General features: G+C 41.7%; 1 protein-coding gene across 2 annotated transcripts; it reads left to right on the forward strand.

Annotated features, from left to right (window-relative positions):
• Nucleotides 1-2567: 2567 nt before the first annotated feature.
• LOC143657854 (uncharacterized) lies at nt 2568-70818 on the forward strand. 2 transcript variants are annotated; one of them, XM_077130354.1, is made up of 6 exons: nt 2568-2900; nt 5649-5727; nt 6853-6888; nt 8374-8493; nt 69358-69389; nt 70613-70818. In XM_077130354.1, exons 1-6 carry the CDS (start codon nt 2878-2880, stop codon nt 70689-70691), a joined length of 369 nt encoding a protein of 122 aa, XP_076986469.1. In that variant the 5' UTR covers nt 2568-2877; the 3' UTR covers nt 70692-70818. The 2 variants fall into 2 exon arrangements, 1 of the variants encoding a protein (XP_076986469.1); XR_013162981.1 differs by lacking the exon at nt 5649-5727.
• The last annotated feature ends 73361 nt before the right edge of the window (nt 70819-144179 follow it).

Here is a 144179-nt window from a genome sequence, read left to right on the forward strand (position 1 = left end):
CTAAGATAACATTAATGTGCTCTCTTACAGTGCTTACAGAATAGATACCTCAAATATACTCGATGACTGTAACAGTCCATTTTTTTTCTATGTAACAAGCCACCCCAAAGCTTATTAACTAAAAACAAATACTACTATTGTTATGTTTTTAAACGGTAGCCGACTGAAAAATCAGAGGAACTGAGTCCCCGTTTAAAAAAAGTTTATTGTGCCGGGGCGAGGTTCCCCCGTCCAGGTGCTCAGGGTGCGGGCGGGGGAAGTCGCGCCCCCCTGGGGGCGGTGGGGCTAGATACAGGCTAGCTAGTGGGGGTGCTGACGATGCCTACGGGGCCTCCTGTGGTAGGTTAGGAGTTTCGCGTGCTTTAGGGCCGGGGGCATAACTACGGGCCGTGTGCAGTGGGCATAGGCACGGGCTGTGTGCAGTGAGGGTCCTTTGTTTGTCAGGCCAGGTCCTGACTGGCTGAGTTTGAACAGCTGGATGCCCGGATGTGCACTAGTTTTAGTTCGGGTGGGGGCCTTCCAGCCAGAGGCTACCGGGCCAGGCCTTACACTTATTTAGCTCTAGATTTTGTAATCAGCAATTTCAGTTCTTTTGGTCCAGTCTGGGCTTGGCTGATCTCAGCAGGGCTCACACATGGCCTGGGGTCAGCTGGAGACTGGGGCTGGCTGGTGTATGCAGGGTCTCAGCCGAAATGATGCGGGAGGTCTCTGCCCCAGGCTCTCTCACCTCCCAGCAGGCTAGCCCAGGTTTTGATGGCACATTTGGGGAAGGGAGAAACAAGCGTAAAAGTTGCGAGACCTCTTATGTCCTAGGCTTAGAACTGACCCAGCTTTTGCAATCCAGCCTGATGACAGGGAGGAGGAGCGAAGGGAAGATTGGAGGTCACATCCCAAAGGAATAGTTATCCAAGGAGACTTTTTCCCCTGGAAAGTTCTCCAGCAAGGGAGGCAGTGAGGCTCATCCTGTTCAGGAGTGGCCCTGGGGTAGCTAATTTATGCTCACTGAGAAGGACAGCACATTAGCATATTTCTTCCTCTATGTGCTAAAATGCCAAGCCCCAAGATCTCTATTATAAATGACACAATTAATTCCCTGGCAAGAAAAAGTCAAGCTCACCAACCTCTCTTCTCTTTTTTCAGAAGCTAGTAAGGACAAGCAGGGCAGTTGCACCAATGTGCGAAGTGACAAAAGATATATAATATAAACATGAGAAATTAAGAGAGGTCATTGGAATACTAAATTCCTATAAAGCAAAGGCTTCTTTTTAATGTCATTAGCAAATATCAATGGAAAAAAAGCAGGATATAAAATAACTGATCCTGCTTCATAACAATCTAGAGAGAAAAATGTTTACATAGATACGCATAGAACAACTGGGAAGATCCATACACTACAATATTAATGGTGGTTGGTCACTTTTTACTGGAATTAGAGGGGATTTTTATTTTCTTTTTCTACTTTCCTGAACTTTCCCAATTTTCTATAATAAGCCTTAACTACTTTACTAATCAGGAAAAAATATATATACAGATAATAATAAAAAAAACCCACAATGGATCCTAATTGCTTTAACATTTAAAAACAAAGTCCTATGTTATTTGCTTGTGTTGTTAATGGCATTTGCTGGAACTGGGGCTTCTGTATTTTTCCTTTAAATTATCCTGGGACATTAATTTGCACATTGGGGTCATTAATGCTTAATTTCAAGTTTATCAAATAAGATGCATTAATTATTGCAAGCTCCTTCCATTTGTATCCAATCTCTCACTTCTCTAGGTGCTCAAGAGCTCAAGCCCTTTAGAAAGCAAGAACCCAGAGGCCATTACACTGACTATTTTGCACAAATGACTGTATGGAACTGTGATTTAATATTTTGCTCTTGGCTTTTATCAAGGGTCGACATACAGAACAAGCCTGCAAAGAACATTTCTGTATCTTTTGTAAAACTGCTGCAGAAGATTTAGTTATATGGTTCATGGAACTTTCTATGGAGATCCCCTCAATAGATTTCCCTTGTGCGTGATATAGGGAAGTTTGGTTTTCATGATACACTGGCATGCTTCCTGTTAGGAGACAGTATGATGAGATCATTTATCTTGTTTTCTTTCTGCATTTGCTGCTGGGAAGTGTAGAATCAAATCTGATGCTCAAGTAAGGCGACTTCCTTTAAGCAACACTTTCTAGCTTTGTGAATAGTATCACCATGTATCCATCTGGATGAAGCCAGAAACCCCAGGTAACACTCTAGAGTTTTCTGTCTTCTCACCGCAATTTCCAGTCCTGCAACTTTTTCCTCCCTCCCTCCAATCTGTCCACCTCTCCATAGTTCTTTAATCATCTTCTTTGTTCAGCCACCATCATTTCATGCTTAGATTGCTAATGTGGTCTCCTAAACACTTAGGGTCTATTTTCCTATCCCTTGAATCTGGGCTGGTCCTGTGACTAATAATATGCAGCTGACTGAACGTGGCTGACTCGGTGTTTGGCCAAGCAGCCTTATATGCTTCCATTCCCTGTCTTGGAACCCTGCTGCTGCTGCCATGGGAACAAACCCAAGCTAGCCTGCCGGGTGACAAGGCACAGGCCCCTCCATCTCTCGGATCAACAACCTGTTGTGAGTTCAAAGACATGTATCTTAGATTTAAGCCATGTTAGGCCAGTCAGCCCAGACAACCCGCTGCTAAATTCTACAGAGGCCAGAGCAAGCCCAGAGGATCAGCGAGCTTGGTCCAAATCAGCAGACACGCCTAGTTTAACAGACTTGGGAGCAGTAACAAAGGCTTATTGTTTTAAGCTCCTTCCTACCAGCTAAGGTGGTTGCTGACAATACTCCTTGGTATCTTTCCTGGAAGCTGACCCCAGGTGACACCCTCTCCATGCAACACAGGAGTATGAACAGGTAAGCCTCCTGAGGGTAAGGGGCAGTCTGGTCTGTTTCTCCAGCAGTTTAGGGTACAAACTTCAAATCCACTTTGAAGGACAGAATACTGTGTGCCTGAAGTTTTAGGTGACCAAAGCCCTCTTACATCCTTCTCATCTTCATTCTAATTCTTCGAGCATTTCTTTTCCAAAAACAAAACCCAAACCAAAATTTAATTTACTTCATTTTCACTGGACTCTACTCAAAGAATCCACATTTTGCTTGCATTGGGATCCTTTAAGCTAGCCCAGTGATTGGCTCTGGAGTCTGCTGGTAACTGGCTTCTCCATGACCTCCAGCAACTTAACCTCACTGAGCCTCAGTTTGCTCACTTGTGAAATGGGTGCTGTCATTCTCTTTCCAAGGATTGTGAAAGTGTCTTCATTCATTCATTCTATGAATATTTATTGAGGGCCTCCTAGGTGCCAGGCATTGTTCTAGAACTGGGGACATACCAATGAACAAAAGGAAGGGGGAAAAGTCTCTATCCTGTGAAACTTATATTCTACCAGAGAGAGACAATAAACAAACAAACAAAAACAAAGAATAAAACAGAGAATTGAGTAGAGTGGTTGAAGATAAGTGCAGTTATGGGAAATAGAGCTGCGTGAGGGGGATTGGGAGGGTGGGGAAAGGGTGGTAGTAGGAGGCCTGTTTTTAAACAGAACCCTCAGGTGGTTGCCTATTAAGAAAGCAATATTTGAGGCAAAGCTTGAAGGTGGTGGGAGTTTGCCTGCAGATATCCCGGCAAGGGCGTCCAGGTAGGGGGCATGAGCAAGGCAAAGGCCCCTAGTTGGGAATGTGCCCAGGTGGGGGCGGGATGGGGGGAGGGTTGTGGAACCTGTATGTGGCTGGCGTGGGGTACTGGGGAGGAGCAGGAGAGGCCATCACCGAGGAAAGACGCTGGGCAGACTGTTGGGGGCCCTGTAGGCTGGGAAAGTCCTTAGGTTTTACCCGGGGTGAAATGGGTAGCCAATGGAGGGCTTGGAGCAGAGAAGTAGTTTGTAGTTTGTTCAGCACAGGGCCTGGAATAGAACACATGCTCAGCACAATCTAGGTTTGGAGCAGGGGTTGATTTTTAAGTTATCTACCCTCCATGTTTCTGTCTAGAAGGAGACAGCAAGGCCCCTGGGAGAAGTATAAGCTGTGGGACCTGTTGCCTTGCCAAAAGGGCACCTGTACCTTCATGTGGCTGATAAAGCCTGCCCCTTTCCATACCCCTTGGCTGGTAGACACAACTCTAGGGGAGCAGGTAGGCAAACTCCTTAACGGCCACGGAACCTCCCGGGAGGACAAGAGAGCAGATGCCGGTTACCCTCTAGAGGTATTGCAGTAGAAATCTCAGTAAATGACAACAGTATCGCCTGAAGTCAGCTACCAGGAAAGATGCCAAGGGCGCTCAAGGGGAGCATCCTTAGGGGAAGAGGGAGTGTCGGCTATCCTGTGAGTTTAAGGTTAAGCTCTAGAAACTTAGGACCCAGATCTTGGGTACTCTGGGCCAAGTTGACTGTGAAATTGCCTCTAAAAAGTCATGGAGACCCATAAGGGTGCCTGGATCATCCTGGGCTTTGCCGGGCAGGAGCCAAGGAAGCAGCACATTCGGCAGGACCAATTTTCTAGATTGATCCTACGTGGAAAACAACCTGAAGCCTGGCTCTGCTGCAGCTGGTCAGTTTCTCATCCTCTCCGGCCTGGCACTTGGACACAGGCTTGATCCCTTTGGCGTGTGTGATGGTTAGGAAGTTTTACAGACTCCAGGAAAGATCAAGTTCTTAAAGCAAATCTATTCCTGTGAGTGTAGACTTGCTGTGGATGGGGCATTGTGGTTAGGCTATTTCAGTGGAGGCCTGTCCCAGGGGAGTCTTAGTCCTCTTACTGGAGTCTTTTATAAGACGATGAAGACAGAGAGGAAGAAGCTGAAAGGAAAAGGACACAAACACACAGACGTTAAAAGAGAGAAACACACAGAAGCTCAGAAAGAAAGCCACAGACGAGCAGTCAGAAGCTGAAAGCAATAAAACCCAGGAGAGAAGGACCAGCAGACACTGCCATGTCCTCGCCTTGTGACAGGAGTCCTAGGTCAGCAGCCACCTTTGTTCAGGAAGAAGGTATTGTCCCGTCAATGCTTTGATCTGAACATTTTCACAGCCTCAGAACTACAGACTTGTAAGCTAATAAATCTCATTCCATCTCTGATCTATTGCATTTTGACAACACTAGCAAATTAAAACAGAGTGGTAACACCTGGAGGGATTCATGAACAACAGGGAGGCAGGGGAAGAGCAAAAGGAGAGAGAAAAGTAATGGGCATGCTGTTAATTAGACAGGTGTAGCTCGGAGGCAATAATGTAAATAGTAAGAACTGACATGACCTTATCTGAGCCCTAAAGTGCTGCTGAGGTCAAGGCAGTGAAGCTGACCCTTGCTTCTTTCACTATTATCTGCCTTCTTTAGTGTGCCTGAGGGAGCCTCATCATTGCTTTATTACACGGTCGCCCACCTCTGTCATGGGGTCTCCAAGATTCAGCCCCTGCTTTTGGCCAGGCCACAGGGACCTACTGAGGTGGCACAAAGTTGGGAACCCTTGCCCAGGGGAGCCTCTGACTCTCACTAACCAAGTGACCTTGGTGAAGTCATTCAGGAATAGTTAGCTTCCAGAGCTCTTAAAGCAGCACTTCTTAAGCTTGGATATGTGTGTGAGTTCCTGGGGCTCTACTTCAAATGCAGATTCCGATTCCTCAATCTGAGATGGCACCCAAGAGTCCTCCCTGGAACCAGCTCTCAGGGGATGCTGAAGCTACTGAAGGTGAGGATCCTAGAGCGCCTCTAATGGAGTGTTTGCAATGCTGGCTGCACATTAGAATCACCTGGAAAGTTCAAAAGAGCTACAATGTCAGACCCTACCCATGCAAATATCCTGATTTAATTAATTTGGGGTGGGGTCTGGACATTGGAGGCTTTACAAGTCTTCTGCAGTTATTCTCTTGTACAGTCAGGATGGAAAAGTGTGAATTCAGTCCATGTTCCTCATTTTGTAGGGCTTTATTTAGGGGCACATGTAATTTATTGTCCAAGTTGGAATGCATTTGGGATGTCACATGAGAGGAATCACATGTAATAATCATGCAGGTTCAACAGGCATGAACCAGGGCTGTCCTGGGCAAATCTGCACAGGTGTGTGGCCAACTTAACCATAGACCTGGTAGCGGCACAGCCCTGCCCAAGGTCATAGAAGTCATTTGTGATGGAGCCTGCATTTGTATTCAGGCTTCTGCCTCCCAAATAAGTTCTCATTTCACTTTGTCATAATCGTAATTAGTCTGTGAAATGGGAATGAGGAGGCCGATTTTATTGAACCTGATTTAAGGTTACCATGAAAATAAAAGGAAACCAAATCCAGGTAATTGTGCTTTCAAGAGTTGAGCAGCTCAGTGGCAGTGGAGGTGTTCTTAAGGTTGTGAGTCTGTGGTTGCCAGAGCCAGCCTAGGATCTGCCCCCCTTAGAGTAACTGCAGCTATTTGAAAAGTAAATCACACACGGGCTTATTAGTAAAATAACCTTGACAAAGTGGAGAAGAGGGGGAGATGGAAATCAGAAAGGCATTTAATAGAGATGCATACCATGTCCTGGCTCTGAGCAGAGCACGTTCTTCTGGTAAGGGAAGATAAGAATCTCAGAGTGCCCCACAAGCTAAATGGGAATCAATACCGTTGCCCCTAAAAATAATGAAGTTAGTGTGATATGTAAATAGGAGCCTGGTATATTTAAACCATGAGGTCATTTTGCACTGGGCCTCTCGGGTCTGAGAATGGTGTGAGCACAAAGGGTAGACGTGACATTGGGATTAAAACTGTGGGGGGAGAGGCTGGTGGAAGGCCATGGATGACGTCTTTTCCAACCTATGTTTTTTTTGTTTTGTTTGCATGGGCAGGCACCGGAAATCAAAGCCAGGTCTCCGGCATGTCAGGTGAGAACTCTACCTGTTGAGCCACTGTGGCCCACCCCCAACCTACACATTTTGCAGATGAAAACCCAGCAATGGAAAGTGAGTTAGTCAACATCTGGTTATTTTCTGTTGGAACTAAGACTGAACTTAAGATCACTCCAAATCACTCCAATATCTAGTCCCCTATGTACTGATGGCAACAGAAATACTGGTTAGGACTTACACAATAATAACAATCGCAAGGCCATTGTCAAATCCCCAGAAAAAAACTAAGCATGATTCTCTTTTGTCATCTGTTCAATAATCTCCCATTTGTCTCAAAAGTTAGATTTTTGTGGTTGGTTTGTTCAAATCAAGAGCTAAATATCCCCCCTCCCCCCTCAACGCTCACAGATATTATAATTGGTTAATAGGTCTCATAACTTTTAATCTATAAGTTTTCCCTCCCTTTTCTTGTGTCATTCATTTGTTGAGAAAAGAAAACCTGGGTCTTTGATAGAAGAACCATGGAAAGAGAAAATCTGGTTTTGTCGAGTTTGCCACATTCTGGATTTAACTGGTGGTATCTTTGTGGTGATTTTTAACATGTCCCTCTATTCCCCATGTCTCCAGTACACTGGTTGTTAGCTCTAGAGGCCTGGTTAGGCTCAAGTTCAGTACTGGAATCCTTTGCAGGTAGTGCCATGTACTTCCCATGATGTCACATGAAGGGAATATAATGTCATGTCAGGTTGTATTTATCAGATACACACCGGTATTTAAAAGTGAAATGACTGCTTTACAAAACTCCAGAAAAAAAGTAGTGGGGAGGGCAGAGAGATGAATCAGTATCCCTTTTAGTTTATGGTATATTGGAGTGGCTAGAGGGAAGTACCTGAAACTGTTGAACTGTGTTCCAATAGCCTTGATTCTTGAAGATTGTACAACAATATAGCTTTTACAATGTGACTGTGTGATTGTGAAAACATTGTGTCTGATGCTCTTTTTATCCAGGGTATGGACAGATGAGTAAACAAATAAGGAAAAAATAGATAAATAATAGGGATAAGAGGTTTAAAAAAATTGGATAGATTGAAATACTAGTGATCAATAAGAGGGAGGGGTAAGAGATATGTGATGTATGAGTTTTTCCTTTTTATTTCTTTTTCTGGAGTGATGCAAATGTTCTAAAAATGATCATGGTGAGGAAAAGACACAACTATGCAATAATATTGTGAACCATTGATTGTGTATGGTGGATGGACTGTGTGTGAACAGTTCTCTATAAAAATATTAAGAAAAAAAAAAGAATGGCAAAAGATGGTCATTGAAGCTGGGTTATGAGTCCATGGACTTCATCGTGCAGTTCTCTCTACTTTTATTGTGTACCTTTAAATTTCTATAACAAAAATTAAAGAAAATGAAAGACTGCTGTGGAATGCCCCTAAGAAGATGTGGCAGATTCAGTTGGTTGCTTCTAACCTAGGACTCGCCCCTCCCACCCTGTTTTTTTCTCTTTCTCCAAAGAGCCCCAGTTTCTTTCAAACTGCTCTGTGCCTGGTCAGGCATGGAGGCTGGCTCCAGCCCCAGGAGAGAAGCCAGAGGTTCTGTGCCGCAGCAGCCACCTGTGTGCGCCAGTTTTATGAGGTGAGCCACGCAAAGCGTTCTGCAGGGGAAATGCCACGTATGTGTCTGTTAGTTTTCATAGACTTTCATCTTTGCAACAACCCGATGCGATTATCATCACCTCCACTTTCCAGATGAGCGTGAGGCTGGGAGAAGTTGCATAGCTTGCCTGGGTCATTAACTGGGAGGCTTAGGTCTATGCTTTAAACAACAGATTCCCCATTTCCAGTGTTCACCACGTCTCCTCTCCAGGTTCAACCAAAATTTGTAATCAGGGGACAGGCATCTAGGGAACAATGAGACAGCGTTTTTGACATTGGAATGCCGCTGTACTGTAGGGAGACACTGTCCACATTTTTCTGATTACAAGAACCACCCAAGGTGCTTGTTAAAATGCAGATTATAATAGAGAAGTGGTTGGATGAATAGATAGAATGATAAAGCAAATGTGGCAAAACATTAAAAGCAGGTAGATCAGAAGATCTGAGTGGCAGGTATGTGGAGTTCTCGGGATGGGTTTTGTATTATTTTTGTGACTGTTCTGTAAGTTTGAAGTTATTTTAATAACATTTAAAAAGGAAAATGTAGATTCTAGGGAAAAGGCCTGATGATTTACATTTTTAACAAAATGCTCCCTTTCCCCCGTGTAATTCAAACAATTACCTCATGGTACTGAATATAAGCCATGGCACAGCTGATTTATTAGATCTATGTGGAGAAAGGGATCTTAGAGCTCCATTAATGCCCGATTCCTCTGAGCCACTGGGCAAGTGAGTCCTAATTGCAGATACAGTGGATGCATTTGGAGGCTGTCCAGCCAGCCCAGCACAGCCCCCGGGAAAGGCCAGGCCAGCCTGCTTGTACCTTGAACAAAACAAAACTTGCCTCCCTGCCCACAGTTGAGTGGATACCTGACCACACTGAACCCAACAAGTCCTTTCTCCCAAGAATTTTAAATAAGAGCAAAACTTCCGGACCAGCTGTTGCTGAGCACCAGAGCTATCAATGCATGTGAGATTATAGTCAGTGCATGCAGAATCATGGGGGTGGACAAAACAAAAGTCTTATACAAGAAGTCAGTTGAGGGAGAGGAAAGGAAGGGTATGCGGGGAAGATACAAGAACTCAATTGAGGGAGAGGAAAGGAGGGTATGCGGGAAAGGAAGAGGCAAAGAAAGGCAGGGGAAGGGTGTGGGGAGCTAGAACAGCAGTGGAAGTGGAGAAGTGGGAGGAGGGGAGAGAAAAGGAAATGAGGGTGCAGTGGTTTGAATAGTAGCCCCCCAAAAGACATGTCCACATGGAACTTCAGGATGTGACCTTATTTGGAAGCAGGGTCTTTGCAGAACTACTTAAGGATCTCGAGATGAGCTCATCCTAAATTATTTGGGTAGGCCCTAAATCCAATGACTGGTGTAAAAGAAAGGGAGTTTGACACCCAGAGACACAGGGAGAGGGGCCTGTGAAGACGGAGGCAGAGATGGGAGTGATGCATCCACAAGTAAAGGGGTACCCGGGATTGCTGGCAACTACCAGGAGAGAGGAATGGGGTGGTTTTTCCCTCAGAGCCTCCAGAGGGAGCAGACTTCAGGTTTCCAGAACTGTGAGTGAGTAAATTTCTGTTGTTTTAAGCCACCAAGTTGGTCATCATTTATTAGGGCAGCCCGGAGAAACTAATATAGGGCAAGAGAGAAAGGACAGGGAGGGACGGGGACAAAAGGAAAAGTGAAAGAGAGGGAAGAAGACAGAAATGAAGCAGTGATGCAGAGAGGAGCAGTGGAACATGCCCCGTCTCTGCCCCATGCTGGCGTAGCTGCCCCAGTCCATCCACATGCATCTGAGGATGCAGCCTGCATCCTGAGATTACGCTCCTGTGTCCCACCCAAACCACCTTGAAGGTGCATCTTCTCCTCACACCATGGCCTACCTGCCCCCATGGCGAGGGCTGCAGAGCTGAGACTGGTGCCAGGGATAGGGCAGGGGCCGCCAGCAGCTGGGGGCCCCAGAGGAGGTCATGGTGGCTGAGCTGTGCCCCTGGGAAGACGGTAGAGGAGGTTGCATGGGTGGCCCACTGCTCTTTGCCTAACGACACAGCAGGAAGGCTTTGGGTCCATTCTCCACATGGTGGCCCGTGGTTTCCTGGGGGAGTGGTTTCCCAGAAGCATGCTGTAAATGTGGATAAACCACCTACTCCTGTCACCTGGCCCACCAGTGGCTGCCTCTAAGGGTCCAGGCCTCGGCAGGGTGGATGGTGAGTGGGAATTCTTTCCTTGCCTGCCGGAAGGCACCAGAATAATGTCAGTGAGTCCTCAGGGTCTTACAGAGACAAAGGCCCCTGTGGTACATTAAAGTCTATACCCCAGTATAGACTGGCTCTTAATCTTAATCCCATTCCTGTGGGTGTGAACCCATAGTAAACAGGGCCTTGTTTTGGGGGGGGGGAGGGGAGGGGAGGGGTGCAAGGGCCTGAGTCGAACCCAGTTCTCCTGCGTGGTGGGCAAGCATTCTACCACTGAACCACCTGTGCACCCCAAAACAGGACCTTTTAAAAGATGTTTTTAGTTAAGATGTGGCCAATTGGATCAGGTCAGTTCTTGACCCTATTGCTGGAAGCCTTGTAACCAGAAGCTAGATGTCAGAGGGAACTTGGAAGAGGAAGGAGAGGCCAGTGCCATGTGCCTCGCCACGTGACAGGGAAAGCCCAAGACGGCAGGACCGCAGGCAGCCAGCCCCAGGTCTCCACAGCTGCCGGCAGGAAAGCATCCCCTTGCTGAACACCTCCATTGTAGACTTCTAGCCTCAAAGCCTTAAGCCCGTAAACTATTTGTCACAACAGATCAGGAACACTACGACAGCCCCCCTCTCCCTTTCTCTATGATGCAGTGTTACTCTTTAGTCTCAGTAATAGCAAACACTTTTGAAGTCCTTTCCATGCATCAGGCACTCAGCTTATTTTATAGGCAAGCTCCCTATGAAATATAAGTACTCAAGGCTGTGATCCTAACTAGAGGGAGAAACTGAGGCAGATCAGGACCAGGGGGTGGTAAATCCCCTTCCAGGTCACCCATAGATGAGGGCCACTCTCAGGATTCCTGCTCAAGTGTGTTTGACCCCAGGGGACCGTGCCTTAACCACAGCTCAGCAGCCTTTCTCTGGGACAATTCACAAAGCTTTGTCGCACCCTGATTGTTATCTAGCAAACAATGCTAGATATTTAGCAGGATTTTAGGGAGGAGAATGAGTAATTTAGCAGTTTTCAGCTTCTTAGCCCCGAGGTGCCTTCCTGGATCTACCCTTATCTAAACCCAGATATCTCCACGGGGAGCCTTGGGAGAAACAAAAGAAATAGCAGAGGAAAGCGTGAGGAGAGGAAGGTTGAGGAAATTTTCAGTTCACTCTAATGTGAATGTCTGCAAAACAAAGCCCAAGGTAAGCTTATTTATTTCCTTCCCGTCTTTCTGTCCATTCTTCCCCTGACTTCCTTGGGTGTGCATTAGAGCTCACCACCCAGCCCTTGCAGTCTTCCCGGCAGCCCAGAGCTCCCACCCCACCCTGGGTTCATGGACTGCACCTGAGCATTGAGTCAGGTCAGCTGGGCTTGAGCTCTGGCAGCTGCAACCTGCTTTCCTGGGCCCTGGGCAGGTAGGTCAGCCTTGCCTCTCCTGGCTGCACTGTCCTCATTTGAGGAACTGAGACAATAATATGCATCCCAAAAGCTGTACTTTAAATGTGTGCAGCTTCCTGTCTGTCAATTATTCTTTAATAATTTCATTTTTAAAATACGACGGTCTGTCGTGTAAGGATGCATACTTAGGTACCGCCGGCAAAGTCAACAAGAGTTTGCTGTAGAGGGAGGGAGAAGATTGACTTCAACAGGACCCGGTGGCTTCTGGGGTGCTAAGACTCACTTTGACCTGGGGAGTGCTTAGGCAGGTGCTGGTTGGTAGTGCTTTGTTAACCCCCATGTGTATGTTTTTGGTGTTTGCCTATACAAATGTTACGTTTCACACCTTTAAAAGGGCTAAAAGTAATCAAGTTTGTTGAACAGGGTAGTCAGACCATACGTTTGACAACCTTACACATAGTAAGTGTGCAGTGAGCAGGGACCCAAGGAAGGGCTCAGAGGGTGGTTATGCCAGGACCCTGAGAAGCCCAAAACAGAGAAAAGGGAGTAGAGGATGACTGAGGGAGGGAGCCGGAGGTGAGTGTGGGATGGGGAGGAAGAAGGGAGGAGAGGCAGAGAGCTGGGGACAGGGGAGGGGTGGAACAGCGATGGGGTGGGGAAGAGAAGGGAGGGTGTGATGAGAGGCAGAGGTGCAGGGAAAGAGGACGGAGTGGGGGTGGCTGTGGGGTGAGGAGGGGTGAGAAAGGAGTGGGGTGTTATGGGTGGGGAGGAGTAAGGGAGTGAGGGGTGGCTGTGGGATGAAGAAGAGATGAGTTAGTGCCAAATGCATGGGAAACTGAGACATTTATTAAGAATCATCCAATCTTGAATAGGGCGTGCGATCTTGTTTATTTTCCAGGTTAAAGTGATGCCCTGATATATCCCAGAGTAATTTGGGCAGTGAATAAAAAAGCATTTGCAAAGTCCCCTTGGGGGACTGAGGAGAAAGGAGGAAATACTCAACTTTCCCATTTGGGGAATTCTCAATATTCTCGCAAGCAGTGGGGACAACCGAATCAATAGGCTGAGCCCTCAATCTTGGGGTTCGCCCCTGTGAAACTTATTCCTGCAAAGGAGAAGTTAAGCCTACTTATAGTATGCCTAAGAGTCATCCCCAGAGAACCTGTTTTATTGCTCAGATGTGGCATCTCTCTAAGCCAAGTTAAGGCAGGTGAACTCACTGCCCTCCCTGCTAAGCAGGACATGACTCCCAGGGGTGGGAATCTTCCTGGCAACATGGGACAGGACTCCCAGGCTGAGCTGGGATTCAGCATCATGGGATTGAGAAACCCTTCTTGACCAAAAGGGGAAAGAGAGAAATCAGACAAAATAAAGTGTTAGTGGCTGAGAGATTTCAAATAGAGTCAAGAGGTTATCCTGGAGGCTATTCTTATGCTTTATATAGATACCCCTTTTTAGTTAATGATGTATTGGAGTGGCTGGAGGGAAGTACCTGAAACTGTTGAGCTGTGTTCCACTAGCCTTGATTCCTGAAGATAATTGTATAACAGTATAGCTTTTAGTATGTGACTATGTGATTGTGAAAACCTTGGGTCTGATGCTCCTTTAATCCAGGGTATGGACAGATGAGTAAAACAATATGGATAAGTAAATAAATAATATGGGAGGACAAAGGGCAAAATAAATTGGGGAGGTGAAAATACTACTGGTCAATGAGAGGGAGGGATAAGGGGTACGGGGGTGTATGAATTTTTTCTTTTTTTTTTATTTCTTTGTCTGGAGTGATGCAAATTTCTAAAAATGGTCGTGATAAATTGAGTGTACACCACGTATGGACTGTATGTGTGAAATTTTGTCAATAAAAATATTTTGGGGCTGGGCAATGGTGGCACAGTGGCAGAGTTCTCATCTGCCATGCTGGAGACCTGGGCTCAATTCCCGGTTTCAAAAAGAGAAGACAAAAAAAAAAAAAAAAATCGTGCATATCCCAGCCCCAAGAAGCTATTCTGATGGTTCTTACAATCCTTGTTTGTTCACTTATTCCACAAATACTAAGCACCTGCCCTGTGCAGGCACTGTGCTAGCTAAGGAGATACTAGAGTAACACAACAGAGCTCTTCCTGCTGCTTACAGACTAGCAGAGGAGTGCAGAGCCCATCCACCTGGTAAGTGCAAGGATAGAGGAAGTATAGAGTGCTGCCGGAACCCATGTGAGGGTCACCTCAGCTGGTTGGTGTTTTGGAGGGAGGGTTGGGGGTGGGGGCAGGCAGAACTGATTATCAGTAAAGGCTTCCTGAAAGGGGCAACACAAGTTGAGCCCTGGAGTTGCTCTGGTATAGCACATTCCATGCAGGGAAATGGTATGTATAAAATCTCAGAAGTGAAAACAAAGGTGATGCCTTTGAGGAACTGTAAAAATAGTAGCATGTTGAGAAAGAGAGGAACTGGGAAAGATAGGCTAAAGTCAGTTCATAAGGCTCTTCTCTGCCCTGGTAAGAGTTTGGATGCAATATTAAAGTGAATGGGGAGCCATTGAGGAGGCTGAGCAGAGGTGGTTTTTTTTGGCAGGTTTCCATCTTAGAAGGAGGTATGGTGGCTGGCATGTCTGTTAGAAATAGATGATTGCTCTAGGTGAATGATGCCAGCCTCCAAATGCTGGAGCAAGAGCTAGTCTGTGTGGAAGTGCCTTCACCCTTTCACTGCTTATTTGGTTGGAGGACCAGGAAAATCCATTTTTGCTCACTCTGAAGGACAGAATTCCTGATTATTAGGAAACCAGGTCTTAGAGGAACAGAGACTCACTTTTACTGCCCAGAACTCCCTGCAGGGCCTGGCCAAAGTCTTGCATGTAGTAGGAGCTCAAACAATGCTTGCTGACAAGCTTCTAAGGCCACCTGCACCTAGCTTTAGTTCTCATTAATTTCTAGGGCTGTGATGGGCTAGGGAAGTAAGGCTTGTATTTACATAGAACACTGCACTGTTGAAACCTGTGTTAGTTTACAGGCTGCTGAAATGTGATATACCTGAACTGGAACAGCTTCTAAAAAGGGGACTTTAATAAGTTACAAATTTACAGATCTAAGGAAGTGAAAGGGTCCAAATTAAGGCACCAACAGGAGGTTACCTTCACTCTAAAAAGGCCGATGGGTCAGCTGGGTAGTCACATGGCAGGCATCTGCTGGTCCCTTGCTCCTGGGCTCTGTTGGTTTCAGCCTCTGTTCCTATGGGGTTCCTCACTTTGCTTCTCTGTGGCTGATGATAACAGATAATCTCTCGACTCTGGAATCTCTCAACCATTGACAAACTCTTGTATCAAAGATGTAGAATCATCTTACAGGAAAGAAGGACCAAATGACTGGGATCGTGATTCTGTCTATCACAGGAGTCCAGGGTAGGGCCCAGGACTACGCATTTTTAACAATTTCTGCAGGTGAATCTGTTGCAAGAGGTCTGAGGGCCACACTTTGAAGGCCTCTGGGCTTCCATTTATTAAGAGAGAGAAAGTCCTGGGTCTGTACAGCGTTTTCAGTATGCACTATTGGGCAACTTCCTGCTTTTCTTCCTGACACCTGGACCTTCACTTTCAGTGTTCCCGTTCTCATTTTTCTAGCTCTCTCCTTAGAAGTCCTCAGAGCCTGTGTGCCCTACATTTGGGCCCCCTAGTCTTGGTTCTTTCTCCCATATCCCCAGCTCTATTTTCTGCTAAATATACAAATAAATCTTGTTTCAAAAAATAATGCATGTAGTGACTATGGATCGGCATTTGCCATGTTTTGAAAGTACTGGTCATATCTTGTCCTCTAAAACTGCATGTAGCTATCTCAAGTATGTTCATTTCCTCTGTGAAAACCATAAAAATCAATAAAAGACAGGAAAACAATTTTTAAGAATATAATTCTTACTAAATTTCATCTGGTTAATTTTTTTTTCTTTTGGCATGGGCAGACACTGGGAATTGAACCCCGGTCTCCGGCATGGCAGGTGAGAATTCCGCCACTGAGCCACCTTCGCACCACCCTCATCTGGTTAATTTTTAAAAATAAAAATAGAAAAAACAGAAATGTAAAATGCCTGTGTAAATGGGTATGCATGAGTCTACATGTTGACTCTGAGGAGATATTTTAACCAGGCTGTTCTGGTAACCCAGAACTCGGTGAATGATGAGAATTTCAGGCACCCTAACCAGTTGTATTGATGGTGATGGCTTGTATCCCCCAGCCACGCTCCTAGGCTGACCACCCAACTCTCTGCTCCGTTGAGTTTATCTCTGGCATTGTAGTATTCTACCTGGTCTTATAGTAGTCTTTTCATGAGATCCTTGAGAGCATAAGCTTTGTATTCTTCTTTCTATCCTCTGCATGCAAAAATGCTTCACAAATCAATGTGTGCTTGTTATTTGAATATTATTGTAACCTACATTTGGAGCATTTTAAATAGTATTTTGGACATATTAAGTAAAATAAATTATTAAAATTAAAATACTATTTAATATTTATTAAAATGATTAAATCCAGTTTCCTTTTACTTTTTAAAGTGTGGCTACTAGAAAATTTCAAATTATATCACGTGGCTTGCATTATATTTCTACTGGACAGTGTTGCGTTGGAGAAGCTCAACAGTTTCTCAATATCATTTTCCCAATTACATCTGCAAGTTTTCTTCACATCCCTGAAGTCATTCACTTGGGCCTGGAAACAGAGTCATTTCAAAGAGCAAACGAACATCTGACAGTAGTCACAGCCTGTGACTCCCTTGGAGTCAGTTTTTTTCTTCCAGTTTCTCTTGTGAGGAGGATGCCATCAGCCAGCCTCCCATGGGTCAATCCTGCTTGAGCCAAAGCATCATCTCTGTCTATAAGCAAAGGTTCTTTTCAGTCCCAGTTGGCTAAGCGGGTCTTGTCCTAAGCCCTCAAACTTGATTCTGGGATGACTTCTTAAGTAGGGTCAGCAGGCAGGAGCAATGTTGCAGGAGAGGAACAGTTTAAATGACGCACACTTGCCAGGAGAATGGACGCTCACGGTGGGGTGGAGGTGTGACAGCCAGGAGATACAGGGCCGCTGGAGGACCTGAACGTGCTCAGTCTCGAGCTGGGTGCTAGTTATATAGGTGTGATTGCTTTATGAAAAGTCATCAAACTGGGTACATTTATGATTTGTACTCTTTTCTGTAGGTAGGTTAAAGATCATGAAGAATCTTACATAAGGTCAATGAAATATGAATAAGAGTCACAAAAAGGTAAGGAAAGAGAATTAAAGCCTTGTGAAAATAAGTCTCCAGAAGTTTCTTCGGTGACCAGGTATTAACCCTCCACTGTTTCATTTTTTTAAATTCAAATATGATAAATAGAATAACATATACAGCACTTACTGACAGACATATAAGATGACCTCCACGGTCCCCTGTGTTTATGCCCTTGTGTGATTCCCTCCCCTTGAGTGTGGACAGAACCTGTGACTTGCTTCTAACCAATAGAACATGGCAAAGGTGACAGAATGTCCATGAGTATGTGTATGTGGTTAGATGCCTGCCTTCTGTTGCCTCTATCCCTTGCTGGCTTTCAGGAAGTAAGTGGCCATGTTGGTGAAGCCCACTTGGCAAGGAACTGTGGGCATCCTCCAGCCAACAAACAGAAAGAAACTGAAGCCCTCAGTTCTAAACCACAAGAACCTAAATTCTGCCAACAACATGAGGGAACTTGAAAGCAGATCCTTTCCTAGTCAGCCTCCATGAGACCTCATCCCTGGCTGACACCTTGATTGCACCTTGGTGAGACTCTAAACAGATGACCTAGCAAAGCTGTGCCACACTCTTGACCCACGGAAACTGTAGAGTAATAAATGTGCATTGTTTTAAGCTGCTAAGTTTGTGATAGTATTATTTCACAACAATTGTAAAATTAATGCTGCACTAAGTAAAAAAATGCAACCCAGCACCTGAGTAGTAGTGGGGTCAGTTGAAGTTTGTTAAATGAAAGAACCTGAAAATATGGACTTCCTAAGTCTCTCTCTCCCCCAATGGGCCTTGGGGCACCCTTCACAGATGGTTTAGTATGTAAGGAGAAAATCTCTTTGAAAATACCTTTTAAAAAATGAAGTTTATATATATTGTATTATAGAAATTTCGGTACAGATTAGCAAAAAACCATAAAATCCCAATTTCTTCAGTCAGTGTATATCAATTTTGTAATACACATAAATAACCATTATCAAAATGCACAAAGATGGCATTGATTTTGTGTATTTGTTTTAGTTTCTTAGGCTGCTCAAGAAAATACCATGCAAAGGGATGGGTTAAACAATGGGAACTTAGTGGCTCACGGTTTGGAGGCCAGGAAGAAAAAGTCCAGATCAATTGTCATCCAGGCAATGCTTTTTCCCTGAAGACTATGATTTTCTGGGGCTGGCTGGCAATCCATGATCCTTGGCTCCTCAGTCTTATGGCAATGCACCTAGCCTCTTAGTTCTCTTCCAGATTTCCTTGTACTACACCTTCCTTCTGCACCTTTCTCCATCTGTCTGATTTCATTCTGCTGATGAAAGCCTCCAGTAACAAGATTAAGACCCATCCTGACTGAGGAGGGCCACACCCTAACTGAAGTAGCCTCATGAAAAGTCCTACTTATAATGGGTTCACACCCACAGGAATGGATGAAGTTTAAAAGCATGTTTTTTCTGGGGTGTACACAGCTCCAAACTACCACAGAATATAAAAATGATACTTACTCATTGAACACATTTTGGAAAACATAGAACACTAAAATGAAGAAATAAAGTTACCAGTGATCCCACCCACAAAGATAATCCTTGTTAACAATATGTGATATGTCTTCTATGTATGTATGTGCATATAATTTTTCAAAATTAAAAATGGGATTTTACTGTTTTCACTTAGCAATGTATCATGAGTGTTTTGTCACATCACTGGATATTATTCTACATCATTTTTATTGGCTACATAGTGTTCCCGCATAATAGCTACATAATTGCTCTATGTATGTACCATTAGTTGTTTAACCAATCCCATATGGTTGGATATTTAGATGGTTTCCAATTCCTTCCTATTATAAATGAAACAGGAATCAATGCACTTTTAGTTAAATCTTTATGTATACCCATGGCTTTGTATATTTCTTTATGTATATACAAAGATGTATACGCATCTTTATGTACACTTCATTGTTAGAAGGCAAATTGAAGAATGTATCAAAAGGAGCCCCTAAAGCTTAGCCTTTGTTCTAAGCTGTGCTACAGCAGAAGATAGAAAGCCGAATATTAGTTGAATCTGAGATCTTGGAAGCAACTGCAGCTTTGGAAGTCTCAGGGTTCAAGGAAGCAGTGTTAGTAGAGAGCCAGGGAGTTCTCCAGGGTGCCCTGCTTTGTGCCTTGATGATATGTGTTTGGGACGCAGTCTTCAGCCCCTTTGGAGAGCTGTCATGGAGGCTGATGATCATCTTACAAAGCAGAGGAAGAACTGAGCAGGTCCTTACACTAGTATCACATTCTGTGGTTACAGGAGGAAGTAAGGGCACCAAAGAAACCAGGAACCACATGGCCAGGTGTGTGGGAACTGGAGATCTTGGGTGGTGTCACAGAGATGGTTTTTGGTCAAGTTATTGGCATACCCAAATCTTGCTTTAGACCACTCTTGCCTGGGAAATATATGGGTGGAGAGAAGGAAGCTATAGAATATACTGTGGTGGGCATTTGTTGGTTTTGCCTGCCAGCATTCACTCTCCATTCATCTGGTAACAGGATCTTCACTTTCTTTTGGTTGTCAGCCCTTACTTACTCTTTGTCTAGGGGTGAACAGAACCCAAGCCTGACCAGTCTAGCAGTGGACTCACGAGAGACTTGTGATCCATACCTGGCCTGTAAGAGGCTAATCAAGACTCTTGTTTAATCTATGAGAAAAGAAGGGCTCCATTTATTTTTAGTGGTTGAATGGAAACCTTGAGCTACTTATGATGGCTGTGACTCCCAACCAGGAATGAAGAGAAGTGTTAAGGTGAGAAAAGGAGAAACACGAGTCTTGATGAGATTGCTAAAGCTCCTGGGACCAGCCTTGATAAATGCTACTGAAGCCATAGCATCCTCTTTATCTCTCCCCCTTTTTTTCTTAAGCCGATTTGAATTGGGTTCTGTTTCACTGGCAACCAGAAGTGTCCTGAATGAAATATCTTATTTAAGTGGCGTCCCAATCCTGCATCTCCAGTGCCAAACTCTGGTGAGCTATGCTTCAGAATCTCTCTACCTGAGTTCATGTGGCACCTGTGACCTAGAACCAAAGCAACCCAAAGGTGAACTTCTCATCACTGCAATGAGAGGGAAGAACAGAACCCACCCATCATTGAGAAAAGAGAGAGAGAGAAAACATTTATCCAAAGCTAGATGAGGGCAGCTCCATATGGGAAAAGCAAAAATGTCTGAAAAGACATACATGGCTGGGGTCTTCCTTGCCTTCTTGGTTAGCCACTTGGAAGGAGACAAGGAAAGACCGTACCCACTTGTACATGACATTTTTAAAATTAATTAAAAAAAATTTTTTTAAATACCAAAAAACACCAAAGAATGCAAGCATTAGTAATTTTTAATCATTCCGTTCTACATATATAATCAGTAATTCACAATATCATCACATAGTTGCATATTCATCATCATGATCATTTCTTGGAACATTTGCGTCTATTCAGAAAAAGAAATAAAAAAAAAAAGAAAAAAATTCATACATATCATACCCCCATCCCTCCCCCTCACTGATCACCAGCATTTCACTCTAAATTTAACATTTGTTTCCCCTATTATTCATCTTTATTCCATATGTTTTACTCATCTGTTGGTAAGGTAGATAAAAGGAGCATCAGACACAAGGTTTTCACAATCACACAGTCACATTGTGAAAGCTATAGCATTATACAATCATCTTCAAGAAACATGGCTACTGGAACACAGCTCTACATTTTCAGGCAGTTCCCTCCAGCCTCTCCACTACATCTTGACTAACAAGGTGATATCTATTTAAGGCATAAGAATAACCTCCAGGATAACCTCTCGACTCTGTTTGGAATCTCTCAGCCATTGACACTTTATTTTGTTTCATTTCACTCTTCCTGTTTTTGGTGGAGAAGGTTTTCTCAGTCCCCTGATGCTGAGTCTCAGCTCATTCCAGGATTTCTGTCCCACGTTGCCAGGAAGGTCCACAACCCTGGGAGTCATGTTCCATGTAGACAGGGGAGGGTGGTGAGTTTGCTTATTGTGCTGGCTGGAGAGAGAGGCCATATCTGAGCAACAAAAGAGATTCTCTTGGGGGTGACTCTTAGGCCTAATTTTAAGTAGGCTTGACCTATCCTTTGTGGGGTTAAGTTTCATATGAACAAACCCCAAGATTGGGGGCTCAGCCTATAGCTTTGGTTGTCCCCACTGCTTGTGAGAATATCAAGAATTCAACTCAGGGAAGTTGAATTTTCCCCCTTTCACACCATTCCCCGAAGAGGACTTTCCAAATACTTTTTTATTCACTGTTCAAATCACTCTGGGATTTATCAGGGCATCACTCTGAACAAACCAACAAAATCTCATGTCCTACTCAAGGTTCCACTGTACATGACATTTTGAACTTGATGAATACTTTATTGTTGGGGACAGTAGCTCATCAGGTCTTTGAATAGACCCAGATACGATCCCTACTTCATGGGGTAGGAGGCTGGACATTATAAACCCCCTTTAGCCAAACAGCTTTATCAGCAAGAGGGCAGAACAAAATAGGGGTCAGAACACATCATCATGGAGGGCACATGACCCAACTTACAGCAACTCAAGAGGACAGTGAGGCTTCTTTCCTCAGAGCAGAATATATGGAGAAGGCTCCAGAGTCATTGTCTTGGTTCATCTCTCCCAGCCCAGGTTGAGAGAATATATAATAAATAACTGTGTCTCTCTGCATCTGTGGGAGCATGTACGAATCTGCAAATGCACAAAACATGACACCAAGCTTCGATTCTCTTATACATTTCAATTTCCTCCCTACACTCCTCTCCTTTTCCAAGCAGTCTCTAATTGCCTGTACTGATTGTGTTACCTAGGCTACAGCTGTTTTCTATTAGTCTCAGCCTCCCTTCAGCCATCAAATGTGGGGTCCCATCCTGGAAGGTCAGCACTAACCAGCGACGTGTCAATCACAACCATTAGATGATGCACCTAGCAAAAGGTGAACTTGACTCTAGATCCTCTCCCCTGTCTCATGGCAGACCATTGGAAAAGCCCAGGCTGGCCATTCATCTCAGGTTGGAAAGGTGGAAAATACTTTGCTTTATTGAGTCATGTTCCCTTGCTTTGTTTACAGAGCTTGTTTTCAAAGTGTGGTCTTCTGGCTAACAGCATTAGCAAAGGCTGGGAACTTGTTAGTAGTTCTGCAGTGGGAACTGAGAATTTGTCCTTCTAAGTCAGAAGCTCTGGGGGTGGGGCCCATCAATCTGTGTTTCATGATGGGCTCCAGGTGATTCTGATTCACAGGGAGAGACGAGACGCAAACCTTTAGCTCCAACTCTGACACTTTTTAGCTCTGGGACTGTGGGCAAAACCCAATGTCCTTCTCCTAGCCTTTGTTTCTGCATCTGTAAAGTAGAATGACAATCCCTACCTCACAAGGCTGTTATGTGGAGTAAATAAAAGATGTGAAATCATATTGTTATAGCTCTAAATGTAGTAAACAATCACAACTGCCAAAATGCGGAAACAGCTCAAATATCCATCACTGGAAGAATGGAGCAAAAAAATGTGACATATACATACAATGGAATATTATTCAGCAGTTAAAAGGAATAAAGTTCTGATATATGAGACAATATGGATGAACCTTGGAGACACCATGTTCGTGAAATAAGCCCAAAACAAAGGGCAAAAAATATTGTATGATCTCACTGACATAGAAAAATTAGAATATGAAAATTTAGAGTCAGAAATTAGAATACAGGTTACCAGGGGCAAGGGTGGGGGTGAAGACTAGGAAATTGATGTTTCATTGTTACAGGGTTTCTGTTTGGGATGATGGGAAAGTTTTGGTAGTGGAAAGTGGTGATGGTGGCACAACATTGTGAGTGTAATTAACACCACTGAATTGTATACCTGAAAGTGGTTAAAATGGGAAATTTTAGATTGAATTTGCTACCAGAATAAAATTAAAAAAGAAATAGAACAGAAGAGGGTGGGCCACGGTGACTCAGCAGGGAGAGTTGTTGCCTACCATATCGGAGACCCAGGTTCGATTCGTGGTGCCTGCTCATGTAAAAAAAAAAAAAAGAAATAGAACAGTAGAACATGGAGTGAAACTTAATGCAAACTATGGACTACAGTTAATAATATAATTATAAAAATACTGTTTTTTCCTAGTGCGTGCCCATTAAAAAAAATTGTTTCATCAATTGTAGTCAAGGCCTCATACTAATGCAAAATGTTACTAATAGGGAAAACTGTGCATGGGGGTTGGGTATTTTGGCACTCGGTGCTTTCTGCATGATTTTTCTGTAAACCTACAACTGTTGTAACAAAAAGATTATTTAAAAAATTAAACCAAACAAAAAATTTGTAAGCAAAATGGGCTTGAGATCCCAAGCTCAAGTACCAAGAAGGAAATCCACTATATTTTCCTTCTGGTGATTGGTGTGGGGCAATATTAGAGGAAGAACTCACCTCTCCAACCATTACTGGCTCTGACTTCCCCTTTAATGTTTACTTCTCCATCTTGGTTTACTGCACATGCTCTTTCCATGTGCATTGCTCATCCAAATCCTACCCAACCCCAACGCTCCCCATACTTTTAGCAACTCGACTCAAGGCTGTGTGTGTCACACTTTGCTGAAGAGTTGGGACAAGAAAGGATTACTGCACAACAGAGCAAACACCTTAAAACTGAATATGGGGCCTTCCTGTTCATCGGAGTCTTTGTATCATTCCCACCGCTGAATCTGGTCACAGTGGTCTCCAGTCTCCCCATCTTGCTACCCCTCCTCTCTTTTCCCCAGCTTCCAGCCCCAAGAGGTACTTGTAAATTTCCTCTGCACAGCTCTTCAGCTGTCTTGTTGCCTCACTACTACCTCTCCCTTGCCTTGTCTGGAGAGGTAGCCTTCAACAGCCTAAATGTCTCCTCAAAGGGTTTTGCTAAACAAAAACACTTGTCTCCTGGGAAAGAAATTCTGCTATGTTTTTCTTTTTTCTTTTTTCCTTTTCTTCTCCTCACTATAAGAGCAGAACTGGGCATTGGCTTTAGCAGTATATGGTGCAGAGTTCGTCTTAGCTTTTTGCTTGCTGTTAGTTGACCTTAGAGGGGTTATCTCATTCGTCCCTAATCAAAGGGTGGTCCAGGAACCTGCAGCATCAGCATCACCTGGGAGCTTATTAGGAGATGCAGAATCTCAGGCCCCACCCCAAATCTACTGAATAAGAACCTGCAGTTTAACAAGAGTCCCATGTGATTCCCTTGGGCACTTAAGTCCGAGAAGCCCTGTTCTAACATCTCTGAGTCTCAGTTTCCTTATTTGTAAAATGGAGATAATATTTCATGGGGTGCTATGAAAATTACATGAGATAATGTATGCAAACTCTAAGCATGGTGTCATGGAAATAGAATCTCTGATAAATGGTAGCTAATATTATTGGCTATTAAGTTGCAACAGCTCTATGGATGCATTAGGAACTGTTATTCTAGACAAAAAACATAACCTTTCAGGATGCTGGGATCCGCAGAGTGCAGTGATTGCTCTGTGCTGGGCTGGGTGGAGGGAGGGGGGCAGGTAGGGGAGCAAGCCCTGAGGTTTCAGGACTTCAGAGAGGAAGAAGGGAGGAGAGACCAGCCCCGTCCTTGCTAAGGAAAAGACAGAGGCTCATGCACGTTAGGCTTTACAGACCCACATCTGTGCATTCTGGTGTGCCAGTGTGTGCATGTGTGGGGGCGGAGATATGAAGGTGGGGGGGTGCAAAGCCACTGGATCAATGCAGTTTATTGTTTGGGCATGACATGTTTACTCATGGCAAGTAATTGAAAACATCATGTGCATGTTAAAAATGCATGTAGAGAGAGTACATACAGGATGATTCTGTTTATTTTAAGTTCTAGAACGGGACAAAACTAAATTAGGGTGATAGAAACCAGAACATTTGCTGCCTTCTTGTGGGGGAGGACATTGAATGGAGAGGGGCATGAAGGAACTTTCTAGGGGTGTGGTAATGTTTTATATCTTGATTGGAGAGGTGGTGATATGGGTGATTACACTTGACAAAATGCGCTACAATGAATTAGCCAATTTTAATCCGTTGGGAAAAAAAAAGAAGTTGGGGACAGGAGGAAGAGACCTCAGACCTCACCCCCAACCTCCCAACCCCCCATCCATTATCCTGGTGCTGGAATTAACCAGACCCCCAAAATGAAGATTCTCTTTGCCCTAAGCCCAGCTTTAGCCAATCGCCTACTGCCTGGGGAGAGCAAGATAATGCTCAGGGCCAGTGTAGACTGCAGCAGGGGTGAAAATTCTTCGATTTCCCCAAGGGTCTCCAGGCAGAACTTCCAGCTGTATTGGATTCCAGCTCAAATCTCGAAGAGAAGTTGTCTTAGAGGGCATCCACTTGAATGTTGTCCTTTTACATTGTACCTGTAGGTCCCAGGTCCCAGAGCCTGTGGCCACATTTCTTGGCTAGAAAGTTGCTCTCCTTAGTTTCCCCTGTAGATTCAGAACATTTCTTGGGGTACTGCTTTGCATTTTTGGGGATAGAGTGCATCAGTCTGTCCTCTCTGGGTCGCTGGTCTTGCCCCATCCCTCCATAAACTTGGCCTCAGGAGATGACCACCTGAGGTGTCTTTTTGCTGTCTTCCAAAAGTTACTTTCATTACTATGTGCACCTTGACCTGGAAAGATCAGTGAGTTTCCTTGCTCCCCTCACTCCTGAACCAAGGTCCTTGCCCAACTCCCCAGAGCGCCCTGGAGACCCTTGCTTTAAACTTACTCAGGCCCGTTTCCACTTATATCCATCAGGCCTCACTTCATCCTTAGAGTCTCAGCCCCCAAAAGAAAAAGTGTTCTCCTCCTTAAGTCCTTATTTCCTGTTATAGGATTACCCTCCTCCCTGGAGGGCTGACAATGGGGTCCTCTAGCCTATCCGGGGAAACTCAGTGAGAAAAATTACAGAGGCTCAGATGCTGCATTATTCACCCTCTCTCCCTGCCCCACCCCACATACTTGCAAGAGCACAGAAAAATGAAATGACTTCTCTTTCAGTGGGTAATGACAGAGCTGCCACCAGAATGCTGGGCTCCTGACTTTTAGGCCAATGCTAGTCAAAGCCCAGCCTGGGACTGGGGCTGAAACCCAGGCTCCACTGGAGAACTTGCTCTGCCTGCTACTCTCCTGTATGACTCTGGCAAACCACTTAATGTCTCTGCAGCTCAGCTTCTTGACAGTAATTGGGGACGATAATAGTTACCTACTTCATAGGGATATTCAATGGCTCAATTAGTAAAAAGCTTCTAAAGTGCTTGAGTCCCATTATTACTTGTAATGGAGTATGTCTGCCAGTGTTGGCCAACATGTTGGCTCTTGGTGGGGACTGCTTTTTCCAAGGAAGAACCATAAAGACACACACCTGAATACAAATAGTAATAGAGACCAATTCTCCTAGGTGTTTCCAAGCCTTCCTTGTCATTTGACTTCTAAAAGAAGGCTTTCTACTGATGATTATGCCTAAAGGTCACCCACAGAGAACGTTTTTTGTTGCTCAAATGTGGGCTTTCACTCTAAGCAACTCTACAGGCAAAGCCACTGCTTCTCCCCTATATGGGACGTGACTCCCAGGGATGAGCCTGGCCCTGGCAACGTGAGAGTGAGAAAACCTTCTTGACCAAAAGGGGCAAGAGAAATGAAACAAAGTCAAGTTTCAGTGGCTGAGAGATTTCAAATAGAGTCAAGAGGCCACTATGCATTATATAGATTATATATGGAGTAGCTAGAGAGAAATACCTCAAACTGTTGAACTGTGTTCCAATAACCTTGATTCTTGAAGACAACTGAATAACTATAGAACTTCTAAAGTGTGATGAAGGGATTGTGAAAATCTTGTAACAGACACTCCCTTTATCCACTATAAGGGCAGATGAGTACGAAAAAATAAAAGGCAGAAAATAAATCACCACTAGGGGTGTATGTGGAACATGGGATATTTAGCTGTTCTTTTTACTTTTCTGTAAAAAAAAATGTACAGAGCCCCCATTTGAAATGATGGAAATTTTTTGTTAATGGATGGTGGTGATGTTTGCATGACATTGTCAAGATAATAAATAGCACTTAAATACAAATCTGAATGTGGTTAAAAGCGGAAATGCCATATTGTATATATAATACTAGGATAGAAATTTTTAAAAATCCATGAAACTACTCTATACAGCAAACCCAGTGAAAAAGTTAAACCATGGGCTATAGTTAATAGTACAATTATACAAATGTGCTATCACCGATTGTAACAAATGTACCACACCAATGCAAGGTGTTAATAATAGGGTGATATATGGTAATCCTGTATTTTATGTATGATTTTTCTGTAAATCCATAATTTCTCTAATAGTTTTTTTTTTAAAGGAGGCTTTGATATGGAATTCTCAACTGAGAAATTTTTGCCTCCCAAGGTGATTCTTGAATTTATAGTCATGGATACATAACCCAAGTGATGGATTCTCAGACAACAAATTGGGACATGAAAATGATAGTGAGGGGCTATCTCAGATACTCAGAAATAAAATTAGGCTGAGAGGCGCCCAGAATGAGAATGAGGGCCTGTAATCCTGTATAGCTTAACGTAATGCTGGAGTATATTAAGCACATAATAAAAAAATATTGGCAAAGTCCCTTGAGGGATGGGAGAAAAAATACGGAACTATTAATCTTTACCATCAGAGAATCCCCTGATACTGTATCAAACATTGGGGGTACCCAAATCAATAGGCCAAGACCTTGATCTTGAGGCTTGTTCTTGTGAAGCTTATGTGGGCAGCAGAGAAGCTTAGTCTACCTATAAGGATTCCTAAGAATTTCTTCCAAAGGACCTCTTTTGTTGCTCAGTTGTGGCTTTTCTCTCTAAGCCCAATTCTGCAAGTGAAATCATTACCCTCTTACTATGTGGGACATGACATCTAGGGGTGAAAGTCTTCTGGAAGAGTGGGATATGACTCTCAGGAATGAGCCTGGCCCTGCAAAATGGGATTGACAATGCCATCCTGACCAAAAAGGGGAAAAGAAGTATAACAAATAAGCTATCAGTGGTTGAGAGAGTTCAAATAGAGTCAAAAGGCTACTCAGGAGCTCACTCTTATGTAAGCTTCAGATAGACATTGTTACCTATCATAACTGCCAAATACCAACAGAACCATTCCTGCAAACCCTAAAGAATACCTAAGGCTTGACTACCTGAAGGTGGGGCCAAGATGCTGGCTTAGCAATGTGCGCACTTTAGTTTGTCCTCCAGAACAACTACTAAATAACCAGAAACAGAACAGAACAGTTCTTGGGGCCATTTCAGTGACTGGACACACAGCATACCCAAATCTGAACCAGATAGACTGGCTGCAAGCCTCTCCAGAACCATGAGTTCCCCAACCCGTGGCAGCCAGTGCCCCTCCCCTACAGGCTGCTTCCCACAGGGGAAAGAGACTTTTACCAGCAGCAGGGGCTGAGCCCAACTAAACACCAATTGTGGAATTAATTAACAAATTCTGACTACTAAAAATAGGTCCCCAGCTCAGGTGAACCTGGTCAAAGTGGAGGTCGCTCGTTTTTGCCCTGGTGCCAAGGGGGCAGGGCTGACAGAAAAAGAAAAAAAGAAAAGAAACAGAGGTTTTTGTGGCTGTGTTTCTACAAAGGCTTGATTGCCTTTGGATACAGTGACAGGGCTTCTCAGGCTGCAACTGCTCCAGGCATAGGCAGAAACAAGCTTGTTTGAGGGCTTGTCTGGAGCCTGTGCCTTCCCCAGGGGAGGTGTGAAACCCAACTCAGGTGGAATCCCTTCCTTAAGGAATTCAGACACCAGGGCTTGGTAATTTGAAACCATTAAAACCAGCCTACAACCTCTCCTCTCTCTCCACCACACCGCCAGCAGGGAGAGTCTGCCAAAGTTAAAGGTACCGCATCATCTTATGCTGGTGTGACCTGCAGGCACACAATCACCACATACTGGGCAGGATAAGAAAAACAGAGTCCAGAGACTTCACAGGAAAGTCTTTCAACCTGCTGGGTCTCACCCTCAGGGAAAACCGAAGCAGGTGACTCTTTCCTCCTGATAGGAGGCCAGTTTGGCATGGCAAAATCCAGCTGGGGTCTATGATACCTATGTAGACCCTCCTAAGGGTGGGGAAAAAAGGCACTGGACAAGCAGGGCAAGAAACAAGAAAATAAGAACTGAAAATTCTCCTCTGTTAAACAAAACCTAAGCTAGAGGTCCAGATAAAGCTGAACTGAATGTCAAAGAACAGATAGACAACAAATTCATCCAGCAAGAAGAACCTAGGTAAAAGAAGTGAAAGCAATCTCCAGAATAAACTAATTAAGGTAATTAAATGCATAGACACCAGCAAAAAAATAACAAATCACACTAGGAAAATTGAAGATATGGCCCAGTCAAAGGAACAAACCAACAATTCAAATGACATACAGGAGCTGAAACAATTAATTCAGAATATACGAACAGACATGGAAAACCTCATCAAAAACCAAATCAATGAATTGAGGGAGGATATAAAGAAGGCAAGGAATGAACAAAAAGAAGAAATCAAACTTCTGAAAAAACAAATCACAGAATTTAAGGGAATGAAAGGCACAGTAGAAGAGATGAAAAAAACAATTGAAACCTACAATGGTAGATTTCAAGAGGCAGAACATAGGATTAGTGAACTGGAGGATGGAACATCTGAAATCCGACTAGAAAAAGAAAACATAGGGGGAAAAAATGGAAAAATATGAGCAGGGACTCAGGGAACTGAATGACAATATGAAGCACATGAATATATGTGTTGTGGGTGTCCCAGAAGGAGAAGAGAAGGGAAAAGGAGGAGAAAAACTAATGGAGAAAATTATCACTGAGAATTTCCCAACTCTTATGAAAGATTTAAAATTACAGATCCAAGAAGTGCAGTGTACCCCAAAGAGAATAGATCCAAATAGACATACTCCAAGACACTTACTAATCAGAATGTCAGAGGTCAAAGAGAAAGAGAGAATCTTGAAAGCAGCAAGAGAAAAGCAATCCATCACATACAAGGGAAGCCCAATAAGACTATGCATAGATTTCTCAGCAGAAACCATGGAGGCGAGAAGACAGTGGGATGATATATTTAAATTACTAAAAGAGAAAAACTGCCAGCAAAAATTTCCATCAAAAACGAGGGAGAAATTAAAACATTTTCAGACAAAAAAATCACTGAGAGAATTTGTGACTAAGTGACCAGCTCTACAAGAAATACTAAAGGCAGCACTAGAGACAGATATGAAAAGACAGAAGAGAGAGATGTGGAGAAGAGTGTAGAAAGGAAGACTATGAATAAAGGTAAAAAGAAGGAAAATTAGATATGACATATAAAATCCAAAAGATAAAATAGTAGAAGAAAGTACTACCCGTGGAGTAATAACACTAAATGTTAATGGATTAAACTCCCCAATCAAAAGACAAAGGCTGGCAGAATGGATTAAAAAACAGGACCCATCTATATGCTGTCTGTACTCAAAGGACATGAGGGCAAGGACACAAATGGACATTTGCACACCAATGTTTATAGCAGCATTATTGAGAATTACCAAGAGATGGAAACAGCCAAAGTGTCCATCAACAGACGAGTGGCTAAACAAACTGTGACATAAACATATGATGGAATATTATGCAGCTATAAGACAGAATAAAGTTGTGAAGTATGTAACAACATGGATGGACCTTAAGCACGTTATGCTGAGATTAGCCAAAAACGAAAGGGCAAATACTGTATGGTCTCACTGATATGAACTTGGATAATTTAGGTTAAGAACAGGGGTCATCAGAAGATAGAAATAGGGTAGATATTGGGTAATTGGAACTGAAGGGATACAGATTGTGCAACAGGACTGATTGTAAAAATTCAGAAATGGATAGCACAATACTACCTAACTGTAATACAATATCAACAAATCAAAGCAGAAAAACCACATGATCATCTCAATTGATGCAGAAAGGACATTTGAAAAAATTCAACATCCTTTCCTGTTGAAAACACTTCAAAGGATAGGAATAGAAGGGAACTTCCTCAAAATGATAAAGGGAATATATGAAAAACCCACAGCTAATATCATCCTCAATGGGGAAAAACTGAAAACTTTCCCCCTAAGATCAGGAACAAGACAAGGATGTCCACTATCACCACTGTTATTCAACATTGTGTTGGAAGTTCTAGCCAGAGCAATTAGACAAGAAAAAGTAATACAAGGTATCAAAATTGGAAAGGAAGAAGTAAAACTCTGTTTGCAGATGATATGACACTGTATGTTGAAAACCCCAAAAAATCCACAGCAAAACTACTAGAGCTAATAAATGAGTACAGCAAAGTGGCAGGTTACAGGATCAACACTCAAAAATCCGTAGTGTTTCTATACACTAGTAATGAACAATCTGAGGGGGAAATCAAGAAATGAATTCCATTTACAATTGCAACCAAAAGAATAAGATATTTAGGAATAAATTTTTAACTAAAGAGACAAAAGACCTACACAAAGAAAACTACAAGAAATTGTTTAAAGAAATCACAGAAGACCTAAATAGATGGAAGGGCATACAATGTTCATGGATTGGAAGACTAAATATAGTTAAGATGTCAATTCTACCTAAATTGATTTGCAGTTTCAATGCAGTACCAATCAAAATCCCAACAACTTATTTTTCAGAAATAGAAAAACCAATAACCAAATTTATCTGGAAGGGCAGGGTGCCCTGAATAGCTAAAAGTATCCTGAGGGAAAAAAAATGAAGTTGGAGGTCTCACGCTACCTGACTTTAAGGCATATTATGAAGCTACAGTGGTCAAAACAGCATGGTACTGGCATAAAGATAGATATATTGACCAATGGAATTGGTTAGAGTGTTCAGATATAGACCCTCTCATTTATGGACAATTGATCTTTGATAAGGCAGTCAAGCCAACTCACCTGGGACAGAACAGTTTCTTCAATAAATGGTGCCTAGAGAACTGGATATCCATGCAAAAGAAAGAAAGAGGACCCATATCTCACACCCTATGCAAAAGTTAACTCAAAATGGGTCAAAGATCTAAACATTAAGTCTAAGACCATAAAACTGTTAGAAGAAAATGTAGGGAAATATCTTATAAATCTTATACTTGGAAGTGGTTTTATAGACCTTGCACCCAAAGCAAGAGCACTGAAGAAATAAATAAATAAATGGGAACTCCTCAAAATTAAACACTTTTGCGCATCAAAGAACTTCATCAAGAAAGTAGAAAGACAGCCTACACAATGGGAGACAATATTTGGAAACGACATATCAGATAATGGTCAAGCATCCAGAATTTATAAAGAGGTTGTTCAACTCAACAACAAAAAGACAGACAACCCAGTTACAAAATGGGCAAAAGACATGAACAGATACTTCTCAGAAGAGGAAATAGAAATGGCCAAAAGGCACGTGAAGAGATGCTCAACTTCCTTGGCCATTAGAGAAATGTAGATCAAAACCACAATGAGATAACATCTCACACCCACCAGAAAGGCCATTATCAACAAAACAGAAAATGAAAAGTGCTGGAGAGGATGTGGAGAAAGAGGCACACTTATCCACTGTTGGTGGGAATGTCAAATGGTGCAATCACTGTGGAAGGCAGTTTGACGGTTCCTCAAAAAGCTGAATATAGAATTGCCATATGACCCGGCAATACATTGCTAGGTATCTACTCAAAGGACATAAGGATAAGGACACAAATGGACATTTGCACACCAATGTTTATAGCAGCATTATTTACAATTGCAAAGAGATGGAAACAGCCAAAATGTCCATCAACAGATGAGTGGCTAAACAAACTGTGGCATATACATATGATGGAATATTATGCAGCTGTAAGACAGAATAAAGTTATGAAGTATGTAGCAACATGGATGAACCTTGAGGACATTATGCTGAGTGAGATTTGCCAAAAACAAAAGGACAAATACTGTATGGTCTCACTGATATGAACTGACATTGGTGAATAAACTTGGAATATTTCGTTGGTAACAGAGACCATGAGGAGCTAGAAATAGGGTAAGATATTGGGTAATTGGAGCTGAAGGGATATAGATTGTGCAATAGGACTGAATATAAAAACTCAGAAATGGACAGCACAATACTACCCAACTGTAATACAATAATGTTAGAATACTGAATGAAGCTGAATGTGAGAATGATAGAGGGAGGAGGGCTGGGGGCATAAATGAAATCAGAAAGAAAGATAAATGATAAAGATTGAGATGGTATAATCTAGGAATGCCTAGAGTGTATAATGATAGTGACTAAATGTACAAATTCTAAAAATGTTTTTGCATAAGGAAGAACAAAGGAATGTCATTACTGCAAGGTGCTGAAAATAGATGGTAATTAATATTTTAAAATTTCACCTTATGTGTGAGACTAAAGCAAAAAATGTTTATTTGGTACAAAATTTATATTTTGACTAGTGCATTTACAAATATAACTTATGTAGATAGCTTGATTGAACACTATAAGTACTTGGAATCTTGGGTAGGACATGAGATTTTGTTGGTTTGTCCAGAGTGATGCCCCAATGAATCCCAGAGTGATTTGATCAGTGAGTGGAAAAGTATTTGCAAAGTCCACTTCAGAGAATGGTGAGAACGGGGAGAAATTCAACTTCCCCAAGTTGAATTCCTGATATTCTCACAAGTGGTGTGGACAACCAAAGCTATAGGCTGAGCCCCCAGTCTTGGAGTTTGTTCATATGAAACTTAACCCCACAAAGGATAGGTCAAGCCTACTTAAAATTTAGGCCTAAGAATCACCCCCAAGAGAGCCTCTTTTGTTGCTCAGATGTGGCCTCTCTCTCCAGCCAACACAACAAGCAAATGCACCACCCTCCCCCTGTCTTCATGGCACATGACTTCCAGGGGTGTGGACCTTCCTGGCAACGTGGGATAGAAATCCTAGAATGAACTGAGACTCAGCATCAAGGAATTGAGAAACCTTTCTCGACCAAAAGGGGGAAGAGTGAAATGAGACTAAGTGTCAATGGCTAAGAGATTCCAAACAGAGTTGAGAGGTTATCCTGGAGGTTATTCTTATGCATTAAGCAGATATCACCTTGTTATTCAAGATGTAATGGAGAGGCTGGAGGGAATTGCCTGAAAATGTAGAGCTATGTTCCAGTAGCCACGTTTCTTGATGATGATTGAATAATGATATAGCTTTCACAATGTGATTGTGTGATTGTGAAAACCTTGTGTCTGATGCTCCTTTTATCTACCTTGTCAACAGATGAGAGGAACATATGGAATAAAAATAAATAATAGGGGGAACAAATGTTAAAATAAATTTAGTTTGAAATGTTAGTGATCAGTGAAAATGAAGGGTAAGGGGCATGGTATGTATAATCTTTTTTTTCTGTTTTTGTTTTATTTCTTTTTCTGTTGTCTTTTTATTTCTTTTTCTGAATTGACGCAAATGTTCTAAGAAATGATGAATATGCAACTATGTGATGATATTGTGAATTACTGATTATATATGTAGAACGGAATGATCATATGTTAATGTTATTGGTTTTTTGTTGTTAAATTTTTTTAATTAATAAATAAAAAAAGAAATAACTTTAAAAAAAAAAAGAATACCTAAGGCTTTATATGAGATTCTATAAAGGTTCCATGGACTAGGATTATTTTAAAGAAACCTACAACTCCAAATAGGTCCCTGGGCCAGATAAGTCCTGAAACCCAGATGGCACAGCCTCTCCAGAGCATCAGCTAGTTCTATTCCCCCATCCCATATTATTGACAGCCTCTTTCAACATGAAAAAGTTAGAATGGGCATAGCTGAAATACCCCTAAAGATGGGATAGAAAGATGAAAGGAGATGGTGGAGTCATACAGAGAAGGTAGGGTTTAACAAATGAATATCATTTCTGAATCATTATATTGATGTTTCTTTTAGTCTCCAGTTTCTTGGAGCAGCTAGCAGTAAAACCCTAAAATTGTGAAATTATAACCCATACCAGACTCTGAAATCTGTTCTATAACCAATTGTTGCAGTGTGCTTTGAAATTTATTGCTCTTCTTAAATACGTTATTTTTCACTAAAAAGAAAAAGAAGTCAATTGGGATGATAAATGCACAGCCATGTGATGATGCTGTGAACCACTGATTGCGCAGTTTGGAAGATTGTATGGTGGGTGAGTATATACTATATAGCAGTAAAAGTGCATTGAAATAAAAAAGCATAAAATTGGAAAAGCCAAAATATCTATCAAGAAGATGGAGTATGATATACATTATAAAATACTAAAATACTAAAATGTAATACATACATTTTCATTAATGTAAAAAATACATTAATGAAAAAGAATGAGAGAGATATGTATTGACATGGAAAGTTCATTAAGACACAATGTTCAGTTTCTTAAAAGTTTGAAAAAAAAGGTGAAAATACATGTAACACTTATGATACTACTGATGTTAAAACACACAGCACACGCAGTCTCACATATACCCACACAAATACCACATAGTGTATTTGTCTATAATATTTGTGTATTATGTAAATGTATAGAAAAGGTCTGGAAGGATACTAACCAAACTGTTAACTGTAGTTTGGTGGAGTGCATTAGCTTTAACTGTAATGTTTCATTTCCATGTATTGTTTGTGTAATGACAAATTAATAAAATCAGAAATAGAATTGTAAAAATGGGCTGAAAAAAGCCTGGTTTTTTTCAATACACCTTTAAAGGTTTTTAAGTTGTTTCATATCTGGTCAAGTTGAGATTTTTAAGAACCTCATTTTTAATTAATAATAAAAGTTTACAGCTTGGTTTTTTTAAAAAAAGTCAACAAATTGCAAGCACCTGTTAATAAAGGTCTTAAATTAAAAAAAAAAAAGGGCTGAGAGTTGCCAAAATTCATATTCAGTGGTTGTAGTTAGTCATCTCTGTTAGTAAAGACACAGGTTAAGCTGCTATAACAAAAGAGATCTCAAACAGTCCTGGTTTATACAAGATATAATTTCTCTTTCATGCCACAGTTCATAAGTAGATAGCAAGTAAGGACTGGTAGGATCAGTCTGTTCTTAAACAACTGCTTTCTGCTTCTGAGTCCAGTTTTCACCAGCTCACAACCAGTAGGAAGGGGTAAAGGACCAGGGAGTCCACATCCATTGTTTCCTTAGGACACAATTCAGAAATGATGCCTTCAGTACTCTTTATAGCCCATTAGCAGAAACGTAGTCTAATGGCCACATCTAGCTGCAAGGGAGACTGGGAAATGCAACCTTTATCTGGGCAGTCTTTACACTAGAAGAAGGAAAGGATGGACATAGGGGGAAAGCTAGCAGCCTACCAAACCAAATGTATAATGAAGAGTGTCAAAATACCCAGAATTCCAGATGACTTACTCATTGGGAATAATCACAGGAATAAAGCCAGTAGGTGATTGTAATCTACTAAGGAAGAGTCAAAGCTGATGATCAGACTTGATGGAAGAAAATGTGGGGAATCTGGTCACATGCCACTGAGAACTTTTAACCTCTTTGAAAGACCCATTCTTAGAAAATAATTCTCACCTGGGCCCTATAAGCTGCCCAACGAGAGGCCTTCTCTCCCCTAGAGGCTGGAGGTCCTAGCTCTTGATCTTGACTCATTATTGGAGGGTGAAAGAGGAGAAGGCTGGAGGGGGTTCTCCCAGAGCTGAGGACTAATCACTTGTTGAGGGTGGAACTGCTCTATATTTTGTTCAAAAAGAAGAAGGAGGAAAAGGAAGAGCAGGAGCAAAAAGCAGAACAGACCCTCCCTTGTACTTCAGAGCCCTTCTAGGCTGACCTGCAAATATCTGGAATAATGTCATTTACCTTTTCCATGAGCAATGATAATCTTATTAGTGGATTACAAGACCCTAAGAAGGGAGAAAACGCAGCAGAAAGTAAGGTTTTCTAGCCTTGCTGCCATTTGGGAGGAAACTTCCTGTTTAACCCCTGAGACTTCGGGTTAACCCCTGGACATTTTCAAAGACCAAGTTCCCCTCAGAGTCGAGCCTCAGCCCTTCAACCTGTCAAAATTAGACCGGGAAATGCCAATCTGAGAAATTTATTGAAAAAATAAATTGTAGAGTTGAGCTGGGGGAAGACACAGAGACTGAATGAGAGAGGTGCACTTTTTATTATGAAAAATGTAACAAAGAACCCATCTACAGGAATCACCAATTCCTGGTCAGTCGTATGTGGGCTCCCACCTTCTTCCTGCCTTCCCCTTTGATTATTTTAAAGTGAACACTATCATCATATCATTTCATCTGCATATATTTCAGTATGTATCTCTAAAATATAAGAGCTCTTATAAAAGTTATAACCATAATATATAGTCACAATACATAATCATACTTAAAAATGAATAATAATTGCTCAATATAACCAAATACCCAATGAATGTTTAAATTTCTTCTGTCTCTCTCTCTCTCTCTCACACACACACACACATACAATTGACTTGTTGAAATCAAGATCCGATCTAGGTGGTGCAATGGTAGTTCAGCTGTAGAATTCTCACCTGTCACACGAGAGACCAGGGTTTGATTCCTGGCCATTGCACTTCACAAAAATAAAACAAACAACAAACAAAAATTCAACAAATGGTGCTGCAATAATGGATACTCACATGGAAAGAGAATGAAATGTGCCCCTCACTACACAGCATACAAAAAGAAAAAAAGAAAGATCCAATCAAGGTTGTATATTATATAGAGAGAGTTTACAATGTGACCATGTGATTGTGAAAACCTTGTGGCTGACACTCCCTTTATCTAGGGTATGGAGAGATGAGTAGAAAAGTAAGGACAAAAAAATAAGTAAATAATGGGGGGGGTAAGGGGTAAAAAAATTGGGGTAGATTGTATTACTAGTGGTTAATGAGAGGGAGGAGTAAGAGGTATGGGATGTAAGCGTTTTTTTCTTTTTATCTCTTTTTCTGGAGTGATACAAATGTTCTAAAATTGATCATGGTGACGAATACACAATTATGTGATGATTTTGTGAGCCATTGATTGTATATTTTGGATGGACTGGATGGCATGTGAAGATACCTCAGCAAAAATATTTTTAAAGTATTTGCTCTCTGAATTTTTAATAAATTTGCTACTCTATACATATGTAGAATGGAACAATTTCTAAATGTTGTGTTAGTTAATTTTTTTAATTAATAAAAAAATTTGCTACTCTATAAAATAGAGTATTGCAATGCATTTGCAACAGATAATTTACAACAAATTTAAGTGTGATTTTCTTATTTAAGAGAAGATCCAATCAAGGTCTACTTGTTGCATTTGGTTGCTATGTCAGATGACCTCTTAACAATCTCTAGGTTCCCTCTCCATCTATTTTTTTCCCCCTTAATTCCATAAATATTCTCAAGATCTGGATTTACTGGCTTCATCCCAGTAGTACAGTTTGCATGTACTCCGTCCCTGCATTTCCCGTTGCTTAGTTGTTAGATGCTGAGGCCTTAGATCTGGCCTCCTAGGTGCATGTTCTTGTGCCATGAGAACCATCACATCTGATGGTCTCTCATTTTTTGTGACATGGGCAAACTTTTATCATTTGCTAGAGCCATTATTCAGTAGGGGTTTGCAAAATATAATATTCTCATTCTCTTATTCCTTCCTTACGATGGAATGTTTCTATAGCCAAACATTTCTCTCTTCAGCTGCTTGGTGACCCTGAGGGAATAGTCCATGTAGAAGAGTTGGGATAAATGCTCATCTCCTTCCCCTTAGTTACCAGTTTTCAGAATAATGGATTGCTTCCCAATCATCTTCCAAAGGGGCTGAGAGTTTGTTTTTATTTTGTTTTATGTTGTCATCCTCACAAACACATCTAGTTTTGCATACGTGATGTGACTCAAACCTATGTATATATTATTCTCATTGATGATCAAATTGTCCCATTGTTAGACAGTAAAGCTTCTATAAGTCAGCTCCTGGGTCCTTTTGACATGACCCCATTAGTCTTTAATAACTTCCTTGCTTTCTGATATGACCAGATGTCCAGACTTATTTTCTATATTTCTTGCCCTAGACCTAGAATCAGCCATTTCTCCAAAGAACCTGGTTTCTTTTAGTGATAAGTGCTATTTAGAAAAACAATTTAGGCAGCTCAACTAGGTTTGAAGAAAATATTTCTTTTCATTTTGGGGAAAAAGTATAAGCATTGCAAAGATAATTTTAATTCAGGGACCAAATGAAAAAATTGGAACAAGGACATTCTAGAGCAGCACTGTCCAATAGAACGTTCTGTGATGACGGAAATGTTCTAACCTAAGCTGTCTACTATGGCAGCCATTAAATACAGTTGGCTTTTGAGAATTCACAATGTGACTGGTACACCAGAAGAACTGAACTTTTAATTTGATTTGGTTTTAATTATTTTAAGCTTAAATTTTAATAGCCATATATAGCTAGTGGCTACCTTACTGGACAGCAGAGGAAATCTAGAATCTAGTGATTAAATTCAACAACTATCTGTTAAGCACCAACTACATGGAAGATATGGTGAAGGAACTGAAAGAGAAAGAGCTGAGGAGTCCCTATTGCTTGTGAAAGAATCTTCTGATATGGCATCATAAAAGAGTAGGATAAATCCCCTAATGATTTTAATGTAATCAAATGGTAATTGCCAGACAAGTAGCAATGCAATGAGAATTCTGAGAAAGGAAAAATATTTTAAAAACCCATTTGGGGTGGTTAGAAGTTTCCCCATGGTTTCAAATTCTCATCATCATCATCATCATCATCATCAGCAGCAGCAGCAGCAGCAGCAGCAGCAGCAGCCCTTTGTTTATTGAGTACTTGCCCTCGACCCAAAATTTCACATATAGTGATTTACTTAATTTGATCCTAATAACTTTATAAAGTAGGCGTTTTTAATCCCTTTACAGATGGGCAAATGGAAGCTTCAAGAGATTAATTAATGACTTTCTCAGGGTCCCAGGGTTCCCATGTAGAAGGGGAATTCTAAATCCAGGTCTGTTCACCCCAGAGCCCTTGTTCTTTACCACTACATTGAGCTTCCAGAGCCCAGATGTTTCACAAAGGCCTTTTAAATGTGTCTCTCTGTCTTTGTTTCTCAGGCTCCTCCTTAATGAAGACAACTTTACTTTTGCATCTTAGAGAGCCCACTTCCAAAGGAAGCTGGTCTTTAAAATAAAACTTCCTCTGGTGGGGAGGGAAGAGCAAAGGAAAGCACATGGTGAACTGCAGAGTCCATGGATGACAAATGATTCAGTGTCCTCCCTGATGCTCAGGTGAGGCAGTATATCCTCTAGGCCCTTGCTTTAGCCCTCCATCCTTTCAGCCTCTGGGTTCTACCATTCCTACTGCTCATTCTGCACTCTCGAATTCCTTTCCAAAGCCTTGTAACCACTTTCTACTCCTCTGCCCAACCCAATGAATTGAACGCTGTGGTGCTGTCTGTTTGGCTCTCTCCTAGTGCTGACTACCTCTGGACACTGCCTTTCCCATTTCCCTTCCTGTCAACCTTGGCTCCAGCCTTGGATCTAGCAAAAGTTCTTAGAGTCTGGTCTTGGTAGAAAGCCCCAGGCCTTTGTTGTTTCAAGGGGCCAGGTGGAACAAAGAATTAATTCATTTCTTGCCAATGTTATTTTCTGTAAGGCATTGAATTTCAAACAAGCCATTTAATGATTGTGGGTCAGATTACCAGGCTCTAACTTTCCCTGTACATCACTGCTTATGAGCTCTGTGTCCTTGGGCAAATAATTTAACCTATCAAAGCCTCATTTCCTCATCTGTAAAATGGGTGTGCTGGTTTGAAACTGTTATGTTCCTCAGAAAAACCATGTTCTTTCAATCCTGTTCCAGTCTTGTGGGGCCAGACCTGTTGTTTAGGGTGGTACTTTGATTAGATTGTTTCCATGGAGATTGACCCACTCAAATGCAGGTGTATCCTTTTGATCAGATTACTTCCATGAAGATATGACAGGCCCAATTGTAGGTGTGATCTTTTGATTAGATGGAGATGACTCTTTCCATTCAAGGTGAGTCTTGATTAGTTTATTGGAGTCCATTAAAAAGGGAGATGTTACTACTTCCGGGTCAAGATGGCAGCTTAACAATGTGCACATTTTAGTTCGTCCTCCAGAAAAACTACTAAATAACCAGAAACAGTACAGAACAGCTCCCGGAGCCACGATAGTGACTGCACACACAGCGTACCCCAGTCTGGATCAGCTGGACCAGCTGTGAGCACCCCCCCAGAACCATGCATTCCCAAAGCTGCGGTGGCCAGCACCCCTCCCCCACAGGCTGCTTCCCAGAGGGGAAAGGAAAGGACTTGACCAGCAGCAGGGACTGGGCACAATCAAACGCCAATTGTGGAACTAATTAACAAATTCTGACTACTAAAAATAGGCCCCCAGCTTAGGTGAACCTGATCAAAGGGAGGTTGCTCATTTTTGCCCCGGAGCCAAGGGGGCAGGACTGACAGAAAAAGGGGGAAAAAAAAAGAAGGAAACAGAGGTTTTTGTGGCTGTGTACCTACATAGGCTTGACTGCCTCTAGATACTGTGGCAGGACTTTTCAGTCTGCAACTACCCCAGGCATAGGCAGAAGTGAGCTCTTTTGGGGGCTTATCTGGAGCTTGTGCCTTCCCCAGGGGACGGGTGAAGCCCAACTCAGGTGGAATCCCTCCATCAAGGAATTCAGACACCAGGGCTTAGTCATTTGAAGCCATTAAAACCAGCCTACAACCTCTCCTCTGTCTCCACTATGCCCCCAGGAGGGAGAGTCTGCCAAAGTTAAAGGTACCACATCATCTTATGCTGGTGGGACCTGCAGTCAGACAAGCGCCACATACTGGGCAGGATAAGAAAAACAGAGTCCAGAGACTTCACAGGAAAGTCTTTCAACCTGCTGGGTCTCACCCTCAGGGAAAACCGAAGCAGGTGACTCTTTCCTCCTGATAGGAGACCAGTTTGGTCTGGGAAAATCTGGCTGGGGTCTATAATATCTAGGTAGACCATCCTAAGTGTGTGTGTGGGGAAGGCACCACACAAGCAGGGCAAGAAACAGGAAAGCAAGAACTGAAAAATTCTCTTCTGTTAAACAAAACTTAAGCTAAAGGTCCAGATAAAGCTGAACGGAATGTCAGAGAACAGATAGACAACAAATTCATCCAGCAAGAAAACACTAGGTAAAAGAAGTGAAAGCAATCTCCAGAATAAACTAATTAAGGTAATTAAATGCCTAGACACCAGCAAAAAATAACAAATCACACTAGGAAAATTGAAGATATGGCCCAGTCAAAGGAACAAACCAACAATTCAAATGACATACAGGAGCTGAAACAATTAATTCAGAATGTATGAACAGATATGGAAAACCTCATCAAAAACCAAATCAATGAATTGAGGGAGGATATAAAGAAGGCAAGGAAAGAACAAAAAGAAGAAACTGAAAGTCTGAAAAAAACAAATCACAGAACTTATGGGAATGAAAGACACAGTAGAAGAAATTAAAAAAATAATGGAAACCTACAATGGTAGATTTCAAGAGACAGAACATAGGATTTCTGAACTGGAGGACAGAATATCTAAAATCTGACAAGAAACAGAAACTATAGGGAAAAAAATGGGAAAATATGAGCAGGGACTCAGGGAATTGAAAGACAATATGAAGTGCATGAATATACATGTTGTGGGTGTCCCAGAAGGAGAAGAGAAGGGAAAAGGAGGAGAAAAACTAATGGAGGAAATTATCACTGAGAATTTCCCAACTCTTATGAAAGATTTAAAATTACAGATCCAAGAAGTGCAGCATACCCCAAAGAGAATAGATCCAAATAGACATACTCCAAGACATTTAATAATCAGAATGTCAGAGGTCAAAGAGAAAGAGAGGATCTTGAAAGCAGCAACAGAAAAGCAGTCCATCACATACAAGGGAAGCCCAATAAGACTATGCGCAGATCTCTCGACAGAAACCATGGAGGCGAGAAGACAGTGGGATAATATATTTAAATTATTAAAAGAGAAAAAATGCCAACCAAGAATTCTATATCCAGCAAAACTGTCCTTCAAAAATGAGGGAGAAATTAAAACATTTTCAGACAAAAAAATCACTGAGAGAATTTGTGACCAGGTGACCCACTCTACAAGAAATACTAAAGGGAGCACTAGAGACAGATATGAAAAGACAGAAGAGAGAGGTGTGGAGAAGAGTGTAGAAAGGAAGACTATGAATAAAGGTAAAAAGAAGGAAAATTAGATATGACATATAAAATCCAGAAGGTAAAATAGTAGAAGAAAGTACTACCCATGCAGTAATAACACTGAATGTTAATGGATTAAACTCTCCAATCAAAAGACATAGTCTGGCAGAATGGATTAAAAAACAGGACCCATCTATATGCTGTCTCTACTCAAAGGACACGAGGCCAAGGACACAAATGGACATTTATACACCAATGTTTATAGCAGCATTATTAACAATTACCAAGAGATGGAAACAGTCAAAATGTCCATCAACAGACAGTTGGCTAAACAAACTGTGACATTTACATAAGATGGAATATTATGCAGCTGTAAGACAGAATAAAGTTATGAAGTATGTAACAGCATGAATGGACCTTAAGGACATTATGCTGAGTGTGATTAGCCAGAAACAAAAGGACAAATACTGTATGGTCTCACTGATATGAACTGACATTAGTGAATAAACTTGGAATATTTCCTTGGTAACAGAGACCATCAGGAGATAGAAATAGGGTAAGATATTGGGTAATTGGAGCTGAAGAGATACAGATTGTGCAACAGGACTGAATATAAAAACTCAGAAATGGACGGCACAATATTACCTAACTATAATACAATTATGTTAAAACACTGAATGAAGCTGCATATGAGAATGATAGAGGGAGGAGGGCTGGGACATAAATGAAATCACAAAGAAAAATAGACGATAAAGATTACAATGGTGTAATCTAGGAATGCCTAGAGTATATAATGATAGTGACTAAATGTACAAATATAAAAAATGTTTTGCATGAGGAAGAACAAAAGAATGTCATTACTGCAGTGTGCTGAAAATAGATGGTCCTTAATATTTTAAAATTTCAACTAATGTGTGAGACTAAAGCAAAAATGTTTATTTGGTACAAATCTATACTTTGACTAGTGCATCTCCTAATATAACTTATGTAGATAATAGATTGAACACCTTAAGTACAATGAACTTTGTATAGGACATGAGATTTTGTTGGTTTGTCCAGGTGATGCCCTGATGAATCCCAGAGTGATTTGATCAGTGAGTGGAAAAGTATTTGCAAAGTCCCCTTTGGGGAATGGTGAGAATGGGGGAAAACTCAAATTCCCCAAGTTGAATTCTTGATATTCTCACAAGCAGTATGGACAACCAAAGCTATAGGCTGAGCCCCGAGTCTTGGGGTTTGTTCATATGAAACTTAACCCCACAGGGGATAGGTCAAGACTACTTAAAATTAAGCCTAAGAGTCACCCCCAAGAGAACCTCTTTTGTTGCTCAGATGTGGCCTATCTCTCCAGCCAACACAACAAGCAAATTCACCACCCTCCCCCTGTCTTCATGGCACATGACTTCCAGGGTTGTGGACCTTCCTGGCAATGTGGGACAGAAATCCTAGAATGAGCTGAGACTCAGCATCAAGGGATTGAGAAAACCTTCTCAACCAAAAGGGGGAAGAGTGAAATGAGACAAAGTGTCAATGGCTGAGAGATTCCAAACAGAGTTGAGAGGTTATCCTGGAGGTTATTCTTGTGCATTAACTAGATATCACCTTGTTATTCCAGATGTAATGGAGAGGCTGGAGGGAACTGCCTGAAAATGTAGAGCTGTGTTCCAGTAGCCATATTTCTTGATGATGATTGTATAATGATATAGCTTTCACAATGTGACTGTGTGATTGTGAAAACCTTGTGTCTGATGCTCCTTTTACCTACCTTGTCAACAGAAGAGAGGAACATATGGAATAAAAATAAATAATAGGGGGAACAAATGTTAAAATAGATTTAGTTTGAAATGCTAGTGATCAATGAAAGGAATCAGTAAGGGGTATGGCGTGTAAAAATTTTTTTTTTCTGTTTGTTATATTTTTTCTGTTGTCTTTTTATTTCTTTTCCTGAATTGATGCTAATGTTCTGGGAAATGATCATGATAATGAATATGCAAATATGTGATGATATTGTGAATTGCTGAGTGTATGTGTTGGGAATGTTTGTTTTTTGTAATTTTTTTAATTAATAAAAAATTTTTAAAAAGATAAATGAGAACAGAGCTTGGCATAATGAATAAAATTACTTACAATGAAAGACAAAAAAAAAAAGGGGGGAGATATTTTGGAAAAGCAGAATTGCTTTAAAGGCAATGTAAACACAGACATTTGGAGATGCTTAACATTGTGATAGAGAGAGCAGACGCCTAGACATGAAAGTTTGGAGATGCAGAACCCAGCAGATGTCACCATCTGACATGAGATGGTGCCTTCCTATGAGATGCTAAGCAAGCCAGAACAGGGATTTGCCCCAGAGAAGCTAAGTGAAGGCCCACAGATTGTCAGAGAGGAAGCCACTGGAATTAGGAGCTGGAAGCAACATAATTGGGAACAAGAACCAGCAGATGCCAGCCACATGTCTTCCCATGGGACAAACATCAGCCTTTCTTCAGAATCAAGTTGTCTTTTTCTGGATGCCTTAGTTTAGAAGTTGTTAAGGACTTAGAACTGTAAACTTGTAACTTAATAAATCCTCTTTATAAAAGCCATTCCATTTCTGATATAGTTTATTCTGGCAGCATTAGCAAAACTAAAACAATGGGGATACTAACAATACTTACTCCATAGATTTCCTACTAGGCTTAGATGAAAGAATGCCTATAAAGCTCTCAGCACAGCAGTTGGAATGTCATAAGCACTTCAAAAATATTGGCCATTAGCAATGATTACACCAATAATTATATCTGGTCCTGGGTTTGGGGAAAAGTTGGAGCAAATGACTTTATTATTGAGCCAAATTCACTTATCCCATGTGTGCTAAGAGCTCTGAAATAGACCATGAGAGTCTGGACTCTTGACCTTGATCTTTTTACCTGATGGGTGTGGCCTTGGGCAAGTCAGTTAACTTTCTGGATTCTCAATGTCCTCATCTGTAGAGTGGGAATTATATCCTGCTGGCCTGCCTCCCCTGGCCTTGGTACCGCCATTTCCTCTGCACGGGTGGTTCAGCAGTGGCTCTCTGTGTGGCTCCCTCCCTCCCCACATCCATGTCTCTGCTCAAATGCCACCCTCTCAGCAGACCTCCAGTGACACCCTGGCTGAAATGACCATCACTGTCACTAACTACAGCTCTAACTCTTCATAGCATTTGTCACTACCTCATATCTACCTTACATGTACTCCAGCCTGTCCCTCCCTCTCCCCTCCCTCCAAAAATTCAAGTTCAAGGAGGCATGGGGTTTAGTCTGGTTTATGCATTGCTGCAGTCCCTACTTCAAGGATGATACCTAGTACGTAGCTGACTCACAAAAATATCTGCAGAATGAAAAACGGTTTAAGTCTTTTCAAAGAGTACAGATCCCTAGAGCCAGAAGGTATTTGTGTGTGTAGCAGATTCTGGGGCATCTGGAAAACTATATGAAAGGACTGTAGATCGAAATCGCCAAGTTAAAGAATCTAAAATATTTAGCTTTGCTGATAGAAGCATCTTTTTAAAACCATACCCTTATCCTGTTGATTTGTGTTGGACTTTAAGGAACCCTGCCAGCCCCAGAAGGAGACCAGGCAAAACTGCAAAAAGACAACTAGCTCCCCAGTGCCCGTAGCCACTCCTGTGACATTTTCCTCTCTGCCTGGGCCCTTCCTGCACCCTGGATCATGGACAGTTCTTCCCTCAGGCCATGAGAAGAGCCCCTAGGAGTTGCTTAGGGAAGTCAGATACACATACCATGGGGTGAGCTTGAAGCCAGCCACACCCGGCCAGAGATTCTGAGTTTTAGGGCTAATCCCTGATTTGTAATGAGAAGTTTCTCCTGTCATTAACTGCCATGTATGAGTAACAATTTTAATCATTAACTTGGTTAATTTTGCCAATAACCTCCCAAAGTTGAACTTGTGTCCCTACTTTATTAATGGAGAATTGGAGGCTCTCAGGGCTTTGTAACTTGCCCAGAATCAGACACTTGGCTGTGACCTCAAAGCCAGCTCCTAGCTGTCCCTGCAGTCCCTTCTGCAGCTGGCCAGTAGAGGTGAGGCGCGCAGAGCAGGGGGCTGGGAGCAACTGCACAGTCCTTCTCTTTGCTGTTCTTGCTCACAGTAAGCGAATATGTTTCCAAAATGCTGCTGGCAAATAATTTCGAGGGTTTGGCCAGCCTGAAATAACCAATCTATTTAGAGGTTTCAAGACCAGGCAGCAGAGGCTAAATAAGGTAAAGTGTCTGTCAAGAACAGAGGCCCAGGGAAGAGAATAGACTATTAAAATACTCAGGGCTTATGTCATGTTTTTCTTTACCCAAGGCTCTTTAAAGAGGGTCCTACAAATATAAATTATTATGGTCTTCATCTTAGAAGACAGAAATTCTGATACCAGAGCAGGTAAAATATACAAAATAGATTTTGTATATTTCATATTATATATTGTTACATATTACATATCATATAATATAAATTGTGTATTTTCAAACCATATTGTTATTTATCATAACTACATGACACATGACTATACAACTTTGGGAAAAGTTGGTTTATTATGCATAATTTCGGAAAAAAATATAAAATTCTTAGACAAAACTTCACATCCAGATTATGGCTATAGGGATTCTTTTCCTATGGAAATGTTAAGCTTTTGATACTAATAGCAGTTGTCACTTACTTAGCACTTATTATAAACTAGGAAGTGGACTTTCCTCCTTTTTTACACTTAATCTTCACAGCAGCTCTACTCCCATTTTCCCATTTTTATTGATGAGGGGATAGAAGTTCAGAGAGATTAAACAACTCATCCATAGTTCCCCAGCTGGTAAGTGTAGAGTCAGGTTTTGAGCTGGGTCTAAAGACTGTCCAATCCACAAGGGTCAGGAACGTGTCACTTTTGTTGGTCAGTGTATTCCCTGGTGCCCAGCACACCCATAGTGGGTGCTTGAGAAATACCATAATGAAAACCGAAAGCACCAATGCATGTGCTCCCGACTCGTGCTGAAACGCCGCCTCACTTACCTTGCTCCCCAGCTGCCCTCATCATCGTGCTCTTGGTAACCAAATGACAAAGGATGTTAGGAATGGGCACTCTTTCTAGCTAAAGTAGGATAAATTAGAGCTAGGTGTATTCTTGCTGTTCTCATGATCTTTCATCAGTTTTTGACTTGGCAATGGAGGGCGGAGAAGGAATGACTAGACCGTGTGTGTCTGCATCTCTGTACAAACTGGCTGGAGTGGAGAGTGTATGTGCATGAATGGTCCACTTAGGGTGCGTCTGCCAGCAAATTCTCAGATATGTCCCTGCTGCCACTCTGGTTGAGAAGGAACTAACTGCGCTCTTTGGAACTACAGTATCTGCTAACTCTCAAGGGAGGAAAAGAGGAAGTGACAGGGCAGCTTCCAGTGCAAGACAGAATGGCAAAAATTCGACAAGAAACACAAGGCCCTGACTGGTTTTAGTTCCTCCAACCTAAACCAAAAGTCAGCAAGTATCATCAGAATCTTATGGAACTGGAAATTAGAAGATCAGAGTCCAACCCTTGCTTTGCCACTAGACTTCAATAAGTCATTTCTCTGCTTTGGGCTTGATTTCCTTCACTGTAAAATAAACAGTTTAGATTAAAACCCTACCTTAGGGCATTTAGAGTAGTGGGTATGATTGACAGGGTAGGTGTGCTGGTTTGAAAGGAAGTATGCCCCCTAGAAAAGCCATGTTTTGATCAAAATCCCATTTCATAAAGGTGGAGTAGTCCCTATTCAATACTGTATGCTTGAAACTGTAATCACATCATCTACCTGGATGATGTGATTTAGTCAACAGTGGCTGTTAAAGTGGATTAGGTGATGACACGTCTCCACCCATTTGGGTGGGTCTTGATTGGTTGATTGGAGTCCTATAAAAGAGGAGATATTTTGGAGAATGAGAGATTCAGAGAGAGCAGAGCAGAATGACATAGTCACGAGAAGCAGAGTCCACCAGCCAGTGACCTTTGGAGATGAAGAAGGAAAATGCCTCCTGGGGAGCTTCATGAAACAGGAAGCCAGGAGAAGAAGCTAGCAGATGATACTGTGTTCTTCATGTGCCCTTCCAGATGAGAGAAGAACCCTGAACATGTTCACCATATGCCTTTCCAGATGAGAGAGAAACTCTGATTGTGTTTACCATGTGCCCTTCCACTTGAGAGAGAAACCGTGAACTTCATCAGCCTTCTTGAACCAAAGTATCTTTCCCTGGATGCCTTTGATTGGACATTTCTATAGACTTGTTTTAATTGGGACATTTTCTCAGCCTTAGAGCTGTAAACTAGCAACTCACTAAATTCCCCCTTTTAAAAGCCATTCTGTTTCTGGTATCTTGTGTTCCAGCAGCTAGCAAACTAGAACAGTAGGTATGTGGTATTTTTGATAAAAATAGCAGTTGATAAGTGGCATTTGTGAGTGTTTGTGAGAGAGGGAGAGAGAGAGAGAGAGAGAAAGCATACGAGAGAGCTGGTGTATTAGTATCCTCTAGGGAAACAGAACCAAAAGGAGATAACTGTAAATATTTTAAGATTTTATAAAGGTGTCTCACACAACTGTGAGGATGCATGAGTCCAAATTCCATAGGATAGGCTGCAAGCTGGCAACTCCAAAGAAGGTTTTCAGTGGATTCCCCAGGAGAAGCTGCCTGGCTGAAGTAGAAATGAAAGTTCTCTCTTCTGACTACTGAGATCATTACTTCTCCTTTTAAAGCCTTCAGCTGATTGGATTAACTATCTCTTATTGCTGAAATCTCTTCCTTTAGTTGATTGTAGATGTAATCAAGCATAGATACAATCAACTTACTGGTGATTTAAGTCCACAAAATGTCCTCACAGTAGCAGTTAGTCAGTGCTAGCTTGACCAGACAACCGGCATCATCACCTGGCCGAGCTGACACATGAACCTAATCTTCACCCTTGTCAACTTGGCAGCTGTACAGGCCACCTTAAACCACAGTTAATCTCCAGATAAAAAACAGTAGCAGACGTATTTTTTGCCTAACAATACTCAGCTGTCCTGTGTACAACTGGAAACACGCTAATTCTCTCCACAGTAGAGTGCAAGTCCTTGGGTAATATTCACTTTAAGCTTGATATCCTATGACAGATTTTACGACATGAACAATACAACTTATGTATATGATAAGGGGATAAGATACAGAAGAAAACAAAAATTTTGCTTTATGTACAAATAAAAACATACTCATAACAAATCAAGGAAGAAATATTAATACCATTACAGTCCTTGTTTCTGTAACCGGTCATGTGGTCGAAGTTCATATTTATCACTATCTTCTTCTACTACCCATTCCAGGTTCCCTTTGCCCTCAGCAAGTACTTCAGCTGGCCATGGTTCTTTGCCTGGTAGAGTGATCCAAATCTTCATTCCCTGAAGTTTCTGGGCCATTGGTAATCCTGCCTGGACTGGGTTGTTGCAGTTTTCCATTGACTTTAATCACAGGGCATAGTAGTGCTAAGAGATGGCCAACTGTATTCCAGGAAAACTCTTCTTTACCTCCACTGTGTAGTTGCAGTCCTATTTCCCCTTAATAGTCAGGATCTTTCACCCTACTATACTCTTCTCTGCCTGTTGATTCCAAAGATGAGAAGCCCAAAGTGGCCAGGTGGCTGTCTTAACTTCCAGTTCAATGGAATTGCTGTTGTGTCTCCTGTTGGAAGCACTACTGCTTTTGAAACTGACACATGTAGACCAGCAGAGCTTAAGGTTGCAGGGACAGTGTATAAATTTGTTAAATACTGCCAGAATGCAATATTCCAGAAATGTAACAGCTTTCAAAAAGGAAGTTTATTGTTAAAAATTTATAGTTCTAAGGCCATAAAAATGTCCAAACAAAGGCATCCAGAGAAAGATATCTTGACTCAAGAAAGCATAATGGGTCCAGAACACCTCTGTCAGCTGGCAAGGCCTATGGTTGGTGTCTGCTGGTCCTTTGGTTTCTGGTTTCGAACAGCTTCCCTGGGGGCATTTTCTTTCCACATCTCCAAACATCTGGGTCTCATGTTGGCTCTGAGTTTTCTCCAAAATGTTTCCCCTTTTAAAGGACTCCAGTAAACTAATCAAGACCCATCTTGAATGGCCGAAATCATGTCTCCATCTAATCAGAAGGTCACACCCACAATGGATTATGTCACATCTCCATGGAAGTAATCTAATTAGAAGGTCGCACACACACTTGAGAAGTCAATCTAATCAAAGGTTTCCACCATAAGTAATAGGTCTAGCCAACAGGATTGGATAAGGATTAAAACATGGCTTTTCTGGAGTACATAATGCTTTCAAACCAACACAGATAGGAATAAAAAATTGTCCTAGTGGATCACTAGGGGTAACAGTGAGTGATGCCATTTCCATTTCCATGCCTTGATTCCTGAACCCATGAATCCTGTCTATGAGAGAAACAGCACCATAGAGTGGACACTGATTCAGAGCATACACAGCCTGCTGGACAAAATTGTCCCAGCCCTGCAAGGTATTGTCATTTAGTTCGCACTGTAATTGGGTCTTCAAAAGGCCATTCCACTGTTCTCTTAACCCAGCTGCCTCTGGATGATAGGGAACATGGTAAAACTAAAGAATTCTATGAACATGTGCCCATTCCTGCACTTCATTTACTGTGAAGAGGATTTCCTTGATAGAAACAATGCTGTGTGGAATACCATGACGAGGGATAAGCCATTATGTAAGTCCACAGACGGTAGTTTTGACAGACATTGCATGCAAGGAAGTCAAATCCATATCTGGAGGTTGTGTCTATTCCAATTAGAACAAATTGCTGCATCTTCCACAATGAAAGTTATAATAATAACTTTCTGATATAATCAACCTGCCACCAGGTAGCCACCAGGTAGCAGGCTGATCACCTTGGGAAATGATGCCATATCAGGGACTGAGTGTGGGTCTCTGCTGCTGGCGATTGAGCACTCAGCAGTGGCTGCAGCCAGATCAGCCTTGTTGAGTGGAGGTCCATGTTGCTGAGCTCACTCAACCTCCATCCCTACCACCATGACCACTTTGTTCATGAATCCATTAGGCAATGATAGGAGTGGCTGGGGAAAGAGGCTGACTAGTATCCATAGAACAGTCATCTTATCCATCTGATTATTAAAGCATTTCTCTGCTGAAGTCACCCTCTGGTGAGCATTCACATGGGACACAAATTTTTTTCTATTTATTGCCCACTCAGAAAGGTCTATCCACATACCTCTTCCCCAGACCTCTTTGTCGCCAATTTCCTAATCATGTTCCTTCCAAGTTCCTGACCATCCAGCTGAACCATTAGCAACAGCCCATGAATATGTATACAAATGCACATCTGACCAGTTTTCCTTCCAAGCAAAATAAACAACCAGGTGTACTGCTCGAAGTTCTGCCTACTGGGAGGATTTCCCCTCACCACTGTCTTTCAGGGCCATTCCAGAAAGGGGTTGCAGTGCTGCAGCTGTTCACTTTTGGGTGGTTCCTGCATATTGTGCAGAACCGTCTGTAAACCAGGCCTGAGTTTTCTCTTCACCAGTCAACTGACTATAAGAAATACCCCAAGAGGCCACAGGTTTGGTTTGAGAAAGATAAGGTAAGGTGGCAGAAATGGGAGCCATGGGCATTTGGGCCACTTCCTCATGCAACTTACTTGTGACTTCAGGACCTGCTTGATCTCTGTCTCATATACACCATTTCCATTTTATGATGGTGTGTTGCTGTACATGCACAATTTTATAGCTTGGTGGTTCAGACAACACCCAGCTCATGCTAGATAGCTCAAGTCTCATGATAACTTGGTTGCCTATAGTTAAGAATTCATTCTCTACATAAGCCCACCAGCAGAACAGATGTTGTTTCTGAAAAGAAGAGTAGTTATCTGCAGAAAATGGCAAGGTTTTACTCCGAAATCCTAAAGGCCTGCATTATGATTCTACTATAGGGGCCTGCCAAAGGCTCCAGACAGCATTTGTATTTGCCATGACACTTCCAGCACCATTGGATCTGCTGGATCATATAACCAAAGTGGCAGAGCAGCTTGCACAGTAGCCTGGACCTGTCGCAGAGCCTCCTCTTGTTTTGACTCCCACTCAAAACTAGCAGCTTTTCTGGTCACTCAGTAAATAGGCTGTAGCAACACAGCTAAATGAGGAATATGTTGTCTCCAAAATCCAAAGAGGCTAACTAGGTGTTATGCCTCTTTTTCTGGTCATAGTGGAGGTGGGGGGTAGGGGCGCAGATGCAACAGTTTATCCTTCAGCTTAGAAGGGATATCTCAACATGCCTCACACCACTGGATGCCTAGAAATTTCACTGAAGTGGAGGACTCCTGTATTTTTGTTGTATTTATCTCCCATCTGACATGTAAATACCTTATCAATAAGTCTAGAGAAAGTTGCTACTTCTTGCTCACTAGGTTCAATCAACATGATGTCATCAATATAACGGACCAATGTGATATCTTGTGGAAGGGAGAGATAATCAAGGTCCCTGCAGACAAGATTATGACATAGGGTTAGAGAGTTGATATACCCCTGAGGTAGGATGGCTAAGGTACACTGCTGGCCTTGCCAGCTGATGCAAACTGTTTCTGGTGGTCCTTACTAACAGCTATTGAGAAAAAAGCATTTTCCAGAGTAATAGCTACATACCAGGGGATATGTTGATTTGCTCAAGCAATGATACCACATCTGGAACAGCAGGTGCAACTGGAGTCACCACCTGGTTAAGTTTACAATAATCCACTGCCATCCTCCAAAGAACCATCTGTTTTCTACACAGGCCAAATAGGAGAGTTGAATGGGAATATGGTAGGAGTCATCACCCCTGCATCCTTCAAGTACTTAAGAGTGGCACTAATCTCTGCAATCCCTCCAGGAATCCAGTATTGTTTCTGATTTACTGTTTTGCTATGTAGGGGCAGTTCTAGTGGTTTCCACCTGGCATTTCCTACCATAATAGCCTTTACTCTATGAATCAGGGAACGTGTGTGGGGATTCTGTCAGTTGTTAAGTATGTCAATTCCAATTTTGCATTCCCAGAACTGGGAAAATAACCACAGAATGGGTCTGGGAACCCACTGGACCCACTGTGAGATGGACATGAGCTGAAACTCCATCAATCATCTGACCTCCATAAGCCACTACTCTGACTGCTGTTACTTCTGAGGGGATACTAATAATCCCGGAGATATTTGATCATTTCCTTTTCCCCAATGCACAGTGTTCTAGTTTGCTAGCTGCCGGAATGCAACACACCAGAGATGGATTGGCTTTTAATAAAAGGGGATTTATTTTGTTAGTTCTTCAGAGGAAAGGCAGCTAACTTTCCACTGAGGTTCTTTCTTACGTGGAAGGCACAGGATGGTTTCTGCTGGTCTTCTCTCCAGGCCCCTGGGTTCCAACAACTTTCCCCGGGGTGACTTCTTTCTGCATCTCCAAAGGCCTGGGCTGAGCTGCTAGTGCTGAGATGAGGAATGCCGAGCTGCTAGGCTGTGCTACATTGTGCTCTCTCATTTAAGCACCAGCCAATTAAGTCAAACGTCACTCATTGCAGCAGACACGCCTCCTAGCCAACTGCAGATGTAATTAGCAACAGATGAGGTTCATGTACCGTTGGCTTATGTCCTCAGCAACAAGACTAGGTATGCTCACCTGACCAAGTTGACAACTGAATCTAACTAACACACACAGTTACCCTGGTAAAAGGCTGTAGGTCTCCTTGAGGAAGTCTGGGAGGAAGATTAACGGTATAAATTTTTTGGCAGTGTAAAATTTTTGAGACAGTGTAAACTGTCTCAAGGTTGAGAATTGATTAAGGGGCTGTGACTCTTTGTTTCTGTAATTCACATTAGACTTTCGTTCACTTGACCTAGAATACTTCAGCTTATATAGATCAAGTGGGAATTTAGTAGACTACCCCTCTATTTTATTTCTAGATACTCCATGATCTACTAGTCTCTGTGAGTCAGATATTTTGACTGCTGCTTTGAGTCTGCTGTCCATTATGGTAACCATATCCACCTTGTCTTTGAAGATTAAGTGCTGCCACGCGGGTCCTGATAACTCAGGATCCGGTCATCCCCATTGTGTTTAAGGATTCCGGCTCAGTGACAGCAGTTCCCACAGTAATATCTGACCTACAGAGAAGGGCGACCACAGAGCTCTTCAGGGATGATGGAGCTAGTCTCAGGAATTTATTCCTCACAGACCTAGTGAAATGTCTGCCCTCTGGACATTCCCGAGGTATGTGAGCATGTCTTCCTTGATAAATCCACCCTAACATTCCCATCGCTCTGAGTCTCTAGATCCCCTCGTCTATAATATGCCAGGGAAGTTCTGGCAATTCAACCTCAGGTAATGCCGCCCACCTTTTGACCCTTGTTTCAGCCAACCACCCAAACTGTTAAAGACCTTTCTAATGCCTCGAGCATTGAATGCAGGATCTTTACTTAGTGGGCCCATATCAATAAATTCAGCCTGATCCAACTTTATATTCCTGCCACCATTATCCCACACTCTTAATATCCATTCTCACACATATTCCCCCGATTTCTGTCTATATAAATTGAAAAACCCATGCAGTTCTTTTGGAGTATAGCATACCTCCTCATGGGTCACATTTTGTACCTCACCTTTCTGGGCCCTCTTGGGACTTTAGTTATAGGTCTGGCAAAAAGACAGAGAGGGCAGTCCACGAAAAGAACTGGAAGTATCTTTCAAGCCAATTACCTCAGGGCAGTCCATTGTAGTTTCATCTGGTGAAACAGGACTAAGCTCTCCAGAGGAATGAGGGTTTTGTTTTTTTTTTCAGGGAAGATGACTACAGGTTTAATCAGGCACTGTAGAGTTAATTTCTTCAGGGTGAGGTTGGATGGCAGATTCCTCAAGGCAGGCTGGAGTTGGGTAGCTGTCTCTTCAGAACAGGCTGGAGATTGGGCAACTGTTCTCTCAGGATAGACCATTACAGGTTTATCTAGCAAAGACTCAGTAGAATCTAGGGTTTCAATGTCTCCACTGCCATCATTATCAACCCATATGTTCCCATCCCAACTTCCAGGATCCCATTCCTTTCCAATCAATGCCCTTATTTTAACAACAGACACCATGCATTGTGAATCAGCCACTCACACAATTAGACTCTGGGTCTGGTTTTCAGAGATCTCAAGTCCACAGCCACAGGAAATAAGATTTTCTTTCAGAGTACACATAGAAACTTTTACATCTTTCATATGGTGTTTAAGTTGCAAATTTGAAGCCTTCAGCTCATCCCTTTCTTTTATAACTATATCCTGTATATCTAGGAACAACCAGCCAAATTCATCATACCTTTTAACTCCACAAAACTCTTTCAAGGTGTCAAAAACACTCTTACCTAGAGTCTTGCCTCTTAAAAGCATATGAGTAGCAGTATCCATTGGTGATATTTTGTGTATCTCTATTGTAACTCACACCATGGACTGTCATCTTGATTATTGAAAATAGAGTCGTTAGTGCCTTAAAATCTAATCAGAGTAGAAACAAATTACAAAACCCGTTTTCAAGATTCTGTTTCTCAAAAACCACTCCCAGTACCAAAGCAGTATTAGTCAGGGTTCTCTAGGGAAACAAAACCAACAAGAGATATCTGTAAATATTATAAGATTTTATAAAAGTGTCTCACACTACTGTGGTGATGCTGTTGTTCAAATTCCATAGGGCAGGCTGCAAGCTGGCAATTCCGATGAAGGTTTTTGATGAATTCCCTGGGAGAAGCTGGCTGGCTGAAGTAGAGATAAAAGTATTTTCTTCTGACTCTGAAGTCAACACTTGTAAAGCCTTCAACTGATTGGCTTAAATATCTCTCATTGATGAAGACCCTCTCCTTAGTTGATTGTAGATGTAATCAGTCATAGATGCAATCAACTGACTGATGGTTTAAGTCCATAAAATGTTGTCACAATAACAGGTCAGTGCTTGCTTGACCAGTCAAGTGAGCACCATGGACTGGCCAAGTTGGCACATGAACCTAACCATCACAGCTGGGATGCTAAGTTTATTCAAAGCTTTCCCATCCAATGAGAAACTGTCCCACCTAGACCTCAGAATGATAATGAAGAACCTCTTCATTCCAAGTCACATGATAAAAGAAATCAGGTTCTGCTTAAAAGAAATCAGAGGTAATAGGAATAATATATTTTTAAATAACGTCTGATGTACCTTGCTTTAGATATTGTAGGTTCAATGTACCTTACTTTTGTAAATGGTAATATGGTTCCTTTACCTGTAGCCCTTCCTCCAGTAGATTGCCCCAGTAAATGGGAGATAGTTGGCACCTTAACAGAAAGTGTTACAAGTGTTGTTATCAGAGTGCAAATTAAAGGAAAAGCCCTCTGGCACTGGGAAAACAGAGCCCCTTCTCAAGAAGGTTCAAATTGGAGTGGGTGCCAGGTGGGTGAATTAGAAATGACCAGGAGAGGTGTCCAGGTAGATGTGCCTGAAATCAGGAGACTTCCCTTAGGGGCCCCAGAGTATTCAGCCTGGACAGTAGAAGGGGCTAAAATCCTGAGAGAACCAGCAAACCAGAGACTTGGGGCTGGGACCAGGAGCTCATGAAGAAAGTTGAGCCAGAGGAGACTTCAGCAGAAGGTCAGCAGTGTGTCTTCTAAAACATCAGGCAGAACCAGCCACTCATCAGCAGGTACTTGCAAAGGATGTGCCTCAACAGACAGGAAAGGTCCCTCTCAGGAGGGCAGGGAATTTCTGCAGATAAGCTGTTCCTTCACTACCTGAAGCTACTGAAACTTTCCCCATATCCATATGCCATCCTTGTTGTTGTTGTTTCTTTGAGATAAAACATACATAAGAGAAATACACAAATACTAAGTATATAGTTCAATGAATGTTTACCTATGTATACACCTAGGAACCCACCACCCAAATTAAGACATCAGCACTCTAGCAGGCTCTAAGTGCCAGTTAATACCCTTGCCAAAGTTAATCACTTTTATCCTCTCCCCATACATTAATTTTTTAACTTTATATAAGTGGAATCATAGAATGTATACTTTGTGTTCACTGGCTCTTCATTGTGATAATTTGTAGTAACATACCCCAGAAAAACATGTTCTTAATCTCAATCCATTCCTGTGCTGTGAACCCATTATATATGGGATGTTTAGATGAGGCTAATTCAACTAAATCAGGATGAGTCTTAATCCTATTCCTGGAGGCTTTATAGAGAAGGCCACAGAGAAGCTTCCAGGAGCAGCCAGAAGCTGGAAGTCAATAGAATCTGGATGAGAAAATAGAAGATGTTGCCATGTGCGCTGCCATGTGATGGAAAAGCCAAGGACCAAGGATCACAGGCAGCCAACCCCAGAACACTGCAGTCTTCAGGGAGGAAAGCATCACTTTGTGGATGCCTTGATTTTGGACTTTTCCTAGCCTCAAATCTGTGAGCCAATAAATTCCCATTGTTTAAGCCAATCAGTTTTATGGTATGTGTTTTCACAGCTGGGAATCTAAAAGAGTTTTTGTACTGGAAAGTGAGGCACTGCTATGACATATACCTGAAAATGTGGACACAGCTTTGTAATTGAGTAATGGGTGGAAGCTAGAAGAATTGTGAGGTGCTTGATAGAAAAATTGCTTTGAAGAAACTGTTGGTAGAAGAATGGATGTTAAACAGAATTCCAGTGAAGACTTAGAAGGAAATATGTTATTGGAAATTGGTGGGGGGGGTAGTTAATTTTTGTTATAAAATGGCAGAGAACTTGGTGAAATTGAGTTCTGGTGTCAGATGGCACACAGAACTTGAAAACAATGAACTTGGATATTTCATTGAGGACATTTCCAAGCTAAGTGTAGAAGGTGCAGCCTAGTTTCTCCTTGCAGCTTATAGTGAATTGAGAGAGGGAAGAGCTAAACTGATATTCAACTGTTAAGCACAAGGAAACCAGCAATTGATAATTTGGAAAATTCTTAGCCTATCCAGATAGTGTTCTCTGAGTGTAGGGCCAGAAGCATCTCTATGATCTTGAGCTTTCAAGAAGTGAGTCTCCAGTGAACAGGGTTCATGTGAGGGTTTAGCCGAGCAGCCCTCTATTAAAGTGGGTGTGATTAAATATGGATCCAGTCAGATATCTCAGAAAAAGTCAGGATTGGAAGCACAGTTATCCAGGAAGGATCTGTGGAAAGTTCTATTGTCTGATGATTTGGGGCGCACTTGCATTGAACAAAAAACCGATAGGATTTTGCAAAATTTGTATGAGCAGAACCACTGCCAGCCTGGAATAAAAGGGACAGAGAAAGGAAAAATTGAAGGAAGAATTATTTCAAGAGCAGAACCATGGAAGCAATGGTGGACCAAAATATCTCCTTGGGCCAAGGGAGTAGATCCATCCACGTGTGTGAAAAGCATGAATCTGTCCCTGAGCTTGGAGGCCTTGTACCCTATCGTTCAGGGAGAGTGCCACCATCCAAATGCTTATAGAGCATGGGGTGTGTCCCAGTGTTCATGGAGAGCCTGGCTGCCATCCCATAGCTTGAAAGGAGTGGGGCTGTGTTCTAGTTTGCTAGCTGCTGGAATGCAATATACCAGAAATGGAATGGCTTTTAAAATAGGGGAATTTAATGAGTTGCTAGTTTACAATTCCGAGAAAATGTCCCAATTAAAACAAGTCTATAGAAATGTCCAATCAAAGGCAATCAGGGAAAGATACCTTGGTTCAAGAAGGCAGATGAAGTTCAGGGTTTCTCAAGTGAGAAGGCACATGGCAAACACAGTCAGGGATTCTCTCTCAGCTGGAAGGGCACATGGCGAACATGGCATCATCTGCTAGCTTTCTCTCCTGGCTTCCGGTTTCACAAAGCTCACTGGGAGGTCTTCCTTCTTCATCTCCAAAGGTCACTGGCTGGTGGATTCTGCTTCGTGGTGCTACTCTCTCTGAAGCTCTCATTCTCTAAAATGTTTCTTCTTTTTTTTTTTCTTTTTTTTTTTTTATTAATTAAAAAAAGAATTAACAAAACAATTAGAAATCATTCCATTCTACATGTACAATCAGTAATCCTTAATAACATCACATAGTTGCGTATTCATCATTTCTTAGCACATTTGCATCGATTTAGAAAAAGAAATAGAAAGACAACAGAATAAGAATTAAAACAATAATAGAAAGAGAAAAAAAAAAAAAAAACCTATACCTCACATGCAGCTTCATTCAGTGCTTTAACATAATTGCATTACAATTGGGTAGTATTGTGCTGTCCATTTCTGAGTTTTTACATCCAGTCCCGTTGTGCAGTCTGTATCCCTTCAGCTCCAATTACCCCTTCTCTTTTTTTTTTTTAATTAACGGAAAAAAAGAAATTAACCCAACATTTAGAAATCATACCATTCTACATATGCAATCAGTAATTCTTAACATCATCACATAGATGCATGATCATCATTTCTTAGTACATTTGCATCGGTTTAGAAGAACTAGCAACATAACCGAAAAAGATATAGAATGTTAATATAGAGACAAAAATAAAAGTAATAATAGTAAAATCAAAACAAAAACAAAACAAAACAAAACAAAAACCTATAGCTCAGATGCAGCTTCATTCAGTGTTTTAACAAGATTACTTTACAATTAGGTATTATTGTGCTGTCCATTTTTGAGTTTTTATATCTAGTCCTGTTACACCGTCTGCATCCCTTCAACTCCAATTGCCCATTATCTTACCCTGTTTCTACCTCCTGCTGGACTCTGTTACCAATGACATATTCCAAATTTATTCTCAAATGTCTGTTCACATCAGTGGGACCATACAGTATTTGTCCTTTAGTTTTTGGCTAGACTCACTCAGCATAATGTTCTCTAGGTCCATCCATGTTATTATATGCTTCATAAGTTTATCCTGTCTTAAATCTGCATAGTATTCCATCGTATGTATATACCACAGTTTGTTTAGCCACTCTTCTGTTGATGGAGATTTCGGCTGTTTCCATCTCTTTGCAATTGTAAATAACGCTGCTATAAACATTGGTGTGCAAATGTCCGTTTGTGTCTTTGCCCTTAAGTCCTTTGAGTATATTCCCAGCAATGGTATTGCTGGGTCATATGGCAATTCTATATTCAGCTTTTTGAGGAACCGCCAAACTGCCTTCCACAGTGGTTGCACCATTTTACATTCCCACCAACAGTGGATAAGTGTGCCTCTTTCTCCGCATCCTCTCCAGCACTTGTCATTTTCTGTTTTGTTGATAATGGCCATTCTGGTGGGTGTGAGATGATATCTCATTGTGGTTTTGATTTGCATTTCTCTAATGGCCAGGGACATTGAGCATCTCTTCATGTGCCTTTTGGCCATTTGTATTTCCTCTTCTGATAGGTGTCTGTTCAAGTCTTTTTCCCATTTTGTAATTGGGTTGGCTATCTTTTTGTTGTTGAGATGAACAATCTCTTTATAAATTCTGGATACTAGACCTTTATCTGATATATCATTTCCAAATATTGTCTCCCATTGTGTAGGCTGTCTTTCTACTTTCTTGATGAAGTTCTTTGATGCACAAAAGTGTTTAATTTTGAGGAGCTCCCATTTATTTATTTCCTTCTTCAGTGTTCTTGCTTTAGGTTTAAGGTCCATAAAACCGCCTCCAATTGTAAGATCCATAAGATATCTCCCAACATTTTCCTCTAACTGTTTTATGGTCTTAGACCTAATGTTCAGATCTTTGATCCATTTTGAGTTAACTTTTGTATAGGGTGTGAGAGATGGGTCTTCTTTCATTCTTTTGCATATGGATATCCAGTTCTCTAGGCACCATTTATTGAAGAGACTGTTCTGTCCCAGGTGAGTTGGCTTGACTGCCTTATTAAAGATCAAATGTCCATAGATGAGAGGGTCTATATCTGAGCACTCTATTCGATTCCATTGGTCGATATATCTATCTTTATGCCAATACCATGCTGTTCTGACCACTGTGGCTTCATAATATGCCTTAAATTCAGGCAGTGTGAGACCTCCAGCTTCGTTTTTTTTCCTCAAGATGTTTTTTAGCAATTCGGGGCACCCTGCCCTTCCAGATAAATTTGCTTATTGGTTTTTCTATTTCTGAAAAATAAGTTGTTGGGATTTTGATTGGTATTGCATTGAATCTGTAAATCAATTTAGGTAGGATTGACATCTTAGCTATATTTAGTCTTCCAATCCATGAACACGGTATGCCCTTCCATCTATTTAGGTCTTCTGTGATTTCTTTTAACAGTTTTTTGTAGTTTTCTTTATATAGGTTTTTGTCTCTTTAGTTAAATTTATTCCTAGGTATTTTATTCTTTTAGTTGCAATTGTAAATGGGATTCGTTTCTTGATTTCCCCCTCAGCTTGTTCATTACTAGTGTATAGAAATGCTACAGATTTTTGAATGTTGATCTTGTAACCTGCTACTTTGCTGTACTCATTTATTAGCTCTAGTAGTTTTGTTGTGGATTTTTCCGGGTTTTCGACGTATAGTATCATATCGTCTGCAAACAGTGATAGTTTTACTTCTTCCTTTCCAATTTTGATGCCTTGTATTTCTTTTTCTTGTCCAATTGCTCTGGCTAGAACCTCCAACACAATGTTGAATAATAGTGGTGATAGTGGACATCCTTGTCTTGTTCCTGATCTTAGGGGGAAAGTTTTCAATTTTTCCCCATTGAGGATGATATTAGCTGTGGGTTTTTCATATATTCCCTCTATCATTTTAAAGAAGTTCCCTTGTATTCCTATCTTTTGAAGTGTTTTCAACAGGAAAGGATGTTGAATCTTGTCAAATGCCTTCTCTGCATCAGTTGAGATGATCATGTGATTTTTCTGCTTTGATTTGTTGATATGGTGTATTACATTAATTGATTTTCTTATGTTGAACCATCCTTGCATACCTGGGATGAATCCTACTTGGTCATGATGTATAATTCTTTTAATGTGTTGTTGGATACAATTTGCTAGAATTTTATTGAGGATTTTTGCATCTATATTCATTAGAGAGATTGGTCTGTAGTTTTCTTTTTTTGTAATATCTTTGCCTTGTTTTGGTATGAGGGTGATGTTGGCTTCATAGAATGAATTAGGTAGTTTTCCCTCCACTTCGATTTTTTTGAAGAGTTTGAGGAGAATTGGTACTAATTCTTTCTGGAACGTTTGGTAGAATTCACATGTGAAGCCATTTGGTCCTGGACTTTTCTTTTTAGGAAGCTTTTGAATGACTAATTCAATTTCTTTACTTGTGATTGGTTTGTTGAGGTCATCTATGTCTTCTTGAGTCAAAGTTGGTTGTTCATGTCTTTCCAGGAACCCGTCCATTTCATCTAAATTGTTGTATTTATTAGTGTAAAGTTGTTCATAGTATCCTGTTATTACCTCCTTTATTTCTGTGAGGTCAGTAGTTATGTCTCCTCTTCCATTTCTGATCTTATTTATTTGCATCCTCTCTCTTCTTCTTTTTGTCAGTCTTGATAAGGGCCCATCAATCTTATTGATTTTCTCATAGAACCAACTTCTGGTCTTATTGATTTTCTCTATTGTTTTCATGTTTTCAATTTCATTTATTTCTACTCTGATCTTTGTTATTTCTTTCCTTTTGCTTGCTTTGGGATTAGTTTGCTGTTCTTTCTCCAGTTCTTCCAAGTGAACAGTTAATTCCTGCATTTTTGCCTTTTCTTCTTTTCTGATATAGGCATTTAGGTCAATAAATTTCCCTCTTAGCACTGCCTTTGCTGCATCCCATAAGTTTTGATATGTTGTGTTTTCATTTTCATTTGCCTTGAGGTATTTACTAATTTCTCTTGCAATTTCTTCTTTGACCCACTCATTGTTTAAGAGTGTGTTGCTGAGCCTCCACGTATTTGTGAATTTTCTGGCATTCCGCCTATTATTGATTTCCAACTTCATTCCTTTATGATCCGAGAAAGTGTTGTGTATGATTTCAATCTTTTTAAATTTGCTAAGACTTGCTTTGTGACCCAGCATATGGTCTATCTTTGAGAATGATCCATGAGCACTTGAGAAAAAGGTGTATCCTGCTGTTGTGGGATTTAATGTCCCACATATAAATGTCTGTTAAGTCTAGTTCCTTTATAGTAATATTCAGATTCTCTATTTCTTTATTGATCCTCTGTCTAGATGTTCTGTCCATTGATGAGAGTGGGGAATTGAAGTCTCCAACTATTATGGTATTTGTGTCTATTTCCCTTTTCAGTGTTTGCAGTGTATTCCTCACGTATTTTGGGGCATTCTGGTTCGGTGCGTAAATATTTATGATTGTTATGTCTTCTTGTTTAATTGTTCCTTTTATTAGTATATAGTGTCCTTCTTTGTCTCTTTTAACTGTTTTACATTTGAAGTCTAACTTGTTGGATATTAGTATAGCCACTCCTGCTAATTTCTGGTTGTTATTTGCATGAAATATCTTTTCCCAACCTTTCACTTTCAACCTATGTTTATCTTTGGGTCTAAGATGTGTTTCTTGTAGACAGCATGTAGAAGGATCCTGTTTTTTAATCCATTCTGCCATTCTATGTCTTTTGATTGGGGAATTCAGTCCATTAACATTTAGTGTTATTACTGTTTGGATAATATTTTCCTATACCATTTTGCCTTTTGTGTTATATATATCATATCTGACTTTCCTTCTTTCTACACTCTTCTCCATACCTCTCTCTTCCGTCTTTTCGGTTCTGACTCTAGTGCTCCCTTTAGTATTTCTTGCAGAGCTGGTCTTTTGGTCACAAATTCTCTCAGTGACTTTTTGTCTGAGAATGTTTTAATTTCTCCCTCATTTTTGAAGGACAATTTTGCTGGATATAGGAGTCTTGGTTGGCAGTTTTTCTCTTTTAGTAATTTAAATATATCATCCCACTGTCTTCTAGCCTCCATGGTTTCTGCTGAGAAATCTACACATAGTCTTATTGGGTTTCCCTTGTATGTGATGGATTGTTTTTCTCTTGCTGCTTTCAAGATCCTCTCTTTCTCTTTGACCTCTGACATTCTAACTAGAAAGTGTCTTGGAGAACGCCTATTTGGGTCTAATCTCTTTGGGGTGCGTGGCACTTCTGGGATCTGTAATTTTAGGTCTTTCATAAGAGTTGGGAAATTTTCAGTGAAAATTTCTTCCATTAGTTTTTCTCCTCCTTTTCCCTTCTCTTCTCCTTCTGGGACACCCACAACACGTATATTTGTGCGGTTCATATTGTCCTTGAGTTCCCTGATACCCTGTTCAAATTTTCCCATTGTTTTCCCGATAGTTTCTGTTTCTTTTTGGAATTCAGATGTTTCATCCTCCAAATCACTAATTCTATCTTCTGTCTCTTTGAATCTATCATTGTAGGTATCCATTGTTTTTTCTATCTTTTCTACTTTGTCCTTCACTTCCATAAGTTCTGTGATTTGTTTTTTCAGTTTTTCTATTTCTTCTTTATGTTCAGCCCATGTCTTCTTCATGTCCTCCCTCAATTTATCGATTTCGTTTTTGAAGAGGTTTTCCATTTCTGTTCGTATATTCAGCATTAGTTGTCTCAGCTCCTGTATCTCATTTGAACTATTGGTTTGTTCCTTTGACTGGGCCATATTTTCAATTATTTGAGCGTGATCCGTTATCTTCTGTTGGCGTCTGCGCATTTAGACAGATTTCCCTGGGTATTGGATCCAAAAGTTTGGAAGATTTTTCTGTGAAATCTCTGGGTTCTGTTTTTCTTATCCTGCCCAGTAGGTGGCGCTCGTGGCACACGTTTGTCTGCGGGTCCCACCAGTAAAAGGTGCTGTGGGACCTTTAACTTTGGAAAACTCTCGCCGTCCGGGAGGTTCGCTAGCCGAAGTGGCTTGGAAGAGTGTGAGCCGGCCCGGGGTCCAAACGCGGGGAGGGTTGCTGGCCGCCGCAGCCCGGGAAAGTGCCCGTCCGAATTTCCTAGTCGGCCCGGGGCGACAAGCGTGGCGGGAGGGCGCCAGCGGCAGCGGCCCGCCAGGGAGAGTGCACGTTCCCGGGGAGCCACGGGTTTGGAAGGGGCCCCCCCCACCCGTCACCGTTCTCCGCGGCCTGGGAATTTCCGATCCAATTCTCTCAGTTGGTCCGGGGGGCTGTGCGTGGTGTGGGCGCCAGCCGCCGCGGTTTCAGGGGACCGCCTCTCCAATTCTCCCAGCCGGCCCGGGAAGGGGGAAGGGAGTGACTCCGGCCGCTTGCCACCCCGCCCGGTGAAGCCCACGCGCCTCGGCGATCTCACCCGAGCTGCTTCTCTCAGCCAGCCAGCCGTTCCAGGATGGGGTACGCTGTCTTTTTTATCTCTGTTGTGGCTTTGGGCACTGTTCTGTATCGTTTCTACTCCCCTAGTAGCTGTCCTGGAGAAGAAACTAAGATCCGCGCGTCTTACTAAGCCGCCATCTTCTCCGGAAGTTGTTTCCTCTTTTATAGGACTCCAGTAAACCAATCAAGACCCATCCAAATGGGTGGAGACGTGTCATCACCTAATCCAGTTTAACAACCACTCTTGACTAAATCACATCATCCAGGGAGACGATCCAATCACAGTTTCAAACATACAGTATTGAACAGGGATTATTCTACCTTTGTGAAATGGGATTTTGGTTAAAACATGACTTTTCTAGGGGGCATACTTCCTTTCAAACCAGCACAGGCTGTTCCTCCAACAGGCCTGGAAGACCAGGCATCTATCCAGAGATGACTCTGAGACCTTGAAATCTAATGGAGTTTGTCCTTCCGGATTTTAGAATTGTTTGGGACACCATATTCTCCTTCCAATTTCTCCCTCTGGAATGGAAACATTTATCCTATGCCTGTCCATCCATTCTATTTTGGAGCAGATGCCTTGATTTCTAGGTTTTCCAGGTCCACAGGTGGAGAGGAATTTTGCCCAAGGATAGACTACGCTCAAACTGATTTTAATGAGATTTTGTACTTAGACTTGTTCTAAAATGGCTTAAGTCTTTGGGGACATTGTGATCAAATGAATATATTTTGCAGGTGGGAAGAATATGTCTTTTGTGGGTCCAGAGGGTAGACTCTTGGGGATTCAATCATGGCCCTCACAAACAGCATGCTCATGTCCCAAACCCTGGTCCTGTGGGTGCAAACTCATTTGTAAATAACACCTTTGAAGATGTGATTAGTTAAAAGTTGCCCAAACTGAACAATATCCTTAATCTGATATGGCCCTTATAAGCGAAGGAAATCTGACACTGAGGGAGAAGCCACCAGGAGCAGCCAGAAGCCAGAAATCAATGGAACATCGAGGAGAAAGAAGAATGTGCATTACCGTATGACAGAAAAGCCAAGGAACTCAAAGACCACCAGCCATCCAGAAAATACCAACCCCTGGAAGAAGCCAGCTGTCCAATAAATTTCTGTTTTTAAGCCAACTCATTGTATAGTATCGTTTTCTTTTTACTTGTTGTGGTTTGATATTTGTTTTAATACTCAGAAAACTAAAACAACTGTCCTTAGAATGGGTATTTTGGTCCAGGAAGAAAGTGATCATTTACTTTCCTGGTAACTGTTGGCATAACTCTCCCTGAATGGCTTTGTACATGTGGCTGGACTGGTAAGATGGGAACATAGGTCATGCTTGGTTATCACTGCCTCCGTGGCACTCAGGAATGCCTTCCCCCATATCTCACACCTAGTAAGTGATGGAGTCAGTTTTCAAAAGTGAGTAGCCTGGCTTTAGAATCCATATTTTAAACCTCCATACTATAATGAAGTTTTGATGTCATTGGAAATATTTTATTATTCAAGAAGTATTTAAAATTCTGCTTCTAACATTAAAAAAATAAGTTAAATTATTCCTAACTACTTTGGGTATGATAATGGTATTTGAATGGAGTCATCATCTTTTAAAAATGCATACTAAAATATTTATTTATAAAATATGATTTGCTTCACATAACAAAGGGGAGAGGGCAGAGTGGTTGGGGGTCTGGATTACACATGATTATCCATAAGGTGATTATTGTTGAAGCTTGGTGATGGATACATGGAAGTTTATATTATCCATCTACTTTTGCATATGTCTGTAATTTTCCATAATAGGAAGTGAAAATATATACAAATAAATGAAAACAACAAAAAAGCAAAGAGAGGACTAGAATTGACACAAAGTTTAAAAGGGACTTTTTATCTGACCTATGCTATTTTAATATTTTAGAACAAAGAGTAGCAAATTGCAACTAGTGGGCCAAATCTGGCTCCATTGCCTGTTTTTGGTACAGCTTGCGAGCCGTGGATATTTTTTACATTTTTAAATTATTGAAAAAGTGAACATTGCATGAAATTCAAATTTTAGTGTCAGAAATAAAGTTTTATTGGAGCACAGCCACACCAGTTTGTATATATATTGTCTATGGCTGCTTTCATGCTATAAAGGCAGGGCTGAGTACTCACAACTGAGACTGTATGGCCCGAGAAGCCAAACAAACATTTGCTATCTCGTCCTTTTCAGGAAAAATTTGCCAACTGCATTTTTTTTTTTTTTTTTTTTTTTTTTGCATGGGCAGGCACTGGGAATCAAACTCGGGTTTCCAGCATGGCAGGCAAGAACTCTACCTGTTGAGCCACTGTAGCCCGCCCCCAACTCCTTTTTTAAAAGGAAATGCTATGCATGTGTGATTTTGTTTTTGAAACCAATGAAAAAGAAAAACAAGGTAATTTTCTTTTTTAATTAGGAAAGTAATGCAAAGCCATTGTAGACAATGTAGGATGCACCAAAGCACTGGCTACCTACTTCTAAAATTTTCCCTTTTCTCTTTTCAGCCACTTTGTTTGACACACCAACACCTGTTCAGGTAAAACTTAGAAGTGCCTTTCTAGTGCATGATTAGACAAGAATTGCAAGCAAACATTAGCCATGACAAGGAAACAGCCTAAAAGTTTTAAAGAGGCCCCCTGGAATTTTACTGGATTTAAATTATAAGCTTCAAAATGCATCTCCAAACTCATGTATAGTAAATCATAATAGGAGGACATTGTAGAGACCATTTAATATAGAAATAAGAACAGATATTCAAAGTGTGAGTACAGTGGATAAATTCCTAGAATTTAAACAACTTTAAAAACTAGCTTAAATTTCAAGTAGTTCTTAGAAATTGGGTGGTGATAATGGTTTATCATAAGCAAAGAAGCTAGAAACTTTAGCAAGAGGGAGTTCAATTGACTTAAAGAAAAATTAAGAATGAGTGCATAATTATGCTTAAAGGTGATTCCTGATGAAGGGAGGATGTGGAGTTTCTGGTTTGGGATTGAAAGCTTGCTTTCTATGTTTCATGGTTTAGGAATAGGTTTGCCTCGGAAATCAGGGACCTGACTTTTCCAGTTTAATAATTTTATAATAATACTGAGAAAAAGGACTTAAGAAAAAGCTAGAGCTGTCTTTGGTAATGATCTGCTTTTCCCATACTTGCAAATTGCATTTACAACCCTAATTTCATGGTGACCTATCCTCCTTCCAATAATCCTTGGGGATTGCAGCGTCACCCATGTCATTTTAGGACTGACTGTTGGCCCGAGCTGTTGGGCGGTTCTCAGTTCATACACTCAGTTTCTCTGAGCCACCAGTATGTGAATGGCCATATGGTCAAGTTAATTAAGCAGGCCTGTTTCAAGTGTAGGAGTCCCTGGCTTAACATGGTAAAGTCCTGGAGTTGGGCTGCTACCATCTATAGTGCCACAAATGACAACTTTCACCATGACTGCAAATGGGGATGGAGATGTCTGCCCAGTGTGGTGGATTGTTATCATCTCTGGCCACTCCTGATGTGAAGCTGTATGGCTGAACCCTGATGACTGGTTTGGCTAAAAGTGACATCTTACTCAAATGGCCTCTAGCCAGTGTGTCCTAGGCCTGAGGACACTGACCTGTGAGTTAAGGCCAGTGTCCATTTAATTGACCCAGATCATCATTCTCATTGGTTGATGCCTAGCTGGACAATTGTTAAATATTTTTAAAACAGCCCCTGCCAGGAATATCTTTCAAATCCTTGTTTTTTTGTTTTTTTGGTTTTTTTGGCAGCCTCCAGCCTCAGAGAGACACCACACTCAGGTCAAATCTTCTGGTAACTTTGCTTTCAAAAAGCAGAGCAACTTTTTAATCAACCTTTAGTTCTCTCACATATGGGGCTTTGAACTGGGGTCTGCATTGGATTTTATTTAAAATATCAAAAAGATATGATCACTGGGAATGGATATCAAAGACCATAAATATAATAAAAGCTACTATTTCCTGGAATTTCCTGGAGTTGCCCACTTTGTATTTATCACTTGTAGTTGTCACATTGAGTTGTCTGTTTCTTATTTCACTCATGAGGCTAGCCAAAGTTTAAGAAGCAAAGTGACTTGTAAGGGATCTTTTAGCTAATAATCGGCAAACTTGATAGTAAAACATAGCGCTAGGTATTTTGTCTCACCATTGGGAATCCACATCTAAGCTTAGCTAATGTGTAGAACTCTGGGTTTTGCCCCCTCAAAATCCATTCCATTCACTTTTCTTCTGCTGATGGAACACTGACTGCCCTCTGGGGTACCACCTTCTCAACTCTCATTCAGGCAACTTTGGGTATCATGTGACTCAAGCCAGATCGATCAGTGCATGGTATTTCCCTAGCCATCGTGATTCACACTTACATTCATTCATTCAACAAATATTTATTGAGAGGATCTGGGATGCAGGGCAGGGATAAGGCAGACAAGGACACTACCTCCATAGAGCTTATTATATTCTAGTGGGGGAGACAGATGATCAATGAGTAAAAAATACTTTTAATTTACATGTCTAGGGAAAATAAAGCAGGATAATGGGATACAATACTAGCAAGGGGCAGGAGGTTGATTATTTTATAGTTGGCCCGAGCCAATGAGACTGGAGCTCTTCACATTTCTACTTGATTTGAACTTGGAAGATGTTGTGGAACATACCCAAAAGGTATGTTCAAGCCCTAACCTGGGTGTGTCTGTGAATGTGACCACATTTGTGAATAGGATCTTCGCAGAGGTAACTAGTTAAGAGGAAGTCATCCTGGATTAGGGTGGGCCTTTTAAGAAGAGGGAAATTTGGACCCAGAGACACAGACACAGAGGGAAGGTGGACATGTGAAGACAGGGGCAGAGATTGGAGTTATACTGCCACAAGTCAGGGAACCCTAAGGATTGCCAGCAACCACCAGAACCTGGGAGAGGCAGGAACCTAGAACCGACAGCCTATGGCCCTATCAGCACCTTGATTTCGGACTCCTACCCTCCAGAACTATGGGAGGGCACACTTTTATTGGTTTAAGCCACCCAGTTTGTGGTACTTAGTTATGGCAGTAACAGGAAACATCACAGAAGGGTGTGGGGCCATCTCTGGAGTCTGGGAATGAAGCAACGTAGAGGAAGAAGGGAGAAGGGAGCGAGAAAGAAAAACAGCATCCTGATGATGTCATCGAGCTCCTGAATCATGCTGCACCTGAAATTAGAGCTACTCATGAATTCTTGTGTAAGATAAGCCTGTAAATTCTTTCTATGCTTAAGATGATATGGAGTTTTATGTTACTTGCACTAGAAAGAATCCTAGCTTATACAGCTGTTTAGTCTAATCACTCTCCGGTGAACATGCATTCTTTACTGCAGGCAGTAGCGAGCACATTACAGCTAGATAAGCAGATGACCGGATGGATGGTTGATGGCTGGATAGTGTGATCGGCTGATAGCTAGAGAACAGATAGAAGTTAGTCTGTACATGCCTGGAGAAAAGAATTGCAAAGACATAAGCCAAACTTTTAACACAATTAACACTGGGAGGCAGGCCTGAGAGGAGAAGAGCATTTCACTTTTTAATTATCAGCCTCTGTAATGTTTGCATTTAAAAATAGTCATGAAGCACTTTTAAGAATTTTGTGTGTGTATGTGATAACATACATACAACACAAAATTTCCCATTTTATCACTTTCATATGGACGATTCAGTCGTGCTCCCATTACCATCATCCATTACCAAAACTTTCCCACGACCCCAAACAGAAACTCTGTACCCATTAAATTCTGCCCCCCTCCCCAGCCCCTGGTAACCTGTAATCTGTTATCTGCCTCTGTGAGTTTGCTTATTCTAGGCATTTCATATAAGTGGAATTATACAATAATTGTCTTTTTGTGTCTGGCTTATTTCACTCGATATGATGTCTTTAAAGTTCAAGCATGTTGAGCGTGTATCAGAACTTCATTCTTTTTTATAGCTGAATAATGTTCCATTTATGGATCTTTCTATGGACATACATTTTGTTTATCCATTCATCAATTGATAGAAACTTAGGTTGCCTATCCATTTTTGGCCTATTGTGAACAATGCTTCTATGAACATTGGTGCACAAATAATCTGTTCAAGTCCCTGCTTTCAATAATTTTGGTTATTACTTAGAAGTGAAATTGTTAGGTCATATGGTAGATCTATGCTTGACTTTTTGAGAAACAGCCAAACCATTTTTCACAGAAGCTACACAATTTTACATTTCCATCAACAATGTGCGAGGATTCATATTTCTCTGCATCTCCACCAACACTTGTCATTTTTCATGTTTTTGCTTTTTAAATAATAGCTGTTCTAGTAGGTATGAAGTGGTATCTCATTGATCTCCTTGTGTTTTTTTTTTTTTTTTCTGTATGCTGTATGACAGGGGTCACATTTCATTCTCTTTCCATGTGAGTATCCTGTTATTGCAACACCATTTGTTGAATTTTTGCTTGTTTGGTTTTTTATTTGTTTGTTTGTTTTAGGGGAAGTGCATGGGCTGGGAATTGAGCCCGGGTCTCCCACATGGCAGGCGAGAAATCTACCACTGAACTACCTTTGTACCCCTATCCTTGTGGTTTTGATTTGCATTTCCTTAATGGCTAATGATGCTGAGCATCTTTTCATGTGCTTATTGGCCATTTGTTTATCTTCGGAGAAATGTCTGTTCAAGTCTTAGGCCCTTTTATTTCCCCATTTATATTGTATTATAAATTTCTCTGCTTTTTTTTGGAGGAGGGTGTGTGGTAACTTATATACAACCTAAAATTTCCCCTTCTTTTCCTTTTTCATTAATCAGCTTTAATTTTGCTTGCACTCTATTTATTATATTAAATACCACAATTCAATGATATTAATTATCATGCTTAAACACAATACACGGGTTCTGCTTCCATCCCTATCATCATAATTTAAAACTGGGTTGTTTGTCATTTTATTGTTGAGTTGTAAGAGTTCTTTACATATTCTGGACATTACACTCTTGACAGATATACGATTTCCATCTATTTTTCTCCCATTCCGTAGGTTTTCTCTTCACTTTCTTGATGCATTCTTTGATGCACAAAATGGTTTTAATTCTGAGAAGGTCCAATTTCTCTCTCTCTCTCTCTCTCTCTCTCTCTCTCTCTCTCTATATATATATATATATATATATATTTTAATTTTGTTGCTTGTACTTTTGGTGTCATGTTTTGAGTCACTTTTAATATTTAAAAAATTACAAATCAGGAAGGGTATAAGAAAAGAGCCTGTGGAATGGTAGTGGACTCTGTCATCAACACCATTCTTAGAGCACACACAATAAGGTGTTGGAGAGCTGTTACTCAGAGCAACTGCCAAGAAAATGGTGCAAAGGAGAGGCCCTCTTTTTTTCTACAGTTTCCCATATAAGGACAGCTGGAAGGTGATAATATCTGCGTGGCTCATGGGACTAAAGAAGCAAGGCCACAGAAGCCAGAGATGCTTTCCTGGGTGCAGGGCTCCAGAAACCTCCATTTGTCTCAGGGATTGAGGGGCTCAGTTTCTTGTACATGGAGCCCATTTACTGAACAACAGCATGCCGTGGGTATATATCAGGGACTGTCTACACTGAAAAGATAGGATTCCTAAGTGTATTCTGCTTCTCCTCATGCCAATTTCTCAAATTTCAGAAATTTGACCAACCTGTGATGGGTTTTTATTTTATTTTATTTTTTTTATACCAAATAAACATTTTTTGCTTTAGTCTCACACATTAGTTGAAATTTTAAAATATTAAGGACCATCTATTTTCAGCACACTGCAGTAATAACATTCTTTTGTTCTTCCTCATGCAAAAACACTTTTTAAATTTGTACACTTAGTCACTATCATCATACACTCTAGGCATTCCTAGATTACACCATCTCAATCTTTATTGTCTATCTTTCTTTGTGATTTCATTTGTGTCCCCAGCCCTCCTCCCTCTATCATTCTCATATGCAGCTTCATTCAGTGTTTTAACATAATTGTATTACAGTTAGGTAGTATTGTGCTGTCCATTTCTGAGTTTTTATATTCAGTCCTGTTGTGCAATCTGTATCCCTTCAGCTCCAATTACCCAATATCTTACCCTATTTCTATCTCCTGATGGTCTCTGTTACCAAGGAAATATTCCAAGTTTATTCATTAATGTCAGTTCATATCAGTGACACCATACAGTATTTGTCCTTTTGTTCCTGGCTAATCACACTCAGCATAATGTCCTTAAGGTCCATTCATGTTGTTACATACTTCATAACTTTATTCTGTCTTACAGCTGCATAATATTCCATCTTATGTAAATGTCACAGTTTGTTTAGCCAACTGTCTGTTGATGGACATTTTGGCTGTTTCCATCTCTTGGTAATTGCTAATAATGCTGCTATAAACATTGGTGTGTAAATGTCCGTTTGTGTCCTTGGCCTCGTGTCCTTTGAGTAGAGACAGCATATAGATGGGTCCTGTTTTTTAATCCATTCTGCCAGACTATGTCTTTTGATTGGAGAGTTTAATCCATTAATATTCAGTGTTATCACTGCATGGGTAGTACTTTCTTCTACTATTTTGCCTTCTGGATTTTATGTGTCATATCTAATTTTCCTTCTTTTTACCTTTATTCATAGTCTTCCTTTCTACACTCTTCTCCACACCTCTCTCTTCTGTCTTTTCATATGTGTCTCTAGTGTTCCCTTTAGTATTTCTTGCAGAGCTGGTCTCTTGGTCACAAATTCTCTCAGTGATTTTTTGTCTGAAAATGTTTTAATTTCTCCCTCATTTTTGAAGGACAATTTTGCTGGATATAGAATTCTTGGTTGGCAGTTTTTCTCTTTTAATAATTTAAATATATTATCCCACTGTCTTCTCACCTCCATGGTTTCTGTCGAGAGATCTGTGCATAGTCTTATTGGGCTTCCCTTGTATGTGATGGATTGCTTTTCTGTTGCTGCTTTCAAGATCCTCTCTTTCTCTTTGACCTCTGACATTCTGATTATTAAATGTCTCGGAGTATGTCTATTTGGATCTATTCTCTTTGGGGTATGCTGCACTTCTTGGATCTGTAATTTTAAGTCTTTCATAAGAGTTGGGAAATTCTCAGTGATAATTTCCTCCATTAGTTTTTCTCCTCCTTTTCCCTTCTCTTCTCCTTCTGGGACACCCACAGCACGTATATTCATGCACTTCATATTCTCTTTCAATTCCCTGAGTCCCTGCTCATATTGTTCCATTTTTTTTCCTATAGATTCTGTTTCTTGTCGGATTTCAGATGTTTCGTCCTCCAGTTCAGAAATCTTATGTTCTGTCTCTTGAAATCTACCATTGTAGGTTTCCATTTTTATTTCATCTCTTCTACTGTGTCTTTCATTTCCATAAGTTCAGTGATTTGTTTTTTTCAGACTTTCAGTTTCTTCTTTTTGTTCTTTCCTTGCCTTCTTTATATCCTCCCTCAATTCATTGATTTGCTTTTGATGAGGTTTTCCATGTCTGTTCATACATTCTGAATTAATTGTTTCAGCTCCTGTATGTCATTTGAATTGCTGGTTTGTTCCTTTGACTGGGCCATATCTTCAATTTTCCTAGTGTGATTTGTTATTTTTTGCTGGTGTCTAGGCATTTAATTACCTTAATTAGTTTATTCTGGAGATTGCTTTCACTTCTTTTACCTAGGGTTTTCTTGCTGGATGAATTTGTTGTCTATCTGTTCTCTGACATTCCGTTCAGCTTTATCTGGACCTTTAGCTTAAGTTTTGTTTAACAGAAGAGAATTTTTCAGTTCTTGCTTTCTTGTTTCTTGCCCTGCTTGTGTGGTGCCTTTCCTCCACACACACTTAGGAGGGTCTACTTAGATATTATAGACCCCAGCCAGATTTTCCCAGACCAAACTGGCCTCCTATCAGGAAGAAAGAGTCACCTGCGTCGGTTTTCCCTGAGGATGAGACCCAGCAGGTTGAAAGACTTTCCTGTGAAGTCTCTGGACTCTGTTTTTCTTATCCTGCCCAGTATGTGGCGCTTGTCTGACTGCAGGTCCCACCAGCATAAGATGATGCGGTACCTTTAACTTTGGCAGTCTCTCCCTGCTGGGGGCATGGTGGAGACAGAGGAGAGGTTGTAGGCTGGTTTTAATGGCTTCAAATTACCAAGCCCTGGTGTCTGAATTCCTTGATGGAGGGATTCCACCTGGGTGGGGCTTCACCCATCCCCTGGGGAAGGCACAAGCTCCAGATAAGCCCCCCAAAAGAGCTCACTTCTGCCTATGCCTGGGGCAGTTGCAGCCTGAAAAGACCTGCTGCTGTATCCAGAGGCAGTCAAGCCTTTGTAGATACACAGCCACAAAAACCTCTGTTTCCTTCTTTTTTTTTTTTTCCCCTTTTTCTGTCAGTCCTGCCCCCTTGGTGCCAGGGCAAAAATGAGCAACCTCCCTTTGATCAGGTTCACCTAAGCTGGGGGCCTATTTTTAGTAGTCAGAATTTGTTAATTAGTTCCACAATTGGCGTTTGATTGTGCCCCGGCCCTGTTGCTGGTAAAGTCCTTTCCCCTTGGGAAGCGGCCTGTGGGGGAGGGGCGCTGGCTACTGCAGCTTTGGGAACTCATGGTTCTGGGGCGTGCTCGCAGCTGGTCCAGACTGGGGTACACTGTGTGTCCGGTCACTGACGTGGCCCCAGGAGCTGTTCTGTACTGTTTCTGGTTATTTAGTAGTTGTTCTGGAGGACGAACTAAAATGTGCACGTTGTTAAGCTGCCATCTTGACCCGGAAGTCTCGCTGTGACAGGTTTTTATTTTAATTATTCAAGGAATTCATAATTATGTTCTTGTTGTATCTCAATTTTGCTTGCACTCTATTTTTATATTATCTTTTTATAGGACAACTTTGGCAAACATTTTGGGAGCTCCTGTGTCCTGAATAATTCTACTAAGTCATTGACTGTCATTGAATCATAATCTCAGGTGAATGCTATTTCTTAAAGTCCCATATAAATTCCAGCTTTGCTGTTGTTTAAAGCAAGGAGTGCAATTTTATGGCAGTCTTGTCAGGAAGCTCTTGCAGATTCTGATAGAATTAGTCTTCATCTTTGCTGCTTTCAATGGAGGAAAAAATTAATTACTTCTACGTCGCAAATTCTACTTAGACGCAAATAAATTGTGTGCTAAAGCCTTCTAAAGCTGCAGCTACTGAAACATTCTTTTTGCATTTCAGCTTATTTATTTTATTACTTTGCCCAGAGAAAGTGAAAAGGCAAACTTCACTACAGAGAAGGGTGAATAAACACAAATTCCAAATTTAGGGAATCTGAATTAATGAGATTTTACTGGATTTTTCCAGCTGGGAAAGAACGTCCTCCCTGCCCGCATGGGACTGTGATGCTTATAACTTTACTTACAGGCACACAGCATCATTCCCCAGAGAAGGAATTATGGTCAGATTTTAATTTTGATCAATAGATAAAATTAGAAAATCTCTTGAGGGGAATGTCATTCATTATTTACAAATGTACATAATTAAAGGAAGAGGGTACATACAGAATAAAGACTGTGGTATCTGTTGAGCAAAGGCTTAAATCTGGCTAGAATGCCCTCGAATCTCACCAGGTGCATGCCCTAAACCCATATTTAAAGTAGTATTTAAAGTAGATGACTTGGAGGAAAAAGAGGTTGAGGGATGTATATCAAATTATCTGTGCTATTCCCTGAGGATTGAGGAGAGAGATGGTATTGAACGATAATTGAAGTTTAATATAGAAGAATGCTGTGGTATTTAACTTTAAATAATGAGTAGAGTAGGTATTGGTTAGTTGTTTTTTGTTTTTGTTTTTGGGCCACCCACTAACTACAATATCTTCCCTATTTTGTAGAATTTCCCATCTTACACGTCTGAACATGCCTATGTCAGAAATCTGCTTTCCAGCCTCTGTTGTAGCTAGAGTACAGAACTATGATCTAATCCTTATATAGCGCTTTGGCTTAGAAGTAAGGTAGTTGAAAAAGCAGGTGCCATGTGGCATCCATTCTTCAAGTAAGGCTCTGGGACTTTCAGAGGCAAAATGGCAGAGGTCCTAGTGGCAGCACCTGTCGCTAGAGTATGTTGGGTCTCTGCCCAGAAATGGCAGCAGAAAGGTCTCAACTGGAGGTGATGTGGCTTTGTTGCTCCAAGCCTGATCTTCCAGTTCTCTTAGACAATGAGCTACCTAATTCCTTTAATACCTTCCTCTTCTGCTTAAGCTAACTAGAGTGGATTCTGTTATTTGCAAGTAAGAACCCTGAAATTCCATAAGCATGTTGTATTAATTATGTATTACTGCATAACAAATTACCCCAAAATTTAGCAGCTTAAAATAACTGTATTATTTCACGTATTTGCTGTAGGCCAGTAATTGGGGAGCAACTTAGCTGAGTGGTTCTGGTTCAGCGCCTCTCGTGAGAATGTCAGCTGGGGCTGCACTCAGCTGAAGGCTTGACAGTAGTTTATCCTGTGGCTGGCCAGTTGGTGCTGGTTGTTCCCATCCTGTGGGCCGCTCCGTAAGGCTGCCTGACTGTCCTCTCAATGTGAAGGCTGTCTTCCTCCAGAGTAATCCAAGAGGTCGCTCTTGTACTCTTTCTTCAGTAGATTTTATTTGCTTGCCTTTTATGACCTAATCTAGAAAGTCCCACGCCATCACTTCTGCCAGATTCTGTTTGTGACAAGGCAGTTTCCTAAGTCCTCTCTTACTAAAAGGGGAGAAAGCTGGGCTCCACCTTTTGAAGGGAGGAATGTCAAAGAATTCTTGGATATATTTGAAAACTTCCTGTGGTAGCCAGCCTCTGAGATGGTCCCCCGTGGCCCCCTCCCTTGTGTCTTCCTCTCCCATATGGTATCACAGTTGCTTTTGTGTCCAATAACATACAGGGAAGTGATGTGATGGTACGTAACTCCTGAAATTAAGTTATAAAGAATTGCGGCTCGTGTTTGGCTTTCTACCCTCTCTCTCTCTTTTGACTCACTCTCTCTGGGACAAGCAGGCTACCCTGAGTGAGCAGCCATATGAAGACGCCCATGTGGAAAGGAACTCACGCCTCTGTCTAACAGCCAGCCAAGCACTACAGCCAGCCAGCCACCGTGTGAGTTATTCTTATGTTTGGAAGCAGATCCTCCGGCTGCAGTTAAGCCTTGACCCAGCTGCAGCCCCGGCTGAGCGTTTGCACCCTTATGAGAGACCCTGGACCGGAACCTCCCAGCTAAGCTGCATCTGGATTCCCAACTCCAGAACCTGAGTGAGAACACAAACATTTATTGATTTAAGTCACTAACTTTTGGGGAGTAATGTGTTACACAGCAATAGGTAACTAACAAACCATCATACGAGTATTACCTTTTCTCCCAGAAGAGACACTAAAGGCATGTATGTGCATATGTGTGCATAGAAATACCAAAAAAAAAGAGAGTGAGAGAATAAGATAGGGACCCAAGTCACTTGCAATCCTCACAGAACAGAAATTTCCAGCTTCCTCAGCTTTCACCTATCACCAAGAAACCAAAGATTAAAACCAAAGGACAATTTTTAAGGCTGGAGCCTACTACCTACCAAGATGAAATTGCTGCCTCTCAGAACGTCTCAAGCAAGGTATGGGAAACCCCCCAGTCTTTCAAGGTGGTGGGTTTGAGCATCTGCTTGTTGTTCCATGTTCTATCAAACTTTTGTGTGTGTGCAGAGGCACTGTGTTTCAAAACTAGTCGTGATTTGTCCTTTTGAATTCTCATTAGTTTGCTACTTTAGAAAGTCTGTAGTTGCAAGCTATAGCATGTAACTTGTGGGTGATCAATCATGTTTTTAGGTACAATGACAAAAACTATTGCATAATCTACATCTTATCAGTGACCTAAAATAGCATAACATTCACTTGTTCGGTATTTGCTGAGCCACCTACTGGGTGCTGGCACCTTGCTAGGCACGGGAACACTGGCTTTAAATGTCCCAGCTCTGTGGGGAAGATAGCAAATGCCTTTGTTTCAATAGGAATGCAATTACAGGAAAGTTGAAGCTCTCCTCCTCTAGCTGGCACAAAAGCCAGTAGGAGCTCCGCAGAGTGACTTGTGAATTCACCCACGCCCAGGCTCTGGCCAGGAGCTTTCAGGCTTAAGAATTCTGTTTTGACCAGGGGTCAGGAACAGATCTATTCCCCGGGGAAAATCTATTACCACACCCATGGGACTGTTGCAAAAAAACCAGAAGGTCTGTTTATTAATGTCCAGTGAAAATTCTATCACGAAAACAAAATTCTGTCACCAGCTCCAGAACATTCAGGTTTATGTGACTGACCCAACCCCCCCGCCCCGTCCTCCATTCTTCCTTACTTCTCTTTCTTTCCTTCTTTCCATTCTTGCTCTAACAAACACTTAATGAGCATTGTTCTATTAGCCAGTCATCAAATACTGGATTAACAGAGAAAGCAATGGTGAATGAAACAGAATTCCTGCCCTCAGTCTGGACAGTAGGAGGAAACCTTAATGAGAAAACTCACCCAGATAAATGCTAAGTCCATTGTTTGGTATTGTGGAGCCCTCTGAGAATCTGATGAACATGAAGTTCCCTGTCCTCAGGACAAAGTGCCTTCTCACTTACACACAGTGTTGTGCACGCAATTCCAGGGAATTCTCAGTCCCCCTGAAGCCCATGCAGGGATCTGGAAGGTAGGATCTTTATGTCTGTCGGCAGATTTTACATTGGACGCAGCCAAGTCATGACTAGAAGGTGCTTGGAAATTAAGGCATTGGGATAAAGATGTTATTTAGGTGAATTTGACGGTTCAAGGACATCAGGCTAAGATCTCCTTCCGCCTGGTAGGAACAACCATGCTGCTGGAGATACCCATCCACTGGAGGCCTCCTCTCACCTGGGGCCAATATTGATCTCTCTTTCTAAGTTAACAATTCTGACCAAACCCCATTTTGCTGACTAGTCTTTCCTTGGATAGGCCAATACTTTTCCTTAGATAGACCAATACTTTTATCTACTCAGAGCCTTGGAGCAATGCAGTGGCCCTTGGGGGACTTCAGAAATCTCAGCTCTGATCTGTCATGAAGAGATCCGAAATTTAGCTTCAGTGAAATGCTGTATCTCCTCAGATGCAAGTTCTTAGAATCGGCCTTGCTCTGGGACTCAACCACACCCAGGTGGCTTTTCCAAGAGCATCCATAAAATGCCTCACAAACTCTCTTCAGCCCACCCTTCTCCACCCCACAATCTAGAACAGGAGTCAAAAGGGACAGACACAAAATACTTGGGGCCTCTTTCGCAACTAATCAACTCTGTTGTTGTAATGCACAAAGCAGCCAGAGGCAATACAAATATGAATGAGCTCTGCGTGTTTCAATAAAGCTTTACTTATAAAAGCAGGAGGCTGGCTACATTTGGCCCAATCATTTGCTGAGCCCTGGTCTAAAAGCCTCCTTGGCTTCACCCCAGCTCTCTGTTCTTCCCCTGCTCTCCCTCAGTGATCTCTTTGGAGGACTCATTTCTGTTGTACTTCTGAGCGTTAAAGGGCGAGAATAGATCGCCCATTTGTGGAAATAGCAAATGGCAGACAGCTTTCACTAGAAAAGCTTGGTGCTCAATCTTTCGTCCTGGTTTGCACGATGTGGAGAAACAGAAAGGAAAGGGATATTATGTGAACGTGGAATGATGTCAAGAATATTTAACCTGGAGAAAGAAAATTCCAGCAGATCATGGGAAGTGGCTAAGAGCACTTACTCTTTAGTCAGATAATAACAATAATGACAACAACACAAATAATACTGATTGAACCTTTACCAAGTGCCAAGCACTCTTCTAAGTATTCTTCTACACATCACATTTAATGCTGGGTTTTTTTTCCAGCTCTGCTACTAACTAGCTGTGTGGCATCACTTAAGCTCTCTGAGCTTCAGTTTCTTCATCTGTTAAACAAGGGGTGGGGGAGGAGGGTGGAATAATTTGTGAAAAGCACTTAGCATAGTGTCTGGCTCCAATGAAGTGCTCAATAAGTGTTGGATCTTATTACTCCAATGTAGGGAAGGAACAAGCTGGTTCTTTGTGCCTCAAAACTTATAAATGAAACAAGTAGGTAGAACATTCAGGGATAGAGATTCTAACCCAATGAAAAATTTGCCAATTCAGGTATACCAAGTGCTACAAAGATACACAAAGTTCTGTGGGATGTTGGCAGATGATTCTTAAAGAAGCATTCTGCAGACTTCCGGGTCAAGCAGTGGCTTAACAACGTGCGCATTTTAGTTCGTCCTCCAGAACAACTACTAAATAACCAGAAATAGTACAAAACAGCTCCCGGAGCCACGATAGTACCAAACACACAGTGTACCTTAGTCTGGACCAGCTGGACCGGCTGTGAGCACCCCCCAGAACCGTGAGTTCCGCAAGCCGCGGCGGCCAGTGCCCCTCTCCCACAGGCTGCTTCCCAGAGGGGAAAGGAAAGGACTTGACCAGCAGCAGGAACTGGGCACAATCAAACACCAACTGTGGAACTAATTAACAAATTCTGACTACTAAAAATAGGCCCCCAGCTTAGGTGAACCTGATCAAAGTGGAGGTTGCTCAATTTTGCCCCGGCGCCAAGGGGGCAGGACTGACAGAAAAAGGGGAAAAAAAAAAAAAGAAGGAAACAGAGGTTTTTGTGGCTGTGTATCTACAAAGGCTTGACTGCCTCTGGATACTGCGGCAGGACTTTTCAGGCTACAACTGCCCCAGGCATAGGCAGAAGTGAGCTCTTTTGGGGGCTTATCTGGAGCTTGTGCCTTCCCCAGGGGAGCGGTGAAGCCCCACCCAGGTGGAATCCCTCCATCAAGGAATTCAGACACCAGGGCTTGGTAATTTGAAGCCATTAAAACCAGCCTACAACCTCTCCTCTGTCTCCACCATGCCCCCAGCAGGGAGAGACTGCCAAAGTTAAAGGTACCGCATCATCTTATGCTGGTGGGACCTGCAGTCAGACAAGCACCACATACTGGGCAGGATAAGAAAAACAGAGTCCAGAGACTTCACAGGAAAGTCTTTCAACCTGCTGGGTCTCATCCTCAGGGAAAACCGACGCAGGTGACTCCTTCCTCCTAATAGGAGGCCAGTTTTGTCTGGGAAAATCTGGCTGGGGTCTATAATATCTAAGTAGACCCTCCTAAGTGTGTGTGGAGGAAAGGCACCACACAAGCAGGGCAAGAAACAAGAAAACAAGAACTGAAAAATTCTCTTCTGTTAAACAAAACTTAAGCTAAAGGTCCAGATAAAGCTGAACGGAATGTCAGAGAACAGATAGACAACAAATTCATCCAGCAAGAAAACACTAGGTAAAAGAAGTGAAAGCAATCTCCAGAATAAACTAATTAAGGTAATTAAATGCCTAGACACCAGCAAAAAATAACAAATCACACTAGGAAAATTGAAGATATGGCCCAGTCAAAGGAACAAACCAACAATTCAAATGACATACAGGAGCTGAAACAATTAATTCAGAATGTATGAACAGACATGGAAAACCTCATCAAAAACCAAATCAATGAATTGAGGGAGGATATAAAGAAGGCAAGGAAAGAACAGAAAGAAGAAACTGAAAGTCTGAAAAAACAAATCACTGAACTTATGGAAACGAAAGACACAGTAGAAGAGATGAAAAAAACAATGGAAACCTACAATGGTAGATTTCGAGAGACAACATAGGATTTCTGAACTGGAGGACGGAACATCTGAAATCCGACAAGAAACAGAAACTATAGGGAAAAAAATGGAAAAATATGAGCAGGGAATTGAAAGACGATATGAAGTGCATGAATATACGTGCTGTGTGTGTCCCAGAAGGAGAAGAGAAGGGAAAAGGAGGAGAAAAACTAATGGAGGAAATTATCACTGAGAATTTCCCAACTCTTATGAAAGACTTAAAATTACAGATCCAAGAAGTGCAGCATACCCCAAAGAGAATAGATCCAAATAGACATACTCCAAGACATTTAATAATCAGAATGTCAGAGGTCAAAGAGAAAGAGAGGATCTTGAAAGCAGCAACAGAAAAGCAATCCATCACATACAAGGGAAGCCCAATAAGACTACGCACAGATCTCTCGACAGAAACCATGGAGGTGAGAAGACAGTGGGATAATATATTTAAATTATTAAAAGAGAAAAACTGCCAACCAAGAATTCTATATCCAGCAAAACTGTCCTTCAAAAATGAGGGAGAAATTAAAACATTTTCAGATAAAAAATCACTGAGAGAATTTGTGACCAAGAGACAAGCTCTGCAAGAAATACTAAAGGGAGCACTAGAGACAGATATGAAAAGACAGAAGAGAGAGGTGTGGAGAAGAGTGTAGAAAGGAAGATTATGAGTAAAGGTAAAAAGAAGGAAAATTAGATATGACACATAAAATCCAGAAGGCAAAATAGTAGAAGAAAGTACTACCCATGCAGTAATAACACTGAATGTTAATGGATTAAACTCTCCAATCAAAAGACATAGTCTGGCAGAATGGATTAAAAAACAGGACCCATCTAGATGCTGTCTCTACTCAAAGGACACGAGGCCAAGGACACAAATGGACATTTACACACCAATGTTTATAGCAGCATTATTTACAATTGCAAAGAGATGGAAACAGCCAAAGTTTCCATCAACAGACAGTTGGCTAAACAAACTGTGACATTTACATAAGATGGAATATTATGCAGCTGTAAGACAGAATAAAGTTATGAAGTATGTAACAACATGAATGGACCTTAAGGACATTATGCCGAGTGTGATTAGCCAGAAGCAAAAGGACAAATACTGTATGGTCTCACTGATATGAACTGACATTAGTGAATAAACTTGGAATATTTCCTTGGTAACAGAGACCATCAGGAGATAGAAATAGGGTAAGATATTGGGTAATTGGAGCTGAAGGGATACAGATTGTGCAACAGGACTGAATATAAAAACTCAGAAATGGACAGCACAATATTACCTAACTGTAATACAATTATGTTAAAACACTGAATGAAGCTGCATATGAGAATGATAGAGGGAGGAGGGCTGAGGCATAAATGAAATCACAAAGAAAGATAGATGATAAAGATTACGATGGTATAATCTAGGAATGCCTAGAGTGTATAATGATAGTGACTAAATGTACAAATTTAAAAAATATTTTTGCATGAGGAAGAACAAAAGAATGTCATTACTGCAGTGTGCTGAAAATAGATGGTACTTAATATTTTAAAATTTCAACTAATGTGTGAGACTAAAGCAAAAAATGTTTATTTGGTACAAATCTATACTTTGACTAGTGCATCTCCTAATATAACTTATGTGGATAGTTGATTGAACACCTTAAGTACAATGAACTTTGTATAGGACATGAGATTTTGTTGGTTTGTCCAGGTGATGCCCTGATGAATCCCAGAGTGATTTGATCAGTGAGTGGAAAAGTATTTGCAAAGTCCACTTTGGGGAATGGTGAGAACGGGGGAAAACTCAACTTCCCCAAGTTGAATTTTTGATATTCTCACAAGCAGTGTGGACAACCAAAGCTATAGGCTGAGCCCCCAGTCTTGGGATTTGTTCATATGAAACTTAACCCCACAGGGGATAGGTCAAGTCTACTTAAAATTTAGGCCTAAGGGTCACCCCCAAGAGAGCCTCTTTTGTTGCTCAGATGTGGCCTCTCTTTCCAGCCAACATGACGAGCAGTCTCACCACCCTCCCCCTCTCTGCGTGGGACATGACTTCCAGGGGTATGGATCTTCCTGGCAGCGTGGGACAGAAAACCCAGAATGAGCTGAGATTCAGCATCAAGGGATTGAGCAAAACTCTAGAATGAGCTGAGACCCAGCATCAAGGGATTGAGAAAGCCTTCTCAACCAAAAGGGGGAAGAGTGAAATGAGACAAAGTGTCAATGGCTGAGAGATTCCAAACAGAGTCAAGAGGTTATCCTGGAGGTTATTCTTATGCATTAAGTAGATAGCACCTTGTTATCCAAGATGTGATGGAGAGGCTGAAGAGAACTGCCTGAAAATCTAGAGCTGTGTTCCAGTAGCCATGTTTCTTGATGATGATTGTATAATGATATAGCTTTCACCATGTGACTGTGTGATTGTGAAAACCTTGTACTGATGCTCCTTTTATCTACCTTGTCAACAGATGAGAGGAACATATGGAATAAAAATAAATAATAGGGGGGAAAAAAGAAACATTCTGCAGTCAAACAAATTTGGGAAATTCTCAGTTATGCAAAGTTAAACTTGTTTCTTGATGGCTATATTTTTCAGAGCCTAGAGTATATATTCTGGTATACATTTCTAAGAAGATATTATCAAAAGCAGCTTTTTCCAAATTTATTTCCCCACCAACTGTTTGTTTTTTTATTTTTTTGCTTTGCCTCAAGAACATCCTCTGGGATAATTTCACTCCTGAAAACTTTTGGGGAAATGTAGCTGGAGTGGTCTAAAAATAGATTGGGCTACCTGAGGCAGTGAGCTCCCCATTAAGGGCATATGCAAGTGAAGCACGGATCCTCTAACCAATGGCAGGGATGCTGACAGGGTCCTGTGGTGGATCAGCAATGGGACTGAATGAAATTAAAGGCTTATGCCACTCCGGGCAGTCTGGGATTCTAGTCATTGTCCTTGCAGGTTCTAGGGGCTGTGCTGGTTTTCTGTCTCAGAAATCAATCAAGTCTGCTCTACCCTCTGGGTCTCCACAAACACACAGACACAGACACGCACACACTCACACACCACCACCAGAAGTTCTGAGTTAGGGGCACCATAGGGCTATTTGAGATCATATTCTGGTGAATATGATCATATTCTTCATTTCTGGTGAAGATGCAAGGAAATTTACCATGTCCACAGAGCTGCAGCTGCTATCTGATTAATAAAAAACTTTAGATCTTCTTTTATCAATTAAATGCGGTCTAACTAAAGAATGCTGTGGGTTAAAACCAGGGCTGTTGCACTCCACTTCCAGAACAGGGACCAGCCCTGTTCTGCCTGCACTCCCTTCCTCTTGCCTCAAACTTTCCCATTTGCCAAAAAAGGATAATTCTCAGCCTTACTTTGTTGTCAAATGCAAGAAGCCCTGTTTGACCACAAGCAGGGGGTAATTTGCTGCATTCTAGAAGATGTGAGCCAAATAGATGTTTAACAATAATGGGTAACACTTACACCCCTTAGTGGGCAGCTGTCATCAGGAGCAGGCAAGACACGCTCTCTGCTTCAGACATCTCCTGGGTTGGTAACAAATTCTCTATCTTCAGCACAGTTAGTAGAGAGTTCCCACTCATTACACTTAAGTGCATTCCGCCCTTTTAATCACCTATCAGGTTTGGGAGTGTCTTTGTTAAAAAGCCATCATTCATCATCACACTCCCTGACTCTCCAGAGAATCTGGACACTTTATGGACACCAAAGGCCATTATGACTCTGTCGGGGATCACTCTCTCTTTCTCACTGCTCTGGCCTTTCTAGCTCTCCTTTCCGTGCTATGAAATGATGCTCTTGGCAAAACCTGTTCAGCGGCTACTCCTACTCAGTGTCTCTGCCTGCCCCCATGCCTGGCTGGGCACTTTACTGGTTAATTAGGAAGGTTTTCCAGTAATACAAGGTGACCTACAAATAAATAAAAGTTATCTCTTGATCTAGATCAGAAGATAATGGTGATAGACAATTGTCATTTAAAGTAAAGCAAAGGAAAAGGTTTCCTAATGACAAGGATGATGGCGGAGTTTGGCTATGGAAAGAGCCTGGGTCTCAGAGGTAGAAAGACTTGGAATTGACTGACTGGGCAGTTACTTGCTGGGTGACTTGGGTAAGCTGCTTAACTTAGCTGGGTCTCAATTTCTTTATCATTATAAATGGGGCAACTTATACTGTGCAGACATGTTTTATGCTTTTTTGTTTTAATTTTGTTGTTGCTGTTTTTGCTTTCCCAGAAAAAAAACTCCTCCTTCTGGTAATAGCATCTCTTGTTCCCTGTGGTTCAGGTAGATGTGCCAATCAGTAATATCTGCTACCCCAACCCCCCATGCCCTCAAAGAGGTATGTGACCCAAGCCTGGCCAATAAAGCAAGGGCATGTGAAATGGACAGGATCCTTCCTTGGGATTTCTTATAGAAATGCTGGAAGAAAGACCCTCTCTGTTTCCTTTGCTGAACTGAAATGATAAAATTTTCATTTTCTCCTTCCTCCCTGATCCTTTCTCTTCTCCCTTTCCCTTTTTTCTCCCCTTTCCACTCTTCCCACTCTTCCCCTCTCTTCTCCTTTCCCCTCCCCTCCCTCTCCTAGTCCCTATGGGGGAGAGTCCATACAGGGAGGGAGGGAGAGTCCAGGCAGCATTGTTTACTGTCTCTTTTGAATTCTCTTTTGTAACCATTGTTTTAGTTTTGTTATTGATTTAGAACCAGAAGGGGCTTTAAAGGCCATTGGGCCACTTTTGTTGTTCGCCAGATGAGTAAAATGGAATCATGAGAGGTAGGGACTTCCTCTGAGCCATCTACCTTCTTGATAGCACCCCAGGCTTCAGACTCAGTGCTCCTTGCTCAATGGCCATCTTGATGAGTCTGCATTCTATCAGGCTAGTCAGATAAGCAGTTGGCTGTGTATGTATATGATTCCTGTAAGTCTGGATCGTGCCTCCCTCAACTTCACTGCCCCCCAAATTTTTATCACCTTTCCCCAAACCCCTTTCATCAAACCAATACAGTGTTTGAAATAGTACCATTGTATTGATTCCTTTAGGTTCTCTCTGCTTCTTCTTCTCATAGTAGAAATACAGATAACTAATTCAAATTATTGGATCAGTGGTTCATAAGATCCTATTTCAGAAGGGAAAGACTCAGAAAAGAAAGAGCTTCAGAAACTTAGGAGAATGGAATGGAGAAGGACATGGGATGTGGCAACGGTTCCAAAAAGGGGGAAAATGGTTCAGAAAAGTGAGTTCAGTGCTTTAGACAGATTTCTCTAATTTTAGAACTTTCCCTTCTCTCTGTCACTGTATTCCCCTTCTAGCTAAGTTTCCTATATAGAATCAGGGCTGCCAATACAACAGCCATTCCCTCCCTTTTATCCATGGCTGGCAGATTCTATCTTCCACTTTGGAGTTGAAAATGACAGCAGCTCACTTTCCCAGGCTGCCTTGCTTCTAGAGTATATGTGACCTATACCTGGCCAGGTAGACATGAAGGAAAGTAAGATAAGGTTGCTTCTAGGAAAAGGTTTCCTCTTTGATAGAGGTGAGATCCACAGGGGAAAACCTCTTTTATTTTTGCCTTTCAATGTGTCTATAAAGATGTGATGGCTAGAGCAGGTGCAGCTATCTTGATACTTGTATTAGTCAGGGTTCTCTAAAGAAATAGAAACAAAAAGAGAGATCTGTAAATATGACATTTATAAAGGTGTCTCGTGCAACCATGGGAACGAAGAGTCCAAAATCCATAGGGCAGGTTGTGAAGCTGGCAGCTCCAATGAAAGGTCTAGACAAACTCCACAGGAGAGGCTCACTGGCTGAAGAAGCAGTGAAAACGTCTCTCTTCTCCCTTAAAAGCCTTCGACTGATTGAATTATCTAGTTGTGGAAAACATGTGGATACAATCAGTCACAGATACAATTAGCTGACTGATGATTTAATCAACCAGCCACAAAATATCCTTGCAGCAGCAGTCAGGCCAGTGCTTGCTTGACCAGACAACTGGGCATAATCATTTGGCCAAGTTGACACCAGAACCTAACCATCACAGTCCACCCCTTGTCAAATTGGCAGCTGCACACATCAGCTTGAAACATGCTTAATTTCCAAATAGAACACAATCACAGACATATAGTTCACTTAACAATACTCAGTTGTCCTGTGTACAACCAGAAATACACTACATCTCTCCAGAATAGGGTTCAAGTCCTTAGGTAATATTCGTTCTTAAACTTCATAACCTATGACTTAAATATTATAACATGAATAATACAACTTATGTCATATGATAAGGAAAACAAGATATTTATTTATGTACAAATGTAATATACTCAAAACAGGAAGGAAGTATTCTTACAATCACAGTCCTTGTTTCTGTAACTGGTCATGTGGTTGTAGTTCAATTTATCACTACCTTCTACTACCCATTCCATGGTCCCTTTATCCTTAGCAAGCACTTCAGCTGGCCATGATTCTTTGCCAAGTCGGGTGATCCAAACCTTCATTCTGAAGTTTCTGGGCCATTGGTAGCCCTGCCTGGATTGGGTTGTTGCAGTTTACCATTGACTTTAATCACAGGGCATGGTAGTACTAAGAGGCACCCTAGGGGATCTCCTGTATTCCAGAAAAACTCTTCTTTACTTCCATTGCATAGTTGCAGTCCTATTTCTCTTTGATAGTCAGAATCAGTCACCCCAGACAGAACAGTAATCTCCTTTCATGCCTGTTGATCCAGAAGCATGAGAAGCCCAAACTGGCCAGGTGGCAGTCTTAATTTCCAGTTCAGTGGAGTCACTGTTGTGTCTCTTGGAAGGAGCACTCCTCCTTTTGGAACTAAGACCTATAGACCAGCAGAGCTTAAGATTTCAGGAACAGGAAGCAAAAATTTTCCTAATGGATCACTAGGGATGATAGTGAATGATGCCACTCCCATTTCCACCCCTTGGCTCCTGGACCTGTGAATCCTGGCTATGGGAGAAATGGCAGTATAGAGTCAATGCTGATCCAGAGCATACACAGCCTCCTGGAGAACATTACCCCAACCCAGGAAAGTATTGCCACCTAGTTGGCACCATAATTGGATCTTCAAAAGGCCATTCCACCATTCTGTCAACCCAGCTGCCACTGGATGATAGGGAACATGGTAAGACCAGAGAATTCCATGAGCTTGTGCCCATTCCCACATTTCATTTGCTATGAAGTAAAGACCATGATGGTGGATAAATACCACCATACTATGATGGTAGATAAGGTATTCTGTAAGTCCACATATGGTAGTTTTTATAGAAGCATTGGGTGCAGGGAAGGAAAACCCATAGCTGGAGAATTTCTATTCCAGCAAGAACAAATTGCTGCCCCTTCCATGATGGAAATGGTCCAATGTAATCAACCTGCCACCAGGTCGCAAGCTGATCCCCTCAGGAAAAAGGTGCCATATTGGGGACTGAGAGTGGGTCTCTGCTGCTGCCAGGTTGGGCACTCAGCAGTGGCTCTAAACAGGTCAACCTTGATGAGTAGAAGTCCATGTTGCTGAGACCACACATAACCTCCATCCCTGCCACCATGACCGCTTTGTTCATGAGCTCATTAGGCAATGATAGGAGTGGCCGGGGAGAGAGGCTGACTGGTATCCATAGGACAGGTTATCTTATCCACTTGATTTTTAAAGCATTTCTCTGCTGAAGTCACCCTCTGGTGAGCATTCAATGGGACACAAATATCTTCAAGTTCTTTGCCCACTCAGAAAGGACTATCCACATACCTCTTCCCCTAATCTCTTTGTCATCAATTTTCCAATCACGTTCCTTCCAAGTCCCTGACCATCCAGTCAAATCATTAGCAACAGCCCATGAGTCAGTATACAAACACACCTCTGGCCAGTTCTCCTTCCAATCAAAATGAACAACCAGATGCACTGCCCAAAGTTCTGCTCACTGGGAGGATTTCCTCTTCCCACTTTCCTTTAAGGACATCCCAGAATGGGGTTGTATGCTGCAGCTGTCCACTTCTGGGTGGTCTCTGCATAGTGTGCAGAACCATCTGTAAACCAGGCCCAAATTTTCTCTTCTTCAGTCAGTTGACTGTAAGGAACTCCCCAAGAGGCCATAGCTCTGGTCTAGGAGAGAGAAGGTAATGTGGTAAGAGTAGGGTTCATGGGCATTTGGGCCACTTCCTCTTGTAACTTACTTATGACTTCAGTACCTGCTTGAGCCCTATCTCTAATATACTATTTTCATTTTATGATGGAGTACTGCTGTGCACACCCAACTTTATGGCTTGGTGAGTCAGACAACACCCAGCTCATGATAGGCAACTCAGGTTTCATGGTAACTTGGTGTCTTGTGGTTCAGTCTCTACTTAGGCCCAGTAGCAGGCTAAAAGCTGCTTCTCAAAAGGGGAATAGTTATCTGCAGTGGATGGTAAGGCTTTGATCCAAAATCCTAAGGGTTTTCAATGTTATTTTCCTATAGGGGCCTACCAAAGGCTCCAGACGGCATCCCTATTTGCCACTGACACTTCCAGCACAATTGGATCTGCTGGATCATATGGCCAAAATGGTAGAGCAGCTTGCACAGCAGTCTGGACCTGTTGCAGAGCCTCCTCTTGTTCCAGTCCCCACTCAAAATGAGCAGCTTTTCTGGTTACTTGGTATATGGTCCAGAGTTGCACACCCAAATGAGGAATAAGTTGTCTCCAAAATCCAAAGAGGCCAATTAGGCATTGTGCCCCTTTTTTTGTTTGTAGTGGGGGCCAGATGCAACAGTTTATCCTTCAGCTTAGAAGGGATATCTCAAAATGCCTCACACCACTGGACACCTAGAAATTTCACTGACATAGAAGGCCCCCGTAGTTTTGAAAAATATTTTTATTGAGAAATCTTCATATACATACATTCCCTACATGGTGTACAATCCATGGCTCACAGTATCATCACATAGCTGTGTATTCATCACCATGATCATTTTTTAGAACATTTGCATCACTCCAGAAAAAGAAATAAAAAGAAAAAAGGAAAAGCTCATACATACCATACCCCTACCCTTCCCTCTCATTGACCACTAGCATTTCCATCTGCCCAATTTATTTTACCCTTTGTCCCCCTATTATTTGTGTATTTTTATCCATTTTTTTACTCATCTGTCATACACTGGATAAAAAGAGCATCAGATACAAGGGTTTCCCAATCTCACAGTCACATTCTAAAAGTATCTTTATACAGTCGTCTTCAAGAATCAAGGCTACTGGAACACAGCTCAACAGTTTCCCTCCAGCCACTCCAATACACCATAAACTAAAAAAGGGTATTTGTATAATGCATAGGAATAACCTCCAGGACAACCTCTCAACTCTGTTTGAAATCTCTAAGTGACCAAGACTTTATTTTGTCTCATTTCTCTCTTCCCCCTTTTGTGAAGAAGGCTTTCTCAATCCCTTGATGCCAAGTGTCAGCTCATCTTGGGATTTCTGTCCCATGTTGCCAGGGAGATTTATACCCCAAGGAGTCAAGTCCCATGTAGAGGGGGAAAGCAGTGAGTTCACCTGCCAAGTTAACAGATAGAAAGGCCACATCTGAGCAACAAAAGAGGTTCTCTGGGGGTGACTCTTAGGCCTAATTTTAAGTAGGCTTAGCCTATCCTTCACAGGAATAATTTTCATAGGGGCAAACTCCAAGATTGAGGGCTCAGTCTTTTGACTTAGCTGCCCCTACTTCTAGCAAAATATCAGAAATTCTCCAAATGGGGAAGTTGAACAATTCCTCCCTTCTCTCCAGTCCCCCAAGGGGACTCTGCAAATACTTCTTTATTCACTGCCCATATTGGGACATCACATTAACCTAGACTAACCAACAAAATTTCACACCCTCTTCAAGACTCCATGTACTTATGGAGTTCAACTAAACTGACCATACAAGTTAAATTAGGAAATTCACTACCCAAAATATAAATTTTGCACCAAATAAACATCTCTCCCTTTAGTCTTACATAGAAGTTGAAGTTTTAAGATATGGATAATATCCTTTACTCCATATTCTGATCTACCTTAGTTCTATCCAGATCAGCTTCATTCATATCTCTACTTGAAATATGATCAATTTTTCAACCTTTTAAACAGTTCCTGTATGGAATATTGCTGACTTTCGTAGCTTCAAACTTCTAACTCTGAATCCCACATGTCCCATAAATACGAAGTTTCTGAGGCCCCTGTATTTTTGTTGGATTTATCTCCCATCTTCTGACCTGCAAATGCCTTACCAATAAGTCTAGAGTGGTTGCTACTTCATGCTCACTAGGTCCACTCAGCATGATATCAATATAATGAACCAGTGTGATGTCTTGTGGGAGGAAGAGATGATCAATTTCCCTGCAGATAAGATTATGGCCTAGGGCTAGAGGGTTGATAGATCCCTGACAGGACAGTGAAGGTATACTGCTGGCCTTGCCAGCCGAATGCAAACTGTTTCTGGGGGTCCTTACTGATAGCTGTTGAGGAAAAAAATGTTCACCAGATTTTAGAAAGACCCTAGCCATATCTGAAAGAGAATAATGCTCACACAATTGTGGAGTAGAAAAGAATTTATTCACAGTCTTGCAAGAATGGGCATGCAACCAAAATGTGGTGGCTGATGTACCAAGCAATAGAATGCCACAGATTTTATACCCTAAGCTTAGCACACAGGTCCCTCCCCTGTTTTTCCACTGATTGGATACCCCAGAGATTACAGCCTATGCAGATAATCGAATTAATCAAACCTCCCACAGAAGTTTCCTGCTTTTGATTATTCTTTACATTCCAGTGACCCTGATCATTACTTATTTAAACTTGTTTTTACTCACATAGAGATCTGGTTCCAATTCTAGGCTTACATCAGAGGCTCTCTCTCCTTCCCCTGCCCATGAGACTGATCTGAGCAGGTTTTGTAGCCCTTTGTGTGGTAAGTTTCATTTATCTCATCTATACCATTTTGCGTGAAAGCTAAACTTAATTCTATTCTTACAAATTCCCCCTCTTACATTTGAATGTTTTAGTTTTCACATTCTAGTTCTTTTTCAAACTAGATAAAGTCTTTTTCACATTCTTCATCATAGGGATCTTCCTCTTTAAAGGAGTACAAATTGTTTTGTCTATACTGAACAGGCATTTGCTTGGTTAGGGCAGTCTCAATAAGTCTTTAAGTTAACCCCCAGGTGCATTTCCCCAATCAGCTTTCTAACCATTCTGTGAGGGGTTTACCAATGCCTGGATTCTCCACTAATTCTTCCCATAAAGCTGTTAGGCCTTGTAAAGCCTTCATGATAGTTCCATCTGGAGCTGTATTATTGAGGAAAATGTACAACATCTACCCCCAATCATAACACAAACGCCTCTCTTATCAGGTAGCATAATATCTAGCACTATCCTATTTTCCCATGTCATTCAGCTAATAGCATCCAACTGTTCTTCTATTCCCTTAACTGCATCCTTAATGTAATTGATAAATCTCTGCTGATTATTATATATAATTAATTAATTTAATCACATTTTTGTTAATGGTGACCCACCAGAATAAGGATGACTCAAATCCTGCAGCTACTTGATTTCTAGCCTTAAACTCATCCGGGATTCCCTGTGGCATCCCTATACTGTCTAAATAAATTCGGTCATCAAAGAAACCAAGTAAGCTTCTTTCCTTTCTTTTTCTTTGGGTTTGAACTTTCGCCTCCTTTTCAAATGCCAGGGTGAATCAGATGACCAATTGGACCAGACCCCTTTCCAATTCTTAGGTAATACTGGCCGGAGGATGCCCTTTCCACAATACCACCAAAGGTCTGCTTGGTATATGGTTAAAACTGGAGAAATTGCCAGTACTATCCTCAGTCACATCCCACACTTGGGTACACAAGGCCGTGGTCCCAAGATCCTGGAGCCCTTCTCCCCATCTAGAGAAACAGGCAGCGTGGTTCCCTGGACCAAGGCAGGAAGCCAATATGGCCTTGACTTTTCTGCTCCTAACTAGAGGGAAAAGAGAGGACAACATACTACAGTTTTCACCAGGAGTAGTGTTCTGAAAAAGGAGTACCATACATCCGAACTTCATGTTCCTTCATATCTATAGGAAAGGGCATGAGAAGAGCAGTGAGTCGGCCTGTTGTGAAAGCATAACAGTTGATTTTGTTTAGACTCTGTACTGTATATTTAATCTGTTCCACCCAGGCATTTGTATCTCTATACCCTACCTCTGTTTATATGATTTGCTTCAAATCTTCTGCCTAGACCATCCTGACAACTTTGGGATCATTCTGAATTGGGAAATTGGCCTCCAGCTGGGTCTCTTTTGGCACCACTGAAGGGCTAACTAGAGAGGGCATTACTGGTGTAGGGGAGAGGACTTGTATCCTGAACCTTCCCAGAGAGTCTTTTCCAGTGAGATCTTCCCCAATCCCATATATTCTATCAATGACTACTGCATCTCTGCTGCCATCCCCTGCTGGATGTTAGTCTGCTTTCTTGTTTGTTATCACCACTGGATTGCACTGAAGATCTTTGCCATCTGGTGTGTGTGGGGGGGGGGGGACAGGGGGAGGGGTCCTTTATAAAAGATTGTTTTACTTTGTAGTTGAGTGTCTGTGTTGGCAGTTCACCCCTTATACTGGGTAGTCCACACTGCATAAGACCAGGAAGGGAAAAGTCCCTGTGGCCAAGGGGCCAGGGGCCTACTGGTTCTGGACATGGCTACTTGTTTTCCCAAGTTAATTGCCATTGACTCACTAGGTCTCCACAGTCTAGTACTCAGACTGTACAATCTGGGACTCTAAACCTTAGGTCACATTTATTATTAATGCAACTGGTTACCATGCCTGTTTTGAAGCCTGGCACACTATAGGTAATATAAGTAGTTTATTATTAGGCTATACTTTAAACCCTTCATCTGTTTTCTTTGGACAGGACTCTCTGACCAGGGTCACTATTATCCATGTTAGACTAAAATACAGAATTCAAACCCTGAATCCAAACCCCCCCTTTTTACTCTTCCAACTATTGTCTCTTTAGAGTAATTTTTAAAGTGTCTGAAGTTGGAGTTATCTCTCAAGAATTGGACTGCATTGTTGGGTACTTACTGTCCAGCTCAGGTTCTTGTCCTTTCACTATGGTGTCGTGAGTCCAGCCTTTCTCGGCCATCTGGACTGCTGTCTCAGTTGTCAACAGAACTTGATAGGTTCTTTCCCAGGCTGGTTGGAGATTGGACTCTTTCCAAAATTTGATGAGGACGCAACTGCCGGGTTGGTGTTGATGGACAGCAAATTCAAGAGGTGGGGTCTCGGCCAGCAAACCACGGTGCCTGAGGGATGACAGTGTAGAGGATAAAGACAGTACATAATTTTTAAGGAAGAGGTCCTTTGAATCTAAGGAAGGAAGATGTCTAGTCTTCCCAGGAAAAGCAAGCTAAAGAGCATTTTGTAGAGGGAGATCCCTAATTCTAGGGGCAGTTTTAATTCTTAAGCAGAGCTATGGGTAGACACTTAGAAAAGATGCTTCTTTAAGATTTTATTAATTCTTTCCACCCCTCCTGAGGATGGTGGATGCTAGGGTGTGTGCATGACATTCAGCAGCACATGGGAGGTAAAGTGGCTACCATTGTTGAAATCAATATTTTTTACTAACCCATAGTGGGGAACAATTTGTTCAAGGATAATCTTGGAAGTTTCCAATGCTACAGCCAAGGCTAGAGGTTACATCTCCACCTACCCTGTTAGATGGCCTACAAGAACCAAAATGTATTTTAGTCATACTACTGGAGGCATCTCGATGTAATTAACTTGAATGCTCTGAAATGGCCCGAGACCATTTCACTTTAATTTTGATAGGGGGAACCTGCAACCTCCCCCCATTTCCCCCCCTCACCCATACTCCTTCTTGGATGTCCTTTTCATCTTCTACAGTAAGCAAGGCTAGGACCACTTCCATTTGGCCATCCCTTACCTCCAGGTCCAGTCCCATGTGTACTACCAGGTCTCTTCCCAACAAGTTACTCCCAGCTTCTGGGATGTACAACAGGGGTATAATTTGGTTATCTTCCCTACAGATGTTAGTAGGTTCAAAAATGGGGACTTTAAATACTTCCCCTTTCACCCCTAAAACTGTGAGGGAGCTACTGGAGAATTTGATCCCCTTTGGGATATGGTTCACAGAAGATCGAGCTTCCCCAGTGTCTAACAAGAGGGTGATTTTTTCCTGTTATGGGCCTACCTTCAGACTTACTAAAAGCTCCCAGTGGACTCAAGATGAGGAGCCTCTGACTCCCCCCAGTCTTCAGAATTCATCAGGGGTATCTCCCGGCCTTCTTTCTCTAAACTCCTGTACTCCCTTTTGAAATGACCAGGTTTTCCACAGTGATTAACACCCTGCTGAGTCCTGTGCCCTCCTCACTCCTTTATTCCATCCGGCCCTGACTGCTTCTCTATTTCACCTCTGCTTGTCTCCTCCCAGCTTTGTCTCTAATCTCTTCTTGACCATGACATCAACCATGCTCGGCATGACTTTAGCTTTTTTGCTTCTGCCTTTCCTCTTCCCTTCTCACAAATACTTTCTGAGACTCTCACATAACCTCCAGTGGTTTATCCATCCATCCATCTATTTTCTGGATCATTTTCTGAATGTCCGGCCAAGACCCCTTTACATAGCTGACTGTTAGCATTCCTTAAGCCACAGGACTATCAGGGTCGATTCCTGAGTATTTCCTCACCTGGTCCCTCACCATTTGCAGGTAAACAGAGGGACTCTCATCTTTTTCTTGAGTCAACTCAAGTGCCCTATTTGAGTTCTGAGATTTGTTCAGTTCAGCCAATTTTATCCCTTGTATAATGAGGTCTCTAAGATCCTTCAATTGTGCTCTCCTTCCTGATCATTATTATCCCAATGGGGATCTACATTGGGGAACTTTTGCTTTGCTGCCATTGTCTCATATCTGGGAGGGTCTGCCTTCCTCACCATTCCCCTTTCTTTTCCCATAAAGAGGTTATTCAGGATGGGCATAAGTCTGGACCAGGTATATAAATTGGGGCCTAAGAACTGATCCAATTATTTGGCTAGCCCTGCTGGATCGTTCATTAATGGCTTCATCTCTTTCTTAAAGTTCCTTACTTCTGTACTTGTCAGTGGAGCATTTATGTAACCAATTTCCCCTGGTCCAATAGGTACTTCTCTCAGAGGGCATAGGGTCTCAGCGAGTCCATGCTCTTTAACTCTTTTTTCCTCAGGGTTCCTTGGAAATGGGAAAATTTTATATTTCTTTCTTACACTGTTCCAACTCCTTCCTTAATTTTTGGTGGGTTGTAACGGGTGGAGCCATTGGCCCTAATTGGTCCTCCAGTTCCCGGGAGCAGAGCAGAGGTGTGGCAGGAATGTGGGTTAGTTCCATTGGCCTTCAGGGTCCAGCAATTTCTGCCCTAGTGTGGGAAAGTCTCGACAAAGGATCCCAGGCTTTAGTTGCTAAAGATTTAGTCTCTGAGTCTGGGGTTTTAACTTTTATGGGATAAAGAGTGGTCCCCCCTCCTTTTAGCAAACACATAGCATAATCATACTCCTCTTTGGAGAATCATATCTTTTCATTAACATAAAGTACGAGGGCAGCACAGAGCCAATCCTCATCTGCCCCGTATTTTGGCCAGAATATATCGGGCGGCACAGCACTTTCTTTTGTCCAAATGTAACAACAGTATTTATTTTCTTTTTGTCCTTTCCCTTGGTCTGATCACTATTGAATCAGTTCTAAAACTCTCCCTAATGGACTGTCCAAAGGAATGCTCCAGGGGACTCTTTAGGTACCTTCTTCCCTTTTTTCCTAGCCAGCCAACTGCTTTGAGTCTTGCCTGGGTTTTATTCTCTCAGACTCAACCTCAGGCTCATCAGAATTTTCCTGAGCACTGAGGCAATACTTAGTAGTCCTTTTTCTACCTTGGTCCATGCACAGAGTAGCCTGGTTACTGTGAGGCAGATTTTCCCTTCCTCCTTTTCTCGTTCACAATCAGCAGATCCAATTGTCTGGTCTTGGGTCCTTCTGGCTGTCAGAAGTGGACCCCCAATGCCGGGATCTGAGACCACCCAATCAGTGGGGTGCTCCTTCCCCATCCTCCTCAGGGGTCCTCCTCCAAAGCCTTGGATCCTGGGCGAGCCCCCAAAATTGTTAGAAAGAAAGCTGTACCTGAAAGAGAATAAATGCTCACCTGACTATGGAGAAGAAAAGAATTTATTCACCATCTTGCAAGAATGGGCATGCAACCAAAGTATGGTGGCTGGTGTGCCAAGCAATCGAATGCCACAGATTTTATACCATAAGCTTAGCACACAGGTTCCTCCCCTGTTTCTCCACTAACTGGATACTCCAGAGGTTACTGCTTATCTAGATAGTCTAACTAATTCAAATTTCTGTTGAAGGTTCCTGCTCTTGCTTATACGTTACATTCCAGTGACCCTGGTCGTTACTTATTTAAACTTGTTTTTACCCATATAAGGATCTGGTGCCAATTCTAGACTGACATCAGAAGCCCTCTTCTTCCCCCAGCCCGTGAGACCAGTCTGAGCAGGTTTTGCAGTCCTTTGTTTAGCTAAGTGTCATTTCTCCCATTCTGCACAATTTTGTATGAAAGATAAACTTAATTCCATTCTTACACCAGATCAATACCTGTATATCAGGTATCAGGGGATGTGTTGATTTGCTCAAGCAATGATACCACATCTGGAACAACAGCTGCAACTAGAGTCACCGCCTGGTTAAGTTTACAGTAATCCACTGTCATTCTCTAAGTCCCATCTGTTTCCTGCACAGGCCAAATAGGAGAGCTGAATGGGGATGTGGTGGGAATCACCACCCGTGCATCCTTCAAGTCCTTAAGAGTGGCACTAATCTCTGCAATCCCTCTAGGAATCTAATATTGCTTCTGATTTACTGTTTTGCCAGTAGGGGCAGTTCTTGTGGCTTCCATTTGGCCTTTCCTACCATAATAACCCTTGCTCCACAAGTCAGGGAACCAATATGGGGATTCTTCCAGTTGCGAACTACGTCAATTCCAATTATGCATTCCCAGAACTGGGGAAATGACCAAAGAATGGTCCTGGACCCACTGTGAGATGGACCTGAGCTAAAACTCCATCAGTCACCTGACCTCCTTAAGCCCCTAATCTAATGGACCAGAGTGAGGTTTTGGATCTCCTGGAATTAATGTCACTTCTGAGCCAGTGTCTGATAGTCCCTGAAATATCTGATCATTTCCATTTCCCCAGTGCACAGATACCCTGGTAAAAAGTTGTTGGTTTCCTTGGGGAAGACTGGGAGGAAGGTTAACAGTATAAATTTTGGGCAGTGTAACAAAGTCCTTTCCCAAGGATACCCGGCCCTCCCCACATTCAAGGGTCTCAGGGTCTATAAACTGTCTCAAGTCTGAGAAGTGATTAAGGGGCCGTGACTCTGTTTTTATAATTCAGTTAGACTTCCGCTTACTTGACCTAGAATTCTTCTGCTTATACAGCTCAACAAGAATTTAGTAGATGCCCATCTATTTTATTTCTAGGTACCCCATGATCTACTAGCCAATACAACACGTCTTTGTGAGTCAGATTATTTTCACTGCTGCTTTGAGTCTGCTGTCCATTATGGTAGCCATGCCCACCTTGTCTATGGTGATTAACTGTCACCACATGGCTTCTGCCAACTCGGGATCTGATCATCCCCATTGTGTTTAAGGATTCCAGCTCAGTGACAGCAGTTCCTACAGTAATATCTGACCCACAGAGAAGCTCAGATATTACTTCTCTTCAGGGATAATGGAGGTAGTCTCACAAATTTATTTCTCAAGGTTCTGGTAAAAGATGTGTCCTCCGGACATTCCTGTGGTGTATGAGCAGGTGTTCCATGATAAATCCATTCTAACATTCTCATCTCTCTAAGCCTCCTGATCCTCTCAGCTACATTATACCAGAGCAGTTCTGGCATTTTGACCTCAGGTAATGTTGGCCACCTTTGGCTCTCTTGTTTCAGCCACCATCCAAACCAACTCTTAATGCCCTTTCTAACCCCTTGAGCTACAACACTGAATACAGAATCTTGGCTTAGTAGGCCCATAGCAATAAATTCATCTTGATCTAACTTTATATTCCTTCCACCATTATCTCACACCCTTAATATCCATTCCTACATTTATTCCCCCGATTTCTGTCTATATAAATTGGAAAACTCATGCAGTTCTTTTGGAGTATAGGGTACCTCCTCATGAGTCATACTTTGTACCTCACCTTTCAGGGCCTTTTGACATTTTAGTTACAGGTCTTGAAGAAAAGAGTAGGGGTGGGGGTAGGTCATGAAAAGAAACAGAAAAATCTTTCAAGCCAATTACCTCAGGGCATTCCATTGCAGTTTCATCTAGTGAAACAGGACCAGTCACTCCAGACAGAGGAGTGGAGGCTGTTTCCCCAGGGGAGGTAGTTATAGGGTTAGCAGGCACTGAAGGGTTAATCTCGTAAGGTGGAGGTTGGATGGCAAACTCCTTAGGCAGACTGGAGGCCCATAAACTGTGTCCTCAAGGTAGTCCACTACACATCTATCTAGCAAAGGCTCAGTAGATTCCAGGGATCTTGTCTCCCCATCACCATCATTATCAAGCCAAATATCACCATCTCGTGTTTCAGGATTCCATTCTTTTCTAATCAAAGCATTTACTTTAACAGCAGACACCCTGCAAGGTTGAAGTTCTAGTTTATGTTGTAAATCTGCTACTCACATAATGATGCTCTGTGTCTGGTTTTCAGAGATCTCGAGTCTGCAACCACAGGAAATAAGATTTTCTCTCAGGATATACGTGGAAATTTTTACATCATTCATATGGTGCTGAAGTTTCAAATCTGAAGCCTTCAGCTTATCCCTTTCCCTCATCACTGTATCCAGCATATCTAACAACAATCAGCCAACATCACTATACCTCTTAGTTCCACAAAACTCTGTAAAGGTGTCAAAAACATCATATAAGTGTACAGTTTGCCAACTCACCTCATGGACTGTCAATGCCATCTTTATTGGAAATAGAGTCATTAGTGCCTCTGAGTCTAGTCAGATTAGAAAACCAATTGTAAAAACCCATTTTAAAAATATTTATTCTTTCTAGCCTCCTATATTCTGGAGCAACTAGAAGGAAAAATCTGAGATGATGGGATGATAGCCCATGACAACCTCTGGGATCTGTCCTGTAACTACTTGTTGAAGAGTGCTTTGAAAACGGTTCCTCTTTTCCATCTTTGCTTTGTATATATGTTATATTATACAATTAAAAATATATATGTATTTTTAAGTTTCTGTTTCTCAAGAACCACTCTTGGTACCCAGCTGTGTTAATCAGGGTTTTCTAAAAGAAACAGAAACAAGAGAGATCTATAAATATAATATTTATAAAGGTGTCTCACACAATCATGGGAATGGAAGAGTCCAAAATATGTAGGGCAGGCTGTGAAGCTGGCGGCTCCAATGAAGGGTCTGGATGAACTCCACAGGAGATGCTCACCGGCTGAAGAAGCAGTGCAAGAGTCTCTCTTCTTCCTTGAAAGCCTTTAACTGCTTGGATTATCTTATTGTGGGAGACATGCCTTAGTTGATTGCAGATGTAATCAGCTACAGATATAATCAACTAACTGGTGATTTAATCAACCAGCCACCAAATATCCTTGCAGCAATGGTTAGGTCAGTGCTTTCCTGACCACACAACTGGGCATAATCATTTGGCCAAGTTGACACCAGAAACCATCACAATACACTAAAATGAAAAACTCTAAGAACAAAAGCCAACACACTGACAATTGTGGTGCAAAGAGACAAAGTCCTAGATGACATGATTTCACTGAAGAAGTAACTCTGAAATAGCCCAACCACTGGACTTCTTGTTATGTGAAATAGTAACTGGTCACATCTTAAGCCATATTTAATCAGGAACTTTCTTTCTTGCAACCAAAAAATCATTTTGATGTTAGGCTTTGGATTTCTTTCCAAGAAGTTTCCTTGATGGAATCTAATTTTGTCTCTAAAGTTTTTTTTAGTTTGGGTTGTTGTTTTTTTTAATTTCTGGAAGTCCTATTTAATTCTTTGGTAAATTTGCCAGATTACTTTTTATAGTTTCCTCTTCCATATGAATATCCTCAACCTTATCTTTTATCTCCTTCCCCATATTAAGCATAGTTTGTTTATGATCACTCCTGATAATTCTATTATCTAAAGTTTTAGCAAGACTATTCCAGTTGCCTGGTGTTTCTGCTCATTTTCATTGATGGGGCCTTGTTCCTTTTTAACCCAGGTTATCTTTACTATGCTATTCATTGTACCTGAAAAATAGTTTGTAGGAGTAATTTGAGGTCTAGGGTAAAGGGGATGTCTTTCAGAGAAGATTTGTGCCTGCATCTGCCACGTGCCTGGGTCCACCTTAAACCAAATTCCAGGCTTGAGGTTCCCTGGACCACTAGACACTGGGACTCCTGGCCACAAATCCAATACACAAAGCCTGGTTTATTTCTGGTTCACCTTTCCCCAGGAGTGTAGCCCTTTAGGGTCCCAGTTATTATGGACTGCTCTTTTGATTTCTGCCACCCTTGTCCCACAAGGACATGAAAACAAAAGTTGAAATTGCTGGGATCAGCTGATGCCTGTAGTCCAGAGTGACTTCTGTGCTCTGCTTATCTCTTTAGGTTCCTGTTTTCCCTTTGGTTTTGGCCTGGTAATGTCATATGGTATAATTAGCTCTTAAATACTTTACAGTGTTCATTTTATCCAACATGTTTCATCGTTTCCTGAAAGAGGGTTGGTCCAAATAACCTAACCCACCATTATGGGAAATGAAAGTTTTTCTTTGTCCTGTCACCAAGTTCTCTGCTATTGCCTAAATTGTGGCTCAGGGGCTCTCACCACTTGCTTTTTTCCTTCCTATGGGTCTCTAATCTTCTTGCCTGTGCCTTCTGGCTGCCTGGTCCCATTCTTGATTTTGCCATCCTCCTGATTTCTAGCAGACAGCCTGATTTTTGCTTGCCCTGTCCTCGGGCACTGGCTCATTTCCTGACTCTATTGGGTTGCTCTGCTGACCAACTTGTATATTAAAGCGTTCCAGCTAGGCACGTACCTCATAACCCCCAAAATGAGGCACAATCCAGGACTTAACGATATTTGTAGATATTGTCTCTTCCTTTGCTCTCCTTGCTACAAACCTCCTGATTGCCAATCTGGCCTTGACTTTTCTGATTACTTGTCCTTCCCGTTTCACTACCTACCCAGTTCACAGCACCATCTTGGACTGCCCTTGATTGAGTGTTTTTAGTAGATGGGTTTAAGGCTGAGTCTATTTAATTTTCTTTGTCAAATACAGGCTCACATGGTGGGAGACCTCATGAATGTTTTATAATGACAAGTGACTCAAACTTTAATCGTTCTTAAAATATAGAAGACCAAAGTTTAGGATAAAAAAGAAATTGAAAATGGCAATAAAATCAGATCTATTCTTAAAATTTTTATTTGGATTTTGAGAGATTACTTGGTTACCCACAAGAAATAAGCTGTTGGTGGCTGCCCTTGGTGCTGCTGGACAGGGCAATGGCCAGGGACATCTGAGGCTCGGGTATGTCCAGCAGCTGGTAGTAGCATGCAAGGCAGCGACAGCGCTTGGGGCTGGACATAGGTGCTGTCATTAAGAAGAGGAGCCCACGGAGTTTGACAGACGAAGAAGTGAAAGCATAACTTTCTCTTCACCCTCAGGTATTAGATGAATTTTTCAACCTGCAGAACTCTCTTTAGTATCTCTTGCAGGGAGGGTCTAGTGGTGATGAAATCTCTCAGTTCGTCTCTCTCAGTTTTGCTTATCTAGAAATGTCTTAATATCTACCTCACATTTTCTTTCTCTTTTTTTTATTATTAGAGAGATTCAGGGTTTGCAGAGCAATTATACATAAAATACAGGTGTTAGCACTGAAAGTGTTAGCACTGAGACTGAAGAAAAATGACTGAAGAGGAAAACAAAAAACCAGAAGTGTCACCCAGTTTCTTTGGAGTAGATTCCTCTCTTCCAAGAGTCAAAGAATCTTCTGCTAGGTGATTTCATCTTGTTATGCAGAAAATCCCAAATACTCCTCAAAAAACTACTAAAACTAGTGGATGAGTTTTGCAAGGTCTCAGAATACAAGATAAATATACAAAAATCAATTGCATTTCTACACACTAGAAGGGAATAATCTGAAGGAATTTAAGAAAATAATTCCATTTACTATAGCCTGAGTAAGGATAAAATACATAGGAATGAACTTAATGAAAGTAGTTATAATCATTGACCCCGAAATCTACCAAATATTGCTGAGAGAAATGAGAGAGAGTCTAAGTAAATGGAGATGCATTTCATAGGCACGGATTGGAAAACCCAATGTTGTCAAGATGACACTTCTCCCCAGATTTGATCTATAAATTCAATGCGACCCTTCTAAGAACTCCAACAGGTCTTTTCCTGAAAACTGAGCAGCTAACTGCAGAATGTATACGGAAATGCGGAAGAGCCCTACGATTTTCAAAAGGGAGGACAATGTTGGGAGACTGGCCTTACCTTACTTCAGACCGTGTGAAAGTGATACAAGGATAGGCTTGTAGACTAATGCAACAGAAGTAAGAGTGACACTTAGAATCAGGGCAGCCTCCCCTAGGTTGTCAGGTTCTGGAGAGTTATCACCTTTCTCTAAAACTGTACACTTTGTGAATCAATATTTTAAATGGCATCTTTCTAACTGGCTATTAAAATGTTATTAATTTAAGCCAAACAATTCTGCTGAGAAAAGATTGTTTTTAAAACATTTAAGATAACAATGAATACACTTGAAACCAAAGATTTAGAACATAAATATATTAGCATAAAAGATACAATCTCTCACACGCACAATTATTTTTTATTTTATCATTATGTATGATGCCAGGAAGCTACCCAAATGTGTATGTGTGTATTGTGTGTGAGATTAGTTAAATCAAATAAGATAAATCATCTAAATGATTATGTTATACTATATTTACTTACATTAAAAAATGTTGATAATGCATTTAAGATTCTAAAAAAGTAAATTAAAAATAGTTTATCTACACTGACACTGTTCTATGAAATATGAGCTATATTTAAATGCATATTTAAGCATAAGAAAAATTGTTAACTGATTTATGCATGAAAAAGATTTAATTTTTTTCATTTATTTGTATTTTTTAGTGTTTCCACACTTCACATGTTATTTATATAATGAAATAAAATAATCAAGGTTTATATTTGTCAGAATGGCAGAAAAAAGAAAAAAGAAATAGGCAATTTAGTACAGGGATGGGGCACAATCATAATTCCAGTGGCTCTAGGTTTAATCCCATTTCTGTCCCTTGTTAGCTCTGTGAACTTGGACAACCCATTCTGCTGTTCTTATCCGCATCCATGAAGTGCTGCTAATGATACCTCCTCATGAGATTGTTATGGAGATGAAAGAGATAAAAGGCACGATTAGCAAACTGCCTGCAAGCCATAAGCACTCAATTAAAGGTATTAGTATTACCATTATTAATATTAATAGTATTAAGACCCATCTTCTCCCCAAGTAGTTCACCAATCGAATTTTCCTGGAACTGCTCACACTCCAATCCCTTCTGAAAATCTCCACCATCTGAAGCTTGACTTCATCAAGCGACCGTGTGGGAGTAATTATCCCCAAATGGCCCTGGATAAAAACACATGTTCCTCTGGATGCATACATGGCCAGGATTTGTTTAATGAGGTGACTAGTTGAATCAAGTCCCACTTGATGAAGTTGAGGAGTTGCAACATGAGACAAGCTATATTCACAGATGGGAAACATCTTTGTGTCTCATGTAACAAGTCACTTTTCAGAAGATAGGACATCCAGAAGAAGGCAGTGACAGTTAGGCTTCTACAAGGACATGAATGGACATGAGCTCGAGTGTCTTTGGTATAAACAATTGTAGGATTTTAAGGCTAAATGGATCAAATCCAATCTCCTCATTTGGCAGCTGAGGAGACCAAGAGCCAGCAATATGGAATGACCTACCCTGGTCCACGCAGGCAGTTGGTGGCAAAGCCAAGACAAGAATCCAAATCCCGGTTCAATAATTAACCAGTCATGTGACATGCTAAGTGAGGTAATTTTAAAGTATGTCTGCAAATAGGTCCATAAATACATTACCACTCATCCTTTCAAAAGGCAGAGGCTGATTTCCCCTTCCCTTGAAAATAGGCTATATTTAGTGATTCACTTCTGACACATAGAATGTGAAGAAGTGATACTTTGTGCCTTCTGAATTTGGATTATACAAAGGATACAGCTTTTACCTACTTCTCTCTCTCTCTCTCTGTCTCAGAACGCAGCTGCCATGATGTGAGAATAGTTCCGAGGCCTTTGTGGGAGGTGTCTGTGGGGAGAAACTGAGACCTCTAACCAACAACTAGTACTAATTCTCAAGCCGTGTGAGAAAGAAACTTGGAAGCTGATTTACTAATTTCAGTCAAGCCTTCAGATGACAGAAGTTTCCATTGACTTTTTTTCTTTTTTAAGAGATAGTGTAGATTTACAGAAAAATCATGCATAAAAGAGTTTCCATATTCTGGCTGACATCTCGACTGCAGCCTCCTAAGAGATCTGAGCCAGAACTGCCTGGCTAAGGTGATCTTCAAGTCCTGACTCATGGAAATGGTGGGATTTTATTGTTTTAAGCCACTGAATTTTGGGGTAATTTGTTAAGCACTGATAGATAATTAACACACTAAGAGAACTAATACCTGCTTTACTCAGGACTTTATCAGGACCCTTAGAGTTAGAGTGATAAAAATCCAATTCAACTACCGAAAAAATGAATTGTTGCTCCTGTTCTTGAAAAGGGCAGAAATGGAACTTGCCTCAGGGATTTCAAGTATTTAAATAATGTCATCAGAATTTATTCTTTCCTTTCTTCTTCTTTCTTTTCTGCTAGTTTCTCAAGTGGCTTCCTTCTTTCCCACCACAGGGATACTTTCTTTATCCAATAAGGGTTGGCCCTACTTAATGACTCTGAAGAAAGGAGAGGGCATCTCTCCCTAACAGTCATATGTAATTCCAGGGAAGACTCTGATTGGCCACGTTTGGCTCCCATGCCTGTGCCTGAACCAATCACTGTGACTAGGGAAATAGGGTATTGTGACTGGTTACCCAAACCTTGGCCGCTGCTGACTTGCTTTTCAAAGTGTTGTTCATGGACCAGCAGGAGTGACATTGCTTTGGGTTTGTTGAAAATGCCAAATCTCAGGCTCTTCTTTAGAATTAATCAGAGTCTGCATTTTAACAAAATCCCCTGGTGATTTGTATGCACATCAAAATTTGTATACCCGTGAGTCAGGACTTGAAGATCACCTGTGCACCTATTGTACTATAATCTATTTCTCAGCAAAAAGTAACCTCACTCTTTTTTTCTATATCTCTTTACTACCCCCACTTGCCCCACCTCCACCTGTTTGGCATGGTACTTATGTATTTTTGCCCTCATATACATCTTTTTTGTACCCATCTATCTCTCCCACCATATTTAGGTCCTTGAAGATAGAACCCATGTCTGATGATCAATGTCCTCTTCAGTAAAATGGGGATAATTCTATTCATCTTGCAGTGATTTTAGGATTAGTTGTATAGACATGGGCACATAGCACAGTGCCTTTCGTATCATAAAATACATAATGATCAATACCAGTGCTAGGTATCTACTCAAAGGACATGAGGGCAAGGACACAAACGGACATTTGCACACCAATGTTTATAGCAGCATTATTTACAATTGCAAAGAGATGGAAACAGCCAAAATGTCCATCAACAGATGAGTGGCTAAACAAACTGATATATATACATATGATGGAATATTATGCAGCTGTAAGACAAAATAAAGTTATGAAGTATGTAACAACATGGATGGACCTTAAAGACATTATGCTGAGTGAGATTAGCCAAAAACAAAAGGACAAATACTGTATGGTCTCATTGATATGAACTGACATTAATGAATAAACTTGGAATATTTCCTTGGTAACAGAGACCATCAGGAGATAGAAATAGGGTAAGATATTGGGTAATTGGAGCTGAAGGGATACAGATTGTGCAACAGGACTGAATGTAAAAACTCAGAAATGGACAGCACAATGCTACCTAACTGTAATACAATTATGTTAAAACACTGAATGAAGCTGAATGTGAGAATAATAGAGGGAGAAGGGCTGGGGGCATAAATGAAATCAGAAAGAAAGATAGACAATAAAGATTGAGATGGTATAATCTAGGAATGCCTAGAGTGTATAATGATAGTGACTAAATGTACAAATTTTAAAAATGTTTTTGCATGAGAAAGAACAAAGGAATGTCATTACTGCAGGGTGCTGAAAATAGATGGTAATTAATATTTTAAAATTTCAACTTATGAGTGTGACTAAAGCAAAAAATGTTTATTTGTTACAAAATTTACATTTTGACTAGTGCATTTCCCAATATAACCAATGTAGATAGCTTGGTTGAATACCATAAGTACATGGAACCTTGGGTAGGACATGAGATTTTGTTGGGTTGTCCAGAGTGATGCCCCAATGAATCCCAGAGTGATTTGATCAGTTAGTAGAAAAGTATTCGCAAAGTCCCCTTTGGGGAATGGTGAGAACGGGGGAAAATTCAACCTCCCCAAGTTGAATTCTTGATATTCTCACAAGCAATGTGGACAACCAAAGCTATAGGCTGAGCCCGCAGTCTTGGGGTTTGTTCATATGAAATTTAACCCCACAAAGGATAGGTCAAGCCTACTTAAAATTAGGCCTACGAGTCACTGCCAAGAGAGCCTCTTTTGTTGCTCAGATGTGGCCTCTCTTTCCAGCCAACACAGCAAGCAGACTCACCATCCTCCCCCTGTCTACATGGGACATGACTCCCAGGGGTGAGGACCTTCCTGGCAATGTAGGACAGAAATCCTAGAGTGAGGTGAGACTCAGCATCAAAGGATTGAGAAAAAACTCTAGAATGAGCTGAGACCCAACATCCAGGGATTGAGAAAACCTTCTTGGCCAAAAGGGGGAAGAGTGAAATGAGACAAAGTATCAATGGTTGAGAGATTCCAAACAGAGTTGAGAGGTTATCCTGGAGGTTATTCTTACGCATTAAGTAGATATCACCTTGTTAGTCAAGATGTAATGGAGAGGCTGGAGGGAACTGCCTGAAAATGTAGCTGTGTTCCAGTAGCCATGTTTCTAGATGATGATTGTATAATGATATAGCTTTCACAGTGTGACTGTGTGATTGTGAAAGCCTTGTGTCTGATGCTCCTTTTATCTATCTTGTCAACAGATGAGTAGAACATATGGAATAAAAATAAATAATAAGTGGAACAAATGTTAAAATTTAGTTTGAAATGCTAGTGATCAATGAAAAGGGAGGGGTAAGGGGTATGGTATGTACAATTTTTTTTCTGTTTTCGTTTTATTTCTTTTTCTGTTGTCTTTTTATTTCTTTTTCTGAAATGATGCAAATGTTCTAAGAAATGATCATGATGATGAATATGTGACTGGTGATGATATTGTGAATTACTGATTATATATGTAGAACAGAATGATCATATGTTAAAAAAAACAGCAGAGTTAAAATTAAACAGAAATTATAACAATAAAAAAATTCCTACAAAAAAAAAGATACATAATGATGATCACTAACACTATTTCCTTAAACTGATTAAATAACAATGATTGTCTTGCATTGAGTGCTTGTCATCCCCCAGACACTGTGCTAGGCCTTCTCTGATGTTTTTCCCTTGAAGCCTCACGACAGTGCTCACAATGATCCTACAAGGAAAACAGGTATTATTATCCTTCACTTAGAAATCAGGAAATACAGAAAGGTCACACAATTAATAAGTGATACTCAGAATTTGAATCCAGAACTGTCAACTCCACAGCCTAGTTCCTAATGACTCTGCTACACAATGGTGGATAATGAAGTCTCTCAACCAATATCTGTTAAATTAAGGAATAAAAACTTCAGGGCTCTCTAAACCAAGGATCTTCAACTCACAGCCACCTCGGGCCAGGCAGAGAATGTAACAGAGCGCCACAGGCCTTGCTGAGGAAGCAGTCTTCTCTCTTTACTGTGACAGCCAAGTAAGTGTAATGATAAATGGCAGGTGACCTTTGCCTCAGTGTCAAGGGGACGAAAGGACACACAGAGACCTTGTGGACCTGGAGAGCATGCGACCCATCTGAGGGGTCAGAGGCCCCTGCACTCCAGCCAGCTGTTTGCTCGCGCAGGGAAGGGGGCCCCAGCACCAGCCGGCGTGGGGGGATGTGGCCATGTGGGAGGTTTTATGCCCGGCATCTGTTCTGATCAGACAGCATGGAGTCATACGCACTGGTAAATATTTTGAATTTTACCCCTGAGACGGTAGACCCAATGTTGTCAGATTTGATTTTTCAAATAAAGCCAGAAATCCGGACTTTTTTATGTGAAATTTCTTGACTTATAAATATTGACAAGAATAATAAAAATGTCTATAGATCAGGCATGGGGGAGGGGTGTGTAAACAGATTATAATCTATTATAAGGAACCGTGGAGGGAAATCTATATTGTTTTTTGGCTTGTTAGTTTGCTAAACTAATACCAAACCAAACAGGAAACAAAAGAGAAAGGAGTAAAGAAAGGAAAAATGAAGCAGAGGGAGGGAGGCAAAAGAAAGCCGGCTAGGCAACCAGTTGAGTCACAGGTAGTAACCAAGTAGAAGACAGCCAGGTGTCAATAGGGGAGGGAGAAGAGGGGTCCTTTGGGAGCTAATTATCCCAAGGGCTACGGCCTCCAGTGGGTATCCCTTCAACTTCCCAATTCCTCCAAGGGCCAACCAAGCTAATCAACTTTTTTTTTTTTTTAATCACCTTGGAGGCTTTCTCTGTCTTTGTTCAGCTGTAATCTTTCTTAATTAGATAATTGAAATAATCATCCAATTAAGGTGGTTCACATCGCCCCTCCCCCCTTCACTTGCGTACTCGCTGACAGCTGGCTTCTCGTTTCTGCTGACTTCGTTCCTTGTCTCATGCAGGGTCTGGGACAGGTTTCAAGCTGTTATCTTTCCTCTTTTCAGTTTGCCGTTCCAATTCATAGGAGCTACAACGAAATTTCAGTTCTGGCTAATGTCAAAATAGACTCCATAGGCGACTAAAAGCCAAAAGTTATAGCTGGCACCAATACAGTGGTAGATAAGTCTCAGAGCCACACGGATTTGAAGCCCAGTTCTGCCATTTAGGAACCGATGGCTGCGCATGCATGCTGACCTTTCTGAAGCAGTTTCCTCATCTGTGAAACAGGGCTAAAAAGAGGCTCTACCTTACAGGTGAGGTTGTTGTAAGATTTAATTGAGATAATATAAGTGAGACAAAAGTCTGGCACATAGTAGGCATTCATTGGACATATATATCTGAACATGGATAATGATGTATTCTTAGTAGTTTAAATAGCTGGCATCATTCATTTGCTATAAAAGTGGGACAAAGAAAGATCATAGAGATAAGTAAGATACAATGGTTCGGGGGATTTTTTCCGCCACTTTATGCACTTATATAGTGTTTGTCTGTTAATCTAGGATCTCGAGCCAGATTTCCTTTAACTTAACTCTAAAGCAACTCAGATTTAGAGATGATGTGCTTCTCCCTCAGATGGATCCTTGAAATTTCAAGTCAGTATTCTCTTCGTTTGCCCACCAGCATGGAAGGTCTTCGTGGCAGGACTGTGCCTGCTGTGTGTATCGTGGTATCCCTAGGGACTCCCTGAAGAAATAAATTAATAAATAAATGTTGAGCATGGGCAAACTCTTGTCTAAAAGAGCATCCAAGACAGTTTCAGTGATATATATAATACTTAAAAACAATTTAAAACAAGGATATAAGGTGCTGTTAATACCTGAGTTAAGGATGGAGAAATACCTACACAAGGGCTAATATTGCCAGGATCTCAGAATAGAATAAAGATCAGTTGTGATTCCAAACCTTGAATGCCCCAACTCTTACCCTAGCCTGCTTAAAATGCTGACTTAACTGAGAGCCAGCAGCCATCTGTAATCGCTGCGGACATCCCATTGGCTCAACCTTGGCTGCATTCCATTCTGCAGCAGCACCGCAGACTCCTGGAAACCCATTCTTTTTTATTTCAGAAGAGTCAGGTATTGCAAGAGAAGGATAGCAGCTCTGCGCAGAGTGCATTCTTTAATGCTTTTCAATCTTTTAAAAAAATTATAGAAGCAGTACATCATTATTTTCTACCATGAGAAAAATGTACATAAGTAAAAAGAAAAAGGAATTTTCAAAGATTGCTTTTTGATGGTGCTTATTGTTATTTTTTCTGTAGTGTATGTTGAGAAAGTGGTAATCTTCAACTCCCCCATAGAAGGAAAAACTGCTTTATATATAGTATATTTCTCATGCAAAACCAAAATGCTGTTTAGCACTTTGCTCTAGAGTTCAGGAACTCTAGATAAGAGTTGGATAAGGGCTTACAAATACCCATTTCTCCAAACAAGGAGAGTGGAACACTGCCCTTCAATACTGGATAGCTGGACTTTGTCCGAAGAGGACTGTTTGGGGTTGGACGTAGCGGGAGGTCAGTGAATGTTCCAGACAAACTGCCCAATCACTAGTTTTCTGAGCATGTGTACACACAGCCAGCCTCCGAGATGGTCCCTAATGGTCTCCACCTCCTGGTATTAGCCTATTTGTAAAGGGCTGACTTACTTAGTCAATAGGATTTTGTAGAAATGATGGTGCGTGGCTGCCAAAGCAAAGTCATAAAAGTTATTGTAGCTTCCGCCTTGCTCTCTCTTGAATCACTTCCTCTGGGGGAAGCCAGCTACCATGTGGGGAGGACACTCAAGCAGCCCTGTGGAGAGGTCCACATGGGGAGGAGTAAGCCTTTGTGGGAGCAGATCTTCTAGTCCTAGTCGAGCTTTCAGATGATCACAGTCCCAGCTGACACTTGACTGCAACCTTATGAGAGACCTTAAGCCAGAACCACCCAGCTAAGTCACTCTCATATTTCTGACCTACAGAAACTGTGTGAGGTAATAGCTATTTTTGCTTTAAATCACTAAATTTGGGGGTGATTTGTTCCAAGCAATAGATAAGTAGTACATTCACCCTCCTGTAGAGAAGTCTTCCTCCTTTCCTCTCCAAGTTCAAACTATCCCTATATTGGTTTTTCAACTGCTAAAACAGATACCATACAATGGTTTGGCTTAAACAATGGGAACTTACTGGTTCATGGTTTTGAAGCTCTGGGAAGTCCAAAATCGAGGCATCAGCAAGGCAGTGCTTTCTCCCCAAAGACTGTGGCATTCTGGAGCCGACTGCCAGTGATCCTTGACTCTGTCAAGATTCTTGGCTCTTCCATCACTTGGCATCTTCTCCTTTCTCTTTTGGGTTCTGTTGGCTTCCAGCTGCTGACTGCTCTCTGTGGCTTTCTCTTCCATGTCCAGTTTCCTTTGCTTATAAGAATTTCAGCGATTTTGGATTAAGGCCCACACACATTCAGCTTGGGCACCTTAACTAATAACATCTTCAAAAGTCCTATTTACAGATGGGTTCACACCCACAGGACCAGGGATTGGGACCAGAACATACCTTTTGTGGGGGGCATTAGTCAATCCCCAATACTCCCTCAAGCCCCAGTCCAAATCCTTCTTCCTGCTTGGGCTCCCCACCCCAGAGCTGTCTCTCCTCCCTCTAGGCCCGACCACCATGTCTGTTCTCCTCAGTCGGCATTAACAGGAGCAAGAAGAAGGGCAGTCCGGCCAGGCCTGATATCTGGTATGTTTTTATAAGTAAGTGACCATATAATTTATCATCTGTGCCGAGACATTCTGAGAGTGAAAGGGGGTGCTATTTATAACTATGCTGGGAAACAGCAAACTCCAGGACACTTCCAGGGCAAACTATAACATTCAATCACACTAGCTGTAAGAGGTGCCAACACCTCCCCAGAAATGTAACTAGAAGGAGAAAATCATATAGCAGGGTTACAGCTTTACTCACCCAGCATTTGGATGTGTAAAGAAAACGTAGCTTTATTTTTCTAGAATAGATCTTATTCTTTGCAAGTCTCCAACTAGCTAGGTAGTGAAGGGGAAAATAATATTTTAGGCTGGGCTGGCAATTTAAACAATCTCTGAGATGACTCAGTCTTTACTTGGCTGAGTAGGGAGAGAAGTGCAGGCAGGGTCCTGAGTCTTACCTCTCCATGCTTCCCACATCCTCTCCTCTTCCCTCACCTGCCTCCCCGTACTCTGAGATGGGAGCTGGGCCTGTGGAGGAGGAATGAATACTGAAGGAATGTCTGACCTGAGTGGGTCCCTGGACAGGGACCCTTGAGGGACTACTGGTCCCACCTATCTTTTTGTAGTGATATAACGTAACTAGGACCACCTCTACCAATTGTGGGGGTTATGCCTTGCATAAGAAGGTACTACTGAGAAACTGAGTCTAGCCAGGACTTTGCTAGACAAGCTATGTGCCCTTGGGGCTGTGTGTGAGAAGTATGAGCCTTTTTCTAATTTGCATAGAGGCATCCTCTGGGCTAGTTCAGGCCCTGGTCAGCACCCAAAGTCCAGGTCATTTGCTCCTGGCCTTTCATTCCTTTCCTGTGGCAGCTTTTTGGCCTCCATAACATGCCAGAGCTTGACCTGAACTTTTTGTCACTCCCTGGCCCCACCCCAGGCCCATGGGAAATTCTGGGTCCCCTGCATGCCATGCACAGTCCAGGGAGGGCCAGGGCACCTTCCTCAGATGTCTCTGCCCACACACTTACCTGCATTCCATTGCTCCCTGGCTGAGGGTGACCTGACAAGGTGAGGTCATGCGATGCCTTTGGGTATGAACCACTTACACTGATGTCCTCACACTTCCCACAGTTTTTTTTTTTTTTTTTACATGGGCAGGCACCGGGAAACAAACCCAGGTCCTCTGGCATGGCAGCCGAGCATTCTTGCCTGCTGAGCCACCGTGGCCCACCCCCCATAGTTTTTTGAATGTTTCTAAATCTCCCCTCCTTAGCACATCTGACCTCATCAGTGACTTGCAGTTTTCCCCCTTGTTCCCCCTCCCTCCATCCACCCAGGGTAGTGTGGGCAGGTTTGGGGCACTCCTATAATGACAGTGCTCCACCTTTTTCACGTGGTAGCATGCATAGAAGATAGTGCGTATATGGTACATGGGGTAACCTGGGGATGGGGAGGTGGGGATCTGGACCCCAGATGGAGCTGCTCCAGAGGAATAAAGGGACCCCAACTGCCATCCCTAGGACAGAGGGTCTCATGGTGTTATGGGGAGTAGGGACGCTCTCTGGTCAAGAAGCCCCAAGTTAGAATTTTCAACCTGACCCTTGCCAGAGGAGAAGACGTATAGTTAAGAAATACCTATCCCGCCCATAAAACCTTGCTTCCAAGGTTATTATTCATCTTCAGGATTCAAGGTCAGCTGGGAGATTCAATGCTGATCATTGCCTTCTTTATTCTATGCTCTGTCTCCTTCCCTGGGACAAGAAGCCTCCTGGCTCAGTCCTAAGGCTGGAAAGTAGCAAGGAAATACAGTTGAGAGTAGGAACTTGAAATACACAGGTGTGAATAGTTTGGTTAAATATGGTCTCCAATACATTGTAATTTATGAGAATGCCTCTAGGGATAAAGAGGGGGTAATGGATTTGGGGGGGGTGGATGAGACCCCAAGGTAGCAGCACACTGGAGTAATAAATTGAGACTAAATTGCCTTCTAAAAAAGCAAGTTCAAGCTACCTCCAGGGCTTTTGTTTTGCTGAATGGCTTATACAAATGTGAGGCCGAGCCAAATGGAAGTACTGAGTCCTTTTCAGCCACCCAGAAAAGACCCTTCAATATTATGTCTGTGATACCCATTCATGTTGCTGCAGGTAGCAGCAGTTTGTTCTTTTTCACTGATACATAGTACTCTCTTGTAGGAAAATACTCCCAATTTATTCAGCCCTCCAGCATTCCACTTGGATTGTTTCCATTTTAGTCATCACACACACACGCACACACGCAAAGTTAATCTGAACATTTTTTTGTTTTTTTTAAAAAAATACGTTATTGTTAAAATAATTGCTGTTTGTGTTAAAATAATTAGTTACACAATCATTTAGACAATGGAACATTCAAAAGTGCAAAGTTATTTTCAAAAGATGTCATCAATGTACATTCACTTTTGTACTTGGCTTTTCCACTTAAAATAGTGAAAAAAAATTTTTCATCATTGTCTGTATGTTAGGATCGTATCCTTCTATGAATTCCTTTGGCCTCGTTCCTTATAGAGGCTGTCAGCAAACATTTGCAATGATTCCAAGAAGGTCTACCCAGGAGAGACCTGGACCAGCTGGCCACCTCCTCGGCCCACCACAACCTCCCAGACAGAGGCAGGCTGCCGAGGCCAGGAGGCCCTGGGTCGGCGGGGATGGCCTCCCTCCAGCTCTGACGGAACTCTCCCAAATGGCCTTAACTAGGTGGAAGAACAGGCTGCAAATTGAGAAGAGAATGAGAAATACAGCTGTGAAACTGGAAAAGCAGAGCGATAGAAAAGGGAAGCAAGCAACAAATTTGGAAAGCAGTGTCACTAGAGCCACTAAAAGTATCTCAGACAGCTTAACCTGCACACGAACTATTTCAATGCGTCAGTTGGGTAGGAGCCACAGGCTAATGTAGTTCGAAAACAAAAAATTACAGAAAAGAGAAAAAACAAATGGTCTCCCTTTTCCTACAACCCTCAGTTCATTTTAAATATCGACAAACTTTTCTCAATCTCTCCTTTGTACTTATTTTTGCTGTGTATGTTTGATAAGGAACTAAGTATCTTGAAGTACCTCCCTGTCCTTACGTTTTCTCTTCTGTTAAATGGGGTGAATCATAATTCCTATCTCCTAGAGCGGGGTTTCTCAGCCTGGACGTTCTTGACATTTAGAGTGGGATAATTCTGAACTGGGTGGGGGCTGTCCTGTGCATTTTAAGATGTTTAGCAGCATCCCTGGTCTCGGCCCACTAGATGCCAGTAGCAAATCCTCCTCCCAGTGTGATAATCAAAAATGTCTCCAGGCATTAACAAATGTCCCCTGGGAGATGGGGGACAAAATAACACCCACTGAGAAACTCTAGTCTAGAGTTACTGTTGATACATGTACAGCGCTTAACCGGGTACCTGGTATTAAGTAAGTGCTCAATAAACCTTAGTGATCCGGGTTTATAAGAAGATCCTGCAACTGTACAGACTTGTGGTGGGCCAGTTTAGAAACCTATTTGTTTATTTATTTCTTTATTATAATTTTCCCTTCTTGAAGGGCCATGATTTAAAAGGCTTTTTACAAGAGGTTCCTGTCTTTGTAGGTATAAGTATCAGAAATAAAACTCGAAGCACTGGCATTTGCAAGTAGCTTTTAAGCTGGAGAATGTCAAAGAAATGTAAATCATGCTCTTCAGTGAGCCCAAGAATGGATCTTTTTCTAAGAGCTTTTGCAACCATTAACTCTTTGGACCTCGCGACAGAGTAGCTGAGCCCAAACTGAGTCTGGCTGCTTGTGGGAAAGGCTGGGCTGGTGGGTGGGGCCCCGTAGGGGTTAGGCATAGGGGCTTTGCTTTTTTCCAGCTGATGGAAGGAAGAAGGACGTTCCGTGACCCAGAAGGCCTGAAAAAGACAGAAGACATGGGAGGAGGTGAGATAGTGTGACCCCCCTTCTCTAGCCGGACAGATTTGAATGGGGAGAGAAAGGGTCGGGGCCACAAGTTAACAGAGTTGAGCTGCCTGAGAGCACGACTTAAGACCCAGGGGAGTTGCAGAGGGCCGGCTTCAGGTTCCAGGCCCTTTACCATGTACACTCAGCTGGGCTCCCCGAACCCAATGCCCTCCAGAAAAAAAGGGGCGAGTGATTACAGGTCCCCCTCATGTCAGAACCCACTGCCATCAGCCGTGATGGGAACAAGGAAGTCGTGTGGCTAGTCGTGTGTCCCTGATCCATGGCCCAGGTAGGTACAGCCCGCTGCTGCCTTCAGTCCAGTTTCTCCCCTGACCCTGCCTAAACCTCTCGTTGTTTGGGGGAGCCACACAGACTGTTGTTTGACCCGAGATCCCTCCCAGTGTTCCCACCGCAGCTTAGAGGCCCCGGGCTGCGGCTGCCCCGCACGGATGGATGCTCCTCTTACAGCTCTTGCCTTCAGTCAAGTGGCTCCCACCAGGTTCCTGAGAAGTGACTCACTGGAGACTGCTGACTGGGAGGTCATGCCTGCTTTATTTGGATCGTGCAAAGACCCATATGATGAGACCTAAACTCCAGACCTTTCACAACTTTACATTTCGTAGACTCCTAAGCTCCCTCTGTGATTCTGGCTCCCTCTGAGCAGATGACAAACCAGCCACGAGTAGCCTCATGTTTTATATCTCGGCACACCTCAGCAAAGGCATTTGGGAGGGCACTGGCCTTCAAATTTATCAGTGCAGTCCAAAAAGCTTGATCTCCTATTCTGTCCCTTTGCCCCCACCAGACCAAACCCGGAGAGTCAGCTCAGCCCTGAGAACCCTGCCAGCCCCCTTGGAAGTTTTCAATACCATTGGACCCAGCTGCCCAGCTCCTCCCTCTAGAACATGAGCTCTCTGAGATCACAGACTGTGTCTGGTTCTTGCTTGTTTACAGGACAAAAAAATTGTTAGCATGCAAATGTTCACATTTCTTCTCGCTTGCCCCTTGCCCGACCAGAGGCAACTGCTACTGACAGCCCATCCCCTTCCTCTTGCTGAAGAGGAAAAATTCTTTTGGGTGGGTGGGAAAGGCTAGGTTGATCTGTATAATAAAATAAATGAAGAGAGGAAGAGAGAGGAAAGTGGTATAAATTAGTGATCCTCAAACTTATTGTGCTTTGGAACCACATGGGGTTCCTATTACCAGGCACATTCTGAATCAGTAGGACTGAGGTAGGGCCAGAGAGGCTGTCTGCACTTCTAACACGTTCCCAAGCGATGCAGAGGCTGCTGGTTTTCAGACCACATTTTGCAAAGCAAGGATATAAGGAACTGGATGCTGGAGAGGTTTGCACATAGCTATAGAGATAAATTCTGTGAAGCAGCTTCTGCATGTGAGAGAAATGGATAGAAGAGAAAGAGGGATTTTTAAGTGTGCCACAGCCTCCATTCAGTGTTCATTATTCTCAAGACATGTGAGAACATTCGTTTGTTATCAGCTGCCCCGCTTCTAGTCCATCTTCTCGTGCTGATAGCTCCCTATTACAGTCGGGTGGAGTGCTTAGTCCCTCCTCTCCAGCAAGGGAACACCAGCCAGGCCAATGGCCCCTTTCTGAAATTTGAATCATGGATTCCGGCTCAAAACAGAAAACAGTTGGAGTGTCTTCATTCCAGCCACAGCAGCTGGGTGAGCTTGTTGAGCATTTTCTGCTGCCAAGAACCTTCTGGAGATGCTGGGTGCCTGGCGGCTCCAAGCCTGACTCTTTAGCCTTCCCTTTGCCCTAGTGTACTCTCCAATATCCTTCCAAGAAATTTCCCTTTCTTGCCTATATCAGCTAGAGTCAATTTCTGTTGCTTGCAATCAAAGCATATATCTCATAAGAGCCAGTACAACATTTTGAGCTATTTTGAAGTAATATTTCATTTCTGGACTCTCTCTCTCTCTCTCTCTCTCTCTCTCTCTCTGTGTGTGTGTGTGTGTGTGTGTGTGTGAGTGTGTGTGTATGTTAATTATGCCACTGCTCTGAGGCTGAACCCCTTGAGTGCTGGCTTTATACAGATATTTGGAGTCCATGCCTAGTGCAGTGCTAGAAGCAGTAGGTGCTTAATAAATGGCCATAGCAAAGATAAGCAGTCACTTTCCAGCATCTGCACTGACCCCTGGCAACTGTACAGACCCAGCATCTGTCAGCTGCCCCTGTGCCCAGGAAACGTTAGATGGCTGTCAAGCACTAAAATAGCAACAGCTTATAGGAAAGCTTGGGCAAGCTTATAGCAGCACTAGCTAATAAACTTCTGACCTTTTCTTTGGATTTTCTTTCTCCCTGTATTTTTTTAAAGCAAAGTGTTGCAGAAGGTCAGAATGGAGCACAGCACTTAGCCCATGAATATATTGTGGTTTGATTAAAATATTCCTAATTTCTAGAAATGCTGGCATTTCTATTGTGACATTCCCAGTTTAGGCAGTTACTGCTGCAGAGAGGCAGCTCCGGATAGGCTCTCCATATACTAGAGCCTTTAAAAGCCCAGCCTGTGGAGGCAGATTCTAGTTCAAATCCTGTCTTTGCCACAATGTGGTTGTCTGCCTGGGTATGCTATACAATTTCCCTGAGTCTCAGTTTCCTTATCTGTAAAATGGACACAGTATTAGCATTTTCCGCAATGGCTTGTTGCAAGACTTCTATAAGACAATGCACATGAAGTACTCAGTAAAATGCTGGAACAGTGCCAGCGTTTGATAAGTGTAAGCTATTATTAAAATTCACTTTCTACCGAAGTCAGTATGTACAATCCCTCCCTCCCACTCTTCATAGAAAGTTTTAAAAAGGCACTTGATCCAATTATGATAAAAATTATCATAGGCATGGAGAACAGCCAGAAAGAAAACATACTCCAATTTTTAATGTTTGTCTGTGGTTGTGACATTATGGATGATTTCTATTTTCTTCTCTTGGCTTTCTATGTTTTCCAGATTTTTCTTTTTTCAGTGAGCATGTTTGTTACTTTTATGACCAGAAGATAAGCTCTGATAAATGTTACCTTAAAGAAGAAAAAGAATGAGGCAAATTGCAACATGATTTTGTAAGAACTGGGTGAAAAAAAATCCCAGTTAGATACAAAACTGGATGTTTTCTGGTCAAGAGCTTATTAGGAGGGAAATGACATCAATCTGGGTTCGCATCAGCTCGAGTGACAAATCATAATGCAAAGTGAAAGTACATTCAGGGGAGCCTGAACCCACACTGGGATTTTGTGGGTGAATCATCAAGCTGGAAATGACCTTTGGGTGGCAAGTGAGCCCCACCCCCAGCCTCTCACCTCAAGAAGGTCCCCTTCAACTTTTCTGGAGAGAAAAGTAAAGGTCCTATATATAAGCTTCCTGGGACCAAATCTACATATATTTCCTTCCTCCTAAGCTGCAGGCAGGCTCGACTTAGCTTCTGCAGGTGCTCTCCACCAGCAATCCCAACCCAGTTCTCCTCCTGCCTGGAAGAGGCCTGGGAGTTGTCCCAGATCTTTCCCACTTATCCTGGGTCTTTGGACAAAACGCAGTCCTCCTGGCTGTAGCGCAGCACTGTGAATATAATGAACATAAAGGGGAAGTTTTTAGGTTGTGTACATGTTCCTAGAATAAAAATGAAAGCAGCAACAACACAGGACCGTACAACATGAACAGTAAATCCTAACCTAAACTATAGACTGTAGTTAATAGTTCAATTATAGTAACATTATTTCATCAGCTGTAACAAAGATGCGACACTAACACAAAAGTGGGGGGTGGGTGTTTAGGAGGTTTTGTGATACATGGGGGATTTGGTACCATAAAGCAGAGGTGAGAGCTAAGCCGAGTATTAAACGTAAGAGCCCATTTGCTGAACTGCCAGGCTAAGCCCCCTTGGTGGCAAAGGACAGGGCACAAAGAGAGGTAGGTCATCTGCACACGAGGGGACAGGAATTTGGAGTGGGAGGTGGGGAGCCTTTAAAAGGAGGTGAAGGGCCCGGGAATGGGAAGAAGGGAGAGATTGAAAGGAGAAGGTCCAGAGGAAAATGAAGACAGCTCAAGGGAGCAGGAGTCAGGGAGGCCCTAAGCAGGGTAAGAAAACCCCTGTGGGGGCAACAGCCAAAGAACTCGCAGACCCAGATGCCACATATTCCATTTTAATATGGCTGCTGTGCAGGGCTGTAGTTCCCCTTACATCATCCACAAACTTTCAGTAACCAGCCTTGTGTTCAGAGTAGTTTGGGACGTGGAGAAAGTGAGGTGATCCAGGGCTTGCAGAGGAGGGAGAGGGGATGGCAGCCTGAGGAGCAGAGGATGATGGTCAAGGGACAGACGAGAGGGGGGTATCGAGGCCGCAGCCCCCTCTGCCCAGGAGAAGGTACACCGCTCTGAAAGTTTGTGCAATGTTTCAAGGAGACTTGCTGAAGTGCTGCCGTGGACACCAAAGCCATTGTCTGTGCTTACTAAAGGAGAGGGTCGTTACCGGATGCCAAAGAACTTGGGGGTCTCCAAGGTGGAAATGTCTAGATGACAAATATTAGCCATGTTAACATAAGCACCAGCAAAGAGTATGACTATTACTTTTGATATTGATAATCACATTCCTTCCCGGCCTCCAGTCCTGGGTTAGTTCCTGCGTCCATTCTCCTGGGGCCAAATGAATGAACCACTACTACAGAGTCTGCCTGTTAACAAGAGTGGCAAGTGGGAGCAAATGAAAAGCTTTCCTGAGGTTGGGGAGATCCCAGTTCTTGCTTCCCCCGGCCCCATCCGCATTGCCAAATTCCTTCATCATAAAGGGAAATTAAATCAGCTTCAAATGAATTGCTCCCCCCAAACCATGTTGATCTATAAGCCTTCCTAAATGGTTCTAAAGCTGATAGACTGATTACATATTGCTGCATATTGATACTCCACAATTTAGTAGTTTAAAATAACAGTAAACGTTTATTTTCTCACACAGTTTTTGTGGGTCAGGAAATCAGGAATGGCTTGGCTGGGTGCTTGTGGCTTGGGCTTACTTATGATCTTGTAGTCAAGATGTTACCCAGAGCTACAGTCATTTGAGGGCTTGACTGGGTTTGGAGGAACTGTTTCCAAGGAGCTCAGTCACATGGCTGCAAATAGGCACTGGCCGTGGGCAGCCCCTTAAGACCGCTGGAGTGTCCTCAGTACGTGCCAGCTGGCTTCCCCCAGAGTGATTGATCTGAAAGGGTAAAGCAGAAGCCTCAAAGTACTTTATGACCCAGGCTTTGAAATCATACACTGCCATTTCTGCAATATCCTATTGATTCCGTAGTCAGCCCTACTCAACAGAGAAGGGGACTACAGAAGGGCAGGACTAGCGGGAGGTTGGAATCCCTGGTGACCATGTGAAACTGGTTACCACACACAGACATCAAACCAGAACTGACCAAGCTACAACTGTCAGAACACTTGTTCTTTGCTTCTTCCTACATGAGTGTAAATTTGGCCAATTTTCAGTTATATGGATAATTATAATGATAATCCCACATGACATTTGTGCCTCTGTTTATCAGGTGCTCTGAAGTTTATCTTCTGGGAGCTATCACTGCTCCATACTGTAGATGAGAAAATGAAAGCTTGGAGAAATTAAGTGACTTACCCAATGTCCCAAGGTTAGAAAGTTCTGGAGGGCTGGCACTGAACTCGTACGTCTTAGTTATAAGGCCAGTGACCTTTGCACCATACCACGTTACCACCAGCAAGCCTCAACGGCACTCTATGCCTCCTTAGTTTCCAGGGCAAATGTAAATTAGAAAGCAGTTGTAGTGTAGCAAGGAAAATGACATTTTTCTTTCTTTTAAAATGTTTTATTACTGCACAGGTGATCCACGCTAAGAAACAGAAACACTGTGTAAAAAGAAGGAAGGAGGACATTCACCCATAATTCTGCTTCCCAGATCTCCCCCTGTTAATATTTTAGTATATTCCCCCAAGAACAAAGGAAACAATTTTTAAATACATGACATTAACAGCATCTCCAGGGTAAGCTCTGAAGGAAAACCTGTCTACCCCACTTCGCCTGCAGGTAGGAAGCATGTGAAAGATGACCTGGTGAGCTCAGCGGGCTCCGTGCAGGCGTGCGCTCTTATGTACACCTGGTGCTTCTCAGCCCAGACCAGGGGAGACTTGGCAAACTAGTAGTTAGTGATGCTGGAAGTGATTAGAAAAGCATTAGGAAAGAAGGCTCCAAATGAGAGGAGGGGTGTGATGGCTTCAAGTGGCTCACTCTGTTTGGTGCAAATTACTCAAGGCAGAGGAAGGACGATGGAAGTTTAATTCAGTCCATTTGACCCTCTCAGCTGCCTGCTGAGGTTGGATCTCTAGGGGCTCCCAGGGCATTTAAGACCTCCATTCGACATATTCCTTACACATGACATGTCTTGTTTGTGGTTGTCTCCCCGCCCCTCCCCCAACCATAAGGTCAGCTCCAAAAGGAGCTCATCTGCCTCGTTAACCTGCTCCGACCTCTCAGCATCTGCCTCCATGTCTGCCAGGTCATAGGTACGTGAGACAGGTTGGAATTGAATTGACTGCATGCTTTAGGAGGATACCCAAAAAATAGTTGCTAAGGATATCCAGAGTTGTGCATTTTTTTTTCCAAAGAGAGAAAGAGTTTTTTACTAGGTGCATAGTAGGAAAGCAGATAGCCTATCAGCCCAAAATCTGTCTCCCCAAACTGCAGTAATTCTGAGAGTTTATTAGAGAAAAAGATGGACAGAGTTTTGGATAATGACCACAGTGGTCCCAGATGATGTAACTAGAGGTGATCGAATTATGGAGCATGCACAGATTGATTACATGCTTAGTCACAGAACTTTGTTAGAAAATGGTGGAATGAGGTATAAGTGACTTGTAGGTTAAAGTCTAAGCTACTGCACATGTCAGACAGGCCCACTTTAGTTAGATCTAGTCTTGGTTATCAACATAACTTTGGACTTGGGGTGTGTTAGTTTTCGGCTGACCCAAGACCCTTCATTAATAAACATTAGATGCTGTCTTTTGTGATTACAAGACTCTGAAGTTGAAAAACTGGATTACTGGGTACAAATGAAGGTTAGTCACAAGGTTTATACAAACACAGGGGCAGAAGAAAAGAGCTATACAATCATTATCAGAGATCAAGACAGCTGGATTACAATTCAGAGATTTCATGTATTTCCCTCTGTCTGCTCCAATATACCATAAAGTAAAAAAAGAATATGTATATATGATTCAGGAATCAAAATCATCCCTTAAATCTTGAGTTCTCAGTTACAGTTCCTCCCTCTTATTTAATAATTATTTCTCAATCTTGAGGGATATCTGAGCGACAACTCTTCAAATTATTTCAAGGCTGAAAAGGGGCGTTGTCATTAAGGGGCAAAAGGATGAAGCCAGTTGTTCTTGGAGAGTCCAGTATTTCTAGGTTTCAGAGCTTCTCCAGCATTGGAACAATTTGGAGGTTTTAAATCTCTGAAAAACAAACTTAGTAAGTAAAATTTTATAGACCCCAGGCTATCTTTCAGAGCTTCCAGGAATACTGTTGGTTAGGGTTTGCCATACGATGGCAATTTGCAATATCTGGCAGAAATTTGCATAAGAGTAAATAGAATGGCTTCTCCACTCAATTTGAAATCTCTTAGTTATTGAAACTCTATTTCTTTCCCCCCTTTTGATCAACTAATCCATGATGCCACGACCAAGCTCATCCTTGGAACTTATGTTTCATCATGTCAGGGCCAGTTAGGTTTCACAATGCCAGGGCCAGGTTTACCCCCCTGGAAATTATGTCCCACATAGTGGGGAAGTTCAGAGTTTGGCTTAGAGAGAGAGCACATTTGAACAACAGCAGAGATTTTCTGGAGATGACTCTGAGGCACTATTCATAAGTAGACTCAGTTTGCTACTACAGAAATAAGTTTCATAAAGGCAAATCTCAAAATTTAGTCCTTGGTTTATTAAATTAGTAGCCCCTCTTGCTTAAGAAAATGTCAGGAATTCCCTAAGTGGGGAAGTTTAATAGTTCTATTTTTTCCAGTCCCTCAAGGGACTTTGCAAGCACTTTTTCATTTTCTTCCCCAAATATTCTGAAATGCATCATGGTATATAACATTAACCTATACAGAATATTAAGATTTTATTCCTTATTCTTGGTTCTATATCAAGTAAAGCTGAATTAGGGTGTTTCAATTAACTGACTGGACATATTAGTGTGCTGCCGAAATTTAAATGTTGGACAAAATAAATATTTTTCTTTTCTTCTCACCCAAAAGTTAAAGTTTTAAAATGCAGACGATACTAGTTTTTTACCTCGTCTATTGATTCACCTTAGTTTTAACCAGATCAGTTTTATCACATCTAATCAGAGCTTGATCTTTTTCAGGTTTTTTTTTTTTTAAGAGTTGTTGTATGGACTTAGGCTGACTTTCAGAGCTGGAGAACTAAATCTGATTCTCAAGTGTCACATAGATACTTAAAGTTCCAGGGAACTACTGGGTTATACAAGGAGCAAAACATTTCAGAATTTAAAGACATAGTTTGCATCTTAATCCCAGGAACTAAACCTCCTCAAGCAGGGAGGAGCCAGAGACTCAGGCCCCTCCTCTGTGTCACCTTATATATTACTCAGGACATCAAAATCACGTTTCCACCACCTGGAGACAAGAACAATGCCCACATTTTTCCTATCAAGAATTTGAAGGACTGTTCTAATATGTTGGTACTTGTTTTGTCACTCCATTTCATCCATCTCACGCAGTTCTGCCTTCTAAAGATTCCTCCTGCCAAGTACAGCATCTCGGAGAAAGTGAAGATAGCATCATGAACACTGGATTTGGAGTTAGACAAACTGGAAATCAAATGCCAGGTCATGTACATTCCAGATGTGTGATATTTCGGTTTGTGAAAGCTGCTGGAATGCTGGAAATGGGTTGGCTTTTACAATAGGGATTTATTTTAGGTTACAAATTTACAATTCTAAGGCCATGAAAATGTCCCAATTAAGGCTTCAACAGTTTGGTACCTGGACTCTGAAGAAAGGCCACCAGCATGTAGGATATCTCTGTCAGCTGGGAAGGTACATGGCTGGCAACTACTGGTCTTTCTCTCCTGGGTTTAGCTTCTGGCTTCAGTGGCTTCCTCTCTCAGCTCCTCTGGGGGCTTTTTTTCTCTAAGTTCTTTCCAAACGTCTCTGGGTGTTTCTCTCTGAGCTCTTGGCTTTTCTTGTCTTCTTTCCGCATAAAGGACTCCAGTAAAAGTTAAGACCTACCTTGAATTGAGTGGATCACATCTCAATTGAAACAACATAATCAAAAGGCCCCACCCACAATAGATCTGCACCCACAGGAATGTATTCAGAGAACTTGGCTAGAGCCATCAGAACCAACGGAGTTTGCACAACCAGTGACCTTTGGAGATGAAGAGAAACACCTTTAGGGGAGCTTTATGTATTAAGAAGCAGGGAGACAAAGCTAGCAGATGTCCCCATGTGCCCTTCCACCTGAGAGAGAAACCCTGAACTTCATCAGCCTTTCTTGATTGAAGATAACCTTTTGTTGATGCCTTACTTTGGACATTTTCAGAGCCTTAGAACTGTAAGAACTTGCAACTTAATAAATTCCTCTTTTTAAAAGCCAAAAAGAGAGAACATGGCTTTTCTGGGGTACGTAACAGCCTCAAACCAACACATGTGACTTGGGAACATTTTGCTGAACTCTCTGAGCCACTCTTTTCTCATCTATAAAAACTAAATGTGTAGCAATGTGCTGCTTAAATGAGATGAAAAGGAAAATTGCCAGCGCAGTGCCTGGCATATTGCACCTAAGAATCTGATTTTTCCCTCTGGGAATCTCTCCCTTAACCTTGAAAATTCAAAAGTAGTGCCAGCCAAATGATACCCAAGGCTTATGCATGAGCACTTACTGAAAAAATTAGCCCCATGCCTGCCCACCAGCCTCCCACTGGAACAACTTCTCTATTAATTTATTTAGAACTGTTCACCATGAGAACAGGAGATGCTGGAGCACACCTCCAAGCCCTGAAGACAAGTGGACTGCTAGGAAATCCCAGGAGCACACTCCCAGCACAAGTGAGGTCAGCCAGACCATGAAGGGATAGCTGAGCCCAAGTATTCAGAGGGGAAAATGTAGGCAAGGGACCATTCTACACAGTCCACAGAGGTCTCCTTTCTTCTTTTGCTTGGGTCAGGTGGAGAATCCCTTTTCTGGTGGGAGGCTGGGTTCGGGGGCTGGCATACAAATCAAGGGGAGGCCAAGGTTTCCCATGATAATCCCAAGGCTAGGACATTAAGAGGTGGGTTGTTAGGTTTGTCCCCTGTGGCCCCCTGCCAATCTCCTGCCCCACACCTTTCCTCTTTTTGGCATCTATGCTGGTTTGAAACTGTTATGTACCTCTAGAAAAGCCAGGTTCTTTTAATCCGGTCTTGGGGGGCAGACCTACTGTTACTTGAGACCTTTTCATTAGGTTGTTTCCATGGTGATGTGACTCCACCCATTCAAAGTGGGTCTTAATCTGCTTACTGGAGTCCTTTAAGAGGGAGACATTTTGAAGAAAGCACGAATGCTTAGAGACAGAAAAGAAAATACCCCAGGAGATGCTAAGTTGAGAGATGAAATCCAGAGTTTGTTCCAGAGATACTAAGAGAGGACCTTGAAATCAGAAGCTGAAGGCAATGAACTGGAAGCAAGGACCAGCAGATGCCAGCCACATGCCTTCCCAGCTAACAGAAGTATTCCAGATGCCAGCGGCCTTTCTTCAGAGTCCAGGTATCATCTTGTGGATGCCTTAATTTGGACATTTTCATGGCCTTAGAACTGTAAATATGTAACCTAAAAAATCCCCTTTGTAAAAGCTGATCCATTTCTGGTATATTGCATCTGGCAACTTTAACAAACTGAAACAGCATCTTTCTTGTCGAGAGGGTTCTTGGAGCTTCAGGCTCTCTCTCTCTGTGGCAACACCTTTTCCCCATCAAAACTTACCCATTCAGTGTCCCACTCTCTCTAAACCTAATTACTCTGGCAATCAAATCCATATGCAAGAGTTACTGGGTCACAGTTTGCAATGTATGGCAACTTACAGTTAACTGGGGTGCTTTCTGAAGATACAGCCTTCATCTTGGGGCTGTAGGACTTCATCCTGTTTCCAGGCTCTTCTTTCTTTCCACAGTATCCACAGAGCAGTCACAGGGAATAAGAATTTCTCATCTGTGATCTAGACCCATCCCCTGCCCACACTTTATGGATGAGAAATCTAAGATTCTGAAGGGGAAAGCAACTTTTCCAAAACCTCTTGTTGACTTTGTGGCAGAACCTGCAGGAAAAGAAATGAATTTTGATTTCCTGTGTGGGGTGAGGATTAGGAGAGTGGAACTCTTGTGCTTTTGGCATGATTTTTCTATAAGCTTACAGTGCTATAAAAAATAGATTTGAAACAACAGCAACCACCAAAAAATCCCAGATCTCCTGACCTCTTTCCTATTGCTTGTCCCTAACTCTAGAGCCTTTCCACAAAAGTGTCATCTGTGACCCAGCAGCATTGAGGTCACCTGGGAGCTTGTTAGAACCACAGCCTCTCAGCTCAAACCCCAGTCCTACGGACAGAGAATCTGCATTCTAACAAGATCCCCAGCTGATACATATGCACTCAAGAATTTGAAAAGCAGTGGTCTAGAACTCACATAGTTTTCTTGGTTCCTTTGCCATCATTATTTCAACCCCAAGTGTCTGTAAACCTCCCAGGCTGAATTTAGCCCAATCTGAACACATAATATTCAAGGATTCCTAGTGTCATTACATTCAGCCCAGTTTTCCAGGAGAAAAGATTTCTGCCCTGCTTTCTGAGAATTTCTTTTCCATTGCTTTGTTTAAAATTCTAAGAAGAGAAGCTTCATTAATGGAGTCCTTTTCCGAATGGGCAGAAGAACGTGAACTTCTAGCAGAAAAGGTATGATAGAAACTTAATAAATAATCATAGCTGGATGGTAAAATGTATGAGAAAATACTGACTGAATTATAAAATGGTGCACAAATGTTACTTATAATTCCTAGGCTGTAGAATCACAGGATGATATGCTCCACAAGCTCATCTGGATGAAAATGTTTCTCAGGAATATTATGTGAAATTTAAAGTTATTCAATTATTTTCATTTTATTAGACATCAAAGAAGCTAGAATGATAGTTGTGAACCATGGCTACCCATCAGAATAACTTGGGGAGCTTTATTTAAACATGATTCTGGGCTCTGGCTCTCCATTCTATTTCTTGAGGTCTTAAGGATCAGGGCTGGACAAGGGTAGTTTCCAAACACTCCCAGGTGATTCTCATACACAGTGAGATTGGTGAACCACTCAACTGTAAAGTTGTTATTTTCTAGGTTTACAGTAAATATATGCACATTTTTCCATATTTAGGCTATTACTAAAGCCCAAATTTTCAACTTTCTAAATCTTAGCAATAATCACACTACCAGGAGGTATTACTCAAATGGAAATACTCATGGCTACAGATTCTAAGTGTTCTTAACTTGGCAATGACAATTTTTTTTTTAACATGGGCAGGCACCGGGAATCGAACCCGGGTCCTCTGGCATGGCCGGTGAGCATTCTTGCCTGCTGAGCCACCGTAGCCCGCCCGGCAATGACAGTTTTGTTAATTGTTTGTTCTATCAAAATTTAACATCGGCCAGCTAACATTCACGATCTGTAAGACTGACCTGCAGTTTGACAGTTTATATGTGTAAAGACCTGTGCTTAGCACTAACAGCTGAACCTCAAATTTCATATAGCTTCTACTCTAATTATTAGAACTTTTTGACAAAACAGGTGTGAAAGAATACCGATAAGATTATAAGAAACTAAGTTCTAGGCAATGTTCTTTCATTGAGTTATCTGATATTGGGTCCATTTCCTGCTTTGAAAAACGAGGGTATCAGATCAGTGACTCTTAACGCTGACAATCACATTCACCAGCAAAGCTTTTCAAAGCTACAGACTTCAATATCTCAGACCTAGCAAATCCAAACAACTTGCTGATGTGGAGGGGGAGCAGGGGGATTGGAAATCTGGATTTGAAAAAGAATCCTTGGAGGAGCCACTACATTTGAAAGCCACTGGATAAAGTAAGCGCCTAAGTCCATTTTTATGGCCTTAGGCCAGAGATGTACTTAGACCAGAGATGTACTTAGACCAGGGCCTTCAAAGAGAAAACACAAAAGAGAAAACAGAAAAAGGTGTCTTTGTGCTAGTCCCTCTACATGTCATCTCAAGGTTTTATGTTCATGCAACTTCCACTTACATCTTTTCATAATTGTCATATTGCTAAATGCTGAACTGCCATCTCATCACATTACCTTTAAAAACTATTAAAATGGAATCAAATAGAGTGCTCAGATATAGACCCTCTCATCTATGGACATTTGATCTTTGATAAGGCAGTCAAGCCAACTCACCTGGGACAGAACAGTCTCTTCAATAAATGGTGCCTAGAGAACTGGATATCCATATGCAAAAGAATGAAAGAGGACCCGTATCTCACACCCTATACAAAAGTTAACTCAAAATGGATCAAAGATCTAAACATTAGATCTAAGACCATAAAACAGTTAGAGGAAAATGTAGGGAGATATCTTATGAAACTTACAATTGGAGGCGGTTTTATGGACCTTAAACCTAAAGCAAGAGCACTGAAGAAAGAAATAAATAAATGGGAGCTCCTCAAAATTAAACACTTTTGTGCATCAAAGAACTTCATCAAGAAAGTAGAAAGACAGCCTACACAATGGGAGACAATATTTGGAAACGACATATCAGATAAAGGTCTAGTATCCAGAATCTATAAAAAGATTGTTCAACTCAACAACAAAAAGACAGCCAACCCAATTACAAAATGGGAAAAAGACTTGAACAGACACCTCTCAGAAGAGGAAATACAAATGGCCAAAAGGCACATGAAGAGATGCTCAATGTCCCTGGCCATTAGAGAAATGCAAATCAAAACCACAATGAGATATCATCTCACACCCACCAGAATGGCCATTATCAACAAAACAAAAAATGACAAGTGCTGGAGAGGATGCAGAGAAAGAGGCACACTTATCCACTGTTGGTGGGAATGTCAAATGGTGCAACCACTGTGGAAGTCAGTTTGGCGGTTCCTCAAAAAACTGAATATAGAATTGCCATATGACCCAGCAATACCATTGCTAGGTATCTACTCAAAGGACTTAAGGGCAAAGACACAAACGGACATTTGCACACTAATGTTTATAGCAGCATTATTTACAATTGCAAAGAGATGGAAACAGCCAAAATGTCCATCAACAGACGAGTGGCTAAACAAACTGTGGTATATACATACGATGGAATATTATGCAGCTTTAAGACAGAATAAACTTATGAAGAATGTAATAACATGGATGAACCTAGAGAACATTATGCTGAGTGAGTCTAGCCAAAAACTAAAGGAAAAATACTGTATGGTCCCACTGATGTGAACCGACATTCGAGAATAAACTTGGAATATGTCATTGGTAACAGAGACCAGCAGGAGTTAGAAACAGGGTAAGATAATGGGTAATTGGAGCTGAAGGGATACAGACTGTGCAATAGGACTAGATACAAAAACTCAAAAATGGACAGCACAATAATACCTAATTGTAATGTGATTATGTTAAAACACTGAATGAAGCTGCATCTGAGCTGTAGTTTTTTTTGTTTGTTTGTTTGTGTCTTTTGTTTTTTTCTTTTTCCTTTTTATATATATATATTTTTTAATTTTTTATTATTATTATTATTTTTATTTTTTTCTCTATATTATTAACATTCTATATCTTTTTCTGTTGTTTTGCTAGTTCTTTTCCTAAATCGATGCAAATGTACTAAGAAATGATGATCATACATCTATGTGATGATATTAAGAATTACTGATTGCATATGTAGAATGGAATGATTTCTAAATGTTGTGTTAATTTCTTTTTTTTTAATTAATAAAAAAAAAAACTATTAAAAAGATGCCCCTTGAGAATAATGTTCTTAGAGGGAGTAAATACTTTTCCAACTATCCACTTCATCTCTCTTCTGCTTCAAGTCTGAGTTTCAGTGCACAAAAGAATTTCCCCTGGAAGCTTGTTTAAAATACAAATTCTTGGGCCTTCCCTTGATTCTTATTAAGGAGATTTAGTGTGGGCCCAGAAACCTGCATTTTACAAGAATCTTAGTCACCCAACCGGGTTTTGATCTCCCTATGTAAGCTTGTAGCCCCTGGCTCCATCAACTGGCACATGGACACATAAAATGTAGTATATCTATACAATAGAGTATTATTCAGCCATAAAAAGGAATGAAGTATTGATACATTCTACAATGTGTATGAACATTGAAAACATCATGCTAAGTGAAAGAAGTCAGACACAAAAGGCCATATATTGTATGATTCCATTTATATGAAATGTCTAGAATAGGCAAATCCATAGAGACAAAGTAGATTAGTGGCTGCCCAGGGCTGTGCAGGTTGTGGGGGACAGGGACATAATTGCTAATAGGTATAGATTCCTTGGGGGGGATGATGAAAATGCTGTAGAATTAGAGAGTGGTGATGGTTGCACAACTTCATGAATATACTGAAAACCTCTGAGTTGTACATTTTAAAAGGGGGAATTTTATGCAGCTCCACTCAAGACCCATTGATTTAGCATCTTCAAGGAAGAAGCCCAAGAATCAGTTTTAAAAATAAAATCCCCCTAGTGATTCTCAACAAAAGGCAGTTTAGGAAAAGCTCTTTGGCACACTGCAGGCCTGAGCAGCCCTTTTGCTTGGTCCCTTCAGTCTCCATCTGTGGTGGGCACGCTCTAAGATGACCCAGATGACCCCTGCCTACTAGTATTCCCCTCACCTTGAGTGTGGACTAAACTTATTGACTTACTTCTAATGAATAGAATTCAAAAGAAGTGATAGGACATCACTATTTCTTTATTTAACATATTTTATTTCAAAGTACATTATAACAAGCAGCTATAGAACAGATTTTGGAGTTTTGGTATGGGTTACAATTTCACAATCTTAGGTTTTTCCCTTCTGGCTGCTCCAAGACACTGGAGATTAAAAGAAATATCAATATAATGATTCAGTAGTCATACTCATTTATTAAATCCTGTCTTCTCTGTTATTACTCCTTCTTCTCCTCTGGTACTTCTCCCAATCTTTAGGGGTATTTGGGCTATGCCCATTCTAACTTTTTCATGGGCATCGTTTCTTATATTAAGTTTTACATAGACCATGGCTTCCATTTCAGCCCCTCTCTTGCTCTCTCTTGGTGTGCTCATTCTCTCATGCTCTCTAGCTCTGTCTGTCTTTCAGATCACCAGCTGTCATGTTGTGAGGACACTCAGGCCTTCCCTAGAGACCCACCTGGTGAGGAGCAGAGGCCTGCCAACAAAACCATATGACACATGAATGAACTTGGAAGTAAGTCTTACAAAGCCTGCCAGCACAAATATGCTTGGAAGTGGATCCCACTGCTCTCCCTCTAGTTGAACTTTAGGTAAGAGTGCAGCCCCACAAACAGCTTGATTGTACCTTCATTGAAGAGGTACCCAGCTAAGCAGCACAGATTTCTGACCTACAAAAAAGTATGGGGTAGGGAAGATTTTTTAAGTTGCTGTGTAATTTGTTACACAGTGATAAATAACTAATACACCATCAAATGCATTTTGCTGTTGGTTAGATTGTAAAGCAGGCTCTACTGGAACTTCTGCTTTTCAGGATATAAAAAGCATGTATATTATGGTAGATCTGAATAATACCCACCAAAGATGTCCACATCCTGTTCCCTGGAAAATGTTAATTACCTTACATGGCAAAAGGGACTTTACAGATGTAACAAACATTACAGATCTTAAAATAGAGAGCTTATTCTGGATTATCTGGGTAGGCTCAATCTAATCACATGAACCCTTAAATGCAGAGAACTTTCTATGGCAGTAGGTAGAAGAGATTCAACAGAATAGGAAGTTGAAGAAATTCAAAGGATGGGAGAGCCTCAACCTGCTATTGCTGAGGGTGGGGAAGGGAAGGGAAAGAGAGGGCACATAGGAAGCTGATAATGAATGTGGGTAGCTACTGGGAGCAAAGACTAGCCCCCAGTGGACACCCAGTTAGGAAATGGGGACCACAGTCCTGCAACCGCAAGGACCTGAATTCAGCCAAGAACCTGAATAAGCTGCGAAGCCATTCATCTGTGGACCCTCCGGAAGGCACACAGCCATACCAACACTTTGATTTTGGCCTTGTTTAAACCCAGAGCAGAGAAGGCAATCAAGTCAACCTGGATTTCAGGCCCATAGACGTGTGAGACAATACATCCATGTTATTTTCAGCCATTAAGTTTGGGGTTATTTGTTAAAGTAGCAATAGAAAACTTACATATGTGCTATTTATTGGCTTTTAGTACTTTTCTACCAGGTATCATTGCTATGCAGATGTTGCACAATGCTATTTATCATTTTCCACTTATCCTGCTGAAGCAATCATTCACTATCATAGCCTCTCTGTACTTCAGGCTTGAGTGTTCCACGCATTGCTTTTAAAGACTCTCTTAAAAAGACACTCTTTCTTTGGGAGCCTGGCATCTGGCTGGAGAAAGACTGAGTGCCTGCTGGTTGTTTTTGAGGCTACTAATCAATACACACCATTCGGACAACAACTCTATGCATCACTAAACTTTGACCTCTGTGACCCAGAGCAGTCCCAAGATGCCAATTGATGTACAGGCAATATACGTATTCCACAAATGCAATACCCCTTTCGTAGACTTCCCTGAATTAAATTTTAGAGCTTTGGCAATAGCCAAATAATGTTGCTAATGTATCTGCTAATGTACCAATTCAGCCCGGTATATTCAGAAAGCGTGCTTGGATGTGAGTGATTGTTTTTATACATTTTTAGAAAAATATCTTTTGAAAGGATACTGCATTTGGAATAGATGCTCCCTTCTTCTGCATGACTGGGTGGAACTGACATGAACCTTCCCTTAAACTAGCCTTGAAAACAAGTACACATCTACAGTCCCAAGACCTATAGACATCTATCCTCAAGAAATCAGAAGGTAAGCCTGAAAGAGCCTAAAAGAACTGTTCATTATACCTCTTTTATATCTACAACTCTATAACTTTTGGAATTTTACTTCCCCTGAAGTATGTATTTTTCAGGGGACTCTTGGTAAGGATCTAATCTTGTAAAACATTGTAGTGGTATGAGAAAAAGGTGATGATATTTCTGTTTTCTTAGTTCTGCTCAAATTAGATAAATTGCCAAACAACTGTTTGGATTAAAACCAAATGGTTAATCTAATGGGGTTTTCAAGAAGCAGTTATTTTGATTAAAGGAATCAAATCTGAATGGCCTTTGGCAGCTTCTTATATATAATCAATGGGGCACACACATTCAGCCTTGTGTGTGACCAGAGCTCATTGGGTGCTTAAGTAAAAAAGGGGTTATCAGAAAGCAAAACTCATGAAACTTCATTGGAGAAAGGACAGCCAAGTCTCAGGGGAAGTGAAAAGCCATTGAGAGCCAAAGAAAGCTATTCCCTCCATCTCTTTCACTGGTCTCTCTTTAGAGCCATCTGACTTCTTATCTCTGCTTTCCTCTGGAATTCTTTGCCTAAGGCTGAAAAAGTCATTAGCCTTGAGTTTGCTTCACTTCCAGTTCCATGGCCACCATCAACTGACTAACTTCATCCTGATTCTGAATTCTAATTCATTAGATTTTAAATTCCCAGGAGAGACTTTGATTGGCTTGTTGTCATGAAGTATCTAGCTCTGGCCCAATCAGCTATAGCCAGGATGAGTTGGGGGTCACAAAGCAAGCCGGGCTGGCTCTGCCAGGTGAAAGATGGGGCAGGGAGGAAATGATAAATATCTACAGAATATTTTCTAAACTGGTAATAGCAGATGCTCTTTTGCTACCTCTTTCCTTGTTAACCTGCAAGTCCTTTAAGAAATAGGGACTTTTCTCCTCACCATATTTAATCCAGGGTTTCAAACATAGGTGTTCAGTAAATTAAAAAGGATATAAAGTTGGTCATACCCATATCCAGTTATACCTACTGCTAACAGTTCTTAATAGTCTGACCATAATCCATCTGGGTGTTGAGGCAAGAAGAAAAGTGGGTCAAATGGGGTGACTACTCCTAATTTCTTTCCTCTAGCACTCCTTGGGTTAATAATAGCTGTTATTGATTGTCCACTTTTTTTGTGGTGCAAACATTGTGTGAAGTGCTTTATACATTATTATCCCCTTTGTCCACTATAACAATCCTATACGACAACTGGAGCTCAGAGAATTTAAGTAATTTGCCTAAGATCACACAGGTCAAAAGTACTAAGGACAATTCCAAACCTAAATCTACAGTCCAGCCCCGTTAAAAACTATTTTCCTGATTCCAGTGCAATGAGGAGTCACGAATGAGGCTGAGAGATGAGGCTAAGAGGAGAGTTGTTGGCTGGGTCAATGCCAATTTTGTGAACTAAAGAAAATTGTTTCATGCTAACAGTTTTTGAAAGCTTTTTGAACATGGCCTTGGCCTTTCATGGTTCTGAGGTTTTCCTACAACTCCTTTTAATTGAGTCTTTCCAGACTGAGCTAAAGGATTTAACAAACTCAACAATAAAAAGAGTTCTCAGAATTTTCCTCCTTTCCCTTTTAACTGGATGAGACCATGTTCCCCAGCTTTCTGCTTTTAACCACTGGAAAACATGCTGGAAACCCAAGTCAAGAGCTGGTCAGGGCTGCCATTTTTTATTGTACCTTGCACTTACCAAGTTGTGGACCCCAGCACCAGCCTGTATCTGCCAAGAAGAGGGGCCTTTTCCTAATTCATATTCTGTAGAAAACCTACGGTGCCCTGTGGGCTAGGAACAGTCTTGGATGGTGTAATTTGAAAGTATTATGTACCACAGAAAAGTCATGTTTTAATCCTGATTCAGCCTTGTGGGGGCAGTTGTTTCTTTTAATCCTGATTCAATATTGTAGGGCAGAAACTTTTGATGATATTATATCCACAGGGATGTGACATGCCCAGTTGTGGGTGTCACCTTTGATTAGATGGAGATGTGATGCCATTTAGGGTAGGTCTTGATTCATTTACTGGAATCCTTTAAAAGAGGAAATATTTTGAAGAGAGCTCAGATCACAATGGAGCTGAGAGATATAGACATTTGGAGATTGAGGCAGAAATAGCCAGGTTGCCAAGCAAGGATTCACAGAAGTAGCCACAACCTGAAGAGAAGAAATCTCCAGCCCCGGAAGATGCTAAGCTAGGAGATGAAACCCAGAGTTTTGTCCCCGAGCTGCTAAGTGAAAGCCCACAGACACTTAGAGAGGAAGCCACTGGAAACAACAAAACTTAGAACAAGGCACAACAGATGCCAGCCACGTGCCTCCCAGATCACCCTTCTTTGAGCCAAGGTATCTTTCTCTGGATGCCTTACTTAGCACATGTACATGGCCTTAGAACTGTAAACTTGTAACTTCTTAAATGCCATTCCATTTCTGGTATATTGCATTCTGGCAGCTTAGGGAACTAATGCAGATGGATTTAACATTGTTTCAGATTTCTCTTGGTTTAGATTTTGATTATGACTTTTGATAATACCATTTCTGGATAATATCTCCAATCTCTTTATTGGCAAGGAGCATCCAAGTTCTGTAAGTCTTTCTCAAGGGAAATAGGGGTTGGTATTGGTACCTAGAACTGGGTTCCAGATATCTGTGGGGTTTTCTTCTTCTACCTCCCAACTTATCTTCCACCTCCCTACAGGCACCTCACCCCCAGCCCAAACCATAGAGTCAATTTTAGCCACCTTGGGAGTGGTGGGAAATAAAGCAACTCAGTGAAGACAGCACCTGGAGCTGGCCAATGTTAACCTGAGAAAGGCTGATTTGTCTCAAAGCTTTTTCAGGAAACTGAAAATTCCTCTAAGGCAACCCGCAGGACACTCCTGTGGTAGTTAAGCGGTTACATAGTATTTATGACCTCTTCACTTTTGCTTCTAGGTAGTTTAATTGCCTTACCAATGTGCTCCAGTGATCTTAATTATATATGCGTGTTCATCCTGAAATATACACATTTTGTAATATGTTTGGAACAGAAAAAGGATTTTAAAGAAACAAAGATTCTGAGTTTGTGATCTTTATGGTGAGTTTCACGATCTCCTTCCTACCTCCTTGCCCTGCAAGGTTCACCCAGTACATGGAGATATTTATGTCCAGTAGTACCTAGGTTCCTTGGCCATAAAAAGTAATGGTTAAAAATGGCCAGACAGATCTAGATGGATTCAAATCTCATCTTTGCCACTTTCTAGCTGTGTAAGCAAATGTGTAAGCACATAAACCTCATTTCCCTCAACTGTAAAATGGAGATAGTAAGTTTCTTCTTCATAACCTCATTTTGAGGTTCCGTGAGATGATGCATGTAAAATGATGCATGTAGTTATCTTTAGTATAGAGCCGAGAACATAGCTAGACCCATAAATGGCAGCACTTCCCACATCCTGAGAGAAGAACCTAAATTCAGGTTGATAACTTGTTGAATACCTGAGACTGTTTTTGTCATTTTGGTTGGAAGCCCCTTCTTTCCTCAATGTGAATGCCCTTGGCATTTGATCGTTGTCTCCAAATTGTCCCCGTGTGGCTGCTCCAACCAAGGAGAATGTCGTGCACTTAATCTGTGAGCACGTATAAAGATCTTGTTCTTCAGGTCTTAAAGGTGCAACATAAGACGTGTGAGCATGTTAATAAGAGTGCAAAGGCAATAGGAATGGGCTGTCAACTGGGTTTGCTTTAGTTGCAAAGTTGTGTGGAAAAATGAAACGAACTGTTGGAGATTCTGGACACTGGTCAAGAGAGAAGGCTCATGGCAGCAAATTTTCCATTCTTACATATTATTGCTTATACTTCTAGGGTATGATAAAACTTTACAGTTGGATGCTTTTTATCTAAGGAGTTAGTAGAGTGTTGGCAATATGTGCACTGACTTTGGTGTGGGAAAGCCCTGGGTTTGATGGTGCTAGCTGAAAGGCCTCAAGTTTTCAAACCTCTGCTTACCTCAGTTTTCTCCTCCATAAAATGTAAATATTAAAAGCACCTATCTCACTTGTGTTTTGCAGATTAATTGAGATAATGAATGTAAATTTCCTGGCACACAGTAAGCATTCAATAAGTATACTTTATCACCACTACATTCATTGTAATTACTATCTACCTCTTGGTGTTGCTAAGTGTTTGACATGAGTCTTCAAAGCAATCAAACTACTGTATAAAGTTAGTACTCAATAAGTGGTGCATGTTATAATAACCCTATTCATTATTTTCAGAGCTCTCCAAGGGCTCATCCCATCATGTAAGATTTCTGGTTGATATCCCCCATAGCTTGTACTCACCTTTTGAAAGGATGGTTTCTTGTGGCAGATGCTATTGGTTGCTGCCCCAAACTGCCAGTCCCCCTTCATCCTTGAGAATAGAACACCAATTTTGTTCAGGCACCCAAATGTCTAGCACCAGGGGAGGAATTGTGATTGATGCAAGCCATTTACGGCAGTCCCATTTACCTTTGCATTAAATTGGTTAGGGGAGGGCATGTCACTGTGTTCTGGCCCATGAGATGTAAGGGAAAGTCTGCAAATAAAAGGAGAGAGGAGAGGGGGTACATTTCATTTTGATCCCTACACTCTGCCTTCCTGCTCTACGTATTGTCGTGTGAAGATGTGACACTTGAGCTGCAGCTGCTATTGTGACTGTAAGGTTAAAAGCACAAGGACAAAAGCCTGCATCCTTAGGAGGCAAAGCAGAAAACTAGGAAGAGTCCAGATTCTTAATGACATTGCTAAGCTGCCAAATGAACTCTGGGGCCCTTTGCCTGCAGACTTCTTTTTCAGTAAACAATAGCTATTCTTATGATCTGGGCTATAGTTAATCTGGTTTTCTGCTATTTCCTTTTCTGCTTGCCAAGCCTGGGAAATGACTGCTACTCCAATTCTGCTCAGATATAGAGACATTCAGTTCCTCCCTCTACATTTGGATAATCAAGTGTCTTTAAATAAATTCACCTTCACCATTATACTGAAACTGCTCTTGAAAAGGTCACCAATGATCTCTTGATTGACAAGTCCAGCAGCTTCATCTAATCTCACATCCTGCTTAACCTCTGCTCCATTTGACAGGGCAACCACTTTCTTATTCTCAACCTAAGTCCCTTCCTCAGAGGCCCTACTCTTTTCATCTGGTTCCTACTCTGTCGTCCCTTCTCTTTCTGCCTTTAACCGTGTATGAGCACTCAGCATTCTGCCCTTGGCTTTCTCTTTTCTCCCTCTCCCTGGATGCTTCCTCTGCTTCTAAAACTCTGGTTACTACTTGTGGATACTAGTGATCCCCACATTCACGTGTCTGGCCCAGAACGTTCTTCAGTGCTATGAATGGGACATGTTCAACTAGATGTCCCCACAGAATCTTCAGATGCCTTATTTCCTACACTGAACTCACCATGTCCCTCCACAATAAGTTCTATCACCTTTCACCACTCATGCGAGCCTGCAGCTAGAAACCTCAGGGTCACCTAGGTAATTCCTTCTCTCCCAATATTCCATTAATCACCACCTTAAAAATTTCTCTATATCTCTGGAGTCTGTTACAGTGTCTGTGTCCACTGCCACAGCCCCCATTCATCAATTCTGTATTGTAAAATATACAGAATTTACACCTACCTCCAATCTCTCCCCTCTCCCAATCAACTACACTGCTGTTAGAGTGGATTTCTAAAAACAAATGGAATCACAT

This window comes from Tamandua tetradactyla, chromosome 15 (assembly GCF_023851605.1).
Source record: "Tamandua tetradactyla isolate mTamTet1 chromosome 15, mTamTet1.pri, whole genome shotgun sequence".
Classification (NCBI taxonomy): domain Eukaryota; kingdom Metazoa; phylum Chordata; class Mammalia; order Pilosa; family Myrmecophagidae; genus Tamandua; species Tamandua tetradactyla.

What these genes read in the sequence shown, in the direction of transcription:
- LOC143657854 (XM_077130354.1), top strand. Translation starts at nt 2,878, where the DNA reads ATGCAACACAGGAGTATGAACAG. An exon ending in CCAGGTCTCCGGCATGTCAG is followed by an intron (nt 6,889 to 8,373) that starts GTGAGAACTCTA and finishes CTTTCTCCAAAG; the next exon opens with AGCCCCAGTTTCTTTCAAAC. An exon ending in GTGTGCGCCAGTTTTATGAG is followed by an intron (nt 8,494 to 69,357) that starts GTGAGCCACGCA and finishes TTCTCTTTTCAG; the next exon opens with CCACTTTGTTTGACACACCA.